General features: G+C 43.4%; 3 protein-coding genes across 4 annotated transcripts; 1 reads left to right on the top strand and 2 right to left on the bottom strand.

Annotated features, from left to right (window-relative positions):
- Window positions 1-18,578: 18,578 nt before the first annotated feature.
- On the bottom strand, window positions 18,579-82,257 carry PRTFDC1 (phosphoribosyl transferase domain containing 1). Of its 2 annotated transcripts, XM_065399421.1 has the most exons (10): window positions 82,198-82,257; window positions 77,277-77,383; window positions 71,893-72,076; window positions 28,895-28,957; window positions 25,889-25,906; window positions 22,227-22,309; window positions 21,739-21,785; window positions 19,368-19,399; window positions 19,141-19,284; window positions 18,579-18,626 (listed from the first exon to the last, which is right to left on the bottom strand). In XM_065399421.1, the coding sequence occupies exons 1-10, from the start codon at window positions 82,255-82,257 to the stop codon at window positions 18,579-18,581; spliced, it is 786 nt and encodes a 261-aa protein (XP_065255493.1). The 2 variants fall into 2 exon arrangements, with proteins under 2 accessions (XP_065255493.1, XP_065255494.1); XM_065399422.1 differs by lacking the exon at window positions 19,141-19,284 and having other exon boundaries at window positions 19,323-19,399.
- Window positions 82,258-110,118: 27,861 nt separating this feature from the next.
- On the bottom strand, window positions 110,119-130,293 carry ENKUR (enkurin, TRPC channel interacting protein). The gene is made up of 5 exons (XM_065400077.1): window positions 130,217-130,293; window positions 126,811-126,956; window positions 122,853-123,082; window positions 112,394-112,540; window positions 110,119-110,292 (listed from the first exon to the last, which is right to left on the bottom strand). Exons 1-5 carry the CDS (start codon window positions 130,291-130,293, stop codon window positions 110,119-110,121), a joined length of 774 nt encoding a protein of 257 aa, XP_065256149.1.
- An 8,420-nt stretch (window positions 130,294-138,713) lies between these two features.
- Window positions 138,714-140,933, top strand: THNSL1 (threonine synthase like 1). The gene has a single exon (XM_065400181.1). It carries the CDS (start codon window positions 138,714-138,716, stop codon window positions 140,931-140,933), a length of 2,220 nt encoding a protein of 739 aa, XP_065256253.1.
- The last annotated feature ends 3,246 nt before the right edge of the window (window positions 140,934-144,179 follow it).

Below are 144,179 nucleotides of genomic sequence, written 5' to 3' on the forward strand. Positions count from 1 at the left end.
CAATGGAGCTTAGCATCAGTCTGCTCCGAAAAAAGCTCCCTCAAAGGGGAGGTCCTGAAGGGTTTGTTGGACCTCATGCGGGCGACTGGAGGACTGAAGCCATGAACTCCTATGCAAGGCTACCATGGAGGCCCTGGAGCTGGCCGCCGAATCCAGGGCAGCTTCCAATGAAGCCCTGGCTATTGACTTATTCTCCTCCACCTGCCTGGACTCTTGGGGAAGCGAGTTCTTGAATTTCAACATGGAGTCCCACATGTTGAAGTTGTATCTCACCAGAAGCACCTGCTGGTTTGCGATCCTAAGCTGCAGCTCCCCCTAGAGTAAAGGAAAAGGTCCCTTAGGAGTTGTACCCTGCAACCTTGCCTCTCCCTTTCATTGGCTGCAGACGCCACCAAGGATCCGGGGGAGGGAGGAGGAAAAATGAGTATAAAGGAACTCAGAACCCTGGGCGGGCACAAAGTATTTCCTCTCCGCTCTTTTTGAGGTGGGGGGAAGGGAAGTGGGGGTTTGCCACAGGGCTTTCACTGGATCCATATTGACGTCACTGAGGGGCAGGGCTACTTTTGATGGCTCTGTTGTGGCCAGAATATCAACCAGGCTATCACTACCTCCGCCTGCAAGCCCAAGTTCAAGGCTACCCTCTTCAGTAGGTCTTGGTGCGCCTGATGGTTGTCTTGGGGAGGCACCACGCCTGCCCCAGACACATCCTCATCCGAGGAGGAGGCAGCCTGCACCAGCTGAGGGTATTCCTCTGCCCCTTCTGCCCCGACAGAATCATGCAGAGCTGGCTCCTGAAGGTCAGCACAGGGCTTGGTACCAGAGTCCGGATTGTGTACTGCCCAAAGGGACGGATGCACCCTTCTCTTGGAGGCCACTGAGTATGAGTGACTCAAATGGGGCTCCAGGACTGGGGGAAACTCCCGGGTTCCAAAAGGACCACTGCATTGGCATAGGCCAGTGACCAATGGGCTAAGCACTCGATTGCACTCCTGTGCCAGAGCCCATGGCAGGATAGGGATCACTGGAGGGGTAACGGGAGTGACTCCTCGGCTGAGAGGAGTACAACCCAACCTCCGAGTCAGACGATGAGCCTTTCTCTGGTGACCACAGAGGTGTGGTTCCTACTGGTGCTGGAGAACGGTACTGAAGTGAGGAAGCCTGCGTCAGGGCCAACATCTTCGGTTTCCCTCTGGATGGTATCGTAGGGCCCAGAATCAAATGGCAACTGGGGACTATGTGCTTCCTCCTGCTTGCCGACACTGACACTGATGACTCCTGTACTGCTAGCGACAGCAGTGCTGAGAGTGCTTGCAGATCTCTGGTGGCAGCAAACACCTGTATCGTAGACAGCAGAGGGGTTTATTAAAGGTTTCAGGCAGTCCTTAATTGGACTCTAGTGTCCCTAGTTGACTTGAGGTAACCAACCCCTTTTCAACTTATAGGGAAAAGGGCCTTTATCATTCTAGGGCTCATATAAACTTGCCTTCCACCACTTTCTTAACAACTGTCCAGCTTGACTTTGTCATACTTCTCTCTGCTGGGGGTCCCTTATGGTTTTGTTCTTGGCCCCATCATCCTCTTCTGCTATTCCCTCTTCTTGGGTGATTTCATCTACTCCCAGAGGTGTGCTGACAACACTTAGTTACACTTTTTTATTCCAAATCTATGTCTCATAATGTCAGACATTTCTTCTTGGATGTCTCATGGTCATCCCAAAATCAACATGGCAAAAAGTGAGCTCACAATCTTTTCTCCCCAACTCTTTCCACTTCCTCTATTCTGTATTGGGGTTAAAAAACATCACTGTCTTCTCTGTTACTCAAGCCCATAACCAGGAGTTCACTTTCATCTACTGCTTCTCATGCTCCATACACATCCAGCCTGCAAGTAAGTAAGAGAGCTGCTCCTTCTACATTTCAGGACTTCAACCCCTTCCTTACTATTCCAACAGATAAATTGCTTGTCTATCTCCTAATCATTTCCCCACTTTTGTTACTTCACTCTCCTCTTGGGTCTTGTGACACTAACCTGACCCTTTCTTATCTGTCCAAAATACTGATGTCTTGCTGTCTCTTCAACCACAGGTCCTCCTCTCCTCCAAACACACACTTCTCCACCCTCTGAGTCATTTCACTAGTTCTCATTTTGCTGTTTTCAAACTTGTCATAATTTTCAAGACTTTGTACCACGGTCTCCTTTTACATCTTCTTCTGCTTACTCTACCAGTGACACCAACCGTTTCCTCTCAAACTTCTCTGTGCAAAGAGCCTAATGCTCTTTCTCTTCCAAAATCTGTTATCACCACACTCATCTTATTCAAACCATTTCTGCAACAACACTTTAGAAAATCCCAAACAAACCAACCAAAAACACAGGTATGCATTTGAGTACCACGACCCATGTATGCCTCAACTGAGTATTGATACAAGCATATCTGTAAATACTGTTTATCCTTGCACCTCCTCTTCCTGCTCTAAATTATATCCCCACTTGTCCTTCCAGTTCATTATGGTAAAGGCCAGTTTTTCAAAGGTATTTTAGCATCTAATGGTGCACATGAGGACCTAGTGGAATTTTCAGAGTGCCTAACTGTCAGGAATCAGGGCCTGCAGCAGAGCCAGTCTCTGGGCAACCTTACAAGGGCAGCTGGCCTGTAACAGGCTGCCTGACTGGCTACACCACCTGATTGGTGGGAACTGGGAAAAGTCAGCAGACCAGCTCTTAAGCCCAGCAGCAGCAAATTGGCAGCTACTCAAAGCATTTACCCCTGCTCACACCTTGTTCCAGTCCTGCCCCTGCCTTTCCTAGCTCCAGGTAACCCAGCTTTAACCATCAGCTCTGATTCCTGACTTCAGCTCTAACCCTTGGTTTTGGCATCTGGCCTCTGAGCCTGGGCTCCTATTCCTAGCTATAGACTCCTGCTCCAACCACTACTCTCTGGAGCAGCCACATTTTCCCAAGACAAACCAAGCCCTTTCTCCAATTTATCAGGGTTTCTCCTACTGTTAACTCTCTACTTTTGGAATCTTTCCCCTCTTCCTAAACACTGATGGTCACACCATAACAGCTTTTTTGTCACAACACAAATTTCTCCCTCTAATTACACACAGTGGTAGCTGTGGGGCAGAATTTTAGGTGGAGTACTTGTAGCTTTTCCTAGCTGTCCATGCACTCATTGCTTCAGGGAATTTTTGAAAGTGTCCCTCAGTGCTTTGTGGTGGCTCCCAAAGTTATTCAAAAAGCCCTGTTCCTTCCTTGAAGACCCCTAATAATATGAACACTATATAGTCTGGTTTCAGAGTAGCAGCCGTGTTAGTCTGTATCCGCAAAAAGAACAGGAGTACTTGTGGCACCTTAGAGACTAACAAATTTATTAGAGCATAAGCTCTTCGTGCTGTAGCCCATGAAAGCTTATGCTCTAATAAATTTGTTAGTCTCTAAGGTGCCACAAGTACTCCTGTTCTTTTTATATAGTCTGGGTTACTGGAGGAACTGCCCCACCTTCTTCACCAACAAGAGCTAGCCAATTAAATGAACAACCGTGAAAGGCACATGGAATTGGGATGAAAATAAATTTATTTTCACTCTTTTAGTTTCTCACATTTGGGGTGATATATGTCAGTGCCCCTCCTTCCTGCTGCTACTGTATATCATCATCATGATGGCAAATCCCAAAGGAACGTGACCTTCTCACAAATTGAGACCACCCAGATCGATCTCTGGCAAGGTACTCAAAGTGGTCTGAGTGTATATTCAGTTTATGTCCATCATTAGAAATCTTTCTAATATTTATACAAAGGTCTAAAACCTTGACTACTAAAATAACTCTACCAGCATTTTACCCTGTCTTTAAAGCTTCTTTTCTGACTCCTTTCTACTATCTTTGTAAGAACCCATACATTTTTCTACCTGCTCTTGTCCAAATCATGTGCTTGCTTCTCACTTCCTCTTCTAAGTCAGACAATTCCTTCATACTGTAAGAAGGAAGAAGAGGAACTTATGGTGAATTGTGATAAATTCTGTAGTCTACTTCCTTTCTTCCACCCAAATAAACCATGCAGAATTTATAAAAGAAGAAATGGTACCGTGGTTCAAGATGTGTCACCCTCCAGGCGCTCCACTCTAGGTGTGCTAGCCTCTGATCTGAGATTTCTCATAACAGTGTCCATTCGGCTCATGCATGCGTGCTAGTCAGTCTCGTGCCCTGTGCCATTATTATATAGCACTGAGTGGGCAAAACACCCTCAGTTCCTTCTCTACTGTGAAGCTCTATAACAGAGAACTCCAAAGCAAGGGAGAAGGAGGGCAAATAGTGGAGCATCCGTAGGGACACACATTTCAAAGAACCACAATTACTACACGGGCTGAATAATCATTTCTTCTTTTTTGAGTAATGTTCCTAAGGGTGCTCCACTCTAGGTGACTATCGAGCCGTTCCCTCTTAGGCATGGGAGGGGGGCAGGCCTTGGGAGTCGAGTCCAGTACTGAAGAAAGTACAGCTGAGCCAAACACAGTATCAGCAGCAGAATCGTGAATTATAGCATAGTGTTTGACGAAAGTATGTATAGATGCCCAAGTAGCAACCCTACATATTTCAATAATGGGCACGTTCTTGAGGAATACTGTAGAGGCGTAAATGGACCTTGTAGAATGAGTACATATATTCAAAGGTGTTTGAATACTTCAAGATTAGTAGCAAGAATTAATGCAGCTGGATATCCACTTAGAAAGCATTTTATTAGAGACCACAGACCATTTTGACCTATCTGCTAGCAAGACAAACAATTTGTGCGTCCTTCTAAAGGGTTTCGTCCTATCCAGATAGAAGGCCAGGCCTCTCCTGACATCAAGGGTGAGGAGCAGTACTTTCTGGTTATCTAGATGTGGTTTGGGTTGGAAGACTGGCAGCTGAATGGGTTGGTTAATATGAAACTCAGAAGAAACTTTAGGTAAAATTTGGGGTGGGTTACAGCAAGACTGTGTCTTTTAAAATACTGCAAAAAAGGGGGCATGACAGCAGGGCCCATATTTCCCTAACTCAGGACCAATGTGATGGCTATCAGGAATGCTGTTTTCATTGATGAATGGAGAAGTGATCAGGTAGCCATCAGCTCAAATGGTCTTGTGAGGCATTTAAAGACCAGATTGAGGTCCCAAACAGGAGTTTGGCCTGGCAGATAGAGGTTTCCAAGTCCCCTGAGGTATCTCACTGTTGTTGGGTGGGCAAAAACGGAATAATCCTCTTTTGGGGCATAGAAAGCCATGATAGCTGCCAGATGGATTCTTATGGAGTTCATAGATAGTCCTGAACTTTTTAGAGTTATAATGCAGTCCAGTATATCTGGCAGCGATTAGGTCCTTGGTGGAATATACCTGAGGTCACATCAACAGACAAATCTCATCCATTTCTGAGAGTATGTGTAACGAGTAAACTGTTTCCTGCTGTGTAATAATACTCTTTTTACTTCCTCTGCTAATCCTGTGAACCATCAACCAACCATGATCTGAGACAAAGCGAGATTAGGGTGAAGGATCTTCCTGCCTTCCTGGGAGAGGAGATGAGGAGCGGTGTGGAAAATGATTGATGAGCAAACAGTCAGCTGTATCAGATAAGGAAACCACATTTGCCTGGACCAGGTTGGAACTATGAGAATGACTCTGGCTTTGTCTTTTTTTATTTTGAGAATAACTTTGACTATTAGAGGAGTCACTAAGAATGCATGTAGGAGAGTTGATGACCAATGAAGGTGAAAAGCATCCCCCAGGGATTGGTGACCCAGTCCATCTCTCAAGCAAAACTGGGTACATTTATTGTTCAACTCTGTGGAGAACAGGTCTATCTGAGGAGTGCCCCATTGATGGAATATGTGGTGAAATATGCTGGAGTCTATTTCCCCAATCATGATCTTGAAAGAAGTACCTGCTAAGTGCATCTGCCTCAAATTCTGAACTCTTGGGAAATAGTCCAGTGTGATGACGATCTGGTTGCATATACACCAATTCTAAAGCTTCACAGCCTCAGTGCAGAGGGAGGGGGATCTTACTCTTCCTTGGCGACTGATGTAAAACATGCATATGTTGTTCATCATGACCTTTACGTGTTTGCCCCGATTAGTGGTAGAAACTGGAGACAGGCATATCTGACTGCTCTGAGTTCCAGGAGCTTGTTGTGTAGTGTGGCCTCTTGCAATGTCTGCTTGCACTGGGCCATGTGAGCATCTAGATGCGCTCCCCACCCTAGCGGAGAGGCATCTGTCATTATGAGGACTGTAGAGGGAGGATGTGCAAATGGGACTCCTGTGCACATGCTGTGATGGTCTTTCCACCAATTGAGGGATTGTTTTATGCAGGTGGGTATGAAAAGAAGCATATTTAAACTGTATCTGGTGAATAAACAGTTTTGAGCTGCCCTTGAAGGCAGCACATTCAGAGTCTTGCTGTTCTATAATGAGGGTGTTGGCTGCCAGTGCTCCAGCAACTGAAGATAGTTCTTGACCAGAGTTTGGGGGATGAGCTGACTTGTGTTGGCTGTGCTGGAAAGGGCCACAAACCCATGCAGAGGTTGTTACCTCTCTTGTTGTTACCGAATCGAGATGTCCCTCTATGAACTCTAAGTTTTGCACAGGGGTCAAAGTGGACTTTTGAATGCTCAATTGCAGGCCCAATACAAGGAAGAGCTTTATGGCCTAGGAAGTTACTCAAGATGTCAGTTCGAGGCAGCAGCATTTCAGCAGCCAATCATCCAGGTAAAGGAATACCTGTGGAGCTGTGCCGCTACTACTGACATGACTTACATAAAGACCTTCGGGGCAGATGACAGACCAAAGGGGAACACTCAGTGTTGAAAGTGGTCCTGGTCAAAAGTGAAACCTAGGAATTGATGGATCACAATATGGAAATATGCGTCTTGAAGGTTGAGGGCTGAGAACCAAATCTCTTTGCTCTAGTGACAGAATTATCGCTGCAAGTGTCACCATTTTGAATTTTGTGCCTTCACATAGGTGTTGAGTAGTCTCAAATCTATGATGGGTCTCCAACCTCCACTCTTTTTTGGTACCAGGAAATACCCTGAATAAAACCCCTTCCCGCTGTGCTGCATAGGACTGGTTCTACAGCTCCCAAGCATAAGAGAGAGTCTATTTCTTGACAAAGCAAGCTCTCGTGAGAAGGGTCCCTGAAGAGGGACAGAGAAGGAGGGTTTGTTGGTGGAAGTGTAGTAAAGTGGATGGTGTATCCTGCGGAGATGATCTCCAAAACCCACTTGTCTGTAGTGACTGACTCCCAAGCTTGTCTGAAGTGCTAAAGGCAGTTGCTGAAGGGAGGAAGGCAGGTGACTCAGACCAGCAGATGAGGATGAGGTGGTAATTCATGCTCTTGACCCATCAAAATTGCTGCTTGGAGGTGGAAGGTTGCGAGATGGGAGGCTGACAAGTGGACTGTTTCTTTCTTGGGAATGTCTGTCTCTTTTGATGTGGTTCATATGGCCTCTGAGAGGTAAGGAATAGAGCATGATGGGATCTCTGAACTGTCTGGGACTTGCTGAGCTTTCTCTTGTAGGTGGGTGTATAAATAACAAGAGAACGTAAGGTAGCGCTGGAGTCCTTTAATGTTCAGAGATTCGTCCGTGCTGTCCTCAAACAACTCAGACCCGTCAAAAGGAACATCCTCCACCATATTCTGGACCTCTTTTGGAAATCTGGAGAGTTGAAGCCAGGAAGCCCTTCTCATAACTACCGCTGTAGCGACTGAATGGGCAGCACTATCAGTGGCATTGGGAGAGTCTTGTAGAGATGTTCTGCTGCTTTCCACATTCACTAACTACCAAGGAGTTAGGTGGGGAATGAGAAAATAAAAATTCAGAGTCCTTTGCTGGGACGTAATATTTCTTATCTGCTCTCTTGCACATAGGTGGAATAGTAACTGGACTGTGCCAGACAATCTTCACTGGGTCCAGGGCCGGCTCCAGGCACCAGCTAAGGAAGCAGGTGCTTGGGGCAGCCAATACAAAGGGGCGGCACTTCGTCCGCTATTGAGGCGGCATGTCCAGGTCTGAGGCGGGAATTCGGCGGCGGGTCCCTCAGTCCCTCTCTTCCTCTTTGAGCTGCCGCCAAAGTGCTGCCTAAGAGGAAAAGAGGGAGTGAAGGACCTGCCGCCGAAGTGCCGCTGAAGAATGGAGCGGTGCGATTGAACTGCCGTCAAAGTGCCGCCGATCGGCTTTTTTTTTTTTTTCCACCGCTTGGAGCTGGCCCTGCTGGGTCCAGAAGGGCTTAAGCTATGCAGGCAGAGGAGGGTGAACAGAGGATAACAAGCAGCTTATGATGAGGTTCTTTATCATCCTTGAGAGGGATCTGTAAGGAGTCAGCAATTCTCTTGACCAGATCCTGGAGCTGCTTAAAATCATCCACGAAGGATGGAGGAGGAGGCATGACAACTTAATTTGGAAATGAAGATGAGATGTTGACCATAGGAGAGACCTTTTCATCGGTTCGAGCTTCCTGCTCCTTGAAGGATTCCTCTTGAGGGACAGATCTCCTGGAGGGAGCAGGTGATGCAGGTTGCCTCTCTCTGCAACGAGAGGTGCTTGATACCCTGGAGAACTGTTGGTGATAAGCTGCCCAAAGGTCTCAATATGGCCAAGGAGAGGGTGCATAAGGCATAGGAGGAGGCACCTATGGGTGCTCATATCAGCGAGATGTTGGTTGGAATCTTGTGCCACCAGTAGTTACAGTCTCATCAAAGACTTTTGGAAAGGGGCCACTATATGAGTGAGGGGGAGAACCCTGAATTGATATTTGAAACACTGATGGTATGTCTATACTACCCGCCAGATCGATCCAGCAGGGGTCGATTTATTGCGTCTAGACTAGACACGATAATCGACCCCCGAGCGCTCTCCTGTCGACTCCGGTACTCCATCGGTGCGAGAGGCGCAGGTGTAGTCGACGGGGGAGCGTCAGCTTTCGACTCGCCACGGTGAGTAGATCTAAGTACATCTACTTCAGCTACGTTATGAAGTTGCGTAACTTAGATCGATTCTCCCCTCCCCCAGTGGAGACCAGGCCTGAGGCAAGGTCTTCATCAGAATCCTCTTCCTCAATCTCACTCTGGAACAGTGGAGCACTTCGAGAGATCTGAAGTGAAACTGTCAGCTTGTTGGAGCCAAGCAGCAGAGAATCAGGTGTCTCAGATACAGCCAGGTCCCAGGGAAAACAGAAATCCTGCAGTACTGAGAGTATTAGCAGTACTGAGTCCTGCTCCGTACTGCACCGAGGTGATGGTACCATGGGTCTCGGGTTCTCCGAGGCAAGTGTGTTCAGAGCCCAAGGAGGCTTCTTTGGAACTGAGAAAGGAGAGGAAGAGTTCTTCTTGCCGCTTTGGTCTGCTAACAGTATTGATGATCTCTCTGGGACCTTGGCTTCGCCATCTTTTGGTCTAGCGGTGGCCTAGGTACCTGAGGAACCAGTAGCCTCTTGGGTACCTCACTGAAGAGCAGATGGTGCTGGAATAGCTGAAGACATGGATGACCATCTTTTGGTCTAGCGGTGGCCTAGGTACCTGAGGAACCAGTAGCCTCTTGGGTACCTCACTGAAGAGCAGATGGTGCTGGAATAGCTGAAGACATGGATGACCTTGGCTTCTTAGAGGTAGATTCCCTACCTGGTGAGTCAGGGACATGGTCCTTTGAGGACTTATGAGAGTAGACTTGTGTCTCTTAGATGCCTTGGAGGGGTGGGGCTCGAATATCATGGAGGCAGCAGATTTGCTTGGAGACCAGCATACGGGGGCGTCCCTTAGCCTGGGTCAGAAGCTGGGCATAGAGAGATCTCCATCATGAGGAGATGAAGCTTTATCTGTCTGGTTTTTCTGGCTCTTAATTTCAGTGCCAGACAGAAGTTACACTTCTGGGCAACATGTGATTCCTTGAGGGAATTGATGCAGCAGAAGTACCCATCGCTTACCGTGATTGCCTCCCAGCACAACAGACAACATTTGAAGCTTGGAGAACTAGGCATAACCTCCCAGTGAAAGATACTACTTAGTAGGTCTTGATCTAAATATTATATGAGAGAATTTTTTTAAAAACTTTTAAAACTAGAAAGCTAAAACTACTACTGCTTACTAACTAATTAGACAAATGCTAAGAGCTACTAAAAGTAACTACTAGAATAAGAAAAGAGGACAAAGTTGAGGAAATCTTAATGGGGACAACTGCCAGAGCCCTGTTGCAGGCCGAGGGGGAACTGAGGACTGTTCGCCCATGCAGAGCTATATAACAACAACAGCATGGTCCACAAGACTGACAAGCACACATGCGCGAGCCAAACAGACACTACTATGAGAAATCTCCGATCAAAGGTGCAAAGGGCACTAGCACAAATAGAGTGACGTACCCATAGGGGACACTACTTAAAGAAGGAGCTTTATTCTCACATGTTCAGGCCCATTAATCAAGAACCAATGGCTTATACTTCAGTCATAGGCCTGAGAGGGATCAGTGACCAGAGCCTCACTCATTCACTGACTGAAGTACCATCTGTCTGAGTAAGAGACATTGTATACATAAAATTATCTAATCCCACCAATAAGTAAAAGAGAGTAGGAGATGCCTTTCCTAGCATGCTTTGATGCAGCTAGTCCCAGACCTTGCACTCATCTGAAGTTTTGTATATAAAGAATTGGAAAGTTCCATTCCTTGGGGAATCTTTTTCTATTTATTAATGGAAAGAATAGAAAAAAGTCTCCCACTATTTCAAAATACTTGGATTTCTGGACCTTAGAAAATGGAAAGGGTACTCCCCCCTTTTACCACTGGAACCTAGACCTTTCAGGCTTAGGTCTTTTTCTAGACTGAGGAAAGAAAGGTTCTTAAGAAGAACTTTATGGGGTGCTATTTAATCTTTCTTCTTATGCCAAGATTAAGAGGTTGGATAATTTTGCTTCTGTAGACAACTCTTGAGAAGCATATTCTCAAAGTAGGGATTTCTTCATAGCTTCATTTTTCATGGATGTGGAATAGCTAGTACAGTAATCTCTTCTATTCTGAATTGTTACAGCTTGTTTCTCTATTTTAGCATCACAAAAATCAGGACATCCTGCACCAAAGCTTTTCAAAATTATGTTTCGTTTAGACTACTTCTTATTAGCACAGTTCTAATATTAATTTGACTTTGCTAAACATCATTGCACATGCACACAAACACTTGAAATCCTTGCTCAAGCCACACTTTTAAAGTCAGTTGCTTGCAAGTATTTCAAGGCATACCAAAGCTATGTAATTCTCAAAAAGGCTGCATGTGGATTTTCTGATGTTAATAATTTACTGCAGTCTGACATTGAACTGTCCAAACCTAGTCAAAAGCATTAGTCTTCCAAGTATAAATGAATAAAACAAATTTGTAGTTTTTAGGCCTAACCACTTTTGAGATATGACAAGCCCCTTTCTCCTAAAAAAAAGTTAAGAAACCTTCTAAACCAGGGGTTCTCAAACTGGGGGTTGGGACCCCTCAGGGGTTGCGGGGTTATTACTTGGGGGGGTCGCGAGCTGTCAGCCTCCACCCTAAACCCGGCTTTGCCTCCAGCATTTATAAAGGTGTTAAATATATTAAAAAGTGCTTTTAATTTATAAGGGGGGGGGGTCACACTCAGAGGCCTGCTATATGCCAGTACAAAAGTTTGAGAACCACTGTTCTAAATGCAAATTGCACCTCATTTTTTAAATTCTCATGTCTCTCATACAACTTGTGTGTATTATTTCAAACTTTCCAGAAAAAAAATATTACCTATAATATAGAAACTAGCATCTCTCCCGAGTCTATTGAAAGACCATAAACTATGTATTTTCTGTGCTGGTGTATTTTTATGTTCTTACCAAGAGCATTGCAAGACCCCTTCTACTCTTGCTTCATCAAAAAGATTTAAAATCCTAGTCACCCACTTTCCTGGGTCCTTTCCATTTCTGTGCTGTACTACACTACTGCTCAGCTCTCTTTGTGTTCTTACAGAAGGCTGAAAATCACTTAACTTCCCAGTCCCTAAAGCTTTCTTTACAGGCACTCCCAAGACTAGGATTTCAGATGCTTTCACTCTGCTGCAAACATGAACAGACTAGAATGCAGTAACTGAGGAGTTAGTACTGATTTCTTACCGGTTTCACGTCCTTCATTCACGCCCATCTTTCTTTCAAAATACTTATATGGGCCCTCAACACTGCAGTACTCGCCTCCGCCTTTCTCAATTACCTGTCTCTGCACTACAATCACCTCTCCCCATGACACAATGGCTTTGGGCATGCAAGAGTTAAAAGAGTGGGTCACTGCCCATTAACGTAGCATTTTCTTGTGACTCATTTCAAAGGGTACTTTTATTTTCTTTATACACCCGTGGCCCCAGTTGACAAGTTTCATCTGGAACTCTCAGGAACCAGTCAGGTTTTCACATCATTTAGCCAAACCAACTGCAGGTTTTCCCACTTTCCCCATTTGAAAACTTTCCCCTGATACTATAACACCCTTCAAATCAAATGCTGCAAAGAGAATAGGACGGTTCCACCGAAAAAGCTACTAGGTCCCAAAAGTTGCTTGCCAATTTCAATATCATGTTACATGAGCTCAAACTAGCTACGGGAATAAAGGGGAACAAGAAGACTTTTTATCAATACATTAGAAGCAAGAGGAAGACCAAAGACAGGGTAGGCCCACTGCTTAGTGAAGAGGGAGAAACAGTAACAGGAAACTTGGAAATGGCAGAGATGCTTAATGACTTCTTTGTTTCGGTCTTCACCGAGAAGTCTGAAGGAATGCCTAACATAGTGAATGCTAATGGGAAGGGGGTAGGTTTAGCAGATAAAATAAAAAAAGAACAAGTTAAAAATCACTTAGAAAAGTTAGATGCCTGCAAGTCACCAGGGCCTGATGAAATGCATCCTAGAATACTCAAGGAGCTAATAGAGGAGGTATCTGAGCCTCTAGCTATTATCTTTGGAAAATCATGGGAGACGGGAGAGATTCCAGAAGACTGGAAAAGGGCAAATATAGTGCCCATCTATAAAAAGGGAAATAAAAACAACCCAGGAAACTACAGACCAGTTAGTTTAATTTCTGTGCCAGGGAAGATAATGGAGCCAGTAATTAAGGAAATCATCTGCAAACACTTGGAAGGTGGTAAGGTGATAGGGAACAGCCAGCATGGATTTGTAAAGAACAAATCATGTCAAACCAATCTGATAGCTTTCTTTGATAGGATAACGAGTCTTGTGGATAAGGGAGAAGCTGTGGATGTGGTATACCTGGACTTTAGTAAGGCATTTGATACGGTCTCGCATGATATTCTTATCGACAAACTAGGCAAATACAATTTAGATGGGGCTACTATAAGGTGGGTGCATAACTGGCTGGATAACCGTACTCAGAGAGTTGTTATTAATGGTTCCCAATCCTGCTGGAAAGGCATAATGAGTGGGGTTCCGCAGGGGTCTGTTTTGGGACCGGCTCTGTTCAATATCTTCATTAACGACTTAGATATTGGCATAGAAAGTACGCTTATTAAGTTTGCGGATGATACCAAACTGGGAGGGATTGCAACTGCTTTGGAGGACAGGGTCATAATTCAAAATGATCTGGACAAATTGGAGAAATGATCTGAGTTAAACAGGATGAAGTTTAACAAAGACAAATGCAAAGTGCTCCACTTAGGAAGAACAAATCAGTTTCACACATACAGAATGGGAAGAGACTGTCTAGGATGGAGTACGGCAGAAAGGGATCTAGGGGTTATAGTGGACCACAAGCTAAATATGAGTCAACAGTGTGATGCTGTTGCAAAAAAAGCAAACATGATTCTGGGATGTATTAACAGGTGTGTTGTGAGCAAGACACGAGAAGTCATTCTTCCGCTCTACTCTGCTCTGGTTAGGCCTCAGCTGGAGTATTGTGTCCAGTTCTGGGCACCGCATTTCAAGAAAGATGTGGAGAAATTGGAAAGGGTCCAGAGAAGAGCAACAAGAATGATTAAAGGTCTTGAGAACATGACCTATGAAGGAAGGCTGAAAGAATTGGGTTTGTTTAGTTTGGAAAAGAGAAGACTGAGAGGGGACATGATAGCAGTTTTCAGGTATCTAAAAGGGTGTCATAAGGAGGAGGGAGAAAACTTGTTCACCTTAGCCTCTGAGGATAGAACAAGAAGCAATGGGCTTAAACTGCAGCAAGGGAGGTCTAGGTTGGACATTAGGAAAAAGTTCCTGTCAGGGTGGTTAAACACTGGAATAAATTGCCTAGGGAGGTTGTGGAATCTCCATCTCTGGAGATATTTAAGAGTAGGTTAGATAAATGTCTATCAGGGATGGTCTAGACAGTATTTGGTCCTGCCATGCGGGCAGGGGACTGGACTCGATGACCTCTCGAGGTCCCTTCCAGTCCTAGAATCTATGAATCTATGAATTATTCAACTGTTTAAAAAAAGGTTCTTGATCCAATAAACCTCACATTTCTATACAGTATTTGCAAGACTTTTATAAACAGAACTGCCAGTAGGGTTTTTAAATTTTGTTTTAAAATAGTAATAATTAAAAAGTTGATTCAGGTTTAAGAATTTGTATGCCAACACCTAGTCCAGACTAAATTATTAGCACCAAGTAACAAACCACTGACAACGAAGGTTGATAACAGAAGCACTGGCAGAATCTTAAACAAAGTGGCTAAGAGGGTGGCACTACAAAAATAAAAAAAACCTAATTAGCTAACTACTTTGTCATAAAAAATGACAAAATAAAGTCTGCTGGACAACAGCCTTTCTATATCTCATTAAACTACTATATTTTTGATTTCAATATTCTCTCCTTATTTTTAACTAAAACTGAATTAAGTCCTCTAGGTATCTGGAGTCAATTACAGTCTTCGTGCCTGCCAAATTTGATTACAATAGTTTTTCACTCCCATAGTATCTTATCTGGAGAAAATGAAAATGCAAACAGATGCAGAGTAAGTGACTTGGCTTCACTTTATCCTTCTTAGTCAAAAGAAATGATAGCAAAAATTACAAGTGCAATATCTTGAGTTCAATTAATGTAATTCCAGTTGTAGAACGATGGCCAGTATCATGAATAAATCCCCAGTTAAGCCTTACATTGTGCATAAACAACACAAACTTGGCTCTGAGAGAGATCAGAAACTACCTGGCAAATGTCTGAATTTTCAAATTACTTTAGAAATTTAATGTTAAAATTCTCCTTGAATGGAAATACAAAAATAGGTTCAATAATCTTGATAAAGCTACTAGCAAGCACTGGAAAAAAATAGACATTTTATACTCACTTTGCACAATTGTGAATCAGAAAGGAATGCAGCAGTAAATTGTGTAGAAACAAAAATTACTTTAGATACAGACACATTTTGCATTATTAAATATCCTCCCTTAAGCAGAAATTGCTAAATATTTGGAATATTTTTGCATTTTATACTGTGAAATCACAAATTAAAAAATATAGTTCTAAAGCTAGTCACAGGATGTGGGTTTTTCCTGCTGTTGCTTTATCATCAGAAAATTACTTTCAGATTTTCTGGGACTGGACCAATTCTTGAGCATGAATGAACTGAATGAAGTCTAAAAACTGACCATTGATAAAGTTTATGTAACATAAAACATACCTGCATATGTTAATCTTTTTTTGGGGAGCAGCAGGGGAAAGGGTGCCAATGTTGGCGTGTACAAGAAGAAAAATTCAGACAAAAATGGATGTCTGCCAAATACTGAAACATATTGTCCAGAAAAATAACCGATTGTAAAGAACATCCTCTCTTCTTATATAACCTACCAGATGTTGTTGAACTGATTAAAAAAAAACAAACAAAAAAAAAACAAGCTTATGAGTCATGGGGTGCAACCTCAGTTGAAAAAATGTTTATTGGCTCTTTAATTAAAGCACATTGTGAGACATGGAATAAACATTATTATTAAACTAAGAGATATCTATAGAAATATAAGAATGATTTTTTAAAAGTTTGTGCACATTTAACGCAATCCTTCTGTGCAGAAACTGAAATCAGCATTCATCAAAGAAATATACTTTACTGAACAGTTCAGTCAGTGGTGTACGTCCACTGGCAGTATTGTGGAATCAGATTATTAAAGAAAGTAATTGGAAATGAATTCTTCATATGAAATTGTTTTATGCAGACAGAAAGAACAATGCATTGGTTAGGTGTGGAGAGGCAAGTGAGATGTCTGGACATGTTCATTGGAATAAAATTAAAGTATGAAACTAGGAGGGACAATATCTTTTAGCCCACAGTGATTACATGTTCTATTGAAATTTACCTAGTGATTTATAACCCTTTTAAATGCAACAATTGTGCAGGATTTCCATAATGGGAAGATATAAAATATAGTTAATATAAACACACAAACTCTGACCAGCAAGTACAGTCTGTGATTTTCCTAGCTCTGAAAAACAATGCTTAGACAGAATATAGTCTTGTTAAAGTAAAAAGCACACTTCTTTTCTGTTAACTTTGTTTGCATTCTTTTCAAATTCATTGTTAGAACAATAACTGAGCAAGAAATAAGAGCAAAAAAAGCGAACTGCACTTGTTCATTACATACTCTGCAAGTTTTCCAGAATATATTCTCCACAAAACCAAAGTACATCTCTCAAATTCTAATGAATCAATCTCTTCTGTTACAGTGACAATTCCTACGTTACTAAATTTGATCTTGCAATTAATGACTTTTTATACAAAAACAATTTCCAACAATCTGGATTATTTCCATCTTAAATACTTGCCTTTAGTATTTATCAAATCGTGTTTTAGTGTGTTTTTAATTAAGATAACACATTTTACATAATATGGTAACTCTAGAACTGAGCCTAACCATGCTTAGCTATCAAATATCCCAATACTAGTAAATGTATAGAATAAAATAAGATGCAACTCCCTTTACCACTTTCCCCCTTGGAAGGGGTGTAGTTTCTTTTCTTTTGCAAACTGAACAAGGATATTAAATGCAGGAAAACCTTTTTCAACAAGAATCCATATGAACATAAACAAATTGTTGAGGCAGGGAGGGGGATGTGCCAAAGCATTTTCTTTCCACCCCCCCAGTAATTCCTATGATTATACTATTTCATATCATTAACATACTGGATTTTATCCAGATAACCTGTGGCATAAACTTTTCTTATGTACATAGGGTATGTTTAGATTACTAGTCCAAATACAAATTTTTAAAGGGCTGTTAACGGGTGTGCAAAAATACTGAAGCAGGAAAAAATCATAAACAACTGTGTAATGTAATAAGTGTTCTTACTGTTTCTTTATTAGTTTAAAGAAAACCAGAGCCTAATAACAATATACCTCATACAGTTCAGAACAAAGCTGTTGTTGTTACAGTTATTTACTTGGCATTTGCTTCCTTCAGGAAGTTTTCGAGAACAGTTGTATGCAGCACATAATTACATTTTTCAAAGTAATACAACAGGTAAATTAACAAACTTATTTCAAAAATGCTGTTTAAGGAAAACAGAAAGTCTCTAGAGTCTTCAATATTTATGATGCTGACTTGTTTTTTATGATATTGAGTTTTTGTTATAAATGTTTACTGTTTTTATAGTAGGACTCTTCTAAACAGTCATTTCTGCATTCCTATATAGGACAATTTACTATAGAAATGTCTTAACTTTGTTAAAAATGTTATGAAAACCAAAGTTATATTGGAATAACTGCCATGCAAACATTAAACTTTTCTACTTTATTATTTTTAATTATGGAAATATGCCCTTGAAAACATTTTGTTCATTCTGTGACTTATGTCCCATACAAATAAAAAGACGCAGTTTAGAAACTGAAGCCTCACCACCATTGTTTTCTTTCAATTAAAATTCAGTATATTAAACACATTTGAATACATCCATACATATATGACACACCATTATCATCTCATCTTGAAAGTTCAAATCAAGAGTGTCCTGTAAAAGTTTATTTCAGAACATCATTAAGATTCATTGTATACTGTAGTTCAAAATATTCTAATGGAGCAGATAATTGTGGTCAGAAATACACAAACACACACATTCATTTGAAACCTAACAGTGTATGTATTAACACTGAACATTAGTGTTGGATTTGATTTGAACTAAAGTGATGCTGAATTTTCTGGTTAATACATTTTTGCAGTATTACAAAATCAAATTTAAAACACAATGTAAAGTTATGGCTGAGCAACTGTATATGACATTCCAGGGTATACAAACTGTAAAAATAACAAGTGACTTAGAGTGACTCACTAAATGTAGAAAAGATGTATTCACAAGTCTGTAGGTAGATAAGTTATTAGTCACAAGACACAGTATGTTGTAATTTTAATATTTAAAACCTGCAATACATTAAAAGCCCAATGCTTCATATTTAGAGAGGAGCACTCAATTTTGAATACCAAAGTCACTATCCTTAGAGGAAACCACTTTTTATACTGAGATGAAAGAAACATAAGTCTACTAAATTAGTTTTCAGGGAGATGTTTCAAGGATTGTAGTCAAATTTCCAGTTCACTGAATGTACAGATCTTCAGGCTTAGACCCTACTACTTCAGACTTTGTATTTTCCTTTGCCGTTGTCATTGATAACACATATGTGCTGAAACAACACAACACAGATTGCAATAGTATAATTAATTACATTATTGAATTGTCTTTAATTAGAAATATATTTGATCTTTGACCAGCTAAATGGTCTAGTGATTAGTACTCTGCACTTTAGAGACCTAGATTTGAGTCATGATCCCAATCTCTCAGGCTGTATTTACACTAAGAATTTTTGGACTGTAATTCCCAACTCGTGAACCTCCATCACTGGTAGTACCAGTAGAAGTGCTAGACAAGTCTCAGGCCTCTTTCATCACTGATTCACTGAGAACAGGGATAGAAGACACAGTAGTAGAACACCTAAGCTATCTGAGCCGTACCTATATTACAGCTTCCACTGGTTGAGCTGCACTTATTGGGAATTACAGATCTGAAAAATCCTAGTATAGACAAGACCTCACTCTTCAAACTCATAGAAGATGGTAGTGTGGCAGAAGTGACTCATTCAGCTCTTGGGAGGTGGGGGGAAGAGATTTCAAGAGAAGGGGTAGGAAGGAATTGCTCACAATGCTTAACAACGACTCCTCTAGGAATGGTGTCTGAGGTTCTGAAGGGAGTTCTATTTGGTCCTCTTCTGCTGGAAGGACCATGGCCATGACATAAAGCCTCAAGGGAGAGGAAAATGACAGACTCTTCAAGGCTCCAACAAACTGAAAAAAAAATCTTGTTTATAGCTGAAAACACTTACGTTTAGATCTCTGAAGTGCTCGTTGTAGTCTAAGGCATAACCTACCACAAACAAATTTGGAATTTCAAATCCATAATCTGTATGGGGAAAAATAAATAGTATCAATGTAAAAATAAGTAAATATCCATTACACAAACAATTAAGCTACTTAATGTGCTAGTTCTCTGAACAAGAAAATATATACATAGAGAGCCAAATTCTGGCTGTGTTATCTTTTGGCCCTTAGACAGGTACAAATCATTATCACTAATGTGAGATTTAATTCTGGTCAGTTGTGGCCCCATGCCACAGATTATTTGGGTCTGGAGCATGAATGATCTGTGCCGACAGGCGGGAGGAAGTGATACACAGGGGCAGTTGTCAAATCAGTGGCATAATACACTGCAATTTCGTACCCCTAGTATCTTGCCCTAAGTCGGATATCCCTCTGTGGTTCCAGTTGTGGAAGGAGCCAGAATCAAGGCAGAAAAGTTCAGTCCAAGTTGGGTTGCAGCTTCTTAAGCATGCATGTATGTGTAAAGCCAATCTATACTTCATTACAGAGGAAACAAAGAAAGATTCTTTTTAGTGACTAATCCATAGGTAATAATTTATAGCCCTATATATGAGTCTATGCATTCTCTTTTGGGAACAGCAAATATTATATTACAATAGCACCAAAAATGTGCCAGGTGCTGTACAAACTAAGACCCCAGTCCTGCAACGAGTAAAGCACATGCCTACATTTAAATATGTGAACAGACACATTAAGTGAACGAGACTATTCACATGCTTAAAGCTAAGCGCAAGTGTAATTCTTTGTAAGTGTGGCATTTAGTACAGGATCAGCCCCACACAGGAAGATATAGACCCTTCTCCAAATTGCTCACAATCTAAAAAATAAATCCAGAATCTTTAAGACACACAAATAGGTGGGCATACAAACGTTACATATACACAAACTAGAGGGCCTGCACCTGTTAATGTCTATGAATAAACTACCTCTGGAAGAGCAAATATAGCTAACTGGAAGAGCTGATACAAGCACTAGGGATGATGTAAGGAGACAGTGACCCCAAATGTTTTGTACTCTTGGGGTTTGTACTAATCATATCTGCTTCTTGTTACTTTTTACTTGAAATCTGTCATATGTACATACCTTTTTAAACAATATGTTAAAATACGTGTTTAAGTTTTTCCTTAGGGAAGTGTCTTATTGAAGATTATATTTTACTTACATATTTAACCATAGTGAGTCCCATGAAACATATACTTAATATCATGGCCCAAATTCCATACATCAAGAGTCAAGAAACCAAAATGATGTATAGAAAGTGCCTCAGGGTGGAATGACTTGGTCACAGGCCAGGATACTATGCTAGAAACACAGGTCACAGCAGACATGCATTCTCCCTAGTGCAGAGTCCATGCCAGACCTCCAAGCACCTTTCACCCCACAATAGCCTCCCTCTCTCCTAAATTTCAAACAAATACCCTCCCCTGGACAGCATCACCCTCCCTCAAGACACTCACCTACCCTCTTTCCAAGATCTCCTCATTTCACCATCTACCCAGTGCAGGCAGACGCCCTGTCTTCTCTTCCTGAATAAACAGACACCCACTCCCCTCCTCAGTAGCAAGTGCTAGTGGGTCTTCTCCATGCAGATCCAGCTCTCTCAAATTTTAGCTCAACATGCCTATCATTGTGTCATTTACTCTAACGAGCCTATCATGGCGGTAGCTTGGTTCCTCCTCTATCATCTTTCCCCTGATTGACCTTATTATTCATAGTGTGATATAAGCATTTCAAAGAAGTGCATGCTGACTGACAGCAGAGCAGCAAAGGGCGGACAAATTATCAGAAAAAGAAGCCCAATCTACCCTGTGCTTTTTTGGTAGGTTACTTATAATTATCACTGTCTATCAAATAAACAAACTAACCTTTAAATAAGGATACTTGTTTTAACAAAACAAAATTGTTTTCTTATTGTCATCAAACTCAATAGCTCGCAAATAACAATGGTACAAAGACATAACTTTCAGCTTAGAAGGAAACTGGTGGCTCTTTTAAGGGCATAATGAGGGGTGGGAAGAAAAGGACTTGCTAATCCATACACTGTTACCAAAGATAGAAGGGAAAGCACTTGCTTGGCATAGGTAAATTAATGATTTTCTTGTAAAATTTTCAGCAGGGAACACCAGACTGAAAAAAACTGTTTAGGGTGTTAGTAGCCAGGGTATACTAATGAGGTCAGACCTTCCAAACTGCAGCACTCTGTATCATGACTATACAGTCCCTAGTCTCACTGGCCATGAGATTACTTACTGCAGAAGCTGAAACCCTGCACAGTGGTGGTATAATAGTATCCAATTCTACTGTTAGAATTATGTTAGCTTATTGGATCATGATGTAAAGAAAATTCTCACAAGCACTTACAGTCAGGTCTGTACCCATCAGGTTGGGATGTTCTTTTCACCAACAAACTATCATAAAAAAAAAAAGATTTTTTTATATAAAAAGTTGGATTTGTCCGGAGAACTTATATTTAAAAATATATTCATTTTCTCCAAATATCTCAGAACTGTAAGGATTCCCACTCCATTTCTGCCTCGCCTCTCTAGAATATCAATGTCCTCCTAGCAGAGAAGAGATGGGCATGCTTCCCTACAAAGTCCATCAGTGCCACTCTTGAAATGGCTAATGGGGTCACTGCAGAACAGTACAAAAGCATTTCTTCTCCTCTTCTCCACCCACACCTTAGTGACTCAGACAGCTGTCTCTGTAGTACTCCCAGAAAGATAGTGTAGTGCAACAAGACTAAATCAGACTTGATCCTCCACAGGAAATCATGTTGTGCCACCATCAGAGTAACCATTTATTTTCTTTTAATAGTTAAACATGACTTTTGTGAATATTTTACTCACCTTGCTACCTTAATCATCTTTGGCTTGTATTTTTCTATCTTAGTAAGCAGAGCCTTCATAGTCCTTCCAGTTCCAATAATATCCTTTGCAAAACATGAAAAATATAATAAGGAAAAAATAATCATGGAACAGGAAACTTGAGTAAAATTAGAACGGTTTCATATTTTTATTTCTGGGGAAATGATGGTTTTGTTTTCTTCCCCTAATGTACCGAGAGTAATATCCGGAAAAGGTTGGGGAAGCGGTTCAATTCTTTGAACCAGGCACTTTCCCCACAGGGATACAATTTAAGAGAAATACAAACAGATTGGAGGATTGCCTGCTTTCTACTGTAAAGGGCTAAATGCTGCCCTTGGATGCACTAGTGGGAATTCTGCTGACTTCAGTGGGCACTGCACATACATAACCATCAGATTTCTTATATCAAGCCCATGATCATAGTATCTCAGCACTTGGGCATCCAAGGACAGAATTTAGCCCTAAGAAGCATTTTGTCATGTAATCATAGAAATGTAGGGTTGGAAGGGACCTCAAGAGGTCATCTAGTCCAGCTCCTTGCTCTAAGGCAGGACCAAAAATACCTAGACCTAGATCTTCTCTGAAGGTGTTGGTATAATCTGTTCTTAAAAACTTCCAAAGATGGAGATTCCACAATCTCCCTTGGAAGCCTATTCCAGAGTTTAACTACCTTTATAGTTAGAAAGTTTTTCCTAATATCTAACCTAAAACTCCCTTGCTAGAGATGAAGACCTTTATGTCTTGCCCTACCTTCAGTGGATATGGATAACAATGAATCACCATCCTCTTTATAACAACCCTTAATATATTTGAAGACTATTATCAGGTTCCCTGTTAGTCTTTTTTTCGTAAGACTAAACATGCCTATTTTTTTTACCCTTCCTCATAGCTCAGCTTTTCTAAACCTTTTATCATTTTTTTTTTGCTCTCCTCTGTATTCTCTCCAATTTGTTCACATCTTTTTAAAACTGTGGTGCCCAGAATTGGACATAGTACTCCAGCTGAGGCATCACCAGTGCCAAGTACAGTGGGACAATTACCTTCCCTGTTTTACATATGACACTCCTGATAAGACATCCTAAAATAAGAACCTTTTTTCACAACTGCATCACATTGTTGCTTCATAGGCAATTTGTGATCAACTATAACACCCAGATCCTTTTCTGCATTGCTACCACATAGCCAGTTATTCCCCATTTCATATCTATTTATTTTAATTTTCATTCCTAAATTAAATACTTTGTACTTTATTGAATTTCATCATGTTGATTTCAGATCAATTCTCCAATTTGTCAAAGTTGTTTTGAATTCTAATCCCATCCCCCAAAGTGCTTGCAACTCCTCCCAGTTTGGTGTCATACACAAATTTTATATGCATACTCTCCACTCCATTATCCAAGTCATTAACATTAATATTCAATACTACCAGACCAAGGGTAGACTCCTGTCGGATCCCACTTAATATGTCCTCCCAGTTTGACAGCGAACCAGTGATCACTGCTCTCTGAGTATGGTTTTTCAACCAGTTATCTACTCTCCTTATAATAAATTCATCTAGACTGTATTTCGCTAGTTTGCTTATGAGACTGTCATGTGGGACTGAGGCAAAAGCTATTCCAAAATCATAATATATCATATCTACAGCTTCCCCCCTAACCAGCATGCCAGTAAACCAGTCATGACATACAGTGCAATGCATATAAATATTCATGGCAGTGTGCTCTGCCATCTGAATGGACACATATACTATTGTATCAGAGTTTCCCTAATCCATGAGTATATGGCTATGTAACTGAATATTGCTTGACGAGCAGATGGTGATAAATTTCAGTTGGCAAAATCTTATCACTACTCAGCTACCACATTTTAATATAATTTGCTGCAGATGTTTTTTTATCCTTTAGGAGATTGTGGGGCTAAACCAACCTGATTACAAAATGGGCCTCACCTGAGAGGAATCAGGTAATTCCTGTGTAAAAAGGAGCCATAGGCTAGGTCTACACTGGGGGGGGGGGGATCGATTTAAGATACGCAAATTCAGCTACGCAAATAGAGTAGCTGAATTCGACATATCCTATTCGACTTACCCCGCTGTGAGGACGGCGGCAAATCGACCGCCACGGCTCCCCTGTCGACGGCGCTTACTCCTCCTGACGAGGTGGGAGTACGCACGTCGATTCGGGGATCGATTTATCCGTCTAGATGAGACGCGATAAATCGATCCCCGAGCAATCGATTTCTACCCGCCGATCCGGGCGGGTAGTGTAGACTAGCCCATAGTTAAGTAGTGATAATGCCCAGATGGGGACAGAGCTGGAGGGAGGTTCCTATAAAGGCAGGAAGCTCAGAGCAGGAAGTGGCAATAAAAAGGGGAAGCTCAGGAAACTGCCACTGTAACTGTAGAGATAGCAGGGAACAAGAAGGGTCTGCAGGGTCCTGAGTCAGCAGAGGAAAGTGCTCCAGGCAGGCAGGCCTGAGAGAGATCCTGTCAAAACAGGGAAGAGAATTAGGAATAGTTAAGCATTTCTCATTTCTGGACTTTTAATTTTGGACAACTGAGACCCTGGATGGGGAGGACCAAAGACTGTGACCTGGCTGAAGGGCAGACTGGATGGGCTACTAAGAGAGAAACCACCACAGCACTGGAGTGACTGTTGGCAGGGGGTGTTAGCACAGTGAGATAGCCGCAATGCCATGCCTGGCCATGTGTGGTTCCCTAGTGTTGGGTGGACTGTTAAATCACTGTTGAAGAAACAAGTGCTACACAATACCAAGGGTCCTGCTTTATTATTCAAACAACCAATGGATCTCTTTACTTTTTGATTTTTCCTTCCACACTGACAAATTCAAAATCCTGCCCACTATTAACTTCCCCATGTCACCTTCCATGCTGCTTACCCTCACAACTCTTCCCCTCATGGGCAGATTTAGCTGGTATGCCAGTCACATACTGATGTGTTCACAGATATGGCCTATGTGGCTTTTCTCCCTTTAACGTGTATGTTACATTTAAAGATAAGTACAGATACAGACAGAGCTTTTGCAGTTCCTTCTAGTGATATCTACTTTCCACCACCTCTCCCTCTCAGTATCACTGCTTCAGGCTAGCCACTTTCCTTTGAAGTGCTGGCATGATGGAACACTCCAGAATGCACAGTGCTGATAATCAGGCATGGGCACTTCAAAGAAAGACAGTCTGAACCAGTCTGTGAATAAGACATACACAGCACTGAAGCTGTGAGGTATATCCAGGACTATATCATTTTACCAGTTCCATCCCAAAGCCATGCAATCAGGGAGCTTAGGACAGCCTCTACTCTCCCCCAAACTACTGAACAACTAGCAGAAGAAAGCAGCAATTTGTGACACCATCAATAAAAAAAGAGCAGGTGATGCAGCCAGGAAGATTGCTGGGCACACGAGACTGGATCCTGCACTAACCAATGAGAGCAGCACAAATATGGTGTCATTGGTAAGCCTATCAAAGGTGGTGGAGGGGTCAGCACCCAAATAAAATGCTTCCTTTCTTTATTGCCCTCCCATCTCATGAAGGGTGAACATTATCACTGACAGTATTTTAGAAGTTGACCACAGAATTATGACTTTATTATCTATGTATAATATTATATGACTAGCCACCTTACCTCCACAATTAACGCACTCTGAAACAAAACAAAAGAAACTCGGTTATACAGGAAGTAATGCAAACTGCATCATAATACATGCTAACTAAAATAAATAAGCATTTTTAAAAAAATAAACGTTAAAGCTAAATTAGGGCCCTTGTGCAGCTGTGCAACAGGTGGGGCACAAACAGCCTCCCTGTTATTTTATGGCCTGAATAAGAGACAGTCCCAATTGCAGGCACAGCATTCACAGGCTATTGCCCTCCCCAGCTGTGTGACAGGCAGCAGCACTTGTCTTCTATGTATGAAGGGGTATAGCAGCAGGTAGTGCAATCAGATGGGAGAGATTCAACTGGGAGTATTGTGCTCAAAAGCTGTAGTAGGCTGTTCAGAATATATCCAAAGATAAATATTCTGAACACTATGTACCACTGAGAAATTGGTCTTTGAAAGCTTCCAGTCTCCTAAACATAACACAAATTTGCTTTAATCTTCTTTAAAAAAAAAAAAAAAGGGCACATAACCTTTGTCCTCAGAAATGTCAAGCTTTATATAATCATGTCACCTGAGGTCATTCAGGTTTATAGTGTCTTGTAACTGAGATAACAGAAGTATGGATTACGAAAGGCTGCTCTAAGAAATATCAAAGATGCTATATTTTTATATCTAAATTGATACATCATCTATAGATAATACACATAAAAAACTATGTTAAAAGAACATTGTTAAGGTTGAAAAGTCAAGCACCCAATAGTTAGGAAATGCACAGCCAACCTTAATGCTAGCAACTTTAATTCTGCCCCCTTTCACATATACATTATTGTATGCTGGGGGTTGGCATGAGGCTGTTGGGCATGAAGGTCATCTTGCACTTACGCTAAATGAGGGAAAAATTAAATGCCCATTTCTTTAGTGATAGCTGAAACAATGGAAAACCATTGCCTAAGGACTAAATTGCATGCAAGCTTGGGTGGCTGGACCATGAAGGCTAAGGGGTTTCCTGGGAGTCTGATAACGTGTATGGGGGGGAATTGGTTTGATTGCATCGGTGTGTCTGCCAGCAGAAGCAGACAGAGAAGGCAGCAGAAAAGCTAAAGAGGCAAGAAAAGTACTTGATAATATTGCCCTGAGAGAGTGAAGAAGGAATTATTTTTTTGGCAGAGTGCTGGCTAGAAAGAGGCTTCTAACTGTAAGCAGAGAAACTCACTCCTATTGTTAGATTTCTTACTGCTTTCAGGGAAACAGGACTTAGTGTATATTCTCTGTAAATAAACAACAGTGTATCAAAAAATACATAATTTTATTATCAATTTCTACTCCTAATGGAAACAACCTGCAAGACCCTGAGTATTGGCTAAGCCAGTGGTTTTCAAACTGTGGGTCGCGACCCACTGCTGGGTCACAGAATGTAAGGCACTGCGTCACAGCGGCTCTGGTCAGCACCGCTGACCAGGCCATTAAAAGACCCATCGGTGGTGCTGTCGGCTAGTCCCTACCACGCTGCGCCCCGGAAGCGGCCAGCAGCAGGTCCGGCTCCTAGGTGGGGGGGCCACGGGGCCCCGCATGCTGCCCCGAGCACAGGTTCCGCACTCCCATTGGCCGGGAACCAATGGGGGGGGGAAGGGGAGAGTGGCTCTGGAAGGGAGTGTGTTCTAGGAGACACAGATTCTTCTGCCTCATCCTTGTCCCAGTCTTGTCTCTTCTCCATTCCTGGCTCCTTGTCCTAGTCCCATTCTCATTGCCTACCCAGTCCCAGTCTCCACTCCTCAGGCTTCTCATCCTGATTCCAATCTCCTGGCACAGCCAATCATTTTCTCCCACTTTGGGCTCACTGAGTTTTAATTTCACTTCCACACTCCACAAGTTTCTCTCAGCATGAACAATTTCAGCCTGAATGGTTAAAATTTGTACAAAGTTATAAGTAATTGAAAATGGGGTCTTAAAATGGGAAGGGTCAGGCAACCTATCAGCCTCACCTATAATGGGGCGGGGGAGAGACACACACACACAAAATCATCACTCAGTTAAACTGCATCTCTAATGCTGGATTAACTAGAAAGTGCTAAATGAAATAATGTTTGGTAAGAACATGACTAACACTTAGGGCTTGATTTGGAGAACAATTCCCACCCAGTTGGAATTGTGAGTGCAAACTGAGGCCATATCTGCTATTAAAATATCTTAGAATATAATACTTTGTCATTCAAGTTCTAGTTGCACCAAAATCTACTTAATATTAGTGTATTATTTTAACTGTGTTTTCTACTCTCTTTTCTCAATATGAGATAGTACAACAAAATAAATGATCGGATTAATGCCACATTTTAATCTGTTTTACAAAGGAAACTGATGTTATGCAATGCCAATTCATACAAGAATAACTGCCTTTTTATTGTAAATAACAAAATGGGTATTACATTGCGTTAATTCACAGTGAAGCTTACTTTTCTGCCTATTTTCCACATAGACCATCTGTGTAATGAAATCATTCTTCCTTCCTCTTTAAGTACTGCTTTGTATAGCTATGCCTGGATCAAAACAGTCTTTTCAATGAATCAAATCTCTATTTCTCTTTCATCATCAGTATGTTCAGCCATAGTGGAAAAGGAAACTCAGTCATACAGAATGCTCTTCAGATTGCCAAATACTGGAAATAAAATATCCTATCTGATTCAGTTAAGCAACTTATAAGTCCCACAATTAATTTTTTTACAATTCAACAAAATATTAGAATCTTCAAATATTCAGAAATATGGGCTAAATTCTGCCCCAGTTATACCCCTGCAATCCCATTACAAGTAATGGAGTTACAGAGATATAACAGGTCAGAACTTCGTTCCTTGTTTACAAAAAGAAATAAAATAAAACCACATTCATTTAAATGAATTGGTTAAACTATAAAAGTGTTACATTTCCAAATGTACAGCTATTACAGATTGTGTTCTTCCATATAGAATCAGACCTCTTTTTCCAACAGCTTCTTAGTTGATGTACTACTTAATTTTCAATTTAAAATTAACAAACCTTTCCAGTCAGCTTTGAAAGATCTTCTCCTATTATCTGCATATCTTGTGTAGACTGATCATTCTGAAAGAAGAAAGATAATACTTTTAAATTGTATTTAATTATATAAGTGTTAGAACAGAAAAAAATAAATAGTTTTGGATTCTTTGGCTCCTCTAATTCCAATTACCAATATTTTTATGTCAAGTCTTAGCACTAGTATATGGCAGAATCATTCTATAAGCTTGTCTCTTTTGGCCTGATATTCTTCTCCTTAATAGAAGATTCCTTTCTCAATTTGTCTCTATCTGCATGTGACATTATTTATACTTCTGCTCTCACCAATATAAACCTGCACTAAGGGTATTTAATTTTTTTTTCAGAGAAGTGATGTTCCTCTGTTCGTTCTTTCTTATTCTGATAGGTGTGGAACAGTATCTTTGCCCTTAATGTGCCACACGCACCTCTTACAATAAGAAAGGGGAAATAAAAACAAGAGAAAATCATCACTTGATAAACACCTGTAGTGCATTTTCTTATTTGCAGAATCACTATGGATATAGATAGGATGCACCTACAGGTATTACTCATAATGAGTGGTAGGCTATTTAAGAACCAATGCACTTAATTTATTTTGAAAAATAAAAGGATGCGTTGATTTTACAGACATCCCTGTCTACATGTTTCTTAATCGCTATACATATAGAGAAATGCAATTTAATCTTTTTTAACGGATTCAAATGAAATGTGTCAGGTCAACTCAATAAAATGAATATTCTGATGCGGGTCAAACTGACCTGAAACAAAACATTTCATTTTGATTATCCCACGGTAAATTTTGATTTTTGCGGAAACTGCATTTTTAATCAGAAAATCATTCAGATGGAAATTGTTCGAGCAGGTCTAATCAAAACCCACTAATATCAGTAGAATAGGACTGGGCCACACGATCAGGACAGAAAATTAATTTTTGATGGAAGTGCACAGATGTCTTAAATGAGTAACACAGATTAAAGTTAAAAAAAAAAAAAAAAACCACCCCAAAACAAAAAATAGGCCTGCTGAGGAAGTACACTCTTCCCAATTAAAGAAAGAGAATAGGTAAGAAATAAAAATAATTGATAGTTTTTGCCAAGTCAGTACAGGCACTAAGCAAATACTTCATAATTTTAGGGAGAGCGTTACTCTAATTTTAAGAAACAGCTGCAGAACCAGTATTTTCTTAACATGACACTAATTTATTAGTAAGATCAGAAAACTGTACAGCTATGAAAAAATTACAAAATGTGCAACTTTTGAACATTTTTCTTATATTTTATCAACTTTTAAAAAAAAGAAATTTTTTTGAAAGGAAATAATAGTTTTCACAATTGTTAAAATGAAATGACCATGATTTATTTTAAAAATCAGTGCTTCCAGTTCGGTTTCTAAGTCCATAATTAAACACCTGTATAGGTGTCCTGTTTTTCAAAAGTACTGGGTTCAAAGATTGCAGGATACTCATCTGATATCCTCAGCTGGAGTTTACTAGAAAGACTTTATGTCATAAATTAGTGGAACACAGCCCTTATCTGCATTTCTTCACCATCAACAATATGGATATATTCCACTTGACCTTATATCCATTATATGCCTTGTGTGAGAGTCTGTGGTGCACCACCTCAAAGAGAGGTATTTCTTGCAGTGCAGGTGAAGAGGAGCTATGTTAGCTTCAACCCACTTTTGCACCCTCTGATCTTAGGCTGGCATAATTCAGACTGTCTAGGTGCCTATCTAAATTACAGCAGCCTTCCTGGACTACCCTAAGGGTCACAATGTTTTCTGAACACTCCACAGTGATACATGCTGCAGTCCCATCCACAACACAGCCTTCTCACCCCGAGCCTCACCCCTACCTCAGGACATGCAAAAGGGGGCCCTCAGAAAACAGTCTTACAGCTGTCTTTGCAGTTCCTTAGCTGGGAAAATTATCCCCAGCTGGATTGGGGGCTTTTAGATCCCCTTTATGCTGCTCCAGCCCCCTTACCCAGAGAAACAGGGTCACAGTGGGGAAAGGATTGCACCCCTTATATTTTTAAATATAAAAATTCAGTGCTTTTTTCTTAAAGAACAATGTAAAAGTAAAAAAAAAAATGCTTCCTAAGGAATTTTTTTTAATACTAAACACAAAATGGAAAAGATATAGAATGTATTTTTCTATAAGTTCTTTATATGAAAAAAACATCAAAAACATATAATAAACTATTTGGCATACAGCAAAATAGATTAGCCCTTAAAAATCCAGTGAACAGGTTGAAACAGCTATATAAGGCAAAGACACTGAAAATATCTGAAGTGAACTAGAATTGTAAGTGGAAATTTAATCACTCTTCTGGTTGAAAAAGCTAAGAAAGCCTTGAGATACACTATACAACTTTTCTTGGAAAATTTAATAACAAACAAACTGCTCATCAGAAAATTAAAGGAAAACAATGAAGCTATTTTGGAGTCCTATCTGCACACTACTAAGGATTTGATTACTGAAAAAAGACGGTTACCTTTCGTAACTGTTGTTCTTTGAGATGTGTGGCTCATGTCCATTCCATTGTAGGTGTGTGCACTTGCCACATGCACTGGTGCTGGAAGTTTTTCCCTCAGTGATATCCGTTGGGGACCGGCTCTGGTGTTCTCCGGAGTGGTGCGCATATGCACCAGGATAAGGCATGCCACCGGCTCCCCCCTCCCTCAGTTCCTTCTTGCCGGTACTCTGACAGAGGGGAAGGAGGACAGGTCACAGAATGGACATGAGCAACACATCTTGAAGAACAACAGTTACAAAAGGTAACCCTCTTTTCTTCTTTGAATGCTTGCTCATGTCCATTCCATTGTAGATAACTCCCAAGCAGTACCACCAGAAGCGGGTAGGAGTTCATGGACGTGTTAATTGCAACACAGCTCTGCAGAAGCCAGCATCATCTCTGGCCTACTGAGTGATGGTGTAATGCATCGTGAACGTGTGTACTGAAGACCACATCGTGGCCCTGCAGATGTCCTGGAAAGGGACATGCGCCAGGAAGGCAACCGAACACGCCTGCGCCCTAGTCGAGTGAGCCTTCACTATCGGTGGAGGCACAGCCTGCGCCAACTCATAACAAGTATGGATGCAGGTGGTGATCCAATTCGAAATCCTCTGAGAGGACACCGGATAACCCTTTGTCCTGTCATCTATCGCGATAAAGAGCTGGGTCAATCTGCGGAAGGGCTTGGTGCGCTCCAAGTAGAAAGCCAGGGCGTGCCTGACATCTAGAGTGTGCAGCCATCTCTCCTCATTGGTGGTGTGAGGCTTTGGACAGAACACTGGGAGGAAGATATCCTGGTTGACATGGAAGTGCAACACCACCTTTGGCAGGAAGGCTGGATGGGGTTGTAGCTGGACCTTGTCCTTGTAGAATACCATGTATGGGGGCTCCGAAGTGAGGGCTTTAATCTCGGAGACACGTCTTGCTGAGGTAATAGCTACGAGGAATGCAACCTTTCACGACAAGTGGGAAAGGGAACAAGAAGCCATAGGCTCAAAGGGTGGACCTGTGAGCCTGGAGAGGACCAGATTGAGGTCCCATTGGGGAACTGGGTCCCAGATCAGAGGGAAGAGTCTTTTAAGGCCTTTCAGGAACCTGATCGACATCTCATGCAAGAATAACGATCTACCTGGATGCGAGGATGGAAGGCCGATATGGCTGCCAGGTGCACCTTGATCAAAGAGAAGGCAAGGCCCTGGTGCTTTAAGTGAAGCAGGTAATGCAAGATGGACTGCAGAGACGATTGGGTCGGGGGGATACTGCACTCCGATGCCCATGAGGAGAAATGCTTCTGCTTTGCCAGGTAAGTTGCTCTGGTGGAGGGCTTTCTGCTCTCCAAGAGAACCTGCTGTACCTGACTAGAGCAGGTTTGTTCCTCTTGATTCAGCCACGCAGGATACAAGCTGTGAGGTGGAGAGAGGTGAGGTTCAGGTGCAGGAGCCGACTGTGATCCTGACACAGTAGGTCTGGGTGGCTGGGAAATGGCCACAGGATTGTTACGGGCAGGTCCATGAGCATGCCGAACCAATGCTGGTGAGGCCATGCTGGGGCAATCATAATGACCCGTGCATTGTCCCTCTTGATTTTTGAGAGGACTTTGCTGATGAGCGGAATTGGCGGGAAGGCGTACATCAGGTCTCCTGACCAAGACAGGAGAAAGGCATCGAAAGTGAGCCTCTACCGAGGCCTTGGAGAGAGCAGAACTGATGACAGTTTTTGTTCTGTCTGGTGGCAAACAGGTCCACTCGGGGAGCTCCCCACTTCCGGAAGAGCATTCTGATGACCTCCGAATGAAGGGACTACTCGTGGTGAGAGAAGAAGGACCTACTGAGGCGATCTGCCAGCGTGTTCTGGACACCGGGGAGGTGCGAGGCTTCCAGGGTGATTGCATGCTGAATGCAGAAGTCCCACAGACAGAGGGCCTCCTGGCACAGAGTCGACGAACAAGCTCCCCCCGTCTGTTGACACAGAACATGGAGGCCGTGTTGTCCGTCAACACCTGCACTATCAGACCGGACAGTTGGGGAAGACAAGACGCCGCAAGCCAGATGGATGGCTCTGAGCTCCCTGATGTTTATATAAAGTGTGAGCTCCTCTCGAGACCATAACCCTTGAGTTCGCAGTGTACCGAGATGCGCTCCCCAACCAAGGTCAGCTGCATCTGAAATCAGGGAGACTGTGGGTTGCGGGCTCGCAAACGGCACACCTTCCAACACCAGAATCAGGTCAGACCACCACTACAGGGAGCTAAGTACTCACAACAGAATCATGATGACCTTGTCTAGGTGATTTCTGGCCAGGGAGTACACCGACTCCAGCCACATCTGGAGGGGGCGTAGTCTGAGTCTCGCATGTTGGATAACGTACTTGCATGCTCCCATGTGCCTCAATAATCTGAGAGACCTGGGCAGTGGTGAGCGGGTGGGCAGTGACGCTGGCAATCAGATCTGACATTTCTCTGAACCTGGCCTCTGGCAGGAATGCTCTGGCTCACGTAGAGTAGAGTACCGCTCCGATAAACTCTATCCGTTGGACCTGGATCAACATTGATTTTTGTTTGTTTATCAACAGGCCAAGAGCTTGACAAGTGACTCACAATGTCTCAACGCTGTGCTGGACCTGGACCCTGGAGCGGCCCTTGATGAGCCAGTCGTTGAGGTACGAGTAGATCTGGATACCCCAACATCTGGGGTAGGCCGCCACCACCGACATGCACCCTTGGCACTGTTGGTAGGCCAAAAGGGAGCACTGTGAATTGGTAGTGCATGGTCCCAACTACGAAACATAAGAACTGTCGGTGTCCATGAAATATTGATATGTGGAAGTAAGCATCTTTCAGGTCGATGGCCGTGTACCAGTCTCCCGGATCCAGGGAAGGACTGATGGAGGCCAGGGAGACTATGCAGAACTTCAACTTCTTGAGATACTTGTTGAGGCTCCGCAGATCGAGGATGGGGCAAAGACCCCCCTTGGCCTTTGGGATCAAAAAATAGCAGGAGTAAAACCCTTTCCCCCTCAAGTGCAGAAGGAATTCCTCCATGGCTCCCACACGCAGAAGGGCCCTGCACCTCCTGAGCGAGCAAATGCGTCCCCTGAAGAGGGACGGGGAGGGAAGGTGGGAGCAGGGGATAGAAATAAACTGGAGAATATATCCCCCTGCTGGAAGGTCGCCCTCGAGCGCGCCCTTAAAATGCCTGCTTATTACCTGATTGGTTGAAGGCAGAGCTCGAGTGAGTTGAGGGGGCCGGCTGATGACCCTGCCGGCACTTATAGTCCTGGCCCTTCTTGCAGAAGGGCTCTGATTGAGGCTGGATCCTGAACCTGTGGGACTGTTGTGGCTTAAACCGCTTCCTTGCAGGCCCTGGCATGTAAAGGCCCAGCAAGCGCAAGGTAGCCCTAGAGTTTTTCAGGCCATGTAATTTACTGTCTGTCTGTTCTGAAAACAGTGCCAGGCCATCGAATGGGAGGTCCTGGATGGATTGCTGAACCTCCACCGACAAGCCCGACGACTGCAACCAGGACAAACACCTCATAGAAATGGCTGAAACCATCGTCCAGGTCGCAGAACCTGCCACATCCGAGGCCGCTTGGAGGGCTGCCCTGGCCACAGCTCTGCCCTCATTGAGGATAGCCAGGAATTCCTTCCTGGGCCTCTGGCAGCGAGTCCACAAAGTTGGCCATGGACTGCCAGATATTAAAGTCATAAAGGCCAAGTAAGGCCTGATGATTGGCCACTCTCAGCTGGAGGCTGGACGTAGAATAAATCTTTCTACCAAAGAGCTCGAGCCTCTTTGTGTCCTTGTTCTTAGGCGTCGATACCGGTTGGCCCTGTCTATTGTGTTCACTGGCTGCGGACACAACCAGTAAGCTTGTGGCAGGGTGGGTATAAAGATACTCGAACCCCTTAGTGGGGATGTAGTATTTTCTTTCCGCCCGCTTAGAGATGGGAGGCAGAGAGGAGGGTGTCTGCCACAGGGCCTTAGTAATTTTCATCACTCCCTCGTGTAACGGCAATGCCATCTTGGAGGGGGCTGTTGCACTTAACACATCGAATGGGGAGTCCCTGGGGCCAAGGTCCCCTCTGGGTCACCAGAGGGGAATGCGGATGGCTCCAGTGGGCAGCCTTCACCTGCGGGCACGTTCTCCTTCTTGCTGTCCTAGCCGAAGGTGGGAGAGACTTGTCTGGGGCACCAGGACGGTACTGAGGCTGCCTGTCTACGCCAATCCTGTTGGCTCTCTCCGCAGACCTCCTTTGAGGACCTTTATCAGGGCGATGGCTCTAGGTGCCATGACTCTAGTGACTGGCGGCAGCGTTTGGCGGATTGGCGACAGTACCCCGGCAATCAATGCCTCATGCTTAGAGAGCAGTGTCGCTTCGTAGACCGGGAATGGGAATGGGAGCGAGAAGATCACTGTCTCGGAGACCAACAATGTGCCCGCGGTGATCTGTACCAGCGATCCGGAAACCGGTGATGGGGCTCCAGGTACTGGCATCTCGACCCTCCGGAACAGTGTTGTGGACTGGGAGAATGCCTCGGATGCTCCCGGCACTGGGACTCTGGGAACTGGTGCTGCGCCTCTGGAGGTCTGCGCCAGACCACCAGTGATTGACGCCTGGACTCCGAGGAACGCTGTCTAGAGTCCGGGGACAGATGCTGGGAACTCTGGCAAGTAAGCAGACCCACATCCGGGGGCTGGTAGCACTGTTCAGGTGAGCACTGGCGGAGCACCCCCTGTGGCTGGGAGCGGTGCCACACTGATGGAGACCGCCAGAAGGGTGCAAGGGCAGGTTTACCCCTCGAATAGGGCACCTCAGTGGCCAGCTTGGCGGCAGTGGAAGGGACAGTATGTCCTTAGTGGTCTGAAAGGCCTCTGGTGTGTATGGCACCACCAGGTGACAAGTGCCTCTGCCACTTCCCGGGGTGGCGACAGGGTCTTGAAGTGGGCTCGACAGCTCAGCGGGAGTTGGAGCCTGGCCACCGTTTGGAGGGGAAGAGCTGCCCTACGCGTGTCTTTGCTCTCCTCCGGTTCTCTCCTTCCCTTTATGGGACGTAGGAGAACGTCCCCTCCGGGCCTTTCTTTGCTTTTTAGCCAGTACCGGGGATGTGGATCGGTGCCGGTTGGAGATAGGTGCCGGTGGCACGCTCCACACTGAGGCCGCGGTGCTTGGAGCAGAGTCCAATCTTGTCAGCTCCGCAGGCGGTGCGAGGACCAATTCCACAAGGAGCCCTCAAGAGTCAAATGTCCCGCTCCATCTTGGTCCTCGGCCTGAAGCTCTTGCAAATGCGACACTTGTCGCTCACGTGGGTTTTCCCCTAAACACTTCACTGGGGATCACTGTCTGGCATAAGTTTTTTGCAACAGTCACAACGTTTGAAGCCTGGGGACTGGGGCATGCCCCGTCCCAAGACTAAATCCCGTATGGGACTAACTATTTCTAACTTAACACTTAAGGAACTACTAACTAACTATATACAACAAATTCACTACTAGGCACAGCAGAGATAGGAAAGCTTGCGAATGCAAGGAAATGTTCCAGCACCATCACTGGCAGTAAGAAGGAACTGAGGGCCGCGGGGGAGCCGGCGGCACCCCTTATATGAGTGCAGGCACCAGAGCTGGTCCCCTATGGATACCACTAAGGGAAAAACCTTCTAGCACCAGTGCATGTGGCGAGCACACACATGTACAATGGAATGGACATGAGCAAGCACTCAAAGAAGAACAAAAGCTATCTATGAAATTTGTGCAGGTTTTAATTTCACACCACAATCAATCCATATGAACAGAAAGAAGCAATCTGGATTAAATCTTTCAATACCCCTTTTATGATCCTTCCGGTATGGCATGCAAACCCCCAACAACCTCTTCAACGCTACATAACATAAAAAATTATTTCAAATAGCTTCCTGGGAAATTTTGAACCCTTGGAGATGGATGGAATATAAAACAAGCAATCTGGATAAGAAAGCTATATTGCTATGATTTGAAGCAGCAAAATGCTGCTTTCTGTTTCAGTACTTACAGGTCAGGTGTTTTGGCACCAAGTGCAAGAGAAGCACCTTTTGGAAAAACCTACATTACTGGAGGTCAAGTCAAGTATGGGAACCTAAGAAGTAAGAGAACCACTTCTAGCACATATTAGGCCTATCTCACCAGAATAACTATAATAAAATTTTACATTGTGTTTCCAAACTAGAGCGGGTGGGATTCTTCCAAATAAAACACAAATATACAACAGCTATTATGGGGAACAGAGCCTTTCTGGCTTCAGGGTTAAAGAAAAGGAAAAGGAGAAAAACATACCCAGGAGGAGGGAGATTAATGAAAGACTGGACTTTTAAACTTAAAAAAAAAACATCCCTTTCAGCAATTTCACAGCACTATTTCCTTTGCATATTGGTATTTTTGGCTTCAGCCGAAAGGAAGAAGCTAGAGCAGCATATTCATTGCTGGCAAACAGTTCGGTAAGTCTGAACACAAGAGCCATTCAGAGCACAGGGATTACAGTAGCCAATCAGAAAGAGAACTGCATCTTCAAAGACAAGCTATTGTGACACAACTGTACACAGTTATGTAAATCTGTGTTCTGATTAGCTGATAATTGATGTCAGAATACAAGAGTAAGTATTCAGTATGGCTATTGGGAACTACCATGCAGTAAGTAGGCAATTCAGACATCCAGAATCAATCTGGGTGCATGGAATTGCATAACCATGAAAAAACAACAGTCATGCATCAGTATCTATATATCATCCACTGGTTAGGAAAATTCCATTTCAGTACATAAATCTGATAATTTATTATACAAACCTTGAAGATAAAGATATTTCTCATACATGGCTAACTCATACTTTAATACAAATACTTGACAAATAGTGACGTTGCACAGCAGAATATAAACTTGTAATAATAATAATAATGCATACAGAAAGGCATGGAGTTATGGTTACCATAGGAATTTCACTTCTGAATTTTCTGACTTCTCTGGATTTAGAATCTCAAATTAACATTGCACTAAGTCTTAAACATCAAAAATTCAGAGAATCATAGATGTCAGAGATGAAAAAAACAATTAGATCATTCAACTGAAATTTAGTGCACAGGCTATATTTAGTTGCAAATCATCATGTTTGAATGGTTACCAACCAATGAGTCAAATTTTCTTTAGGAAAATAACTAAAAAGCACAAATGCAAAACACAATTAAAATTGATTATTTAAATCCTGGTTGCCTGTTTGTTGATTTAAGTCACAGTTAAAACTGGTGATTCAAATAGTTTTGATTTAAATCAATCCACCCTGCCCTCAAGCCCACACAATATCTGGACTTCTTTGAACTTCCTCCAGTCTATTAAACTTTTTCTGGCAAAGTAGTGCTTAAATCTGAATGCAGTATGCCAGGTGGAGTCAGACTAAAGCCACAAAGAATCTCTGCTATATGACATGATGCCTTTGTCTATGTATCATCAAAACTGCATTGATCTTTCTCTGCAGACCTATCACATTGCAAAGTCATGTCTAATTTGTGTCCACTCTTACACTTAGGCCTCTTTCAGCATGTTGCTTCCTAGATTGCTTTGCTTCATCCCATTGAATATCTATGTTTCAGATTTAATACATTTGGAGTAAAATACTTATTTTGTTCCAAGTGGAGTCTCATTTTGTTATTTCCAGCCCATGTTTCTAATCTCACTAGCTACCTTTCGATTAATTTCTATGTTCTAATTGAGATTTACAACTCCTCCCCAAAATAGGATCATCTGGGAATATCATGCATATGCTTTTTACTGTCTTGTCCAGAGCACTAATAAGAGGTTAAATAAGACATTTCCGATCCCTATGGTACTTCAGAGTACCTCCTCTAAACACAAAAACACTGCCATTTCTCATTACCCATTATTTATTGTCTTCTGGCCATCTTTCAAGCCACGCACACACACAAAAGTTCCTATCTAAATTTCATCACACCAAATAGCCTGTGTGACGTTATTGATATAATCTGGGACCATATGGATCATTGTTGCAACCATGGTCCTGTTGCAACCAAATCTTTTATAAAGGGGGTCAAATGAGGTGTCTAAGACAAGGTTATGGTTTGCTGATTATGATTATGCTGTCTATATTTGTGTATCAATTTTGTAGTTGAAGTTATGAATATTGGATCTATACTGTCTGTATTTCAAACTTATGCTATGCTTCTGGGAGACATCCCAGACAAGTTGGTGTTAGCTCTGCGTAGCCTGCTTGATGGCCCATTAAGGACCATCAGCTATACAATTGACCCATTGAGAGAAGGCAAATATGCCTTGTAACTCAGCAAAGTATGCAGGAACTTGCCCATGTGACTCCAGACTCCATTTTGCTGTAATTTTCCACAGTAAGAACAAAGAGGTGTTCTAACACCTGGAAAAGACTATAAAAGGCCGATGCCTCATCTCCATCTTGTCTTCAATCCTGCTTCTTACCTCTGGAGGGACTTTGCTACAAACTGAAGCTCTGAACAAAGGACTGAATGACCCATCCCAGCTGTGGATGTATTCCAGAGACTTGATTTGAACCTGCAATTTATTCTATCGCTGCTGCAAGCCTGAACCAAGAACTTTGCCATTACTGTATGTAATTGATTCCATTTAACCAATTCTAACTCTCATCTATATCTTTTTCCTTTTATGGATAAACCTTTAGATTTTAGATTCTAAAGGATTGGCAATAGCGTGATTTGTGGGTAAGATCTGATTTGTATATTGACCTGGGTCTGGGGCTTGATACTTTGGGATCGAGAGAACCTTTTTATTCTTTTACTGGGGTATTGGTTTTCATAACCATTTGTCCCCATAACGAGTGGCACTGGTGGTGATACTGGGAAACTGGAGTGTCTAAGGGAATTGCTTGTGTGACTTGTGGTTAGCCAGTGGGGTGAGACCAAAGTCCTCTTTGTCTGGCTGGTTTGGTTTGCCTTAGAGGTGGAAAAACCCCAGCCTTGGGCTGTAACTGCCCTGTTTTAAGCAATTTGTCCTGAATTGACTCTCTCAGTTGGGTCCTGCCAGAACCACATTGTTACAGCCTGTCACTTACAAAATACAAAAACTAAAATGAGAAAAATTCAGAGAAAAGAGGACTTCTCGCTTTGCTGTTTATAGGGGCTAATCCTTCAGAGCCTGTGCTTGGGTGTGCAGAGATTGAAGGAGAAAGGGTGCAAGAACCCTCTTCATTTTTCTGAACCCCACAAATGGTCCTGAAGAGCAGCCTAAAGGGAAGGGTCTGGAATGAGGTGAGGCCATGGCCCTGTACCATTTCCACACTGGTTCTCAGAGCTGGATGGGTTTGTCAGGGCAGAGCTGGAGGGGAAACAATTTTCCCATCCTATGAATAGCGGAGTTTAAAAATTTTTCCCATCTCAAATCAGGATGAAAAGTTGAAAATATCCACAAACAGAAAAAAATGTTTTTCCCCATTTTGAGTTGATCAAAATGTTTCATGTCAATAATTTTGAAACACTTTGTTTCTATTTTGACCTTTTTTCATTTTTTAACGTTTTCAGTCTAATTAGCTTAATTTTCTAAATGAAAAGTTGTCTCAAACCAGAAATTTTCATTTAATGTTGACAATTTAAAAACTTTTTTTTACACATTTTTTCAAATGGCAAAATTCATTGATCATGACCCTGTCTCATGCAGTTTCAGTTTTGACAAATTAGCATTTTTCAACAAAAGAAATGATTTGTCTAAAAATTCCCAACCAGCTCTAATGATGGGAACAGCACTCAGTCATCTAGTCCCAAATTCCTTCAGAGTGGTATAGCTCCTCACTGCACCCAATGATATCTAGTTCCTTAATACTGTAGCTGATCCTCTGTTTTTACTCAAGCAACATTTCAACTGGCTTTAATGAAGAGCAAATTTGTTATAGCACTAATGTGATTGTAGGCTAAAGTAAAACAAAAACAAAACAAAGACTGAAATAGTGATTCAGTGTTATTTACTAATCAAGTAAATGAATACTACTGAAATATAATGAGGTGGAAAAAAGGCTACACATGACAAGAGAGGAACATTAGCAGTAGAACATGGTTATACTCTAAACTTTTTTCATCTATTCAATATTGATTTATCATTTTTATTTTACACAAAACCCTTCAGTATGTGTCCTGAGATGCTGAGGGGACCTTGGGAAAGAAACCAAAATATATTTATTGCCACCTTCACTTCTCAGAGTTTGCAAGTTAACAGTTTGTTTGACTGCATTGCTGACTGGCAGTACAGCCTTTTAAATTTCTTCTGTATTAAGTCATGTCTTTTGAACTGGGTGGAGCAGTGAATTATCACATTTCTTTTATTTCTCTAGAGACCAGTGCTTGGATCTAGTGCAGGCTACAAGTGAAATGAGTTGGGTGGTCTCAGGAAAATGTCTTGTAAACAGCATTGCTCACCAGAAAGTTGCACAAAGCAGTGCACATCTTTGGTCTGTATTAAATGAATGGAATCTGGATTACATTAATACTGTACTTGCAGAACAAAATATACTTTAACCATGACAAAAAGACAGCTCTAGCAAATCAGTTCAAGTGAAAATTTGCATTATAAAACAGAGACATAACTTTATTGCATCCCATTTTACTGTAACCTGGACAGTTCATATTTTCTGTTCAAAGGTCAATTAATTTGTGCTCATAAAAAGCACCAAATTCATTGCCTTGAAGATTGAAGGGCCAGATCTTCACCTCTATTCCACTTGCTTTGTGCATCTCCAGCAGTGCAAAGCAGCTGCAAATCTGGCAGATCTGCCACACTGAGGATTCCCCCAATGAGGTTTCTGCCTTTTTACTCCCCGTCTCCTGTTTGCGGAGAAAAGCAGGGGGGTTAATGGAACACTGTGATCTGTTGCTTACCTCTTGGGACCTCAGACAGCTGGATGTAATTTAGAACACCTGAAAGGCTGCTCTAAATTATGCTGGGTTAAGGATGGCCCCAGGATCAGGGAAGTGAAAAGTAACAAAGTCACTTATCTTGGTCACAGCAGGGTACCTAGCCCTGAGGTCTTCCATTTATCCCCACAATAGGTACAGCACAAGCAGCACACCACCAATAAGCCTTAATTCTGGCCTAATGAGTCCACCCCTATGGGAGAGAGGAGAGTTTAGTCTCCATGCTCACTCAGTGCTCACCCTCTCCCTTTCCATTAAGATTCACAGCTATTGTCTGTGGTCAATGCTATTGCTATTGTAATGGGGTGTTCTATAAACCTAACATTTCTTCACAAAGACCACTGATCTCCCTCTGATATAAATGACTCTGTTACTCTTGATATGGGCCAAATGAGAAGACAGAGATGAACGACTGTTTTTCATTACCAAACTCCTAAGCTATCCAGTCTCCCCTACCTGGGCACTGATTTGAAGAAACCTTCCCATCACTTCCCTTCCACCACAAGATATTTCGCTTGCATGTTTACCACAAGATTTCTATTTCCTCTAGATGAATTGCATCTGGAGGAGTTTAATGAAGATAAAGTAAATTTCATTCTTATTCCCAATTATTTTAAGACTAGATGTTCACAAGAAACTTTTTTCTCTGTAGAGACAGATGATGAAGCAGTGGTTTTGCAGTCACAGACCTGCTAGTAGTATTTGATATTTGAAGATTTATAGGTTGTTTGTGATCTTAATTTACTGGTACACAAATATCCAATTATGTATAGCTTTTCACTGATTTTTTTCAAAGCAATTTATAATTATAATTAAAAATACTGAGAGAGGTGTGGCTAAATCCCCTGTAGGGCTTTGAAAACAAAACATTTTGTGACTAAAATTATTAATGCAGTACCCAAAAGTGTACTAGACTTTAGAACCTTTTCTAGGCTCTGCTAAAATCTTAGCAGATACCAACTTAGCATGCTCACAAGTGCTTCCCCTTACCCATATTGCTTATAATATTTTACTTTTTAACTTTTGCCCCAACCTCAACTAATGATTGATTCCTCAATAAGACTGACTTACATTCAAGGTTTGTAGGTTGTTCACTGAACCAAAAAAAAAAAAAGCAGCAGCAAAAGTGTCTCAAAATGCTTTAAATAAGTCCCCCCTTCTCACTCTTCAAAAAGGGTTGAAGGAGTTTTCCTCAAACTTAAAAATATATATATTTTTAAAACAATTGCCACTAGGCAGAGACCAAATCTGGAAAATTTCAGCCCCAAAGGAAAAATCTTCCCGAAAAGTATCAAATTGTGAAATCCACAACTGCATCATCTGTCTCTGTACAATGAGAGAAACTGGCTGTTTACAAACATTTCTTCTGAAGATAAATGGGTTAAAGATTAAGATTTGTTGTGTCTTTAGAAAATTCATCTGGTGGAATTGCAGAGAAACCAAAGGGTAAACCAGAAGAGCAGGTTCCTGGTAAGCGTTTTTTTTTTCGGGAAGGAATTTTTTCGGTGTGGGCTCTTTGGGAGAGGAGGGTTAGGCATGCATTCCTAGATGCGGAATAGTGCATTGATGTGGTTTATCACATCGCGGTAACTGGCCTCGGTAATCTCCTTGAATGTCTCATCCAGAACGTGTGCAATGCGCTTGCGCAGGTTTATCGGGAGAGCCACCGTGGTCCTTGTCCCAGCCAGGCTAATGTGTCCGCGCCACTGTGCCGCGAGGGGCAGGGGGACCATTGCTGCACACAGGCAAGCTGCATATGGGCCAGGGCGGAAGCCGCATTGCAGTAGAAGACCCTCCCTTGCTTCCCAGGTCACCCTCAGCAGCGAGATATCGTCCAGGACGAACTCCTGTGGAAAATGTTGGGACAGTGTTCACTGTTGGCTCTCCCCAAGGCACAGAAACCCAGAGGACAGTGCAGCCCTGAAACAATCAGTCCCCCTTACTCACCATTTTGAGGCTCCCGTGGGATATGTGCGCTCTGTTTCGGATGGGAAAATTATGCTATTGTGTAGACCCTGTGTGTTTTCTACTCCTTACGTGTGGGGGGAATCATTACTCTGTCTGGTATAAACAATGCTGCCTCTGTTAAATGTTGCATTTTGCCTATACAGCTGCATCAACCATGAGACCTCAGCCGTCCCTCTTATCGCCTGCTCAGAGACTGCAAAGACTCAGGAAGAGACCACGAAAAAGCAAGAAGACATGCCGCAAGAAGTGATGCGGCAATCTATTAAAAGAGAATGAGAAAGCACAGAACTGGAGGGAGAGAGAAAGCAGGATCCGCCAGGAAAATGCAGCGCACCGGCGGCAAAGCACCGAGCACCGGCAGCAAAGCACAGATCGGCTCATAAGCACCCTGGAGCGCCAAACAGACGCTATCCAGGAGCTCGTAGCCATGCAGAAAGAGGAGCAGTACCACAAACGCCACCCCCCCCCCCACAGCCCTTATCCCAAAACTCTTTCCGTTGTGCCCCACTGTCACCTCCAACCCACTTTCCCCAACTTCCGTGTTCTTAACACCACCCGCTGCCTCCAACACCAGTATCTTCACCGCCCAGCCCTGAAAACCATGACCCTTACCCTCTGCACTCAACCCCTATCACCATGCAGTATAGCTATCCTGAAGTGCAGCACTCACTGCACAGCACACCAGACAGGACATATGCGAATCTGTGATTGTACCGTTCCCCACTCCACCCCCTCGTTTCTTTTCAATAAATAATTTTTTTTCTTTTCAATAAATGGATTTTTTGGCTTTGAAAACATTCTTTATTATTGCATAAAGTAAAAGACTCCTTAGCCCAGGAAATAAACAGGCACTGCAAGTCTGTTTGTCTGCTTAGCAAACACTGATTCCTAAAGATTGGAACTACTGCACTTCACTCCCGTGCAGGGCACCAGATATCACTGCTGGTTTTCAGCCTCAAATTGCTCCCTCAAGGCATCCCTAATCCTTGCAGCCCCGCGCTGGGCCTCTGTAATAGCCCTGCTCTCTGGCTGTGCAAATTCAGCCTCCAGGTGTTGAACCTCAGAGCTCCATGCCTGAGTGAAACTTTCACCCTTCCCTTCACAAATATTATGGAGGGCACAGCACACGGATATAACTGCGGGGATGCTGTTTTTGGCCAAGTCCAGCTTCCCATACAGAGATCGCCAGCGGGCCTTTAAACGGCCAAAGGCACACTCCACAGTCATTCGGCACCGGCTCAGCCTGTAGTTGAACCGTTCCTTGCTGCTGTCAAGGCTCCCTGTGTAGGGTTTCATGAGCCACGGCATTAACGGGTAAGCGGGATCTCCAAGGATCACAATGGGCATTTCAACTTCCCCTACCGTGATCTTCCGCTCTGGGAAAAAAGTCCCGGCCTGCATCTTCCTGAACAGCCAAGTGTTCCGAAAGATGTGTGCGTCATGCACCTTTCCGGGCCAGCCTGTGTTAATGTCAATGAAATGCCCACGGTGATCCACAAGCACCTGGAGAACCATAGAGAAATACCCCTTCTGATTAACGTACTCGGATCCTAGGTGGGGTGGTGCCAGAATAGGAATGTGCATCCCATCTATCGCCCCTCCACAGTTAGGGAACCCCATTTGTGCAAAGCCATCCACTATTTCCTGCACGTTACCCAGAGTCACGGTTCTTCTGAGTAGGATGCGATTAATGGCCTTGCAAACTTGCATCAACACGATTCCAACGGTCGACTTTCCCACTCCAAACTGGTTTGCGACCGACCGGTAGCTGTCTGGAGTTGCCAGCTTCCAGATTGCAATAGCCACCCACTTCTCCACTGGCAGGGCAGCTCTCAATCTCGTGTCCTTGCGCCGCAGGGTGGGGGCAAGCTCCTCACACAGTCCCATGAAAGTGGCTTTTCTCATCCGAAAGTTCTGCAGCCACTGCTCATCATCCCAGACTTCCATGACGATGTGATCCCACCACTCGGTGCTTGTTTCCCGAGCCCAGAAGCGGCGTTCCACGGTGCTGAGCATGTCCGTGAATGTACGCGTTACGCGGCTCGATAGCATCGTCGGACTCCTCACTCTCACTGTCACTTTGGATCTTAAGGAATAGTTCGACAGCCAAACGTGACGTGCTGGCGAGATAAGTCAGCATACACCTCAGCAGTTCGGGCTCCATTTCCTGCAGACAGATCACGCTGCACAGAAACTGTTGAAAGATGGCGCCAAAGGTGGACGGAAACAAAGGGATTTCTGGGATGCGAAGTGAGGAGCAGAAAGGGCGGTAGAGAAGATTAGGGAGAAATGAGGGAGGGAGAGAGGAGTGTACTTGTGAGATTGCACCAATTCATTAGGACTCACAGGTGAATGAGGACAGACACGGGGCTGGATATAAGCAGCAGTCCACAACTTTATTAACTTAATCCTGGAGAGGGGAGCTATCTGCCCTGTCTCCCTGTACCAGCCATTTAAGTGGGTCCAGTGCAGAGATTTCAGGATTCCCATCATGTAGCCCATAACCCAGTGTAGACTCTCAACATACCTTTAGGATTCAGCTGATTCTACTGAATCCTCTCACCTTCCCCACTGTGAAGGGAACAGAAAATACCAAAGAGGGACCTCAGACTGCAAAGTCTTCAGGGCTCCCATTTTCCCATAGGCTCATGTGCACCAGCAAAATCACAGGTCTCTTATTTGTGGCTTTATTTTTTTTTTTTTGCCTTTTATCTGTACTGGACACCAGCCACAAGTCATGACAAACTAAACATTCATACATATTAATTTCTAAGTCCTATTCTTATTTAACCAAACATTGCCTTCATGATGCTGTGACAAAAGTGAAAACCCCTACCAGACCTCTACCAATTTGGCCCCAATGGGAAAATATCCTTTCTAACCCCCAAAACAGGCAACCAGTCAAACCCTCAGCATCCTAAAAACCACAGTTCTTATACAAAACTATGGGGAGGGAGGGTGAGTTAAGTTGAATTGGAAAGGGTTTAAATTAATTGCGGGAGAAGGGAGAGCAAAGAGCCAATGGACTTCCATCTCCCTCTGGCTGGCCAATGGTTGTCAGAGAGCCCCTGGGGATGAGGACCCTCCACTCCACTTCCTTCTGAGGCTGTCAAGCACCCTGAAGATCCATTATGTTTCCCACCTGTTGAGTTAGGTGGGTGACATTTTATCTTCAGAGAAATTTGTGAGAGGGAAGAATAGAGAAAGTTAACAGTTGGGTGGCCCCATGAATCCATACCAAGACTGGGGTTGTTTGCTATATTTATATATATTCATAATCCCCAAAAAGGTGTGGATGTGAGGTGACAACCTTTGCAGACAATGCAAAATTATTTAGGTTAGTGAATGCTAGAGAAAACTATGAGGAGCTCTGGAGGAACTTAACAAATCTAAGTGAATCAGCTGCAAGAAGGCAGATGAAATTCACTGTTGACAAATACAAAGTAATGCACATTGGAAGGAATAATTTGAACTACTAACATACATTGCTGGGTTATCACGGCAACCCTTTATGCCATTGTGTGGGAGAGACACAGGATATCTAGGGTACAGGCATGGCTCCAGTGGATACTGCCGTCCAAAAGAATCTGATCTCGTATGCATGGTATGCATGTAAACCAAGAATGAAATCTATATGGACAATCATTCAAACAAACCATTGTGTTTGATACGGTGTAAGGAGAGGAGCAAAAAGGGGGATAATGTAGTCATAGTGATAAGCCAGAAAGATGATCTTAGAAGCTGCTTTTTGAATGGACGTCTGGGGGGCAATATGGCTGGGGTCCAGGCCAGAAAGGAGGGGATTATGTTAGTCAAGGCACTAAATGATTAGGGCTGAACAAGAGCCTTGGCAATCTGGAAAGAAAGAAAATGTTGAATCTTTTGAATTATGTAGGTAGAAGTGGAAAGACTTGGACATGGCCTGGATATATGGGTCTACTCTAGAGAGAGGGATGAGTCAAATACAATGGCTAGAATACACCCTCCTGAATGACAAGAAGGATGAACTGAACTATATACTGGACAGTCAACTGGAAAGATCCTACAGTATCCTTCAGTTATGCTTTTCTGTTAAAAAGAAACATTACTGTATTGTTCTGATCAAAAGCTTGATCAAAAACAGAAATGTAGATTAGTAACTTAAGTCAACGTCTTTCAAACATGAAACCACAAAAGCAAACTGCTTGTGCAAGGCAGATCCCATTCCACATTATTTTTTTAAATCACTCAAATATTACCTATATGTGATTCTCAGCTTTAATTGAAAATTTGTAGGGGCTCTCTACATAAAAAAATAAATCTGTGATTTACTTGAGAGCTTTCTGTGAATTTAGATTGCTACTTTCTGGGCCGAGGGTGTGTACAAATATAAATATTTCTGTTTTGGGTGCTATATGGTAACAAACAGCTACAATATCTTCTACCTCATGGCCATGATCTACCTTCTTAGACATGGATACAATTGAATAAAAAACATAAAATGCAGGTTGATGATCTACTGGCTGCTGCTTTTCAGGACAATTAATGACAAATAAATTACCAGAGTGCTGGAAACAATTATAAAATTGACAATAATCTTACAAGAACCATACACATTAATAGATATCATTTAGCACTTCTGTAAACTGAGTCCATTAAATGAACAATGCCTTAAAATTACAGGCTTTATTGTGGCCTGGCTTGTGTGGCTTTGCAAGTCAATAAGGATACCAGAATGCAGGTAGCAGCATGAGGAGGAGAGAAGCCTCCACAGTGCTACTATGTTCGTGTCTTCAGAAAGTGGGTGGGTGGGCAAGATGAGGTAGGGAGTGGGTAAAGCCTTGGCTCCACACTGCCTAGTGTGTCTATGCCAGTGCACCACAGGAGTTATGCTGCACCATGTATAAATCTGGCTCAGGCTTCTTCTCCCACTAAGTGACGGGGAACCCAAGTTGCAGATTGTGACTCCCAAGGCTTGTTTACATTCGCATTTTTATTTCAAGTTAATTCAGGTTTAGGTTGGACATAAGGAAAAACTTCCTAACTGTCAGGGTGGTTAAGTATTGGAATAAATTGCCTAGAGAGGTTATGGAATCTCCACCATTGGAGATTTTTAAGAGCAGATTAGACAAACACCTGTCAGGAATGGTCTAGATCGGGGTGGGCAAACTTTTTGGCCTCAGGGCCACATCGGGGTTTCAAAACTGTATGGAGGACCGGGTAGGGAAGGCTGTGCCTCCCCAAACAGCCTGGGGACTGGACTTGATGACCTCTTCAGGTCCCTTCCAGTCCTATGATTCTATGATTTTCCAACTAATTAGTGGTAACAATCAATCAATCAATCAATTAACCAAGGTAAAAACTCTAGTGTACAATTCCCTCCATGTGCCTTCCAGTCTGCTCCAAGGGCAGTGCAAAACCACATGCTGCCCCTTGCTCAGGGGTTATAGCAAAACCACAATTCCACTCTAGGTTTGCAAATCAATTAAATTTAGACTTAAATGTTGATTTTTTAAAAATGTATTTAAATTTAGTATTTTAAAAAGAAGAGGTACAATACCTATTCTCTGCAGTTTCAGGATGAATATTTTGTGGAAATGCCGTTTATTTACCCATCATATTTAAAACAGGAAATATTTTTTCTTGCAATGGCTTCTACAAAAAGATAGCATTGTAATGGATAACGTGTTGTCATTAAGAAAAATGCACCTCTTTTACTTTGAAAATTTTGTTTGAAGATTGAACACTGGGCTAAATTATGCTCTCATTTATACCAATGTAAGTCTAAAGTAATTCCATTAGCCTCAATAGAGTTACTTCAGATTTATGGCAGTGTAACTGAGATCAGATTATCGTACAATTATTTCAAGGGGAGGTTTGCCTGCATAAAGACTATAGGATTGGCCAATGTATGCTGTTATGTCATTAGAAATGCTTCTTATTTTAATGTGTCTACAGAAAATATAATATACAAAAGCAATGCAAGTGTACAGCTGTCATGTTGGGCGTTATAAGTCTGAAGTCTGATTTATAGCACTATAAACTGGTCTAATCGTGTGAGATCCTGAAATGTTGTTGGTCTTCTCACTTTACAGATATTTCAAGAAATCACAGCATTAAGCTATAGGGTGCATTTTGATCTCAGTTATACATTTGTATTTTATGACAGGCCAAGACACAAACTGTCTACAGATAAATGGCTTATACAGATTATTTTGTTTCTGATTAGTGGATAAGGTGGCCCAGGAAAGAGTCAGAAAGATTAGGACATTAGGGACCAATTTTCAGAAGTGTTCAGCATACACAGTTCATGTTGAAATCAATGGGAACTGCAAGTGCAGCACTTCTGAAAATCAAGTCACTGTCTCCATAGAATACTACTGACATGATATTTCTTTGCTGGTTGTAAACAAGTAAACAACACGAGCGTAATATCTCTGAATGACTGTAAGAGCGAGGAGGAAGCACCTTGTAATAAAAATATAAAAATGGAAAAATATGTTCAACTAGTGTTACTAAGGCTTACAGCATTTCACATATTTTCTGTTCTAATACCACCAGGTAGCATAATTCAGGAATTGCTTTGTTTACTGGCACTACATTATTTTAGCTATTTATCTTCTTCACTAGTGCCTTGTGTAAGCTCTTCTCTCGTTTTGGCTATGCTAATCCTCTGCATTGCACACATACACACAGCAACTGGGTGAACAAAATGTTTATGTGGATCCTCTGGCCTTGTCTACACCTAAAAGTTAGGTTGAACTGGCTACATTGCTCAGAGCTGTGAAAAATGTCATGCTCTGTGCGACATAGTTAGGTTGGCCTAACCCCTACTGCAGACACAGCTAGCTCAATGGAAGAATTCTTCTGTCAACCGAGCTACCGCCTCTTAAGCAGGTAATTTACAGAGAAGCCCCTTTCATTGCTGTAGCAAGTATCTACACTAGAGGCATACCGCTTGTTTTGTAGACACACCCTTTGTCAGCACACTTCCAGCACTACTGGAGTTTAAGTGATGCAGAGTCTTGCACTGGACCTCTGCACCATGGGTAAATTTCACCCCAAATGTGTTTGTGATCACTATTTCAATTGTTATTTTACTGCATTTAGTATATTTCATTATAATTACATTGTTAGCATCACCCCAAGAGTTTTTCTCTCTTACTACAAAGGTGCTAAAAATTCACTTTTAAGTGGGGTTTTTTTGTTGAAATTGCTCTTGGCCAGGAAATAGGGTCACCAGCTCTACAAATCTGTTTTCTCACATCTTGTACAGACATCTATATTTTGTTGTGGCCTTAAACACAGTTTCTATTCTGCCATTTAATTGTTTTAAGTAATTTTATTGAAAAGCTCTACAGAGTATCACTAATACTGGCCTTTAGAGGAAAATTTAACATTTGATGCAATGCTAAAATCTTAGGTAGACTATTTTTTCCTTTCTAACAGTACTATACTTATTATAATAGGAAGAAATCTGACATTTCAGAGGTTTGGCCTGGATGATCTAATAAATCTGAACTCTGTGCTGAAAAGTGGAATCTCTACCACTAAGAAACATCTGTTTAGGGCAAATAATTAAACCTATATAATCTAAAGCCTTTACATATTATTTATTTTATTGGATACATTTTTACAGTACTTTTGTACATTATTTTTTCTGTAGACATTAAAATCAGAGAAGCATTTTTAATGATATGACAGCATACATCGGCCAATCCTATAGCCTTTATACAGGTAAAACTCCCCGTGAAATAACGGAACCATAAAATCGGATCTCACTGGCATAAATCTGAAGTAATTCCATTGAAGCTAACGGAGTAGCTTCAGATTTACACTAGTGTAAATGAGAGCAGAATTTAGCCCAGTGAGTTTGGCTATTTTGGATTCTAGACCATATAGGATAAATGATTTCCAGAACTACTTGTTATATATTCATTTTGTATTAGTTCAGTATATTATACATTAATTTATACATTATTTAAAACTGAAGTAATTAGACTGACTCCCCCCGACACACCCCTATTGAAAGAAGGAGGTAAGCAATCATTTAAAACAAGGATAAATAATATAGCTCCATGGAGAGGTTCTAGTGACATCATAAACCATAACAGCAAAGTTCAGGTTGATTGTCACAAGAACTCTAGTGTGGGATTTTCTTGTATTATATGGTGTTTTATTATTCTGTAAAATAAAATTATCTGTTTTAATTTAAAATGTTTTTATATTCCAGGATCCAAAAAGGTAACATTATCCCTTCTTAGGGCTGTGCATGTAGTCCCATAGAAATCTGCATATTTCTGTATTGTATGTACATTTGTGATCTTCATTTTTCTCTCTTGTTTTTTGCCTCGGTGGGCTGAAATAATGCGAGGCCCAGTTTTCATGCTGCATTTCTACCATGCAGGAGTGGAAACCCTGAGAAGACCAGGTCTTGTCTTATTTTGGCCCCACAAATAACGCCCCAATACTATGGTACACCTCTACCCCGATATAACACAAATTCGGATATAACGCAGTAAAGCAGTGCTCTGAGGGGAGGCGGGGCTGCGCACTCTTGTGGATCAAAGCAAGTTCTATATAACGCGGTTTCACCTATAACGCAGTAAGATTTTTTGGCTCCCGAGGACAGCGTTATATTGAGGTAGAGGTGTAGCTGAAAACCAGAAGGAAAAAAAAAAAAAACACAAATACATTTTGTTGCACACATATCTCACTACCAGTGATATCACTTTAGGCCTGACCTTACATTCAGTACACAGGCAAAACTCCTAGGTTGAAATCCTGGCTCTGCTGAAGTCAATGGCAAAAATCTCATTGACTTCAGTAAGGCCAGGATTCACTTATATTGACTTCATGACATTTGTACTATGTGTAGGACATTATAGTAAGAGTAATATTACTCGTTTGGAACTTGAAATGTAAACTAACGTTTTAGAAAGAAACAGTAACTTTACATTTTAATAAATATATAGGACAATGTGAAACAAGAAAACCATATCTTAGGCTTATTACAGGACAGCTGCTTCTTTCCTATAATTAAATGTGTGTATGTTTAGTGCTCTCTAATAATTCATTTTAAAATAATTTAAGCACTCCACTGAGCTATTAATGTGATATGTAAAGAGAAGGACCTACACAAGGGATCAGCGGGAAGTGGCGTGGGCCGAGGGATGTGTTGGCCGCTGCTTCCCGCAGCCCCCATTGGCCTGGAACGGTGAACCGCAGCCAGCGAGAGCTGCGATCAGCCAAACCTGCGGATGCTGCAGGTAAACAAACCGTCCCGGCCCGCCAGCGGATTTCTTGATGGCAGGGCCGGCTCTAGGTTTTTTGCCGCCCCAAGCAAAAAAAATTTTGGCTGCCCCCCCCCACAGCCCACCAGTGCTCCCCCCCCCACCCGCACCCCCTGCTGCCCCAGCACTGGGCTCTCTCTTCCCCCCCTGCACCCCCTGCCACCCCAGCACTGGGCTGCCCCCCAAACGTGGAATCCGCTACCAGCACACGGTGGCCAAGCCCTGGCCCAGCCGTGACTCTGTCCCCATGCGGGTAGAGCTGCTGGGCGGCGCAGAGTGGGAGTACTTCCAGGTGGCGGTGCGGCTGCGGGGCGGAGAACACGGCCCCCTCCCTGGGCTTCGCAGCGCTGCTGGTGGCCAAAGTAGATCAGTTTGTGCTCACCGCCCTCACCCCCGACATGCTGGCAGCCGAGGACCTGGAGAGCCCCCCGGACCTGCTGCTCTTCAGCCTCACCGCGCCCTGGCCCAGCCCCGGCGGGCAGGAAGGCGAGGATCTCCGGCTGCGGGGCTACCTGCTCAGCACCGACGAGCCCAACCGGCCGCTCACCTCTTCACACACTCCGGGAGCCCCTCTCACCGCCGCTGCAGCCCGGGCTTGGCTCCAGGGGACCCCACTTCCCTCCCTCCCCAGCTCCTCACACACTCTGGGCAGGGCTGCCCAGAGAATTCAGGGGGCCTGGGGCAAAGCAATTTCGGGGGCCCCTTCCGTAAAAAAAAGTTGCAATACTATAGTAACATGTATTTGGAAATGTAAAAAATAACTAGTGAAATAGATTCAAAAATAAATTTTTAATAATTTGAAAATACACTAAATACATTAAATGCTTTAATGGTATGTATACATTTGCAATTACATAATGGGCTGTTGCTGGGTGATGGTGATGGTTGGTGCCAATGGGCTGTCGCTGCATGGGGGTGGTGCTGCTGTTGCCCAGGGCTGGGTGGGGAGCTGGGCTCTGGGTTGGGGGGTACCCGGCTCAGAGGGGCTGGGCTCAGGGCTGTGGGGAGATGGGGTCGGGGGTGCCCGGCTCAGAGGGGCTGGGCTCGGCACTGGGGGTCAGGGCTGTGGGGGGGATGGGGTCGGGGGGTGTCCGGCTCAGAGGGGCTGGGCTCGGCGCTGAGGGTCAGGGCTGTGGGGGGGATGGGGTTGGGAGGTGTCCGGCTCAGAGGGGCTGGGCTCGGCGCTGGGGGTCAGGGCTGTGGGGGGGATGGGGTCACGGGGTGTTCGGCTCAGAGGGACTGGGCTCGGAGCTGGGAGTTAGGGCTGTGGGGGGGATGGGGTCGAGGGGTGTCCGGCTCAGAGGGGCTGGGCTTGGAGCTGGGGGTCAGGGTTGTGGGGGATGGGGTCGGGGGGTGCCCCGGCCCCTTACCCCTCTCCCAAACATCGCTGCAGTCGCCTGGTGTCTCCAGCGGGGCCTGAGTTCCCGCCGCTCGGCCGCAGCTTGCAGCCCCGCCCCCTTACCGGCTGAGATGCCGGGGGATGGGGGAAGACGGAGGCGGGGGGAGCCTTGGACATACTCATGGGGGCCCCTGCGGGGCCCGGGGCAAATTGCCCACTTGCCTCCCCCCCGGGCGGCCCTGACTCTGGGAGCCCCTCTCGCCACCACCGCAGCCCGGGCTCGGCTCCAGGGGGCGCCGCTTCTCTCCCTCCGCGCTCCTCACACACTCCGGGAGCCCCTCTCGCGGCTGCTGCAGCCCGGGCTGCGGCAGTGGCTAGAGGGGCTCCCGGAGTGTGTGAGGAGCGGCGGGGGGGGGGGAAGGGAAGGGAAGACTCGGCGCGGCAGCAGGACCCCATCTCCCTCCCTGTATCCCGGGCACCGCTTCCCTCCCCTCCCCCCCCCGCTCCTCACACACTCCGGGAGCCCCTCTAGCCACCGCCGCAGCCTGGACTGCAGCGGCCACGAGAGGGGCTCCCGGAGTGTGGGGGGGGAATGGAAGTGGCGCCCGGGATGCAGGGAGGGAGATGGGGTCCTGCTGCCACTGCCGCGCCGAGTCTTCCCAGGGCAGCGCTGTACAGGGCGCCGCCGGGCTGGGCAGGGGGCGCGGATCCCAGCTTGCGCTGGCAGGGCGAGTGGCTGGGGCAGGGCCGGCTTCCGGCAATGCCGCCCCAAGCAAAAAAATAAAAATAAAAAAGGGGGGCCGGAGTGCCGCCTCTTAGAAAGTGCCGCCCCAAGCACGTGCCTGGAGGGCTGGTGCCTAGAGCCGGCCCTGCTTGATGGGCGATGTGCCAAAAGTTGCCAATCCCTGGCTTACACTTTGAAGAGTGATTAGTAATTTGGGGGGTGGAGTATGCATGTCTCTCAATTTCTGAGTGTCCAACCTGAGGAGCTTTAAAGAGGCCTGTTTTTCAGAAAGTGCTGAGCATCTGCTCTCTAAAAATTAGGCCCCTTTAAACAAGTCTGAAATTGGGCAACCAAAAACTCAGGTATCCAAAATCACTACTAATTTTTGAAATTTAGGCCCAAGAGATAAACATAGGTCAGGGATCCATTTATCCAATACTACTTAAAAATCTTTAATAGCTTAATCACCAAAATCTATGCTGTCAGACAATCCTTAACAGTAGGAGGAGAATTCAAAAACAAACTTATTCTAAAAATGAATAGGGTATTTAGATTACAGGTCTGAAATCTATTCATTTATATAATTATTGACGTTCTCCAATCTCTGAAGTCTGGATTATGTTGCACAGCTGAAGTGTGATCCATTATTTTGCACATCACACAGATGATTCATGTACTTTTTATTTTATTCTATCTAAACAGAACACTGGAGCAAATATATAATTTCCAGTGTATTGTGAATTCTTGTATTAATTTTCTTTCAAATAGTCTTCTGATCATAGCTATATTTATTCTATATATAAATATGTATTTCTATGCACATCTTGACATATTTACAATTATATTCTATTATACCAGTTTATGGTTAAAGTTCATTGTGATTACCATTATTATCTCACCCTACAACCGCAGTCAAACTCACATAATGTCATGTCCTTGATTCACACCAGTGCTGCTGTGGAGATCTTCTGGGAAAGAGCTTGTTACTTAAATTTCATTTTAATTTTCTTACTCTGGAAAATTTAATTCGGGTACAGCATCTACTTTTCACACATTTTTCCAGCTGGATTTCCAGACACATACAAAAGTTAACTGATCATCCTGAAGATCATACAGTGAATTTGTGGCTCAGTACCCAGGATTGGTACCCAAGATCCTCCTGTCTCTCAGAGTTTCCTCTAGCCACTGGACAACACAATCTGCTATAGTGTAGGGGAAAGCTAGAATAGTAAATGGGGAGGATCTGGGTTCTGGTGAAAAGAGAGACAAAAGTCTCATTTTCAAATGTATCAATCAAATGGCCAGAGGCTGATACAAAGGATAGATACTCCAAAGCATGTTCCAGTGGGACCAGCCTGTAGCGGGGCAGTAACCCCGCTCCTGTGAAAGGGTTAAAAGCCGGTCCTTGGAGAGGGCTGGGGCTGAGAGCTGGGAAGAAAAGGCTGATTGGGGAAGTAGCCACAGCTGGGGCCACGCCCCAATCAGGCTACAGCTGGCCCTATAAAAGGGCTGTGAGCCAGGAGCTTGCACAGAGAGTCTCTCTCTAGCTGTAGAGAGAGATGGGCCTGGCTATCTGAGAACTGAGCAGAGTACATAGAGTGGAGCAGGGCTGGGGGAAGGCCAGAGGAGCTGGGGAGCTCCAGCCTGGAAAACCCCCAGACTGCAGGCCTTGCTAAAGGCTGGGAAAGGTACTGGGATTGCAGAAGCGCAGCCCAGGGGTTAGGCAAAGGCAGCAGGTCCAAACCCCCCTTGCCAATGATGAATGGCCTGTACACTGCAGTCTGTCCCAGTGAGTGGGGGCTAGATGGTGACTGGCAGTAGCCATAGACTGAGGCGAGGTGGGGATAGAGGGTTGGGGGTTCCCCTGGGAGGGGAGACCCAGATCTGTGGGGGTACTGCCAAGGGGCAGCACCCCAAGATAAAGGGCAACCGGGGTCTGGGAGAGACACGGGGCCAGTGGCAGGCGAGACACCGTCTGCAGAGGGAACTCTGGAGCTGGAGAGCTAATTCCCTGGATGACCAGCAGGAGGTGCCATGCTGGTGAGTCATTGCTTTGCTACACAGCCTCATAGAAATACCCTTGATGGTGTGGCTGATGTGCTCCAGCTTCCATCCAGGATACATCACACGATCCATTGTCTACAGCCAAGATCTAAGATACAACTGAATTTGCTCCAATCCCTCAGACAGAGACAAACACCTACAAGATCTTTATCAAGCATTCTTAAAACGACAATACCCACCTGAGGTAGTGAGGAAACAGACTGAGAGAGCGAGACGGGTACCCAGAAATCACCTACTACAGGGCAGGCCCAACAAGGAAAACAACAGAACACCACTGGCGATCACATACAGCCCCCTGCTAAAACCTCTCCAGCACATTATCAAGGATCTACAACCTATCCTGGAAAACAATCCCTCACTCTCACAGACCTTGGGAGGCAGGCCAGTCCTTGCTTAGAGACAACCCCCCAACCTGAAGCAAATACTCACCAGCAACTACACACCACACCACAGAAATACCAACCCAGGAACCAATTCCTGTAGTAAACCTCGTTGCCTACTCTGTCCCCATATCTACTCTAGCGACACCATCAGAGGACCCAACCACATCAGCCATACCATCAAGGGCTCATTCACCTGCACGTCTACTAATGTTATATATGCCATGTGCCAGCAATGCCCCTCTGCCATGTACATTGGCCAAACCGGACAGTCCCTACGTAAAAGAATAAATGGACACAATCGGACATCAGGAATGGTAACATACAAAAGCCAGTAGGTGAACACTTCAATCTCCCTGGACATTCTATAACAGATTTAAAAGTAACTATCATTGAACAAAAAAAACTTCAGAAACAGACTTCAAAGAGAAACAGCAGAACTAAAATTCATTTGCAAATTTAACACCATTAATTTGGGCTTGAATAAGGACTGGGAGTGGCTGGCTCATTACAGAAGCAGCTTTGCCTCTCCTGGAATTGACACCTCCCCATCTATTATTGGGAGTGGACTACATCCACCCTGATCGAATTGGCCCTGTCAACACTGGTTCTCCACTTGTGAGGTACTCCCTTCTCTTCATGTGTCATTATATAATGCCTGCATCTGTAACTTTCACTTCATGCATCTGAAGAAGTGAGGTTTTTTTACCCACAAAAGCTTATGCCCAAATAAATCTTAGTCTTTAAGGTGCCACCGGACTCTTTGTTGTTTTTATAAAAATACCAATATTCTACCCCTCCCCAACAGCTGGGGGTGCAAGGGCTGGGCTTTTCATGTCCTCTGCAGCGGTGCCCCCCACAGAGTTGTATATTTCATATCTGCCCCCTATTATAAAATTTAATCCTCTGGCTAGTAGGCATCTGGTGTTTGTCAAGCTCTGACAGTGTATGTATTCTTAGTGAGCACTTATTCGCAGAATTTACCATCAAGGTCCTTTGAAAATATTTCAGTAAAGCAAGACACTTACAAATATTTCTGGAAGAAATAGTCATATCCCATATAAGTGTAAAAATAGTATGCTCTAGTAGTCTATGCTCACTAGGTAAATTCCTGATTTCCTCCTTTGTGGTTTAATGAGAATCCCAGCTGTGCTATGGTTTGTCTACTCAAATGAGAACCAGCGGGGATAAAAGTTGTATTTGTACTGCCATAAAGTATGCTAACTGCTATTTACTGGGTATAATGGTGTAATATTAAAGACATTCTGTGCTTGCAGTCACACAACTGGGAAGTGTCATGCTACAACAACACTTCTTGGCATTTCCACATTCTTAAGCAGCAAAGTATTCTGTTTTGTCTTATGCCTCACAGCACTGCTAGGGTGTGGCACTGTCTGAGCATTACACATGCTATGATCTGTTTTAAGCAACAGGGATTAAGAAACGCCAACAGAGCACGTCATGGAATTCCTTGGGAAAATTAGAGCCCCTGGGCTTCTTTTGATTAACTATCCTCCTTTTCAAGTCTTAATTAAAAGAAATGCCCTTTAAACTGTGTTATTAGCATAAGAACAAGGAACCAGGTGATATTTTGTCAATGTATAAACATGTGATAGTGCTTTCAAACTTCCTCAAGTCTTAGGGTAGTTCCACACTACCCGCCCGATTCGGCGGGTAGAGATCGATCTTCTGGGATCGATTTATCGCATCTCATCTGGACGCGATAAATCGTTCCCAGAAGCGCTCCCCCGTTGACTGCGGAACTCCTGCTCGCCGAGAGGAGGAAGCGCTGTCGACGGGGGAGCTTGCCTGCGCCGCGTGGACCCGCAGTAAGTAAACTTAGTTCGATCTAGGAAACGTCGACTTCAGCTACGCTATTCTCGTAGCTGAAGTTGCGTTTCCTAGATCGATTCCCCCGCCCCAGTGTGGACCAGCCCTTAGTTAAACAACAGAATGGAGACCACTCATGTTCTGGCCATTGACTAGATAGGTTCTTAGTTCCACAGCATTGTAAAATTTGAGGAACAGATCTACATTTACATACACAGATCTCAAAATATGGGTAAGAACAGAAGTCCCATCTGTATAGTGTTGAATATTTGCAGATGCTATAATTTATCCATCTACAGTAGCTATATTACACTGTGTAGAATATGAAGTCAAATATTTTAATAAGATTTAATTTTAATATTTTAGATATTGTATGATAAATTGTTGTTCTATTACAAAGTCTTGAGGTAACTGACCCTGTGGTCTGACTGTTGGTTGGTGTTTTTGTTACGGTTTGCAAACATCTAAATAAATAATAAAATAAATGCTATCTATGGTATAGAATTTCCTGTTAAAAAAAATGAAAAAAATCTCAATGGAATTTGTAAGTTTATTGATAGGGAATTTTTTGGCTGGACACTTCCTGAATGCTTCTTTCCCTAGCCCTGAACCTAGCTGTCCTTAAACTTGGTCCATCTATGAATGTACATAGTCCCAAATGCTGAGTTGCTTAAAAATTACAAGGAGTAAAAATTCTATAGCACATACATAAAGCTTCATACTGTAGATATTTATAATTTAAAAAATACAAACAATTAATTTACTTCAAACTTGGCTTCCTCTTTAGACTTCACTGAGAACTCACAGTACAAGCCAAGTTTGACCTTTCTAGCTTCAGTTGGTTTTCAGTTATTTTTGTAGTTTTGATTTTAAAAGTAATTTTTCACCTACACAAAACTCAAAATGGCTTAACTGAGTTTCCTCAAAATTCCAAGTAAAATGCCCCTTTGGGCTAAGATGGAACATTTCAAACTTAAAGAAACGTGTTTGAGAAAATTATGAAAAATTGGCTTTAGACTAGAGGTTGGAATTTAATCTTACCTACAGTGAGCATACCTGCTGTAATATAGTTAATCAAGTTTTTTGAAAAATATTAGAATGTATAAAAATATTCTAAACCATGAGAGACAGAGTTCTGCATCAAGATTAGAGAGCCTGTAATGGAGTTTGCATTAGACCTGATATTTGGAGGCATAAAATATCAATAAGTATTACAAAGAAGATATTTTAATAAAGACTATATTAGAGTCTGAAATCAAGAAAAATAAACAATTCAGAAAAAAAAACCCTCTGAAGCTGGAAAATATGCTCAATTATACAGGTAGGCAATGCACTAATAGAAAACAATACATAAAAATAAAGGTTTCTTAATCATGCCACTATTATTAATGGGCCCAGTAGTAGCTCTAGGCAATACTTTGGTATTACTAGAGGGGTATTATATACTGATTTTTTCCAATAATTTCAAATCTGTCATGCAGCCTTTCCTGCTGCCCCTCTATTCATTCTGCCCCCACAGTAATCAAAGCTGCTGTTTCCTACGCAGTTCTGCCTTGCCTTATCTCTGTTCAACTTCGCCAAAAATCTCACATATGAATCACTGAAACACTGACTCATTCCTTCTGTGAAAAAAAATATTCATAAAGAATTCAGATGGGTGCCAAATATATATACTGTGTGTGGGTTCATTATTTCATCTATCTATAACATATATATATCTCCATATGTGAAGATAAAATCACAGAGCCACGTGATTGTAAACTGCAGTTATTATACACTTGTGATCACCTTATCTGCAGTATGCCCACTAATTCATCTCCACTTGGAGTATTTCTAGTATTCCAAAGCTCTGAGCAGCTTCCAACAGTTGTCATTAAAATAACTTCTTCAGAACTATATCCTTCCTTCTTTACCCTCAACACTGAACTTAGTCTGAAGTGCAGCATGGGCAACATTTAGTCTTGGACCAGTGCTGAATTTAAGTTCCCATATCTCACAATTCTGCAAGGGCTATAAATGAGAGCTTTGACCATTGAAAAGAAGAAATTCCAAGATTTTTAGTGGCACTTGTTTCTATTCTTGTTAAATCCCAAGACACTGCACCTTAAAATCACATTTTATTATGTATACTAAAGCTAATTCAGGGTTTTTTTTTAAAGAAATTTCTCAAATATATTGTAATTTCTCTCCTCCTTTGAGGCCCATACTGTTGGGCTCATGGTAACTAATATACTTTTATAGGCAGAGGGTAAGAAAAATAGCATCAATATTATTTTTTAAAACATTTCTGAAATTGTTTTCCTATGTAATCTACCATGAAATTATTAAGAAATTACACAACTAATAAAAGCTATGGAGAGAGTCAGCTGGGGATAGCTGATGTCCTTTTAAAATACTGTTTGTATATTTTTATCTTTCTCACCTACCCTTCTTTATTTATTGCTTGTCTTCTTAGGTTGTAAGTTCTTTGGGGAAGAAACTGTGTTTTACTATGTATTGGGGTCCTGTCGCTTTCAGAGCACTATCATAATGTAAGTAAGCAATAATATACAATGGTCAAAATTTTCAAATGAGGATGCCTAAATTTATATGTTAGGTACCTAAATGTAAGTGGCCTGACTCTCAGCAATGCTGAGCACCCACAAATCCTACTGAAATCAATGAATGCTGCTAGTGGTGAGCACATTTTCAAAATTAGGCTGCTTGAACTTAGCTAATTTCAAGAACCCAGGTTTGAAAATTTTGGCTGTGTAGCCTATGCAGACTACGATAGCACAGTGTGGTATAAAGCTTTTACTCTCAGTGGTTTGGGATGACCTACATAACTCACTTGAGGTTTTGCCACTTCTTTGTATGTGGCCATCCAACACTCATTCTCATAAAATCTTTATACCAAACCACCAGGTATGCATATCTGTAGTATTATAGATGTAGCTGGCATGCTATAGTTAAAGTTGCCTAACACTTTACATTATACCCTTCTTCTTCCTCCTTGTCCTGCCCCGCCCCGCATTATAACATTGCCACACTTGAATAGTTTGGGTTGAACTTTTCCATGCCTGGTTTTTGCCTTATGCTGATTTTTTCTTAAGTATTAGCAAAAACATTTGGCCACTTCTGAGAACAAGGTTAGAGAAAACAGGTAAAATTGCCACGTTAAAAGACTATCCAGTCATTTCTTTGAAGAGCCTGAGCACCTCTAAGCTTTGGAGAAGGAACTCGAAATTTTTCAGGCAGCTAGTACTGAGGTCAGGGAGGTGTCTTTTGCTCTTCCTGTGAAAATCTGCTCGGATTTGCCACATTATAACCCTCTGGAAAATCAACATTTGCACATGCTCAGTAAAGCTTTTTAGAGACAGCTAAGATCTGAACTCAGCCCTGAGTATGTGTCCAGTTCCCTCATCCAGGCTGAGCATGCTCCAGGTCCCAAACTGCTCCCACATGGTATGCAAACAACTAGAGCTTCATATAAGACACATGCACCACTCCTGTCCCTGCCTTTGGCCTAGGAGCCATAAGGAGACCTTCCGCTGAGTAATGTTAATAATTGTGGGCACTTCAGAACTCTGACTATTGAGCAAAGCCACACAACTCTACCTTAGGAGGCAGGCAAGTACCATTCCCTCCATTTTATAGATGAGGTACCTGAAAGGTTGCACAAGTTCATTTTTGGTAGATCTGGTAATAGAACTCTCTCTCTAATATGGCAAACCCGAGTCTCACCTATGTAGCCTTTCATGCTGAATGTGCAAAATCTATATGCTTACCTGTGCTGGCTGTACCCCAAAGCCACATTTCTTTCGAGAACCATGATTTCAACCCCGGAATAATGATTCCCAACATTCTTTGCTGTCCAGCAAATAGCTGAATGAACAGTCAGGGGTGTGTGGCATCCCCCTCTAGTGACTGATCCACAGAGCATAACAGACTACTACTACTACTACCAGTTACCTCTTTAGCTCAAAAGCTACAGGTCTTTGCTGGGGTCCAAACCTGCAGATCACTATGGTTCCACATAACAGAATATCTGATTTTTTCAGTTTGCTTTTTAAAAAGCAAAGGAAGTTACATACAAAATACTTGGGTAAAAGAACATGATGGCTGCAAAATTAAGCTCTCAGGAGTTAGGAAATGCCACAAAGAAGGTTGCCCATACAACAGCTCTTGTTTGTACATGCAACATCATACAGACTTTACTTACATGATCCCATGCTTGTTCTACAAGACCTTTGCTTCATTCAGTGCACAGGATGGACAGTGAATGCGGGAGAAAGCTGCAAGAAGGAAAAGACATCTTCTTGTGTTTAAGAACTGGACTGGAGCCAAGGAGTGCTAATTTTTATTCCTGGTTCTACCATAACATTTCTATGGGATGTAAAACAAAACTGCATTATAATGTATATGCACAAGTGGGCTATATTGTTGTTGCACAGGCAAGCTAAATTCTGGCATTTCTTAACCTTTGAGTGCTTGACTTTAAAATTGCAAAATTATTTTAATATAATCTTTTGTATGTAAAATCAATATATTCATATGAATATATACATGTAGATATTAATATGTGGAGGTTATCATGCACTTTGATGGCTCACCTATTCTTTTCACCATTAATCCCATCTCCATTGCAATGTATTTTAATATATCAGAAACCTTAGCTGCTTCCAACATCTGCCATTTAAAAAATATGCTAGTGAAATGTTTCCTTCTTCCTACAAAATGGCACTGGACTGAGACACATTGATCAGTATTTCATCTTGGCTTTGAGACATGTTTAAAGTCCAGTATTTCATGACACAGTGGCTTCTGTGGACTAATGCAATCACATAAAAGCATAAAAAAAGCATTGTGCACTAACTTCTGAGAAAATGAGAAACTAAGAAAGCATATAACCCTGCAACACTGAGTTGCAGGAGATGCTTATCACCTGACAGTATTGGGCCCAACCTGTGCACCTGAAAAGGGTTTCTAAAAATTATTTATACATCAAATTGGGGCAAATGCCCTTTGAAAGGTGTGAAATTTAGTAAAAATACACCATACAACAGTGGCAGACCCAAAGTAAAAATTAAGAAGTTACATTCAATTTAGTTGGGTATTGAATGGCCTCTTCTACTTGCTATGTTTTTCTATCCAGCTAAAAACAGCACATTTTGCTAAGAGCACAAATATTTATTTGCAAATTACTTTTAAGGTAGAACTTGCTGTAGAGCTGATTTGGAACATGTACAGCCAAATTCTGCACTGACTTACCCCTCATGCAACCCTATGACGTTCATTTTAAATTAGTGTAAAATTTGGCCTCATGGTTTACAGGAATTCATTCCACCAGGCAGGCGCCAATCTGTAATTAATCCATGGTCACATATTGTGAACGAAGACAACACAGTTACATCAACTGAGACACAGTGAACAGAACTCCGAACTTTCTGCTCCTGCTCAAAAAAACAACAACAACAAAACCCTCTAATCACTTGAACTAATGGAGATTCTCCTTTACCTCAAGAAGTATGTGTTCTTGAAGCAGAAGGTCATGAGTTCTATTTCCCATGCCACATGTGTGTGGATGCCTGACAACTATAGCTCTAGTGTACAGTCTGGATGCAGCCATGGATCATTAAACCTAAAAAGTGTTCTTTAGAGCTTCTTTAGTTAAATGAATGAAAGCACTGACAAATACAACCCATTTTTCTTAGATTCTCTAGATTTGACTACTGTTTTCATATGTAAGTATTGTCTTGATTTTTTCCTTAAAGAAAGAGCTCCATTCCAATGATATATAGAATAGAAACAGTCATTGCTTATTACACAATGCATGTATGTTTATTTTATATATATTTCTACTATGATTATACTTTGATAATTTAGGTTGTTGAGCTTTCTAAGGGCATGGCTACACTTGCAGATGTAGAGCGCTGTGAGTTAAACCCGCCTTTGTAGAGCTCAGTAGGGAAAGTGCTGCAGTCTGTCCACACTGACAGCTTCAAGCGCACTGGCGTGGCCACATTTGTGGCACTTGCAGCGGCATTGGGAGCGGTGCATTATGGGCAGCTATCCCAGCATGCAAGTGACTGCAACGTGCTTTTCAAATGGGGGGGTGGGGTTGGGTGGAGTGTGACAGGGAGTGTGTTGTGTGTATGTGGGGGGAGAGAGAGTGGGTTTTTGGGGTGCTGAGTGTCAGCATGCTGTCTTGTAAGTTCAGACCCCCCTCCCCCACTCCCCACCTCTCTCTCACTCACTCAAAGCAAACAGTAAATGTTTGCTTTTCTCAGAGCTGATAAGCAGCTGGCTTCTCTGAAACGGAGTTTTGAAAGGGCATTTCCGCATTCCTGCAGCCGACTTCACAATGACAAGAGTGGCCACTTGACTTAAGGGGATTATGGGACATTTCCGGAGGCTGATCACAGCGCAGTTACGCAACACCTCGTTCACACTGGCGCCGCAGCGCTCCAGCAGGTGCGCAGCAAAGGTTATTCCACTCGCCGAGGTGGAGTACCAGCAGCGCTGTAGCTGCGGAGTCGGAGCACTCTACGTGCCTTGCCAGTGTGGACGGGGAGTGAGCTAGGGCACCCGTGGCTGCTTTATTGCTCTGTAACTCGCAAGTGTAGCCAAGGCCTTAGTTGTAAGGACTGAGTGATGATAAAAGATGTAAAATTATAGGGTAGAAAAATATAATTTTACTATTTGTATTAATTGGCATATAAATTTAATCGTTACTGCATTAAAACATATATAAAAAGTCTGTGCTTCTATACTCTTACAGCAGACAGATTTACCAAAACCATTTACTGAAATGGCCTCATATAGACTACAATGTTCAGATCTGTGTAAAGCACAATGCCTGTTTTGTTGTTTTCAGGGTTTTGTAGCACAAATGCTTCTGTTTATGCCAAAATTAATAATCAACAGTTGTAAATATATTTCAAACAACTGGATGCTGAAGAGGGTACAGATAACGTCAATGTATTTGCAGGTGTACACACAACAATGTGACTATTATGTCTGGATTGCTATTCAGAGGTCACATTTTTTAAATCAGTTATGTTCTGGAAGCCATAAATACTTTTGATTAATTTCAAAGGCTTAAGTGAAGTGGCTCAATCCACATAATCCACCACGATTTCCTCCACATGATTTATACTTTAGCAAAACAACACTCCTTTTGAAGTTTATTTATATTTTGGGAGACAATTTAAAAAGCTTACTTTCTTGCCACCAGCAATTGAAAAATATGTTTTCAGAATCTGCAGTTCAGGTATCAAATTGACAATACAAAGTCATCCCGGTAACCTGCATTTGAATATAATATGTACTGAAAATTGCAATTCAGCTGCTGACCAATACACAGTTTTCGAAACTATCAGCAGGTCACTTTCTTTCATTTTGATCTGAACAAGATTAAACTAAAATCATTAGAAAAGAATGTAGGGAAAGGAGAGCTTTCTCAGCCTCATTACTAGCCAGTGCTGTATATTTCTTCACTGCATAAAATCATGTCATTGTGATACTTACAAAAATCTCATCAACAAAATTTGAGATTTTTTTATACCTAGCACAGTTTCCCTTGTATCATGTAATTACAGAGAAGACTGAACAGCTCCAGATATTGATAAAGAAATACTGAATTCTTCATCAGAAACAGAGTAACAGAGGATGCAGAAAGTCCATAAAATCTGTTAATTCCATATTCTCCACTTTCAAACTCCACCCTCACCACCACTCCTGAATCTTTCAGTTCACCCTCCTATCACTCTGTCCATCCTACCCAACTCCAAACCTGATACATCAATTTCCCTTCCAGTTCATGGATTGCTTAGCACCTTTGGAGAAAATCTAGGGACTTTGCATACTTTTCTCTAAAGCATTTTTTTCAACTCAACTTTCTTCCTTGCTAGATTGCTCTACTTGTTTTCCTGGACTGACTCTTGTGCCTTCAACCACTGGAGGCTCTTGTATTTATTTAAGTCCACTCAAACCCTCTCCACTCAAGAAATCGCTAAATTTTAAAGAAGGAATTTGAAACAATTTCATCCTCCTTTATCCCTGCCTCATCATCATGACTCCTTCTTTCCCCCAATCCTTTATTCCTGACACCCAAATATTAGACTTTGAGGTGGTCTCACACTATTGTCTTCTACTCAGTAACCGGTTCTCTTCAGCCCATTCCTTTTTGATACCTGTCTTCTCTCACTTCAAATTTAATTCCCTCTTTCTCCTTCACCCTCAATCACTCTCTTACCTAGCTCTTTTTTTTTAAGTCTTCAGTATGCCCTGTGTAACCAGGTGCAACTCACCACTTTGGCACCTCCTGCTGGCCATCCTGGGAATTAGCTCTAGTTCACCATTGCACCTTCATCTAGTGGCGTCTCGCCATCATCACTTCTGGTGTCCTCAGGGAGTCAAAGTCTGCTTTTCTGAAGTCCAAGGTCTGTATTCTGCTGCTCTCCTTTTGTTAGGATCCTGAACTCGACCATCTCATGGTCACTGCCACCCACTTTACTTCCCCTACCAATTCTTCCCTGTTTGTGAGCAGCAGGTCAAGAAGAGCACGGTCCCTAGTTGATTCCTCCAGCTCTTGCACCAGGAAGTTGTCCCCAACACTCTCCAAAAACTTCCTAGATTGTCTGTGCACTGCTGTATTGCTCTCCCAGCAGATGTCAGGGTGCTTGAAGTCTCCCATGAGAACCAGGGTCTGTTAGCTGGAAACTTCTGTTAGTTGTCCGAAGAAAGCCTTGTCTACCTCATCCTTCTTGTCTGGTGGTCTATAGCAGATGTCAACCACGACATCACCCTTGTTGCTCTCACCTCTAACCTTAACCCAAATTGCAATGCAATTAAAAGTTACCCCTTTCCACCTATAATGTCTATAATTGACTAACCTTTTAGTACTAAATGCTGAAGTTGGAACAAGACAACTCATCAAAATGTGACCAGTTTTTACAGGAGTTGAAAATGGCTACTGAATTTGGACAGAGAGAAGGATACAGCTGACGGAAGTGTAGTGACAGCTGCAGGGTACCCTTGAGGAGAAGAGAAACAGGGAACAGTGAAGAAATGTTAAAAGGAAGCAGGGTCAATTATGTGAGAAGAACAGTGTGTGGAAACTGAGTGAGTTAGAGAAAGTAAAACAACTAGAGAACAATAAAAATCCAACAGCAAATAAAATGGAGAAAGTGAGTAAGGAAAAAGTGGCAGAGAAAGAAATGCAGACTAAGAAATAGTTGTTCAACAAAAAAAAACGTCAAAAACAGACTCCAACGAGAAACTGCAGAACTGGAATTAATTTGCAAACTGGACACCATCAAATTAGGTCTGAATAAAGACTAGGGAGTGGATGGGTCACTACAAAAACTAATTTCCCCCTGCTGATACTCACGCCTTCTTGTCAACTGTTTGAAATGGGTCACCTTGATTACATTGAACTCATTAGCACTACAAAAGTGATTTTTCCTCCCTTCTTGTCTGTTGAGAAAAGCCCACTCTGCCTTAATTGAATTGGCTCATTAGCACTGACCCCCCACTTGATAAGATAACTCCCATCTTTTCATATGCTGTGTATTGATATCCTACTGTATTTTCCACTCCATGCATCTGATGAAGTGGGTTTTAGCCCATGAAAGCTTATGCCCAAATAAATTTGTTTGTCTCTAAGGTGCCACAAGGACTCCTCATTGTTTTTGTCAGAAGACAGGATACTGGGCTAGATCGACCATTGGTCTAACCCAATATGGCCATTCTTATGTTCTTATGATGAAGGGTAGCCCAACAGAACAACTGCCAGGTGCCCCTCTAAAGTAAAATCAATGTAAACAATCAGCACTTCAATATTAATCTAGTATTTGTGTAAACTATGTAAATAACCCTCTTGAAAATTCACTTAATTTCTATGTGCCCTCAAATAAGACAAAGTTTTTCCCCCCACTGCTTTTAGCTAATTCGCAGACTTTACTTGCATACTGTTAAATAGTTTAAAAATGGTGACATCTTTTTATTATACATGTGCTTCATGTGTCAAATTGGTTCTCATGTGGAAACTTCCTTTCACAGTCTGAGGGCCAAATTTTGACCTCACTAGGACTGTGGTCACCTAGTGGAATCAGTGCTGTTCTACTGCAGCAAGTGTTCAGGATGGGGTTGGAAGGTCAGAAAAGGGGTGACGTCACTGCATCTATGACTATGCGGATGCACCAACCATTCCCAATGGAATAAAGACACGGGTATTTTGAGGGGTTACTAACCCTGAGGCTGCACAGAGGTTTTACTGCCACTCCTTAATGGAAGGGGAAAGTATTTCTTACTTCACCCTAACCCCCTGCTGAGATCGCTAGCGTGCAGCCCCTGCCACTTGAGCTGTAAACTATTTCTAGGATTTGGCTCATACTATAGATGAGTGGTTGTCAAACTGCAGGTTGCAACCCAGTACTGGGTCACGGAATGTAAGGCACTGGGTCACGACGGCTCTGGTCAGCACCGCCGACTGGGCCGTTAAAAGTCCTGTTGGCAGTGCTGCCCAGCTAAGGCAGGCGAGTCCCTACCTGTTCTGACACCGCGCTGCGCCCCGGAAGCAGCCAGCATCAGGTCTGGTTCCTAGGCAGGAGGGCCACGGGGCTCCGCATGCTGCCCCCACCCCGAGAACTGGCTCCGCTGTGGCAGTGGTGCCTGTGGGTGAGAGCCATGTGGAGCCACTTGCATGCCTGAGGGATAGCTCAGTGGTTTGTGCATTGGCCTGCTAAACCCAGGGTTGTGAGTTCAATTCTTGAGGGGGCCATTTAGGGATCTGGGGCAAAAATCTGTCTGGGGATTGGGCCTGTTTTGAGCAGGGGGTTGGACTAGATGACCTCCTGAGGTCCCTTCCAACCCTGATATTCTATGATTCTATGCCTCCACCTAGGAGCTGAATCTGCTGCTGGCTGCTTCTAGGGCACAGCGCAGTCCGCGGTGCCAGGACAGGCAAGAAGCCTGCCTTAGCACCCCTGCTGTGCCACTGACTGGGAGCTGCCTGAGGTAAACCCGTGCCCCTGCCCCCAACCTCCCAAACCCAGAACCCCTTCCTGCACCTCAAACCTCTCAGCCCCACCTCAGAGCCCTGATCCCCTCCTGCACCCCAAACCCTTCCTCCCTGGCTGCACCCCGGCCCCTCCCAAACCCCTCATCCCCCCAGCTCCTTTGGGTTGCGGGCATCAACAATTTTCTTCAGCTGGGTCACCAGAAAAAAAGTTTGAAAACCACTGCTATAGATAATGAAATGCAGGATGGAATTCAAATTTGCAGCTTATAAAAATGGAAATCATAACATGTTCCCAAAAAAGATGTAGCTCCAAATAGGCCATCTTATTAGTATTACCATACTAAAATCAGTGGATCACTATTACATAACTCTCTCACAAGTTAATGAGGGCTCTAGCCTCTGACATTAAGATTGGACTTGACCAAATGTCTTATTTAATTTTACAACAAAGCACCACCATCATCTAGTGGTATAGATTGCTATTATATATACTTTCCATTTTTATGACACACTGAGTAAAATATTTCAATAATTTTTCTATTCTTTAACAGCTAAAATTGAGGAAGATTTAGAATTACTGGAGGGGGTGGGAAATGAAAGAATGTGAAATTGGCTTTATAGAAAATAAACGCAGCTGACTGACATTATATGACTCGATGCTTGAGTCAATTTCTGAATGCAGAAATGAAAACTGCGCAAGTGAAAATAATTACCTTTAAGATGTCTCATACATCACTCATATTTATCCATTAAGTTAGTACAATCATATGTTTAATGCATTATAGGGAAAAAGGATAAAAAAAATAAACAAAGGAATTTTTCAAACTGATACTTTTTGCAAATGTATTATGTAATTTTTTTTACATTCTGCATCTACAAACCTCTATTTTATTACTGGAATCAAATCACTATTTAATTTATAAATAATCTATATAATTGAACTGTTGACTTACATGGTAACTTTTCAGTCTGACAAAGTCAACTTTCATGGAGATGGACCTTTCTGAATTTCTACTGAGAGTCTTAATATGCTCCACAAGGTCAGCACAGAACTTGTAGCCACCTTTAAGTACACAGAGAACCACAATGTTATTGTCTCCAATGTCTTGCATGATGTCTTTGGCCAAGCATTCTGTCCTGAAATAAAGGATAAATATAATGTAAGGTGCAGACCATAGGTTTTTCATGGAGTTATACAAAAATATCTAGAAATCATGCATGGCCTGATCTAAAGCCCATTCAACTCCCTCACTGACTTTAGTGGGCTTTTGATCAACTGCACAACAGGCAGATACAAGAAGGAATCTAATCAATACAGGATTCAGAATGTGTATAACACAGGCTGGGAATTATCATTAGACACATTCCCCTGATTACACAACTGGAATAATATGTTGCAATAAATATTATTATAAAGGAGACTTTTTGGGTGATTGAGCAAACTAGGCCATCAGCTTTACACAGCATCCCACATTCATGTAAAGTCTCTCTCTATGCTCACACACTTTGTTATGCAAACTGCTAAGAGTAACCGCTTAAAGGTGCAAGATAAAGAAGAAAAACACCAGAAATTACATAAACTCACAGACTAAAGAAAAAGTTACACTTACATTTTAGTAAAATAAATAAATAAATAAAAATACTTACAAGCAACACATATAATGTTATTCAGAGATCTCAACACACTTTACAAAGGGTAAAATCATTATCCCCATTTTGCAGACAAGACAAACTTAGATGCAGAGAAGCTAAGTGACTTGCCCAAGGTCACACAGCAAGATAGGAAGAGTCAGAGTTATTTACTGATTACTTTGGGGATTTAAAGATCTAATAATTTACTGATCTGTATTCTTATTGACAATGTGTCTCCTTTGTCAACAGAATGTGGCATATTAGAATGAGCAGGATCCCAGCTTTTATGTGGGATAAACTTCTTGGCTTAAATCTTCAAAACTAACTAGTGAGTTTGGGTGCTTCATATTTTGGTAAGCCCATCTGAAAATATCTTAAATGGGTCCAATTTTCAGAGGGCGGGTGACTCAGCATTTCTGAAATTATCAGGCCTCTTTAGTGTGTCTCTAATGGTCAAACACTCAAAAATCATTAGTTATTTTTTAAAACTAGCCCTCCATTTCTAGCCTCTAGCAAAGATGGTTTGTGAAATATCAGACCTGAAACCTGTACTGATCCAAGATTCAAGAGTGCCATTCTGTACCTCAGACCAGTGCAATTTTGAGGAAAAATGCTACACTTGGTCGAGAAGAAGAAAAACAATTTTTTCAGGTTGCTTATAAAAACAGGAGCTACTTGGCATTATAGTGTAGTCCCAATAAAGATGGACTAGTGGCCAGAGTGCAGATGAGGAAATCAGAGGTGTAGGCCAAATGCAATTTATTATATGATTCTGTAATTTATCATATGGATTTCACTACCACATTTGTGCTATAAACTGCTCTTTGCTGGTCCACAGTGACATAGGAGTCCATTTTTCTCCGCATATACACAAAAAATAAATCATTGGAAATTACTGTATGTGCACAGCATGTGTAAGGGAAGAATATACTCCGAAGAGGACAATATTTCTTTCATTTTTCTTATTTCTGTTGCCAACAATAAATTACCGTAGCTACAATTTAAAAAGGTCAAAGTTTCTTTCAGTTTCATATCTATGCAACGCAAAGAAGAAATTCTATATACCAAAAATAGATCAAAAGAGTGAATATTCATAGATTTTAAGGTATGAATTTATATCATCTAGTCTGACCTCAAATACATTTAAGTTCCCCTTTTGTTTATGTAAAAATAGCACAAATAGTGAGGTAACTGCATTTTTCTCCGTCTTCTTCAGCATTACCTGCTCTAAAGGAAAGTCTGAAATTGTGGGAAAGTCTTTCACAGAGACAGTGAGGGAAGACACTTAGGGTACGTCTTCACTCAAGGGGGGGGTCGATTTAAGATACGCAAATTCAGCTACGCGAATAGCGTAGCTGAATTCGACGTATCGCAGCCGACTTACCCTGCTGTAGGGACGGTGGCAAAATCGACCTCTGCGGCTTCCCGTCGACGGCGCTTACTCCCACCTTCGCTGGTGGAGTAAGAGCGTCGATTCGGGGATCGATTGTCGCGTCCCGTTGGGACGCGATAAATCGATCCCCGAGAGGTCGATTTCTACCCGCCGATTCAGGCGGGTAGTGTAGACCTAGCCTCAGTGATCTGTGTCTATCCATATTTTTTTTCTAGCCTTCTGTTTATAAATTACACTCCCTCCTTTCCCGTCTTTATTTTTTTTAACTTCTTAGAGGGTTTTTGTTGTTTTGTGTAATTGGGTGGACATAAACAAAGCTACTTTTCACAACTTTTTAGGCTAGATACTCAAAACATTTTGATAATCTGGTAAAGAAATGGGTGGCTTTAGGCCACTTTTACATTTCAAGCATGTTGACAGAAACAGAAATAAATGCTGAATGATTCTTTAAATATCTCCTTGTCCCCCAGCTTTAGTGTCCAAGACTATATACTTTGCATCATGGATTATTCCAACTTGAAAAGACCCTGACATTTTGACCCTGAGGCTTCCCCTATACTAGAATTCAAACTATTTCAGGAAAAAATGTTTAACCTTCATTTTTACTGGCAGGGTGCTAACATAATTTAACTGATCAGAGTGGAAAGGAATGAATTATGTTAAAGTATTTCACAAATCATAACTATATAGATTACTTTACTAAAATATTTTGTAAGAGTTTAAACTCTAGTGCAGACAGGAACTTATTAAGCTCCAGTTTATATATAAAATATGGACAAAATGTAGTTGTATTCTCATTACAAGTATTTTCTGCAGTTTTGATCTCTCTCTACACAATGAGTTTCAGCCATATATTTGACAATGAACATCAAAGTAAATTCAATCCTGTTCCTTGCTCTAACCCCAGGTTTGTCTTGCTGGTGTGGAGAGAGACAACAGAGTTCAACAATTTTAACCAAATTTACAGTTATACCCTAGTAGGAAGGAAGGTTGAGCATATGATGTTAGCGGACTGGTTTCAGAGTAGCAGCCGTGTTAGTCTGTATCCGCAAAAAGAACAGGAGTACTTGTGGCACCTTAGAGACTAACACATTTATTTGAGCATCAGCTTTCGTTGGCTACAGCCCACTTCATCAGATGCATAGAATGGAACATATATATACATACAGAGAACATGAAAAGGTGGAAGTTGCCATACCAACTCTAAGAGACCACACACCACACAACAAAAACACTAACCCAGGAACCTATCCTTGCAACAAAGCCCGATGCCAACTCTGTCCACATATCTATTCAAGTGACACCATCATAGGACCTAATCACATCAGCCACACCATCAGGGGCTCGTTCACCTGCATATCTACCAATGTGATATATGCCATCATGTGCCAGCAATGCCCCTCTGCCATGTACATTGGCCAAACCAGACAGTCTCTACGCAAAAGAATAAATGGACACAAATCTGACATCAGGAATCATAACATTCAAAAACCAGTAGGAGAACACTTCAACCTCTCTGGTCACTCAGTAACAGACTTAAAGGTGGCAATTTTGCAACAGAAAAGCTTCAAAAACAGACTCCAACGAGAAACTGCTGAACTTGAATTAATATGCAAACTAGATACCATTAATTTGGGCTTGAATAGAGACTGGGAGTGGCTGGGTCATTACACAAATTGAATCTATTTCCCCATGTTAAGTATCCTCACACCTTTTTGTCAACTGTCTGAAATGGGCCATCTTGATTAACACTACAAAAGTTTTTTTTTCTCCTGCTGATCATAGCTCATCTTAATTAATTAGCCTCTTAGAGTTGGTATGGCAACTTCCAGCTTTTCATGTTCTCTGTATGTATATATATCTTCTTACTATATGTTCCGTTCTATGTATCTGATGAAGTGGGCTGTAGCCCATGAACACTTATGCTCAAATAAATTTGTTAGTCTCTAAGATGCCACAAGTACTCCTGTTCTAGTCAGCGGACTCTAATCACAATAAAGGAACAACTGACTTCTACACTGACTGGATGAACAGAGAATGAAGGAGAGCTATAATTGACACCTGTTTTCATAAACAGCTGACAACTCCAATGTAGACGTAGCTTTGAGTAGGTGGGTTTTCTTATGGGGGAGCTTGTAGTGGCCATTATATTTATGTTTCCTAACACTTTCCATTATGATAGATTCTTTCAACCTTCTTAGGGGGGAGAGATAGCTCAGTGGTTTGAGCATTGGCCTATTAAACCCAGGGTTGTGAGCTCAATCCTTGAGGGGGCCATTTAGGGATCTGGGGCAAAAATCTGTCTGGGGATTGGTCCTGCTTTGAGCAAAAGGTTGGACTAGATGACCTTCTGAGGTCCCTGATATGCTATGATTCTTTTAAGAAGCTCCAACTCCTCCATTGTTTGCAGCAGTCCTTTCAAATGCGTTAGGGAGAAAGTTCTCAAGCAAAGAGGTCTTTTCTTTTTCCATGCAATTCCATTCAGGTTTGTTGAGATATAAGTCAGCATTTCCCTTCTGTAAAGTAAGCACTGCAGAAAAATTTTGGCAGCATACCAAAATAATAACTGAACATGAACACTCTACAGAGCTGAGTTGCCACCAGTGCAAAAGCAAGAGCAGCAACAGTAGACACAGCACTGTGAACAGCTGGGAGCTGCTGTAGTGGAGGGAAGAGAGTGAGACAGATTCCCTCCAACAACCCTTCAGACCCAGCACTTGGCCCATCCCCAACTCTGGGATAACACCCTTCTCTTGCTATCAGCTAACAGTCCTGTAGGTCAAGTGACAGAAGTCTGTGCTACAACAATGAAAGTTTAGGGTTCAACCCCCATTGATGATGCATAATGGGGGCTGTTACAGTTACATGTATAGAAACTGGTTTTACCTTTTTCCTTTTAAAAAACCCTGGTAAATTAAAAAACTTATTTAGATTGCAAATTAAGCACTCAAAGGTTAGGAAATGCCAGCTTTAAGGTTGCCCTTACAGCCTTAATTCTGCCCTCTTGTGCATATGTATTATGACAGACTTTAATTACTTGATCAGATACAGTCTTCCCCACAAGAATCCTGCCTCATTCAGTAAGCAGGATGGACACATAAGGTGGCAGTATTAAGACTGCACAGGCTACTGTAAATCTGGCATTTCCCAAATTTCAAGTGCTTTCCTTTGAAACCTACATAATATTCTTTAAGAGTAGTTCTTTTGTATGTACTTTTATGTATAAATTGTTTGACTGTCCAATTATGTCTATATAACAAGTATACAAAACATTGTTAAATACTTATATAGTAATATTCAAAGCACTCTTACCTGTCAACAATAATACCATGAGGTATGAGCACATATTCCAGATCTCCATAGTAGTGCTGTGGATATGTGAATAAATCCAAACTGTAGCCTGGCCAATCGTCTGAAATCTGCAAATTAGGTTAATATAATTAGAACACTTCATTGTATTTGGTATATAAAAAGTTGTTATCATATTCTCAATGTTAGACTATGTCCTTTTACATTGGATTTGACAGTATTATTAGCAACTACTATTAGTTGTACTGGCCCTATGCACACACCCTTCCCATATATGGTGATATCCATGTGATTAACTCCAGGGTCAGGTAATCAAAAATACATGATGATAATTTACCACTTCACCTGTGCCTATTAATCACGGGTGCATTATGTCTACTTCTATCAATCTAACTCTATAAACACCCTTAAAAGTAACCATTCTTTAAAAAAAAAAAGAAAAAGCAACCTGTCACAGAAATGCTGTGGTCTTTCCCTAATTTTATCTGCATAAATCTCAGAGATTGCACTACGCATGACTGTGAACCCATGAATGATTTATGCAGGTCATCTGAAATGAGCGCCTAGAAAACATTCAAACTCACCATCATGTATTCTGTATATGTCACATATTTACAGAAAAAAGATTAATGTTTTAAAGAATTTTTAAAATGTGTATTAGTACTGCTTTTCACATCCATCCACCTGTAAAACCAGGAACTGGATTAATACCAGAATCTCAGAAATCAAAAAGTTTATAAATGTCAGGCAGAAATCAAGCAGGACAAATGTCAGTTCAAAAGGTCATGTTTCAGAAAGCTCTAAAGATGTAAAAAGGAGGGATTGTAATGGAAACGGTTCAGCAAGCTTTACAACAGTCCCATAGTAAAGACAGCAACTCCAACTTCTTGCAACCATACTGGAGCTTTGTTTCAATATTGACTTTGAGGAAAGAGTGCCACCTCACGGGTTTCTTAACTGTCTGTGCAGTCATATGTACCCATAAACATCTTGTCTTTATTCCTTGTATTTACTCCTGAGGGCATTCTGCACCAAAAAATGTATATTCTGCACCAAAACATTTAAAATTCTACACACAATATTTTAAAATTCTGCAAAATTCTGCAAATTTTATTGTCAAATAAATGTGGAGGCTCCAGCATGGCATTGGGGAGCACAGGCCACTGGGCTGCACAGAGGTGGGAGATCACTGTGCAGCTCCCTCCCCGGGGCATGGACTCAGTGATGAGGCTGCACCCAACCCTGACAAAGCGCAAGGATACAGCCTGCCCCAGAAACACCCTCGGGCCCTGCCCCTCTGTGTGGGCAGGCAGGCTCAGCAAGGCAGGAGCCAAGTCTGGAGGGGCTTAATGTGGGGGGATCCAGGTGTGGGTTGAGAGAGTTCTATGTGGGGCAATCTGAGTGCAGGTGGCTCAGTGGGGGATCTGGGTGCGGGGGGGATCTGGATGCACATGGGCTTTTTGGGGGGTTCCAGGTGCAAAGGAAATTGAACTCTGCAGGAGGGTCCAGGTGAAGGTGGTTGGGGCTCGGTGAGGTGGGGATCCAGGTGCGCATGGCTCAACGGGGTGGTCCAAGTGCAGTGGGAGTGGGGCTCATCGGGAACAGGTCTGATTGCAGGGGGGGTGAGGCTCAGCGGGAGGGTCTGGGTATGAGGGGGTCTAGATGCATGGGGGTTGGGCAAATGCCGGAGCAGCTCCCTGAATAGGAATCCCTCCCCCTGCAGCTGAGGAGCAATGGGTGCAGGAAATGTGTTGGGGGGGGGGGAGAGTTTGCAGAGCTTCCTGCAGCCGGCAGAGAAATCTGGGGGTGGGTCAGACTCGGCCCCGGATGCTGTGCAGGGCAAAAGGAAGTCTCGTCCTCCCCAGTTCAGCCGGGACTAGCAGCTGAGCCCAGCGCAGGGTTGGAGCCACCAGCCAGGTTTTACCCAGTCTCGCCTCCTGCCCCACAGTGATTTATCTCTCTGCTGGCTGCCCTGGGCACCCGAAACATACCCGAAACATCGCTCTTGTGGCTTCCCTTTACTTCCCCATCAGGAAGTCATTTTTCTGCAGGGAAGCAAAGAAATCTGCAGGGGGACATCAAGTCTGCACATGTGCAGTGGCGCAGAATTCCCACGGGAGTATTGTATTGTTCAAACACATGAATATCAACAAATGGTTAGAGAACTGCTTTTGTCGGGTACAGTGTACATTTCTGCTATATAGAATCCTCAACTAAAGATTAGAAACTACTAACTACTGCAAGCAGATTCACCTACTAGAATAAAGAATCATAAATCCTTCACAAATAATTTGCCTATCAAAATGTGTTGATTGCTGACCTATTCTATTACATTAGCATCTTTATGAGGATTCTACCTCCATACATTGCTATATTTATCTCTGGCACCAGTCTGGTGATGCTAAACTACACCTTGAAGAAATATTATTTGTCTAAGAATGGTTACTTTACGTCTACTTAGCTGCAGCACAAACATCAACTTCCTAGAGAAATGTGCCTGGCTCAAAATCATCATTTGCTTGCAATTAATAATTAAAAACTGAAAATAAAGGGCATGACCCAAAGACCACTGGAGTCAATAGGAGTTTTTGCACTGACTGCAATGGGCTTGGATTTGGTCATTAAAAAAAGTTACTCAATACCATTCCACATTTTCACGGGAAGAAGGGATTACATACATCCTCAAAACTTCAAGGTTTTTCAGTAGGGGGCAAGTCCTGTTCACAATAACACAGTTGCAGAAGGCCTAACAAACCTATCAATATGTTTAGAGAATTCATATTAGGAACAAATGCAATGCCAAATCTGAAAAAAATTGGTGGAGAAATAAATGATTGAAAATAGAAACACATACAGCAGTATTTGAAAGCTATCAGTCAAAACATCTGGGGTGAAAATAGGGAAATACCTTATAATACCAATCTACTGAAATACACTGGACTGAAAGAACTTTCACAAGGGAATGGAAAAATGGTAATTTTGTTTAAAAAACTGGGGCTCTCTTTTAAATTTGGACTATATGAGAACATTGTTTACACACAGTAGGTAATTTTCATTTATTTATGTAATAAGGAACCAATTGTTTCCACGTAAATTCGTGTGATCGGGCAAGATGAATGTGAGAACCATAACATTTTCTATCTTTCATAAATTTAAATTCACAATCATAATGTTGCATTATGATTCTTTTTTTGTTTTCATGTGTATGGAACAGAAGAAAGGAAGTCATTACAAAGCACATCTCCTTTGAAATGTCTCCACTTTGCTCCAGTGCTAACGAAGTCATCAGCTTTGTAATAGCATTTATTACAGAAATTACCATCTAAATGGCCAACATTAGTTTAATTTAAGTACACCAAGGGCCTACCTCTAAACTGTAAAAACACCTGTCAGGGGACACACTTATAACACAGTAGCCCCACCACCATTTTATGGTGTACACAGGACTTTTCAAAAGTTTTAGTTAAATCATGGCTAATAGTCTCTAATCTTGTTCTGGCACTTGGTTAAAACATTGATTGGTTACAAGTACACTGTAAAATAAAAGTATTTCAATGTGTTTTTTACAATGTGGATAGGCCCAAAGAAATATCAATTTTTCCCTTTTGAAAACTTAGCTTATTCATTTATTATTATCATAACTTATAAAGCCCCATAGATGTTCATGGTGCTTTCTAAAACATATAGTTTGCGCAGTTTACTACCACCTTCTGTGCACAGAAGATGAAAAATAAGAACAACCCAACAGTGCATTTTTATCACCAGGTTGTTTCTACAGCAAATGCAATTGACAATTAAATCCAGAAGCCAAGACAATTCCATGGTGGACTTGTTTCCATCTAAAAATCAGTAGTCCCGTCGTGTTTGGCAATTTTGCTAGTCACTGCTCAGCTTGCTTCCACCACACTAAGGGCACACATACATCATAACTGCTGCAGCCAGAGGGCACAGACAGGAAATCAAACTTCCCCAGCTCCTGGTGAGCTGCTAGGACTTCTCTCGGGCAGCCACCCACAAATACTCCATACAGGGAGGGGTGAGAAGAGTGGAATATGGTGTGCGGCAAAGAAGGTTCAGAGATACAAAGACAGAACACAGGACTGGGTCAATGGAGCAGGGGTGAGGGGGCAAGAGGAGATGGTGGAGGATGAATCACAGAACTGTTGGTGTAAGGCACAGCAGAGCAGATGGGAGTAAGTAGTACAAGTTGGGGGAGGCAGCCGGGAAGGAGACATCAGGGCAAAGCTGGAGTATTGAGATGTAGAAGGGTTGAGTGAACAAAATTGGGACCAGAAACAGGGCAGAAGGGAGGAGATGAGGGATCAAGGTGCAGGGAAGCAAGGCTGTTTAGAAAAGATGGGTGTTAAGGGTAAAAGGACCAGGGAAGAGGAGGGGAATCAAGGCCCAGGACAGGATGGAATCAGGGTATAGTGCAGAAGGGCCAAAGCACAAAGGCCATGGGGAGAAGATGTGGGAGATGGGGCGAGGCCAGGGTGCAGCAGCAGAAGGGCCCGGGGGGAAGATGGTAGCGGAAGATCGGGGAGGAATGAGGGGACGAAGTGGGGGTCAGGGCACAAAGGCTGTGAGGAGGAGACGATGATGGGCGAGGAGCATGGCATGGCCAGTAGATGGGGGAGGGGAGGGCACGGCGATCAAGGCACAGGGCAGGGGAACAGGGTGGGTACCCAGGGCCATGAGAGGCGGGGGGGCGGAGGGGAGCGTGTCCAGAGGACGAAGGGCCTGGGGAAGCTGGGGTGCGATAAGGAGGCGGGATAGGAGACATGACGGAGGCGCCAGGGGCGGAACCGGGGGTGCCCTACCCAGGCCAGGAGGCGGCAATGGCGAGGGACCCCCCCAGCGGTCTGGGAACTGCGGGCAGCGCTCCCCTGGCGCCGCCTTGGGCTGGGGGGAGTTTTTCCTTTACCACAATCCCGCGGCCGCTGCCTCTCTGCGGCGCCGCGCTGCTGCCGCCCTGCCCGGCCATCTTCCCTCGCCAGCCCCAGGGGAGCGGCGCGGAACCGCTGCAGCCGCTGGGCTAGGAGGGGGGAGGCGATGCTGCTGCTCTCCGGGTGGGGGGCGGGAGGAAGGCGTCGGCCTGCAGGGCGCGAAGGCCGCCGCATGCAGCGATGGGGGCCCCCTTGCGCGGAGGAGAGGGGTTACCCGCCGGGCCTCTACCCCTCAGCTGGCCTGGGCCGCCACTGCCCTTCCCATGGGGGTTGAGGAGACCCCTCCCCCGTCCCAGCTCCTCACTCAAGGGGCAGCGCCCCGCTGAGCATGCAGAGTTCAGCCCTCCCCCAAACAGAGGGAGGATGGGGCATTGGTCCCACGGAGGACTCCCCCCCCCCAACATACCGTGTACAGGCCCCTCAATAGAGGATGGGGGCATCATCCCCACCCTGGTGCGCATATATAGCCTGTGGCCCCTGCTAGAGAGCCCCCAACATAGTGGGGTGTGGGGCAAACCCCGCTAGGGCCTCATCCTCCCGAGCATGGAAATAGGCTCCCTGGAATAAAGTAGTGTGTTAATGCGACTCCGACCCATCCAGAGGGATGTACCTACAACTCCTTCTGATGGCAGTGAATGAATTCAGGCTCAGAGGCTGTGGCAGTGAGCAGGCACTGTGTATGTGCCAAGATAGAAACAATTGACAGACCTTATAGGGACAGTCCCGATTTTGGGAGCTTTTTCTTATATAGGCGCCTATTACCGCCCACCCCTCCGTCCCGATTTTTCACACTTGCTACCTGGTCACCCTAAGTGCCTAGGAGCCCTACTCATGGACCAGGAGCCCACTGTGCTAGGCGTGTACAAGCACCAGTCAGCAAGCTTTATTATTAAGATACAATATATGCCACAAATGCACTTAAACTGTTCTGTACCCTGATATTTCAGTTCCTTACAATAGGGCTTAAAATGAAAAATTAGACCCATGCTGCTATACCCTCCAAATATCATGTATATTTAATTTCCATTGGTACATTTTTATTGCCCACCCATAAGTCAATTGTGCATCTCCAAATAAATCATGCCTCAAATTAATGCTTCAATTCCCCCAATCAAATTATTGTTACTAAATATTATTTGTTTCTGCTAATGCTCATGGTACATCAAACACTTTTCAAACATAGAAGTTCTCTGCCCTGAAGAGCTTACTGCCTGAGAAAGAAAAGATAAAATAGAGTCACAGAATATGGGAGAGGGCGAATGTGACACATAGGCCCTGTTCTTTGCAAACAACTCTAGTTTCAGGCCTGACAAACTCACTACATCAAATACGTTGCTTACAGGGTATTTGTCCATAAAGGATAACATGTAATGTCTCAGTTGAAAACTTGAAACTTATCAATACTCATAATCATTGTGAGATGTGTGTACAGGCAATATTTAAGGAATAATGTAACTATATTGAAAATTATGCCCACGGAGGAAAGAGTAGTCACCAGGGAATCATATGTCTTGGTGATTGTAGTAAGATGAGGCCCTGAAACATAACCTCTTGTGTCAGAGGCCCGGTCTGAGGCCTGAAGCCTGAACCAAAGTACTTCCAGGCATTGCTAAGCAAAAGCTGGGCTGTAAGCCAGAGGCAGGCCCCACTTACAGAAGTTGGCAAGAAGAGGGCTGCTAGAAGCAGGTGCATCTTAAAGGCAGGGTCAAAAGGACAGCATGATGGATAGAAACAACATGATCAAAGGAGGAGACAGCCCCCAATGAGTCAAGGGGCTGTACTTCAATACGTTAGTAGGGATGAGTAATCTGTCCTGTAACTGTATAAAAGTAGGTCCCAGAGTGCGCATCTTTGTCTGGCCTAGGGGGCAGTGGAAAGTCCCGCCACTGACTGAGCCGGTCCATTGCCAGGGGGCACAAATTCGTAGTATGTCTTGTAAAGACTACAGGAAACTATTACTGTGCTTCGTTTGACAATAAACCTGGCTCGGGTTCCTTCGTACCTTACTAGAGTCTGTGGTCATTGGGTTCTCTTGGGGTTTGCTGTGTCAGCTATCTGCGCAGAGCCGGGGCAGCATACAGAGGGAACACGCACGCAGCCGACTGTTATCAGCATCGAACAAGAGCAGAGCACCACACCGGTAGCTACTGACAACAGTGATAACCTATTCAAACGGGAAGGAATTGTGTCCAGTCTCCCTGGCTAGCCAATTATGTAATGTATGGTTCAATTGCCTACTCTTACCCTATCCCAGAACTGTCAATGAAAAACCATCAAAGACAACTGCAAACAGTTAAAACCATGTGGAGGTAAAAAGGAACATTATAACAGACAGGGGATCCCCCTGTCTATTCATAAAGACAGAAGACTGTTTCAGTATAACACAGATGTAGGAGATGCCCTCTGGAGCCATTCACTGAGGAGACATCTTGAGCAGGGGTGTTTTTCATGAAAGATTGGATCCTGGTTCCTGTGAAGCCAGACAGCTCTGCAACAGACTGAAATTTGGGGGGAAACCTACTTTATTAGATACAAATGGTAACTATTAGTAAGTGTAGGCCCTAGTTCACATTTTACTATTTTTTTTTCAATTGTAAGCTTTTGTTTCCATCACTCTCTCGTTTCTAGTGGAATCTCTATTATTTTTTAAGTAAAGCTTCTTTTGTTTCACTAAAAGAGCTGTGTGCTAAACAGGAGCGGTGGTTTAAGGTAAAACTGCTAAACTGGGGTACACTTCTCCTTTGGAGCAGAGGATCTGAGTTTCTGTGAGTAGCCAGTATCAAGGGCTGGATATCACAGGGGAATACTTCAAAGTGACTTGGGGACTGGGGTGCACCTCTTGTTAACCTGCAAAGCAAAGGCAGGGCTGGCATAGCCCAAAAGAAAATGCTTGAGTGCAGGGGTGAAAGTAGGCCAGTACGGGCCGGTATGGCGTACCAGTAAGAAGTGGCTGCCGGTACTGGCCCATACGCAGCCAACATTAAAGCGCTGCCCCTTTCTCCCCCCCTCCCCCTCCATTGGCAGCCCTGCCGGTAGGGACTCTACCAGCAGGGCCACTGACGGGGAGGGGGGAGGGGGGTAAAAGGGGCCGCTGCCCCGGGGCCCAGCAATTTAAAAGGGCCCAGGGCTCCCGGCTGCTGCCACCACTACTACGGCAGTGGTCAGAGCCCTGGGCCCTTTTAAATCACCACCGGGGCCCAGGGCGGTGTGGGCCAGGCAGTGTGGATGGGCTGGCTGGGAGAGGCTGACCCCCAGCCCCGCCCCTTCTGCCCAAGGACCCGCCGCTTCCAGGGGCCCAGAGCTGGGCCCCCATACCGGTAAGTCTTCTGTGTTACTTTCACCCCTGCTTGAGTGGCTGAAAGACTGGTGGTGCTAGAGAACTAACACCTAATTATCACAGTCAAGAGTCCCTCACACTGGAGTTAGGGGGTAACAAGGTGCCTCTTAGTCCTGGGTACTCTGAGAACCATCAAAGGGACACCAAACAGGTCAGGTGAAAAGGTGGTGATTTGCTATGTGCTGACAAGAGAGTTTGAATAACACAATCTTTTTATTTTAATATAGGGAATATAGACAATCCCAAATATTGTAACTCTTACAGTTATTTGTAGATGTCATGGTGGAAGTGGTCATTTCAAGAGACTTGAATAAGGAAAAGGTGGTGTTGGCTCCATGCATAGAGTGTGATAGAAGAAGTTGCAGATGGATTAATAAGAGAAGCAAGTAAATGATGTGTCAAAGCTGGCATCATTGGCAGAGTGAACAGGATGGGGCAACATTAAAAGAGACAGATGAGGACAGAGTTGTGGAGAAAGCTTGGATTTGATGTAGTGGAGGAAGGGAAGTCAGTGAATGGATGAAATGGAGTGACATGGTCAGAATGACAGATGAGCAGCATAATATTAGCTGTAGCTTTTTGTTTAGACACAGGGGCAACCTGGGTGTCAGGGAGGCCAGATAGCAAGTGATTGCAGTCATTAATCAATTAATGCTGTCTTCCATCTTTGAAGAGCTCCTTTGCTGCTTCTGCCTCTACTCCATCCAGGTGTGTTGAAAATGACATTGGCCTCCCAACTCCTTCTCTCCACCTAGGGTCTTCCTTCCTCACTCTTCCTCTCCTCCTCTTAAAGGGGCAGCAGTTCAGGAGACATTCTGTTCCCTGCCTTCCCTCTTCTGATCCTGTGAAAACTGTAACAGCTACAGCTGCTCTGCTTTCAGCCCTTCCCTTCTCCTGAAAAGGAGCATCCTCCTCTTGGGCCACTTTGATCACTGACTACCTCTAATTTTCCTGTTAAAAGAGAATGAACTTTGAGCTGCTCTGCCCTTTTCCCACCCTACCATCCGGAGGAAGAGACAGCCCCACTCAGCTCAATCTTCTGGGTAAAATTTCTAATGGCCCAGAGTGATGAGTCAAGTGGGTTTTTTAAGCTATGACTTGCTCTATTACTTATTTTATAAAAGTGTGGCTGGTAGAATTTTACAAGTCCTAGTAGGTTAATTGAAAAAGAATTGGTATGTAAGGATGTGAGAACAGATTGGTCCATAGCAAGGTATGGGCCTGACAGCTGATCCTCAATGGCAGACTAGAAAGGCATTTTTAATTTGGTTCACTACTTTTAAAAAGTAGCAAGTAATGAAAATAAACATAAGACATTCAACAGAGAACACTATCAAAACATGAGGGAGTGGATGGCCTATGGGGCTGGTATCGATGAAAATTTTTCACGATGAAGGTCTCTGCTTAAAATCTGGTCCAATTGTATAGTGATTAAAAGTTACGATTTGATAGTTTTTTGGTGGTTTGTGTGAAATAAATTTGTAGTCTTCATCCATTTAATGGATAAATATCTATATAAAAAACATCACCAAGTGGCACTGTAGTAGGCTGAAAGAGCAGTGATATCAACAATTGAAAGAGCGTGGAAACTGAACTGGAATTTTTTCATCGTTGGATGTGATCCCTCCAGTTTAGGGAAGTTTGCACTGCTGCTATGTATGCTGTGTTTGTTCTGAATTTACAAGGCTGGCTGTCAATTTACCACCTTTCACAAACATTAAAGTCACTTAAAAAACACAGACACACTATCATTATTGCCCATCTCTTAAACATATGCACTTTAATATATTTCTTAATAATTAGAGATGTATAAAACGCCATCAGATCTCTGGATTCTCATTTTCCTGTCAGTGTCTCCTGCAAATAATCAGGAAGAAAGTTAATAAATCTTAATCTAAGAAAAAATCTGTTTAATTTAATTTTTTTAATCAAATCACTGATCCAGATCCATAGGCACTTATAAGGTTTTCAGTTCTTATAGATCAGAAGCGTGTGAGAAGTCAGTCTAGAGCCTCAGTAATCCTCCTTAAATCTAATATACTCATGTTTAATTGTGTCCATGTCCTAGCTCCCATGCTTTTTCTGTCACAGAACTGGGCTTTTCAAATTCAAAGCTAGCTGAATTACACCTGTGATTGCAATTAAATATTGTCATTGATTTATATCTGCTGGTCTCTGGAACCATATGAATCTCTTCTTCAGCCTGTTTGGACCATGTGGCAATTCAAAGGGAAATTTTTTTATCCTTTTAATCTAGTCCTTCCTGCTTTACTCTATCACTACAAGATTCACTTCTGGCATAGAGCAGCACAAGAGATCATCCTTTCTCTAGCTACAGTAAATCAAAGATAGAAGGTTAATACAGCTGGAGGAGATTACTAGAGCCCTGCGCAGATACAAAATTTGTATCCACATCTGATCCGTGATCAGCAAAAAATGGTCTGCGGATATCCACATCCATGGATGCAGATATCTGCGGATTTGCAGGGCTCTAGAGATTACCATGAAAAAGAGAATAAAAAATAAATGCCTAGAACCACTACGCAGACAAACATAAGCAAGAAGTGTTTGTTCTTTCCTATAAGGTCTGGTAACTGGCAATGTTCTGTCAGGCTTCCCCTCAGTGTTCTTTCCCAGGACAATTTTACAAACAGGGTTCATTTCAGAAATGTATTGAATTGTGTCAAGTACTGCCAATGCCAGAAAATAAGAGTAATGGAAATAGAAAACTAGTGAGTCATGGCTAAGAATAATTGGAGTAGAGCTTAAAGAGTAGTGCTATCTCCAGGGATAACCAGTCTAGGCTATCAGATTTTTTTCCATTTCAGTTTATTTATTGCAATATATTTGCCTTAAGTTTTATATTATGTAATAAATACATTTTGTTTAGTCTGCGTACAAACTCAATGGTACAAATTCACCCATGTATGAGCCCACAGAAGCCAACAGAATAATAAGAAGAGTGAATTTGGTCCTGTGTTTATGATGCACTTTTTCTGTAAGGAACTGAAAGCTGCCAAAGATTTTCTATATTATGGTTAGGCATATGTTGAAAGGAAAATTTATAATGGCCTTTAATTAATTTGTCAGCTAAAGTACAATGATCTTATTGTAAGTCATCAATACCTTTTATAATAAAGGCCAAAGCATGATTGTTGATGGTTAGCTTTAACTCTGGAAAATCTTCAGGAGTTCCAGAGATGCTTTCCTAGTCTTCTTTCTCTGTTTACCTTCTGTTTACAAGCTAGAAAGAGGAGGAAAAGAATAAACACTGCCTTTAGATTCATAATCATGGGAAATGATCAAAGGAAACAAAGAACAAAAAAAAGAGAGTACAACAGTGAACTCATACAAAAAGTAGATCTCGATACATAGCCAAAACCACAAGAAGTAGTTGGAAAAAGATACATACTAGGAAATAAAATACAAAGCAGAGTCATGACCAAAGTGCACAGCTAGTATTGTAAGAGAGGACCTTATGAAAAGAAGTCTTTCATGATTCCTCACAGAACAAACTGTTTAATTTGAGTTAAATGTCATTTCCCCCTCCTGCCCTATTAATGAAGGTCATAAAGCAATGCATACAGCATCTATCTATTCATAGCCATAACTCAAGGCAAAAAAGAAAGATAGAGGGTTGAGGAGGAGTTTCAGTAATAAAAGTATGAGACAAAAATAATTACATAATATATTAACTTTCTGCATTTTCATTAAAAACTCTTATTTTAAACAGGTTGTAACCTTTGAATCTATGTATTAAAGACAATAGTATGTATCAGAAACATTTAAAAATCCATTTCAATATGTAACATGAATAAAGGTTATGTTTTATCTTTGTGGATTTTAAATAAGTATTAAAAATAAAGAAAGCAGGAAAATCCAGAGTATGTCAAGTATGTGGCTTAAATTGGCAAAAGCCTTGAAATTCAGGGCCGAAGCTGAAACTCTGTTCTTAACTTATTGGGGGCATCAAAACAGAAAGTAATCTTCCTGTTTATAAAACATCATGAAGTTCCTGGCCATGGCAAAGCAGGTAAATCCCATTATTGTTGCTGAACAAGACATTTAGCTTGGCAGTTTCATACAAAGTAATCACTGAATACAATAAAAAATAAGATGTAATTAATGTATAAAAATAAAATAAGATGTGGTTTCAGATTTTCTAGCTGCCATATACCATAGAATTCTGAACTATTATAGAGATAACATTTTATATTAATTATGCAGCAAATCCTGCACCCACAGAAGTGGTTGCTGAAGACCCTGAATGCATCAAAACCAATATCCCACTGTGGTAGAGGATTAGACACATGCTGCAGACCATTGAGCAGTGCTCCAAGAAGTTTTACTGCATCTAGCAGCACAGAGGGGTGTTGGGCAGAGCTGACCAACTAAGCAGATGAACTGGACAGCCTCCTACCACGTACAGAAGGGAGGATGCAGCAGTTAGTGTGGCTACTGCAGCATATCAGCTATAGAGTGGCTCTGCAGCCTAGGATGAGGACTCCTGACACCTTATTCAACCCCAGACTTCAGGAAAACTACTACATCTGAAATCTACAAGTGAGACTTGTAACACTCAGCAGCTATGTATCATCTTTACTCTCACTGATGAGCACTAACTCCAACAAAAAGAACAGGAGTACTTGTGGCACCTTAGAGACTAACAAATTCAACTGAAGTCAATGGAGCTACTTGTGTGTGTATCAGTGCTCACCAAAGCCTGCACAGTCCAGCCCTATATCGTAAAATGGCACAGCTACTGCAATAGAAGGTTGAAATCTGACATTCAAGATGTCAACAAATTTTTGTATGACCTTTAAATCTCAATATTATAGACTGCTTGGCAAAACTTTCATCTTGGACTTATTTGGTCCAAGATAAGCATCTTTAATACAAAGCTAGCTTATTTTTTTTATTAATTTCACTGTGCTAGGTTAGAATGACTGACAGCCTTACTTGGCAAGTCCCTGGCTCCTGAAGATATTGCTTTGCTATCCATGTTTGTATGTTATTAATATAATGTTCTTTTAGCTGAAATGAAAAGTTTGTGTTATAATAAAGGAAATATATTTTGTTTGCATTTATTTCAGATAATATTATGTGAATAATTTTTTTCTCAGCTTTTGAGAAAAATATTTAAATCTGAATGATGAAGCATTATTTCCATAAAAAGCTGTTCCTACCAAATCCCGTGACAAATTAATCATGTATCGCCATGAACAACAGAGTCAGGAAATTGTAAATAGGTTATGGGTCAGACCTTATGTATTGAATGTAATTGCTAGAGATTTTTTACAGATTATTTTATTAATTTGATTTTTGTTTTTGTTTTTTCTGTAGCTGCAAAATCTCCAAAGTATAAGAATCTGAAGCATTTAAAGAAGCATGTGACTAGCAGCATAAGGGTTCATTTTATGCCAGACTGTAGTTCAGCTCTCCATGCTACAGCCTTGGTATGCTTGCCTTTCCGCCCAGTGAGGTTATACAAGTGTATTGGAGGGCAGAATCGGGCCCAATGTGTCCTCCTTTAAAAGGTCCAGTCTAATTATATTAAATTTTTGTGGCGGCCACCTCCTGAAATTCAACTGCTACAGAGAACTATAGCATTGGAATGCAGGATTAGACTAGCCACAGACATCTTCTTCACAGATGCCAAGATTTTCAAGTGTCACTAGTGATTTTGAGTACCCAGTCTGTAACAGTTTAAAAGTGGTTGATCTTCAGTGGGCAGGTGATTAGCACTTTCCAAAAATTCAATCCCTTTAATGCAGTGGTTCTCAAACTTTCGTACTGGTGACCCCTTTCACATAGCAAGCCTCTAGGTGCGACCACCCCTAATAAATTAAAAACACTTTTTTATATATTTAACACCATTATAAGTGCTAGAGGCAAAGCGGGGTTTGGGGTGGAGGCTGACAGTTCATGACCCTCCAGGTAATAACATCGTGATCCCCTGAGGGGACCTGACCCTCAGTTTGAGAACCCCTTCTTTAACATGTCTCCAGTTAAGAACCCCAAATCACTAGACACTTCTAAAAATCTTGGCCGTTTTCTCCTGACAGTATCAGTCAGTGGAGTAAGAATTTCTAAAGGGGACATGGCCCAAAGTTAAAAGGCTCTCCTGGTCTAACAATTTCACAGAGGTCACTGGGAAAGAGAAGAAAGGGATCATTTGTCTCAAAGACAATACTCTCCAAAAAAGTGATTAGCAGTAGGAGGGAGCACCCCAACACAACACCACAGTGATCATAGCAATGGAGGCCACATACTGCAGTCTGCTGATAAGAAGGCAGTGCGAGCAGAAGCCCCCCCCCCTCTTCCAGCAAATTTTTTTTTAAATCTGACCTACAAGTTTTCATCGCCTTCACCCAAAGCCCTGTAATGAAGTGATTCAAATGACAGGCTACAGCAGTGTTTTTTAAACTTTTTTTTCATTTGCGGACCCCAAAAAATTTGAATGCAGGTGCGGACCCCTTTACAAATCTTAGACATAGTCTGTGGACCCCCGGGGGTCCATGGACCACAGGTTGAAAAGCATTGTTCTATGGTAATGACAACCTTTTGTGGACCCCTTAGACATAGTCTGCGGACCCCCCAGGGGTCCATGACCACATGTTGGAAACCACTGGGCTAGAGTGACTCAACAACATTAGTGAGCTGCACACCATCAGGTGGTGGGATGGACAGTCTTGGATGTTGGCAGTTATTGGAGTTGGGCAGCTCCACAACTTGCAGTCATGAACGTGGTTTTTTGTTGTAGACTTTTTTAGTGGGCTGTTTTTTCCACCAGGTATGGTGATCTGCCACAGAGCCAGTAAACTAAAGCTTACCACAAGGCTTGCGTAGCTTGGCTTGGCATCTGATTGTGTTGAATGTGGTCCCCAAGAGACTAGCCTTGCTGCAAAATAGGAAAATCTTGAACAGGGACTCAGTGAGTGACCTTATCCTGTCACACAAGTATAGTGACCACTGGGAAAAGGTTTCACTATGAACTCAAATGGCAAGAAACCCAGATAATGGAAGATGGGGACCCACTCCTACAACCTCTTACTCAAGTGAGTAATTCTTGTTCATGTGAGTAAGCCCACTGAAGTCAAAGGAACTACTCGCATGAGTAGGGGTTACTCAAATGAGGGAGGGTTGTATTAGTCAGTGACATAAAACAGATAAAATAGAAAATATAGTAAAAATGATTATGACTTTCAAGAGTGTACTGTTATTAGTATCATGACTTACAGACCATAATTCCTTGCAAAGATGCACATATCAAACTACTGAGAAAATAATGCTGAATACATTTTAAGAGAAATAACTCATATGTGGCTGAATATGAATAAAGTACAAGAGCTGTGGCATTTTCAAGTGCCAATTAATTTTGCATATTTTATTTCCATTGTACAATTACATTTATGACAAAAAGGAAACATGCACCAATGTTTCAGTAACAAAAGTAACTTACTAAAGAAAGTCTCAGAGGGGTAGCCGTGTTAGTCTGGATCTGTAAAAAGTGACAAAGAGTCCTGTGGCTCCTTATAGACTAACAGCCGTATTGGAGCATAAGTTATCGCTTTGTCGCTTTTTACTAAAGAAAATACCTTATATATGTGTGGTGTGTACAGCATTTCCCATTAGCTATGGCCATTCAAAAGATTTTAGTATGTCTGAAACCAAATTTAGTAATATAATTGAGACAAGGAGTAATATTTAATAAATTGTATACCCAAATGCTTGGAAACTGTATTTTTCAAGTCTATCCTATTTCTAGTCAGATGCTAGAAAATAGTTATTCATTGGTAACATTACAAAATATAAAAGTTAGTCCTGTGGAATTTTATGACAGAACTATTTACACTTTTCATACACTATTCTCCCTAATTTATAAATAAGTCTGTTTTTGTCATGGATATTTTTAGTAAAAGTCATGGATAGGTCACAGGCAATAATGAAAAATTCACGGAAGCCCGTGACCTGTCCTTGACTTTTACTAAACATACCCATGACAAAATGGATAGCCTGGGCAGCTGTGGAGGTGGGAGGGGGTGAGGCTGGGAGCTCGAAGATCCCGCTCTGCTGGTGGCTCGAAGCTGCAGGGGTCACCCCTGCCTCCCGCAGCAGCCAGGAGCTCTGGGGATCCTCCCTGCAGCCCGCTGCAGCTGGGAGCTGCCAGGGTCCCTCTTGCCACCCGCGGCAGCTAGGAGCAGTGGGGATCCCCCCCCCGCCACCATGTCCCCCCTGCTGCCCACTGCGGCCCGGGAGCAGTAGGGATCCCCCCCTGCTGCTGGGTCCCCCTGCCACCTGTCGCAGATCCCCCTTGCTGCCCCTGGTGGCTAGGAGTGGTGGCAGGGAATTGCGGGTCTCCCCTCTGCCACCTGCGGTGGCTGGGAGCTGCGGGGCTCCCCCGCAGCTCCCTGCCTCCGCAAGTGGCAGGGGACCCTGCAGCTCCCAGCCGGTGCTGGCTAAAGTCACAGAGGTCTTTGCAAGTCATGGATTCTGTGACTTCTGTGACCTCTGTGACTAAATCGCAGCCTTATTTATAAATAATAATACTCTACACTGCCTCTCCCTTTCATCTGAGAACCCCAAAGTGGTTTACAAAGGTTGTGCAGTATTATTGTTATTATACCCATTTTTCAAAGGAATTGATAGCGACCCAGAGGCTATTTGACTTTCCAAGGTCTCACTAGTGGTATAATCAGTAGTAGAACCCAAGTTTCCTGATTCCCAGTTTCCTGCTCTAACCAGTAAATACCTCTGCCTTTCCTATGTTTTCATTTACATTTTTATTTATTACACACAAAACTATGGTAAAAGAACATTGAGATTGCAAAGTCAAGTATTCAAAAGTTGGAAATGTCAGAATTAAAGTTGTCTGTGCATATTGAAACCCGCATGGTTCATCATCAGAGTTGGAACTTTTAGATCTACTGCACAGACTTCTGCTACTGAGCTGAGTAACTGATAGCAATAGTAGGTTGTCATCCTGTATATGGACCGTCACTAGAGGGGGATGAGACCCACACTTTGCCATGGGGTGTCATAGCTATTTGCTGGCAGCAGGGGGATGGCAAGACTCAGGAATCTTCCAGGCTCCAGAAGGGAGTGTGCTCTATTGGGCAGAAACTCTCCTGCCTGCTTCCCCTGAAGCTTGACACCTTCAACCTTGTCCCCTCCAACATGTCTCTTTCACAGCCCTGTCCTAGTGCTTTTCTCCTTGACTACCTGGTTCTAATCTCCACTCCTCAGGCTTCTCATCCCAGTCCCACTCTCCCCCTCTGGGCTCACTGTCCAAGTCCCCATCTCCCCCTGACTCACAGTCTGTCCCTTTGCCCACACCCAGTCTCCTTACCCAGTTCCTCCCTCATACCCCACATTCCCAGTCTCCTTGCCAGCTTCAGTTCTCCCATTCATGCTCTTCATCTGATCTGTAGCTCCCTTCCTCCAAGTTTCCCATGCCTAGTGTCCCTTTCTACATAAGGACCCAGGGACTAGACTCTGGGTTGCAGCCTGGGACAGCTGATTTTCCCACAGTGCCACCAGGAAGCCATGCAGAGGCATATCCAGGGAGCACTGAGTAGGCGCCGCAGGAAGTACTGCCCAGGAGACGCAGAGTGACAGTACCTGGTCATGCCTCTACTTAACCCTAGAGGTTGCCTGGGCAATCACACAGACCTCAGTCTGCTGCAATGCCAGATTTTGCCTCATCTCCTGATCTCTGACTCCAGCCTGACTCTGACCTAGATTCCTGCCTCTTGATTCTAACCCAGTATTACTTCTGATCTCCAATCTCCGACTGTGGCCTGACTCTGACCCTGATTCCTGCCTCTCGAACCCAACCTGGTACTGCTTCTGATCTCCAGTCTCTGACCCTGGCCTGACTCTGACCCCGACTCTTGTTTATGGGACCTGGCCTTGCAATTCCTCCAACTCCAGCCTGGTGACTCCCATCCCTGGTGAGCAGCTGTGACAGCTAGGCAAGATCACCTATGACCCACTCTCTTTCACTCCAGGATCCACCTCTAATATCAGTCTCCCCTCAACCCTCCCTGGCTCCCTTATTGCTTTCTGCTCAGCTAGTCCCTGTTCTCCTCATCCCCCGCAGCTCCTCATCCAATCTCAGTGTTCCCTGCCCAGCCAACTGTCTCCAGTCTTTCCACCATTTCCCTCCCTGGCTCCCAGTCTCAACCTCCACTCCCCACAATCCCCATCTCCTATCTCAACCAGTCCTAGTCTTCCCTTCCCCAGCTCCCAGTCCTAGTCTCCTTGCCCAGCCTCCCCTCTCACCTCCTAGATCCCAGTCCCAGCCTCTCCCCACAACTCTTAATCACAGTTTCTCCCCATCCCCTTCAGTCCCAGACTCACCACACTCCTTCTCTTAATCTTCTCCTTTCCCTCCCTGTGTTCTGGATTTTGTCCCCTCTGCATTTGAATCAGCTGGCTTCCTTTCTACAGGAGAAAGACTCTTAGGCCTTGTCTACACCCAGCCGCTAGTTAGGCGGCTGGGAATCGAAGTTCCGGGTTCGATTTATCGCGTCTGGTCTGGACGCGATAAATCGATCCCGAAAGCGCTCGCCGTCGACTGCGGTACTCCAGCTCGGCGAGAGGAGTACCGCGGAGTCGACGGGGAGCCTGCCTGCCGCGTGTGGACCGCGTCTGAACCGCGGTAAGTTCGAACTAAGGTATGTCGACTTCAGCTACGTTATTCACGTAGCTGAAGTTGCGTACCTTAGTTCGAAGTTGGGGGTTAGTGTAGACCAGGCCTCAGTCTCCATACCCAGCCCCACCCCAGCCCAGAGCAACTGGGAACAGCAGTTATGAGGAAAATCCTTCTGATCCTTGGGCTGGAGCATGCTCCATCTGGTCAGCACTAGGAGCTGTGAGAGGCTCGAGTATATTCAGAGAGGACAGAGTTTTCAGAGTTTTTAGCTAGTACATTCTAGTAAGTCTCTGAGTATGCGTGAACTGCAATTTTTTCAAAGGTTTATAACTTAGTCATATTTGGACAGATTTTTCACAGAAACAGCAGAAGGCATATCATTGACACAAAGGCCACCTCCTTGCCAAATTTCATGTTCCTGCTCCAAAGCATGGGGATACTAAACCTGGTCAAAGAAAAGGTATCAAGGATTTTTTAATATGGGAAAACCAAAATATTTTTTCCTAGCCTCATTCGCAGAAATGGCTGAAACATTCTGTCTCAAATTTTCCAAAAGACTTCAGCATGCTACTGGAACCCTAGGGATTTGGGGTACAGAGTGACCCCAATAATTACTACAGATCTTGGGAACTTAAAACAAAAGTTAAATAGTTATCATGAAATGTTTACCCGATATGCTCAGATTATTACCAAGATAAATTGGGGCAACAAATTTAAGAGCTTTACATCGCCTTCACTGCTAGCATGCCACACTGTAGGGACTGGCCATGGTGTATTGTCTGGGTACTCTGAACTGTACTGGGATGGGGGTGTAGGTAATCCATGGGTTCCATAGTATGAATCCAAACTGTTCCGAGTGGGTTGTGTGTAGTCCGTGGATGTGAGTGAAGGCTTAAATACATCTCCAACCTAAAGCAGCAGCTTATTGATTTTCTCCACAGATTTTAACCCACTCCTGACTGGTTATGGAGTAGAAATTCCAGGAAGATGGTTAGATTTTGGGGAAGAACATACTTATTAGGTCTACCTCTGCAGCTCATGAGCTCCCTCTGTTCAAAGATGTGCTGGTCAGTCACCAAATGCCTAAAAAGTTCTTTAGCATAGATGGATGACCTCCAGTGGCTTGGAAGAGAAGGTCATGTTGCCAGTCTGGAATCTCTGGGACTGTAATATTGTAGTGGTTGCTCAGCCTAAAAGGATAGTAAAACCATAGGTAGTAAAGAAGAATGAGTGGAACCCACCCCAGACAACCCCAGGGGAAAATGGTGGGTATTTATAAATAATTTAACTTTACCTTGTAAAGTGCATCTTACCATGATGTCTGAAGTCTTGCAGCTGAGGAGGGCTCACAGAACTGGCTGAGGCAAGAATTTTTGTGTGTGAAATAAACAAGACAATGATAAAGAGTAGCATCTTTTGACCTTAAAGAGGTGGCAGCCCCTACCTGTGCAGTAGATGCAATGTAATTCTTGTCTCTCGCTCAGACAACAATGCATTTTCATTTGCCTTGGCAGGCCCTTCCACCTCTGGAGGGCACACACAGGCAACCAGTAGCCTTGGGTTGTGAACTGTGATGCAGCAGGCAAGGAGGAAGTAGGCAGCGGCGGCTCCAGGCACCAGCGCACCAAGCGCATGCCTGGGGCGGCAAGCCGTGGAGGGCGCCCTGCCGGTCCCTGCGAGGGCGGCAGTCAGGCAGCCTTCAGCAGCATGCCTGCGGAAGGTCCGCCGGTCCTGCGGATTCGGTGGCAATTCGGCGGTGGGTACACCGAAGCCGCGGGACCGGCGGACCTCCCGCAGGCATGCCGCCGAATCCGCGGGACCGGGGACCTCCCGCAGGCATGCCACCGAAGGCAACCTGCCTGCCGTGCTTGGGGCGGCAAAAAAGCTAGAGCTGCCCCTGGAAGTGGGTCCATGACAAAGTAAGTGAGATCCTGCAGAATGCCAACCAGCAGCTGGAATACCAAAGAGAAAGATGCAAGACAAGAAGAAAGAGAGAGAGGCTGGATAGCGTGAAGAGAGATTGACGTAGGGTGACCAGATGTCCCGGTTTTATAGGGACAATCCTGATTTTTGGGTCTTTTTCTTATATAGGCTCCTATTACCCCCCACCCCCTATTACCTCCCACCCCGATTTTTCACATTTGCTGTCTGGTCACCCTAGTTTGACAGCACAGTTTTGGAGCAGGAACTCAGGTTGAGGGAGGAAGATAGCGCACAGCACGAAGAACTGTTTGAGAGGATGCTTGTGCTCATGGCAACAAGACTGCAGGATCCAGCTCCAGCTGCTCCTCCTGTTCCAGCCCCACACACTGAGTTCCCTCCACGTTACCATGTCCTCCAGCCCATGCACTCTTTGGACAGTACTGAGGTGGTCTATGTCAGAAGGAAGGAACAGTCGTTGGAATGGCCAAACGTTCCCCCTGCAGTCCTCCACTCCAGGTCAGTCCAGCAGCAGCCCATGTGTGCAAAACGCACTAGAAGAGCCAAGGAGAACAGAGACAGTCAACACCCAGAAATAGTTATTGGGTGGCACTGAACAGAGCTTGAGTGTTTTGCACCACTGTGCACTGCATTTCCTCATATGCACTGTTCATTGGGCTTTATGTTGTTTTTGTTTGTTGTATTGTAAGTTTTGCTGGCAGCAGGTCTGCCTATCAGATTTTTAACATGGTGAATTTCTATTACATGATGATTTACAAATAAAGCATTCCTTATGCACACAAGGTGGCATTATCATGATTTATTACATTTATTTCAGAGGAACTTGATCACAGTAATCCATAAGCTGTGCTTGGAGTACATGACCAGTTTAAATAACATGCATAAAACCCCATTAGTTTCAAAACATCAATCACAATTAAGTTGTGTGTTTAAGTACATGGCCAGTTTTTATAAACTGCATACAAGTTTTTATCCATGTCATCACATTAAATCAAACTGCGTGATGAGGTACATGACCTAAGTATACAAAATGCATAATACAAATTCATAAAAGCCACCTTTTGGATCTGGCCTACACCCACATGATGACTGCAGCACAATTACAAATATATTTCATTCCCTATTCATTCATACTACTGTACACAAACATTTCATTCCCCCTCACCCACTAGAACATGCACACTCATAATGTGGCTGCATAAAGCATTGTTGATTTCTGTTGTGCATGTGGATCCTGCCCCAGTAATGACAGGTGCATTTTCTGGCTGTATGTACCAGTCTAGAAGTCAAGCAGCGTCTTGAGTCCATTTCTGGCGAAATGGCTCACCTTTGTCCTCATAGCCATATTGCCTGCTGTGCTCTGCACAAATAATGCAGATAGCACTGATCACACTGACTTCCAAACATTCTGTAACCATCACCACTGGGATTTCAATTTGTCAAACTCACATTCCACCCCTCTCCTACAACTATGGAGTGTCACTGAACCTTCTTTTGCCAGGTCCTCTGAAATCAGGGTGTGGTTTCCTAAGCCATGGTAAAAGGAGGTAAGCAGGGTCTCCTAGAATTATAGTGAGGATAATGACTCTATTCCCACAAAATGACATTATTATAAATTATGTCCCAGCTTGTACATGAAGATAATTTTCTGATTTTAGAAAACCTGGCAACATACACTTGCTAGTACAGCCCATATTAGTGTCCATGAACTTGCTCTGTGGTCAACCAGGGCCTGCACAATGGAGGAATAGTACCCTTTTCATTTTATGTACTCATGTGTTCCATGCAGCGGGCAAACTATGGTCACATGAGTCCCTTCAATGGCCCTGGTACAGTTTGAAAATCCCTTCCTTTCAAAACCAGCAATTACAGTATTTCAGGGGCGTTGCTTATGCTCACCACCTTTAGGTATATCACAGTCCTGATCACCTCTCAAACCTCCACCATCACAACCCCAACAGCGGTCTTGCCAACATCAAACTGGTTAGCTACAGATCTGTAACAGTCTGAGGTAGTCAGCTTCCAGATGGTTATAGATACCTGCTTCTAGACTGGCATGTCTTCCCTCATGTGTGTGACCTGATACCAGAGGGTCATGGCAAGTTGCTCACAAAGCTCCAGGAATATCTGCTTCTTCATGCAAAAGTTCTGGAGCCACTGCTGCTCACCCCAGATCTGCATGAAAATGTGATCCCACCAATCTGTGCTCATGGCCCTGCTCCAAAAGTGCTGGTCTACATATGGGGAATCTGTGGTTATGGCAACCGGCAACCGAATATAAATAGTTTCATTCTAGAAGGACAGCCACTTAGATATTTGTCATTGTTTCATGTTGTATTTAAAAACAGGCATACAGTTTTGCTATGCATAACTTTCAGGAGCAAATGGTCTCAGTTTGTAGAAGCATCTTTCTTATTTATCAAAGAAACATTATAGATAAGTGCAGTGTGAATTTTTTCCTAGTTGTTTCATTTTAATATTGATAATCACTACCTGAGAAGTCCACAGGACTTCAGTTTGACAAAATTATACTTTATGTATTTTGACCATATTTTTAATTTTGTACAGGTTTCTGTTTTGTCAGTGGTTTATCAATATCTGAGCATGATGTAATGTTTTCTAAAAGGTAAATAAAATGTTTGAAAAGAGTAATACCGCTCTCATTCTGTGGACAGAAATCCCATTGAGCTTAATGATTTTGCAGAAAGACTGATGATAGAATATGGTTCAAACTCTTTACTGTGGTACCATACCAGGCTTTAGCAAGTTGTAAAGCTGACCAACAGATGCAGCACTTGTACAAATGAGCTCTGCTCCACCTGCAGCCCACATTCAATTCCTGTGAAGGTTTAGCTCCACATCTAGAAGTGCATAATTAGTTTCTCAAGCCTGAATTTTATTCTAGCACAAGATTCAATTATCCTGTGCAATTGTATAAGTGGGGCATAGTTGGCAAAGCTAATCTGAAGAGCCAAATGTAGCTTCAAACAAAAAAATTACATCTTTTCCTTCTAACCAGAGTTGCCACCTGTAGGAAGGCTTCATGCTCTTAATTATCATTTTTGGGGTGTGTTTTTATTAACTGTCCTGTCAGTTGCTCTTTTAAGGCTTCATTCAAAGACTATTGAAGCCAATAGAAAGATTCCTGCTGACTTCAGTGGGTTTAGAATTTCACATTTAAAGCTTTTCCTCGGCTGAATAACCTTACATCATTCAGGAAAGCCCACCACCAACACAGCATTCAGGATCTTCTTCACAACTCTCAGTGGACTTCCTCTCTTAACATCCTTGGCAATAGTCGGAATATCATACTGATACCCAAGATGGGTCAGTTTGCAGGCTCCTGCTGAAGAATATTAATTTCTCTGCAAATGAGAACCATAGGAGGTACTCTGATGTTGAAATGAGCTGTTAGAAATGTTTGAGGTCCTACATTTTTATTACTACATTAGTATTTGTACATAGTTATTTATAAATAAAATAAAGGAAAGAGCAAAATTCTGCTCATTGATCTTCACAATAGCTCCCAATTTGGACTGTCTGCTCTCTAAGTATATTTTGTCAAATTTCCTGGAGAGAGTTAAAGGATAAGAATGTTTTCCTTGTATCTGTACTTTAAACAGTTTTCATTATAACATTTTATCTACACTCAGGAGTTCTCATAATACTCATAAAATATATACTTAAATTAATAGAAAGATTATATCCTCTCTGTATGGTTACAGAAGCTATGCACGTTCCTCAAGAGGAGAATATTCCAAGTCTCAACAATCTGTATGCAAAAGTGCTATTATGGATTATACAAATAAAATCAGAATGGCTTCCCAAACAGACTAGTGGCTGCCCAATGTACTGCGAAATGGGGGACCCAAATCCAAATCCTTGGCCCAGCTCAGTCCAATGCTCCAGGCAGTTGGGATGGAATGCAGTTCCTCCACAGCCCTCCCGAGACTGGAAACTACTTTTGTTTCACTCAGGAAACTAGAAGCCTCCACAATAACCATAATGTTTGTGTTTTTTGAGAAAGGCCTGTGTACTTAATTCAGAAATAATGTGTCATTTCATTGAGTCACTGCCACAGCATATGCTGTTTGTTAAAATATACAGTATTAGTAATTATGTAAACAGTAGATGTAAATTATACATTGAACAGCTGCCGGCACCTTCCACAGTATACGATATCCTCCATTAATAAACATATTTGCTTGAAAACAAGGTCACTGGATCCAATCCTACATTCCTTGCACACCCAGAACTCCCATAGCAGACTTCAAGGGCAGTTTTGTGTGTCCAATGAACACAGGAACAGAGTTTAAAATGAGTAGAATTATAATTTTCATCCACATTAAGGCCCCTTTTCACTGCCAGGCTAGTGTAGTGACCTTAGCGTAAAATGAGAATCAGGACCTAAAGAGTACATTAGCAGCTTTCTACCTGTCACGACTGGGAGGGCAGGTGGTCTGACCTAGTGGGCAGACAAGGAATTGTGAGTCAGGCAGGGTCAGGTTACCAGGAGGTCAGAGTGCAAGGCAAGCCACGAGTCAGGCAGGATCAGGTTACCAGGAGAGAGCGGGAGCAGGTATTGCAGGGAAAGCAGTCCTACACAGGGAAAACCCAGTTGCATGGAGAACTTTCTGTTCCTGTCCTTTGGTTAAATAGAGGCTGGGGACCAATCAGAACATCCCAGTTCTCCACCAATCTGATCCCAGGACTGGAGTCCTCGGTCTGAGTTCAGCTGCTATTCTGGCACCTGTTAGCAAGTCACTGGGTGGTAGGTCAGGACTGCCTAGTCCCTAAGAGCCCTGTAGACCAGCATTCAAGACCCACAGTCCCTGACATCATCCCCTCCCCAAGGGGCCCCTCAGGGTGATGTAGGACTAGGCATTTTGTAGTGATTCCTATGGCATGCTTGCACAAATGCAGGAGCGTGTACATTTTCCGCTCCTCAGGATCACACCCCTCTCAGTCAATTAGATACCAGAGCCTGCCACATTTATATTTAGAGTCCAGGATCTCATGAACCAAATAATCCTCAGGGCCTTGTACCAGTACTGCTGGAGGAGCTGGCTACATCCTGTGAGGGAAAGGGTTTTCTGTGTAGAGTTTCAAAAGCAATACGTGAAATACCAGGTGAATCCTCAGAGAGTGGGGTAGCTGAAGTTCAAATGTGACTGGATTAACTTACTGCAGGATCTTAAAAGGATCAAGGAACCAAAAGCCTAGCTTGCGAGCAGGTCTGTTGGTATGTAGGTGCTCTGTGGAGAGCCATACCTTCTGTCCCATTGAATAGGTGGGGCTTGCTGTTGATGCTGGTCCACATACTGCTTGTGGTCTGCTCTGGCTTCTTCCAGGTGCTTCTTCACTTTTTCCTGGGCCCAACAAATCTGCTGCAGTAGGTCTGAGGTGGCCAAGTTGGGGGAGGATGTGGGAATTGTGGGTGGAATCGGCATGTGGCGAGGTAGACCTGTAGACGCGTGGTCTGCATTGTCGTAAGCAAATTCCATGTAAGGGAGAAATGAAAACCAATCATCCTGGTGATGATTGATGTAGAATTGCAGATACTGCTCACGAATTTGGTTGGCTCTTTCCATCTGGCTCTTGGACTGGGGATGATAAGTGGAGGAAAGACATATGTAGACCCCCATCAGGTGCAGGGCTTTGTGCCAGAACCGGGCTGTGAACTGAGACCCTTGATTGGAGGTGATGTGTTCTGGAAGGCCATGGAGGCAGACTACATAGCTCATCCATAGCTGGGCTGTCTCTTCAGTGGAGGGGAGGCCTGTGCACGGGATGAAGTGGCCATTTTGGTAAAGTGGTCCACTACTGTCAAAACTGTTGTAAAGTTGTTGGACTCTGGTAATTTTACAATAAGGACTATGGTGATGGCTGCCCAAGGTCCAGATGGGGTGTTGAAGGGCTGGAGGAGACCATAGGACTTGTGTCTTGGTGTCTTGGCATGGGCACAGACATCGCAGGAGGCAATGAATGACTGTATCATTGGTTGCATCTGGGGCCACCAACGGGAGCAGGATATTAGTCTTTGGGTCTTGAAGCAGTTGAAATGTCCTGCAAGGGGGAAATCATGGCATAGTTGCAGGACTCCAACTCTTGCAGGGCCAGGGGGAACATAGACGTGTTCCCTCACATATGTGATCCCTTTCTGGGAATCATGGATTGCTTGTGGATAATAGCTTGTTTATCAGGTGGAATTCCTGAGGCAGAGGCTTAGCATATCAATCTATGAATATCCTCACAACAAGCTGCACTGAGAAAGTTATAGGGTTTGAGAATGAGGGTGGTTCCTGGCTGGGACCTCATAAGTTGGTAACATACCTTTGGGACAGACCATCAACCTTGCCATTTTTGGATCCAGGGCGGTATGTGATAATGAAATTGAATCATGAGAAACGTAGGGCCTATCAAAGCTGCTGTTGGTTTAGGGCTTTCATCCTTTGTAGATACTCCAGATTTTTATGATCGGTGAATAGCTTGGGTGGGTGGCAAGCTCTCCAGGTAGTGCCACCTTTCTGCAAAGGCGGTTTTTATCATCAGGAGTTCTTTATCAAGTATTTCGGAGTTTAGCTCTGTGGGAGTGAGCTTCCTTGAGTAGTAAGTGCACGAGTGTCACACTTGCTCAGGACCAAGTTGCTGGGAGATGATAGCCCCAATCACCATACTAGAGGGGTCAGTTTATACAATGAAGGCTTATCTGACATCTGGATGAGCCAATATGGGTGCTGTAGTAGAGATGAGTTTCAATTGGTTGAATGCATGCTGGGCCTCAGGAGACCAATGGAAATGGGTATTTTTCTGGAGGAGAGCGGTGAGGGGCTCGATTTATTTTGAAAAATGCAGGATAAATCATCAATAAAAATTGAGGAACCCCAGAAAGCATTGCATGTTGCATACTGTGTGGAGAAACTGGCCAATCTTGGACAGCTTTGACCTTGCTTGAGTCCATCTGGATCCCTTCTGGGGATAAGATAAAGCACAAGAACTCCATGGAGGCCTGATCAAAGGCACACTTCTCGAGCTTGGTGTAAAGGCCACACTGCAATAAGCATTCCAGGACTGTTTGGACATGAGTGGTATGCTGTTTAGGGTAGCTGGAGAATGTTGCCCGATCTTTAGGTTATGTATTAATTATATACATTACTTAAGAATCCCGTTATCATTTTGAGGGTTGACAGGTTCTTGCCCCAAGAGCAGGCCCAGTAGTATTCAAATTATTATATAGTTGGGAACCCTGATGTGCACAGTTGCAACACTCACATTATAGGAACTCTTTTATATTTACAAATATAGTTTATTTAGCACAGTCACAAACACCCCAACTTTGTAAGACAGATAGAGATACGACAGAATGTACATCTGCACATCCATATACTCACACCATCTCCTGTAGAACAACCTGAAATGTTAGCCAGCATCTTTCTCATCACCTTCCCCATCATCACCGGTGGCCATCATTCTGGCACTTCCCAAGGACTACATCTCCTTCTCCTACCGCCTTTAGGCTGGGATGCCACTTTTATAATGTTACGCTGACACCGCTATGTTGAGGGGAGGATTTTCCCCCTTTTCCTTATTTCTATTTCCTCACCTTACTAATATTGGAGTGTCTTTTTCCTATAGGTTAGTATTATCAATTATCTCAACTTATCATATACATCAATTTGTTACCATGGCCTCTTGTGATTAGGTATCACATTTGTTATTTCTGTCCTAACTGGTTATTTCAGTTCCTTCCAAGTTCCAAGTTGTGGTGTACCTGTTAAGTTTAAAAGAGTATGAACTTAGGAAAGCCCCTATGCCAACCTGCTTTAATGCATCCTCTATGTTAAAGGTCGCAGCCATACATGGACCTTATGTTTTAGCTCATCACCATCTAGCTAGGTGAAAGGTCCCAAACATATGTATGCTAACTTTGCCTTAGCTCAACATACAGGATGTGGCCTGCAGGCCCCTTGTGTTACAGCCAAAATATACTGTAATATCAACCTATAAACCTATTATAATAAAATAAATAATCAAACCTATAAGAAAATAAGAAACGTATAAGAAAAGATATAATATAGGCAAGCAAGCAGGCTAGCCTTAGATGTACCTCATGTACCTGTTATGTACATCAGTTTGTTGCCAGGACACTTCTGTGGTTGAATTATGTACCTGTGGTCAGAACTTCCCCTTAAACTCTATCTTCAGCTCCCCAAATACTTGGGGTTTTCCATTGGGCCGTTTATCTGTGCAAAGTTTATCTGTTCAAAGTTCATAGGCCTCAAGCCTTATGCTAACTTGCTGAAGCTCATGTCTTACAGGATATAGGCCTGTAGGTTTCTTGCATTACTGCTGAATATAATGCAAAGCAGAATATAATGCAAAGCAGTAAATATAATAAAGGCAAGCTAGCCCACTGGGCTACAGTAGCAGTGAAAGGCAAACTAGTCCACTGAGCTACAAGAAGATCAACATGTTGTCTAGGTAGACTACTACCTATTGGGCCAAGATGTCTCAGAACACATCATTTATAAAATGTTGGAAGGTGGCCGGGGAGTTGGTCAACCCGAAGGGCATTACGAGATATCTGTAGTTGCCATACCAGGTTCGGAAGGCAGTCTTCCGCTTGTCCCTTTCCCTGATTTGCATGAGGTTGTTTGCTCCCCGGAAGTCCAACGTCGTGAATATGGGCAACTCCCATGCAATCCAGCAACTCAGGAATCAGGAGTGGGTAATGATTCCTGATAGTTATCTGATTCAATGCATGGTAATCAACAGAGTCAGAGACTGCCATCATTCTTTTTGATAAAGAGGACTTGTGCACCAGCCTCCAACGTCGACTTGCGGATGAACCTCTGGGCCAGGTTCTCTTGGAGATATTTTCAGAGCATGGTCAGCTTCGTTTCTGACATGGGATACATTTGTCCAAATGGTATTTTTGCACCTGGATGCAGCTCTATTAGGCAGTGATAGTCCCAGCATGGAGATAGGGTTTCCACATTCTTCTTTTCAAAAACATTGGCATAGACCTGGTATCTTGAGGGGAGTTCAGATGTGGCTTCAATGCAAGGTTCTGTCTGGATAGCCACTCCCATCTGGGTCTCGAGGTTTGGATGAGCTACTGTTCCCCAACAGTGCTGCTGACAAAACTCTGATGGGAAACAAACTTCCTGTGCCTGCCACCAAATGAGCGGGTTGTGGAGGGCCAGCCAGGAAATACTGAGGATCAGGGGAAAGTATAGAGAATGGATCATACCAAATTGTAACATTTCTCAGTGTCCCTGAATCACAGGCGCCAAGGGAACTGTTTCCTCTATTACTGGGCCAGAAGACAAAGGGGAACGGTCAATAGTCTCTATAAGGTCAGGAGTGGCCTTGCATTACAGGGGAATCTGCAGGATCTGGGCTGCCACTGCATCTATGAAGCAGTCAGCTGTACCTGAGTCAATGAGGACTGGTAGGATGGGATTTTGCAGGGACACCCCAGCTATGTACAAATGGACTGGCACCTGCAAGTGGGGAGCCATCGGGCAGGACACTGGATGTGTTCCAGTCAGACTGAAGTGTGGTGGAGCTTTTTCCCTGATTCTTTGGAGTTCATATGGGGTAGCCAGAGATCGAGTGATCTGACTCACCACAGTAGAAGAGGAGGTGATGCTGGTGTTGTCATTCCTTTTCTATGGGGGTGAGCTATTGACAGCCCACATCCACCTACACTGGCTCGGCAGGCGGCAGTGGTGAAGAGGCCAGAACCTAGACTGGAGGGTTTCAAGACCCCCCATTTTTTGCCTCCCTTTGTCCCCATAACCAATTGTCTATATGGATGGTGATATTCACAAGGGCATCCAGATTTGTGGGCATCTGTACCCAGGCTAATTCATCTTTAATTTCTTCTTGCAGCCCCAATCAGAACTGGTATGCCTGTGCCGCCGCATTCCAGTCTGTATCGGCTGTGAACCGCTGGAACAGCGCGGCATAGGAGGCAATGGTGCCCTGCCCCTGTCAGAGCTTCCTTAGGGCAGCCTCCACCATTTGCATTTGCTGTGGATCACCAAATAATACTGACATGGCTTGGGGGAAGACCTCCCAGTTCAACAATACTGGGCTGTCATACTCCAAGAAAGGGGAGGCCCAGTCTGATGCTTCCACCGACAGCAGGCTGATGACCAGGCTCACCTTTGCACGATCAGTATTATAGCACTGAGGATGCATCATGAACAGAAAGTGGCACTGGTTTATAAAACCTGGAATTGCTGGAGATTACCATCACACCATTCTGACCATTGTATCAGGGAACAGGGCTGCATGAGTCTGTCTGGAGTGCGGCATTTTCTGCACACAACTGTGTGACTTACTCTGGCAAGAGAGCTCATTCGCCAAGGTCAGCTGGACAACTTGGGCCTGCAGTACTTGGCAGTCCACCTGAATGCAGGAAGCCCCCTCAGGCAAGTCCAGTGCTCCCAAAGGTTTAGCCAGGTCCATTCTATTGGCATCAGGTCCACGCCTGTGGCCTAAGTGGTCCTTGCAAACTGTTATTACCGGGGCTTGAGAAATCTGAGCTAGTGATTGGAGCAAGAGTCAGTCTGGGTCAGATACCAGGAGGTCATAGTTCAAAGCAAGCCAGAGGGTAAAACCGAGACTCATGTGTCAGGCAGGGTCAAGTTACCAGGAGATCAGGAGCAGGTATTGCAGGGAAAGCAGTCATAGGCAGGGAGAACTCAGTTGCATGGACAACTTCCTGTGTTTGGGTTAAAATATAAGCTGGGGACCAATCAGGACCCCTAGTGTTCCACCAATCAGATTTCAGGACAGGAGTCCTCTGTCTGAGTTCAGCTGCTATTCTGGCAGTTGTTAGCAGGTCACTGGGTGGCAAGATAGGGCTGCCTAGTTTTTCTACACAGCAAAGAAAAACCCATGGTTGAAATGAATGAAACAGCCCCACAAGCCCAAGTTGGCTGGCACAGATCAGTCACAGGTTTTTCTTTGCTGTATAGACATATTCTAAAAGTCCTGTGGACCAGGGTTCAAGACCTCTGGTTCTACCTGATGCTACCTGAAGTCAGTTTTTATCTCTGACAGCATAATTGCTAGCTACTATGGAAATGACTGAGATGTCACAAACAAAGCATTATGTTTTAAAGTGGGAAACAAGCAGCAGGAAGGAGAAGCAAAAGTTTTAGTTTTCATGCAAAATGCAATTGTAGTTTATAATATGCCAACACTGCATTATGCCCAAGTCATGCCCATGTGTTAACATCACTTTCAATTTAACATTATATGTATAATGGAAGGAACCAAAAAGTACTCCTCCTGCTATACATTTATCACAGGATTATGAAATCATTCATTCCCCAACACAGTGTACTCTGCTGTCCATGGTAACACTACTATTGGAAGGTTACACTTTTTAGTGGCCTCCACTGTAAATATACTGAAAATTGTTCTTAGTAATAAAAATGAAGAAATAAAGCAAAGTATGATATAGTAACCAAATTGTTTATAAACAGAATGATCCAAAGCTTTCCATTATTAGCAGTTCTTTAATAACTAGTATGCAAGTCATTTCTACCCTCAGTGTGTTTACCAGGTTCACTTCTAAGATGAATTAGTTCAATTACTTAGCATTTCCATGCCAAAAAATAAGTGCTTTGAACATATCAAAACTGTCTTTTATCAGTCTTTTATATAACATTCCTAGGAAAACTAGATAAAGGAGATTTACTTTAATAACAAATAAAACTTGTACTTCTTTATTGAAAATGAAAATAATATAGAATTTTATTTGAAAAAATATGTGAATTATACAGTTGAAAAATTCCTTAAATGTAACAACTTGCTAAAATTCTATTATATTTGTATAAAATAGCTATTTCTCTTTCTCTGAATAAGGTGGACTTGTTTCATTTCCTTCTTCTAGGCATCTACATTTTCTTCTCAGGGTAAAAAAAATTCTTTGCAAGGCAGTTCTTACTTATTTGCAATATAGATAATTTTGTGCTTCTCAATTATATTAATGTCATGCTCCAGTTGTTTCATCTGTGCTTCCAGCCTTTCTTTATGGATCTTCTTTGGTAAGGTGTCTATTTCTACAGAAAGGCCCTGGAACTCATGATGTACCTCTTCCCAATTCTTTTTCAGACCCTAAATCCATTATATGAAAAGAAAACTTATGAGAATAATTTATTTTGTTTAAATGCTATATTTATACAAAGTATGTATTTAGCAATATTAACAGACATTTTGCCCTGTGATATGTGCTCACCTCCCTTAACAATGAACAGATGTTAAAATAATTGATTAACATCTGGATAACATTTAATGGGGCCAAATAAGTGGGCACAATTCATTAATCTCTTAAAAGTCAATGTAGTAATAGCAAGGATGAATTTGGCCTGGTGTCCTAAAATAGGTAGGGTGATCTAAGCAATGCTTACATTTTAATGGAAAGTTAATATATTACAGATTTAAAATGGCATTCTAAAGTGACTACATTTGGCATTACAAGACTTGCTTTATCTGTGTACTTGTAGCATGTATCTGTGCATGGTTATGTTTTATTTGTAATGGCTATTTTCGAAATCTTTAATGATAATCTGGTAATGTAATCTGTAAATGATTTTTTTTTTTTTAAAGACTATGGCAGCATGTGCATCTAAAGGCAGAATTTGGGCCTGTTTACTTGCTGGTTTATAATGTTATTTTTCTTTACAATCAAAGGCAGTAAAATATATGTATGAAGCTAGTAGCAATTCAGCAGACATGAGGCATTCTTTACTGTTTTGTATTTAATCATGAAAATTAATATAGGATTTATGAAACCTTCCTAGAAGAGTCATTACTTTTTGTCATTTAGCGGTACCTTTTAATGTGTGCAATTCAGATTTGATCCTGCACCACTGAAGACAATGGGAGTTTTCACACGGACTCCAGTGTATAGACCTATCGGAGTTTACTTCCTCCCGGGAGAAGTGGGGAGTCCAAAACATAAAAGTCAAAATTTCCCTCCACGGCTGCTCCAGGGGCAGCATAACAATGTGTTGATCCTTCTTATAGGCTAGATTGTAAATTGACAATCTAGCCCTATATAAAAAATTATGAATTCTGAATCTGTGAGAAATATATACTGAATCTATTCTCAAAGCTCTTTTTTCTCATAAAAAGTATACCCAAAGAAAGTGAAATTGAGAGAAATTTCAGATTTTTGTCCCTAATTGTTTCCATTTATTTATTGTGACATCATAAAGAATTTAAAAGAAGATATTGGGTTATCCAAATAAAGTAAGTATCTGAAAATTTCTTAACTAGCAAAAAGTACTTCTTTCATCACACTCTGATATCTGAAAAATGTCAGAACAGAATGTTATCAAACAAAAAGAATAAGCACGAGAAATTCCAGCCCAGATGGTAGGGTCCCCCCCCCCCAATAAATGTTACAAAGGGCCAATAAATAGGCAGTTACAATGAACATGCTTCCTCTATAATAACTATTATTGTGAGGTTATAAATAAAAGACTCACCACTTTCACAATCCATGGTGCAAACTGAGAAATAGTAGTGGCCTTCTCTCTTTTGCTTTACACAATTTTGCCATTATTGGTGCGAGAGCCTTCTTGTTGACAGCTCCTGACATCTCTGACAGTCTTCCTGTCTGTATCTCTCCACCTCATACCTTTTTTCAAGTCTCAGCTGAAAACGTCTCTTTTTCCCCTTGCCTATACCTCTTTATTTCTCTCTCCCTCTGATATTATTTGTTATCTAATCCTTTTCACTGTATTAGCTAACGCTGGAAAACATTTTGGAATACATGTTGTATGAAATACACTATACATTAAACATGGGGTGTCATGAATTTGGAAAAAAAGAGGAAGCTGTATTTATCTAAGACTCAAAAAGCCCTAATCCTGCAGCTGGAACCCTGTAGCTGCCTGGAGCTTCACTGACTTCACTGAAGCTATGGGGGAAGGTGATCCAGAACTGAAGCCCGAGATGGGAGATACCTGTAAAATTGAACTTTAGAGCATCCTAAACCTGTGAAATTAGAGTCAGATCAGATTGTTTGCCCAGCCCTACCTATAATTATTCTAGAGCTCCATCTAGTGAAAAGCTAGCCAACCCAAACGCATTATTTCTTGTACACCATAGTACTTTGATACATTGTATACTTTCCTGTTACTTATATGGAAATACAAATCTAATTCGTCTTTTGTACTTACCACTATGAAACTTAAATCAAAATGCATACCTGTAGGAGACTTTCCCTTTCTTCATCAGAGAGCCGTTTCATGGCTTTTTGCCTCAGAGTCTCCTTGACATAGGCATCATACTCTTCTTGGGCTCTCTTTACTTCCTCATTTCTCTTAATTACGTATTTAGGAGTAAGACCATAATCCTGAAAGGTCAAGGAAAAGTTCCCTATAGAAACTTATAAGAAGAAATCAATGAACAATCTGATATAAATATTATCAGTAATGGTATTTTAAATTTACGAAGGTAGCTTTGAATATTGTTTATTACTATTGAACAATAAAATTCATATCAGGGCCATCTTCTGAAAAGCATCAAGCCTGATTCTTCTGTAGTCCGTCCAAAGTCTGTGAAAATGACTCTCATCAATTTTATGTATAAGGCCTCAGAACCAGATGGAAGTAAAAACTGAAACCTCCATATCTAAAGATTGATAGAAGACTCGCCTGTTGAACAGTTTTAGACCAGTTAACCACAGTGCAACTAATTTGATATCAATACTTTCATTACATCAAATGCCATACTTTGAAATGTACATTCCTTTGCTTTTCATGTGTACAGATTTTTGTTATAACATTATATACTATAGAAAAAAGTCAAAATGTTTAATATAATGTGTTGCAGAATGTCTGAGAGACATCGTTTTGCATTAGGAGTGATATACAGCAGTTTCTCTGGGCAGGATTGTGTTTCAAGGAGGTACACTTCCTTCAGAAGGTCCCAGATATACACGGGGAACACACCCTCTACATCATCCTTTAGAAGAGCACTGTACTGTTCTCATTGCACCCAGCTAAATCTGCTGGAGGAGGCAGTCAAGGGCTCACCTCCTTCCCACCATCTTTGGGGTGGCTTGTGACCCAATGGTTGCTGGGTGGGACTGTGACCGTGCCTGGCCATTGCATAGGTGGTGCAAGGGATGGGAACATTTTTTGCTCCTTCCTCGGTATTTGCTCACTTGCTCAGCTATTGGGCATGAGGTTCCAATGAATTCCAGAGGTAATGTACAAAACAGACAAAAATCCCCTTGACTAGAATGTGGCTTTACATACTAAAATTTACTTTCTAATGGATCTTTCAAAACTGCTATAAGTACTAGTGTAGTTTCAAATGTAAAATTCTGCATAAATTGGTGGGTAAGCAAACATAATGAACACAATTTCCTTTGTGATATTTTGTAAGGTTTTTCAAATCAATATCTTGTTCTGTACAGCAATTCTGCATTTATTGCAAGTTTTATGATCTGAATATGGATTGCTGCTCCTCTTTTGGACATAAAACAGGTGCTCATTTGTATGCAAAAGTGTGTGATTAGGTAAAACAGACAGTGTACAGCAGTTTTACTCTTACCCAACTTTTGCAGATGAGAGTATAAGGATATTATTAATCCTAATCAACGTTCACATCACCTTTCATAAAGATCCAATGATTTAGATGTGAGCTGATATTTATGGATACTAGGCAAATGTATCAGGAGGAGACATATACCAGTACCATTCTGGAATGTAAACTGCAGTTTGTAGAGATTTTGCAATTAGTGAACCAATGACTATTTCAATTTTAGCTACACTGGAGGCTCAGGGTCCTCTAAAGGCTGAGAATCCCAGACATTTTTCTGCTTTATTTCCTCCGCACCGCCTTTGGCCCAAAGCTGCATATCACAACGACCATCCAGTGCATGGGAAGTTTGGGCTCTACTAGAAGCCTACCAACACCACTCCTGAAATGGCATAGGGTCGCTGCAGAGCAACATGAAGCACTGTTTCCCCAGTGACTGAGCATACTGCCTTTGCAATACTCCCTGGCTGGCCTAGGAGAGATGTGAGAGTGAGTCAACTCTGAGGCTTGGTCTACACTACAGAGTTAGGTCAATGTAAGGCAGCTTACGCTGATCTAATCTGGTCGGTGAACACACTACAGCTTTGCTCCTGCTGATGTAACTGCCCTACTACACCAACATAATAACTCCACCTCCATGAAGGCGTAGGGCCTATGTCAGTGTACTTAGGGCACGCAGTGTCCATGTTGACACCGTGTTACTTACATCAGCTGTTGGCTGTCATTCTTGTGAATTTCACAGCTCCATGCTGAAGCTGTGAAATTGACAAGAAAGTCAGGCTGTCATTGGAGGCAAGTGAGGGGCTCTAGCTAGAGCAGGGGTCGGCAACCTACGGCACGCGTGCCAAACACGGCACGTGAGCCGATTCTGAGTGGCACGCAGCTCCCCTGACGCGGTCCCGGCCCCCAGCCCCACTCAGCCGCACCCCCGCCCACCTGCTCTCCCCTGCGGGGGCAGGAGGCAGAAGCTTGGTTCTGCAGCAGCCAAGCTTCCCCACTCCCCCGCTTCTTCCCCCAGTGTGGTGCTTTCCGGCCCCTCCTCCTCTCCGTCCCTGGCCAATCAGCTGATGGCCCTAGCGAGGGGGAGGGGGAAGAGCGGCAGCGTGCACACAGCTCCGTAGAGGACGCAGAGAGAGGTAGGGACGGAGCCTGGGGGAAGGAGGTGGAACAGGGCATCCCTTCCAGCCCCCTGCCGTGAGCTGCTCAGGGCAGGGGGCTGGGAGCACCCCCATGAGCCCAGCACCCCAGCCTTCTGCCCTGCACCCCCCCACCCCTCTGCCCTGAACCCCCCCACCCCAACACACACCCAGCCTTCTGCCCTGCACCCCCCCACCCCTCTGCCCTGAACCCCCCCACCCCAACACACACCCAGCCTTCTGCCCTGCACCCCCACAGCCCCATCCCTCTGCCATGAACCCCCCCACACACTCAGCCTTCTGCCCTGTACCCAGGGCTGGCTCTAACTTTTTTGCCGCACCAAGCAGCAAGCCCCCGCTGAGCGCCGCCGAACCCCCCCGCCCCCCGCGGAGCGCCGCCGAACCCCCCCCCGAGCGCTGCGCTGCCGAACATCCCCACCCCTGCGGAGCGCCGCGCCGCCGAACCCCGCCCCCCCGAGCGCTGCGCTGCCGAACATCCCCACCCCTGCGGAGCGCCGCGCCGCCGAACCCCGCCCCCCCGAGCGCTGCCGAACACCCCCGCCCCCCGCGGAGCACCGCACTGCTGAAGCCCCCCCCCCCCGTGCTGCTGAAACCCCCGCGGAGCGCCGCGCTGCCAAACCCCCGCCCCCCGTGGAGTGCCACACTGCTGAAACCCCCGTCAAGTGCTGCGCCGCTGAACATCCCCGAGCGCCACGCTGCCGAACACCCCTGTGCCCCCCGCGGAGCGCCGCGCTGCCGAAACCCCCCCCACCGAGTGCTGCGCCGCCGAACAGCCTCCACCCCCCACCGCGCTGCCGAACACCCCCTTCCGAGTGCCGCGCTGCTGAACCCCCCCAGCGCGGAGCACCGCCGAACACCCCCCGCCGAATGCTGCCGAACACCCCTGCTCCCCGTGGAGCGCCGCGCCGCTGAACCCCCCCTGAGCGCCGCGCTGCCGAACATCCCCACCCCCCGCGGAGCGCCGCGCCGTGGAAACCCCCCCCGCGCTGCTGAAACCCCCGCGGAGCGCCGCGCTGCCAAACCCCCCGCCCCCCGTGGAGCGCCACACTGCTGAAACCCCCGCCAGGTGCTGCGCCGCCGAACATCCCCGAGCGCCGCGCTGCCGAAACCACCCCCGCGCGGAGCACTGCCAAACACCCCCCGCCGAGCGCTGCGCTGCCGAAATCCCCGCCAAGCGCCACCGAACATCCCCGAGCGCCGCGCTGCCAAAACCACCCCCGCGCGGGGCACCGCCAAACACCCCCCGCCAAGCGCCGCGTTGCCGAACCCCTCCCCGCGGAGCGCCGCGCTGCCGAACACCCCCCGCCGAGCGCTGCGCCGCCGGAACCCCCCCCGCCGAGTGCCGCACTGCCGCCCGCTACCCCAAGATTGGCCGCCCCTTACCAGGAGCCGCCCCAAGCACGTGCTTGATGGCTGGTGCCTGGAGCCAGCCCTGCCTGTACCCCCCATACCCCCAGCCCTCTGCCCTGAACCCCCCCCACCCCAACACACACTCAGCCTTCTGCCCTGCACCCCCCACACACCCCAGCCCTCTGCTCTGAACCTCCCCACCCCAACACACACCCAGCCTTCTGCCCTGCACCCCCACAGCCCCATCCCTCTGCCCTGAACCCCCCCACACACACTCAGCCTTCTGCCCTGCACCCCCACACACCCCAGCCCTCTGCCCTGAACCCCCCCACCCCAACACACACCCAGCCTTCTGCCCTGCACCCCCACAGCCCCATCCCTCTGCCCTGAACTCCCCACACACACTCAGCCCTCTGCCCTGCACCCCCCAGCCCTCTGCCCTGAACCCCCCCACCCCAACACACACTCAGCCTTCTGTCCTGCACCCCCACAGCCCCATTTCTCTGCCCTGAACCCCCCCACACACACTCAGCCTTCTGCCCTGCACCCCCATCCCTCTGCTCTGAACCCCCCCACCCCAACACACACCCAGCCTTCTGCCCTGCACCCCCACAGCCCCATCCCTCTGCCCTGAACCCCCACACACACTCAGCCTTCTGCCCTGCACCCCCATACACCCAGCCCTCTGCCCTGAACCCCCCACACCCCAACACACACCCAGCCTTCTGGCCTGCACCCACACACACACCCAGCCCTCTGCCCTGAACCCCCCACACCCCAACACACACCCAGCCTTCTGCCCTACACTCCCCACACAGCCCAGCCCTCTGCCCTGATCCCTGAACCCCCCCCCACACACCCCAGCCTTCTGCCCTGCACCCCCTCCCCCAGCCCTCTGCCCTGACCTCTGAAACACCCACCCCCAGGTCTGGGGTCCCGGCCGCAGGCCCTACTCAGCCCGCTGCCGGCCTAGGTGAACAGAACCCCAGGCTGGCAGCGAGCTGAGCAGGCTGGTGGCGTAAGATCAGCATTTTAATTTAATTTTAAATGATGCTTCTTAAACATTTTGAAAACCTTATTTACTTTACATACAATAGTTTAGTTATATAATATAGACTTATAGAAAGAGACCTTCTAAAAACGTTAAAATGTATTACCGGCACGCGAAACCTTAAATTAGAGTGAATAAATGAAGACTCGGCACACCACTTCTGAAAGGTTGCCTACCCCGAGCCAGAGCCTGGCTTCTCCCTAGGCTTCCTGCTGGGCTGTGCCCACCCAACTCCCTGCTGGCAACTGGACTGCTGCCCAGAGGCTCCCTGCTCCCCACAGGTAGCCCTGGTGTTGCCTGGAGGCTCCCGGCTCCTCTCCGCTGGGAGCTCGGCTGTCCCCTCAGGCTCTCAGCTCCCCACTGCAGCTGGGCTCCTGGAGGGGAGCTCTGGGCCTGGAGTCCGGGCAGCTCCTGTTGGGGAGCCAGGAGCCTCAGTGCAGCCATCGGGCTCCCTGTGGGGATCAGGAGTCTCGGGGCAGCTGCCACGTTCCCTACGGGGAGACTCCAGGCAGCAACTGGGCTCCCCATTACTGCTGTGGTTGTAAGTTGATCTACCATAGGTCAACTTACCTTTTTAGTGTAGACATGCCCTGATACTCCACCGGATAGCATGTTGTGCAAATTTCAAGCTTGTTTTTGGTGAAAATGTAATGAAAATTAATTTACACAGAAAACTGTAATTACAGAGCCAAACCCTGGGAAATGGAGCAAAGCTGAGTAAAAGGTCTTTGCTACACCCTAAAATGTTACGCAGCTGAAAAACGGACTTGTAAGCATGTCTGAGTGGCTAAGACATGGATGTTACTACAGGATATGGGGAAGTAGCAGGCCACTCTTCTCCCACCATGATTGGGGTTTGATGCAGTGATATACCACAAAGATCTCTATGACAGTGGTTCTCAACCGGGAGTACACGTACTCACAGAGAGTACACAGAAGTCTTCCAGGGGGTACATCAGCTCATCTATATATTTGCCTAGTTTTACAACAGGCTACATAAAAAGCAATAGCAAAGTCAGTACATACTAAAATTTAATACAATGACTTGTTCATACTGCTCTATATACTATACACTGAAATGTAAGTACAATATTTATATTCCAATTGATTTATTTTATAATTAGATGGTAAAGGTGAGAAAGTAAGCAATTTTTCAGTAATAGTGTGCTGCTACTTGTATTTTTATATCTGATTTTGTAAGCAAGTAGTTTTTAAGTGATATGAAACTTGGGATACGCAAGACAAATCAGACTCCTGAAAGGGGTACAGTAGTCTGGAAATGCCAATGCTCTATGACATTGTGCAGAGTCCTTGTAAAAAGTATCTCTTTGGGGCAGCTCCCTAGCGAGGCTAGGGCCGCTCAACATGTCCAGTTACCACCACGGGATTGGCCCAGTACAGGCCACAGACTCTTAGTCCCTTGCAGCAGGCCCCACCCTTGTGGACTTGCTTACTTTGTTTACAGGTGGGGAAAAAGCAAAAGTTCACATTCAACACAAAACAGGCTCCTCCTGGTGTCAATAAAAAGCAAAAATATCTGTGGCACCACCTTACTTCAGGGGTGCCTGGGCAGCAGCTTTGTCAGAGTCCTTATGGCTGAGTAGCCAAGTCAGTTTCTCTCTATTGGGCTTGCCCCTGGGGTTCACTGGGAGTGTTTCTGCATGAGGGTTCCCCCTGCTATTTCAGGAACCACTCGTCACTCCCTTCTCAGGGCTTCCCCCCCTTGCATACTGCAGCTTCCTCGTTTTACAGCCTTCTTCCCTAACATGCATGACTGGCGGGGCCAGAGGGGCGGGGCTATCTTAGCACACAGAGCAGCCCAAACCCCTTTCCTGTTAGTGTAGGGTTTATACATGCCTTCACATACCCTCCCACTCAAAAATGACACCAGCGATTCATGTTGTGCAGTGAATGTGCTGTCCTTGTCAGTTGTAGTGTCTGTGCCTTGAGAAAAGAAATTAGCGTTTGTATGAGCCTTGCCTGCTCTGTGGGACATCTGGAATCTGTACAGTTGTAGAACTAAGTACCAATGCATGATCCTCGTGTTTGTGTCTTTCCTTATGAGCAGCCATCAGAGGGTACATGGTCCATAATCAGTGAAAAGGAGGTCCCCAATAAGTAATAATGTAAAGTATCCATGGCCCACTTGATACTCAAGGTTTCCTTTTCGATTACTGAGTATGTCTTTTCACATAGAAATAATTTTTGACTCAGGTACAGTATGAGGTGTTCCTCTTCGTCGATGACCTGTGAATATTGCCCCAAGCCCCACATTCGATGTGTCCATCTAAGTCCTTCGAAAAGTCTGGGTTGAAGAGCATCTGTTTGCATCATAAGCTCTCTTGTAATTTCTAAAGGCCTTACTGCAAGCATCAAACCACTGCATCTTCTGTGGTTTCGCATCCCTCATCAGGTCTGTGAGGGGGGCTGGATGGTTGCAAAGTCTGGCATGAAGTGCCTGTAATATCCAGCCAAACCCAGAAACTGTCTAACTTGCTTCTTGGTCATGGGCCTCAGATAGCTGGCTAAAGCCTGTACCTTGTCCACAAGTGAGTCCACCTCCACCATATTCCCAAGTAGGGGGCATCAGAGTTCCCAATCTTGCACTTAGCCAGGTTGGCAGTTAGGCTGTTGCTGGCGATTGACTGCAATATTTCGGTAACATGGCCAAGATGGCTGTCCCAATCTTGGCTATATATAGTTATTTCATCGGAATAAGCAGTGGCCAGGAGGAGGACCTGGCCCACTAGTCTTTGAAAGGTCACCATGGCTCCATGTAGTCCATATGGCATTGTTCAAGAGTTGTACAGCCTGAATGGTGGGCAAATGCAGTTTTCTCTCTGGACTCTAGAGTCCATGGAATCTACCCCATACCCTTTTGTAAGATTAAGTGTATATATTGTGACAGACCCAGACCAGTGGGGTACAGGAGTCTGGTAGAGGGCAAATATACTGGTCACTGGATGAGTAGTTTTCTGTTCCCTGAGTGACCAGAGAAAGGGGCTGCACTAGAGTAATCAGGAACCTGCTAGAACCAGTTAAGGCAGGCAGGCTAATTAGAACACCTGGAGCCAATTAAGAAGAAGCTGCTAGAATCAATTAAGGCAGGCTAATCAGGGAACCTGGGTTTTAAAAAGGAGCTCACTTCAGTTTGTGGTGCGAGTGTGAGGAGCTGGGAGCAAGAGGCGCAAGGAGCTGAGAGTGAGAGGGTGTGCTGCTGGAGGACTGAGGAGCACAAGCGTTATCAGACACCAGGAGGAAGGTCCTGTGGTGAGAATAAGGAAGGTGTTTGGAGGAGGCCATGGGGAAGTAGCCCAGGGAGTTGTAGCTGTCATGCAGCTGTTACAGGAGGCACTATAGACAGCTGCAGTCCACAGGGCCCTGCGCTGGAACCCGGAGTAGAGGGCAGGCCCGGGTTCCCCCCAAACCTCCCAATTGACCTGGACTGTGGGTTCTTCCAGAGGGGAAGGTCTCTGGGCTGTTCCCCAACCCACATGGTGAATCTCTGAGGCAAGAAACTCCCACCCTTCTGCCCTGCTGTGATGCAACACGCACTGCTGCTGCCGTGGCGTGTGCTGTTACTTGCGAGCCCCCAGGAGCAACATGCAGTGTGACGCTTCTTCCCCCAACCTCTGCCCCCACACCGCCCCTTCTCGTTGAGACCCCACCCTTGCACTGCACCTTACCCCTAATCCCTGCCCTTGCACCCCCTCTTTCCTGCAAGACCCCATCCCCCCACTCACTCATCTCTGCACCCTCCCCCCACCCTACTACCCTTGTGACACGGCTTGCTGTTGCAGGTGCGGATACACATAAAAGACAGCTAGCGGATCGCGGGTTGATTCTGGTGGATGTGGATCCACATTTTTGTATCCACGCAGGGCTCTAAGCATAAGGGCTCCTCTTCCTCTTTCAGGAGATATTCTACTTATTCCCTTCTTGGGGCTTTCTCCCTTGCGGACCGCAGCTTCCTCCTTTTAAAGCCCTTCTCCCTACCATTCATGATTGGCAGGGCTGGAGGGTCAGAGCTACCTTAGTACACAGATTCTCCCAGACCCCTTTCCTGTCAGTGAGGGGTTTATACACCCCATCACAATCCCTCTGTGTAGTGTCTGATGCTTGTCTTTTCCTCCTGCACAGTCATCATGTAGGGCCTGATTTTTCACTGACTTGCACTTTGAGTAGCCAGCCATTTACTCCTCTGCAGTCTTGGCTTTCTGATTTGATAGCACTTTATACCCTCACTACACAGTTGTAAATGACTAGTCAAGGTGCAAAATTCTGGAGAATCAGGACTAGTATTTTTTTAGCTGCTTTGGAGCCCAATGGAGGCTGCACAAGGATTTGGCCTTGCAAATGGAGTTTCACAATAAAGGAGTTTCAATGTGCACTGCAATACACTGAAAAAGTTTAGGATTTTCATTTCTCCTTCACTAGAAATGGAATTTTCATTGTATTATTTTTGAATTTAGCCCATATTGGAAGATATGTTGTCAGCTGTTAGGTGATAGTCCTTGTAAAAATATGGCTCTTGGTAGTATGTACAGCAATGCCCATTTTACTTCAAATAATTTAAAATCTCAACCCTGTCATTAATAATATTACATACAACCCCCTCCAAAAAAAACTATGTTAAAAGAGTGTTATGCACGTTTCAGGGTCATGCACTCAACAGTTAGAAAATGCCAGATTTGATGCATCACAGTTACAGAACTGACTGAAACTCTGTGCCCTCTTTTTGTCCTGGGGTGGAGCACCACGATTCTCCCACTCTTAGACCAGGATCCTGGGGTTACAGCCCCTTGTTCTCCCACAATTACTCAGCAGGCCCGACTGAGTTCAGCCTCTGCAATTCTTCCCTTAGGGAGCTTGTGACTAGAATTTGTTGGAAAATTTCTAACAAAACAGTTTACTTGGAAAATGCCAATCTATGGATCCCAAAATGTTTCACAAAAACACATGGAAACCTGCTTGTTTCCCTGCCAACTTGCCAAGTGGGCTCCTGGGGAGTCTGGGCTTCAAGGATTTGTAGCTCTGGGGCAGCACCACCATGAGGTCTGTCCCAGGGCTGGGGGATCTCAGGGATTCCAATTGAATGGAGAGATTAAGGATATGTCTACACAGCAATTAAACACCCACAGCTGGGCTGGGTCAGCTGACTCGGGCTGCAGGGCTGTAAAATTGCTGTGCAGACTTTTGGGCTCAGGACAAGCCAGAAGCCCGAACATCTACACAGCAATTTTTAGTTCTACTGCCCAAGCCTCATGAGCCCAAGTCAGCGTCAAGTCTTTTATTCCAGTGGTGCCAAAAGTTTGTTGACAATACAAGAGAAGGGGAATGAGAATATTCAAAGCTTATATCTGATCCAAACCTGAATAAAATTTCATGGTGAAAAGAAAAGGCACTTCTCTGGTCCTAGGGCTTTCTCCCTGATGAATTTCAAATGTCTGCTGCAAACAATGGAGTATTAGAAATTCTCAGAAAAAGTCAGATGCATCTTTTAAAATGAAAAGTGTTAGGCAACCCAAATATAACTCACCCTATAATTTAACAAAACATACCTTTTTATTAATGTATTTTGGGACAAGTCCTGAAGCTTCAAGGAGATATTTGTTTCCTTGTCTTGTGTCAACACAAATAGGTTGAGGCTTCTTAGCCACTCCCATGATAACATCTGCTGCATTTGTATTTATGAAATTCTTTTTACTTTGAATTCCCATAAGTGGGTGATCTGTCACGTGTGGCACTGATGGTATTGTTAGTAACCTCTTTCTTCCTTCATCTCTTTTTCCTGTGGAATTAAGCATATGAACATCCTTGTAGCTAGTATAAAGCAGTAAGTAATTTTTCAATGTTAGCATTCTCAGGCATCTCAAGTGGGAGAAACAACTAAAACTGAAAGAAAAAAATGTACAGAATTATTCTGAAATGAAAATCAACTAGGTTAACAACATAAGAATGGCTTGGGAAACTACTGTAATGAAAAACTACTTAAAGTTCGTTGGACCAAAAACCTACAGAAAATCTACATGGCTTCTGATCAGGTTTTACACTGTAAAATCCATTTAAAAGTACTATCGTATAAGACTTGATCCATATGTTTTCTGCTAGCTGTAGGAGAATTATACTACTTAACTTATGTTTTACCATCATCAAAGAAATATTTTTAAATTGTGTATAATATTTTATAAAATTAAACATGTGCATTACTTTATTACTTTACATGGAAGAGAAAAATTAAATGTTTATACTTATGTATTTTAGCTCTCTTTAATACATTTTGTCTTTTTTTAAATAAGTTACTCAAATGGTCTCATTTTGCTCTTCATTTCATCTACCTTCCTATCTGCTCTGTTCCTCTATCTGCTCCTAAACCCATGCAAATGCTTGCCCGATCCTCCTCTCTCCCTACGCATTCTGCTCACGCTTTTGGCTTCCTTCTCCCCTGAACATGCTGTCAAGTTGTCTCATTCCCTCTCTCACGGAAAGACCGCTGGCAGTTCTAGTCCTACTGGGAGCTTCAGTCACTGAAGGTAGCTTCTGTTTCCTTTCTTCCTCTTGTGTGACAGCAGTCCACTAGTGAAAGCTGTAGCGATGGCTCATCCTCTTTGTTTTCAGCTGCTTTTACAACTGCAGAGGCAGCTGGAAACAAGGAGAAGATGCAGTACCAAATAATCAACCAGCTCTCTGTGAGCCACCAGTAAGTGTTCAGTGGGCCATTAGTGGGCCACAGACCAGAGTTTGAGAACGAATAAAAGTATGTTTCTGTACAATGGATTATGTGGTAAAAGGCTAACAGTAAAAGCAGCTTTTGTAAAACTGTTGGGAGGTACTGTCATTCAAGAGAGCAGCTGTTTTATTTGTAATACTGTACCTTCAATTCTTGACATATTACATTTAGGCACTACAGCGCATACGGTACATACTTTCTTTGTAATTCTGTTTCTTTGAATTGATCATTACACAGGATTCTCACTCTTGGGTCTCAAACATTTAGATGGAGACTGACTGGGAACTCTCAAAACTAAGGAGTTTTTGAGGGTTGCACCCTTATCACACCCATCCACCAATGCCAAGAGGTGGAACACTCTTCTCCAGCAGCACGAGTGGTACAACAGAGTGAAGCACTCAACTGTCATTCCTTTTTTGAGCAAAAAGATGAAACATTCAACTAAGTACATCCATACAGGTAAAAATCCTGGGAGATTATATCAGTAAAGAAGCAGAATTACAATGTAAGTGATTTCTCCTTCTTTAAAGACACCATCATCTAGGATTCTCACTTTCACAGTGTACATAGCTTGAGGGATGTCCTTTCTACTAAAAAATTCAGTAATACACACTGCATCCGACAGTGATGAAAATATCAATCCATATTAAATAAACAACTACACCTCTACCTCGATATAACGCTGTCCTCGGGAGCCAAAAAATCTTACCGCGTTATAGGTGAAACCGCGTTATATCGAACTTGCTTTGATCCACTAGAGTGCGCAGCCCCGCCCCCCCAGAGCACTGCTTTACCGCGTTATATCCGAATTCGTGTTATATCGGGTCGCGTTATATCGGGGTAGAGGTGTAGTAAGGTTTCTTTCCTTTCTTTCCTTTTTTAAATAAGGGAAAGGAAGGATCAGGGACCTCCAAAGAACATCAGCCAAAAAAACAAAGACCTTCCAGACTGAATCCAATAAAATGAAAATTTGCCAACCTAAACAAGGGGTAGCACAAAAGAAACAAAAATTCTAAACGGTGGGAGAGTTCACACCCCTTTACTTCAGAGGTATAGGCCTGGGAAACCAATGAAGGATTTACTGGGAGCGGAAGTTTACAAGAAACGTAAGTTACATAAATGTAAGCCAGGAGGGTCATGTAGCTACCTGCATTTGTCTACGTTTAAAACATCCCTGAGGTTCATAGCGAAAGCTGCTTGCTCTACTTCTGATAGTGTAAGAGAGGATGTGACCTTCTAAGTATCAGCTATCCAGGTCATACTAATAATAGATGGTAATAATTAGGGCCCTACCAAATTCACGGTCCATTTTGGTCAATTTCGCGGTCATAGGATTAAAAAAATTATAAATTTCATAATTTCACATATTTAAATCTGAAAGTTCATGGTGTTGTAACTATAGGGGTTTTGACCAAAAAGGGTGTTGGGCAGGGGGTTACAAGGTTAGGTTTTGGTATTGCCACCCTTACTCCTGCTCTGCTGCTGCTGGAGGTGCTGCCTTCAGAGCTGGGCAGCCGGAGAGCAGCAGCTGCTGGCAGGAGCCCAGCTCTGAACACTACTGCCAAGAGCAGCGCAGAAGTAAGGATGGCATGGTATGGTATTGCAATCCTGACTTCTGCGCTGCTGCCTTCAGAGCTGGGCCCTCGGCCAGCAGCCGCCACTCCTCAGCTGCCCAGCTCTGAAGGCAGCAGTGCAGAAGTAAGGATGGCAAGGTCTGGTATTGCCACCTTTACTTCTGTGCTGCTGCTAGCGCGGTGCTTCCTTCAGAGCTGGGTGTCTGGCCAGCAGCTGCCACTCTCCAGCCACCTTGCTCTGAAGGCAATGCAGAAGTAAAGGTGGCAGTACCATGACCCCCCTACAATAACCTTGCAAACCCCCATAACTCCCTCTTGGATCAGGACCTCCTGTTTGAGAAATGCTGTTTTCACCCATGAAACCTGTATAGCAGTGGTTCTCAAACTTTTTTTTCCGCGGACCAGTTGAAAATTGCTGAGGGTCTCGGCGGACCACTTAATGATCTTTCCAAATGTTGTTTGTACTGTTAGCTAACTATTGTAAAGCACTTTGGATAAAAGCGTTATATAAAAAAAACCTTAGTAATAATTAATGTTTTTTTGTTCTACAAATAAAAGCACACAACTCATATTTTAATATCAGTAGTCTAACCTTTCTAATGTGTTGGATGTGTCCTCTCTCCCCCACTGTGGCAGCCCCCGAGCTGGGGCTGGGAAGGAGGGAGGTCTCTCCCTCTCTCCCCCGCCCTTCATTCTCTTGCGTGCAGCCACCCAGGCACGCACCTTAGAGGGAACTATCCGCGGACCACCTGAATGGAGCTCTTGGACCACAGTTTGAGAACCTCTGCTTTATAGCATAAAGGTAAAAGTACACAAAAGATCAGATTTCATTGCCCCCGAAGCTGCGGGACCGGCGGACCTCCCGCAGGCATGCCGCCAAAGGCTGCCTGACTGCCGCCCTCATGGTGACCGGCATGCCGCCCCCCGCAGCTTGCCGCCCCAGGCACGCGCTTGCTGCGCTGGTGCCTGGAGCCGCCCCTACTTTTACATAGCAAAAGGAGGGAGAAAAAAACATTAAAAAAAAACCCCAGAACAATGATTATTAAACCACAAATACTGGCGAGAACACAAGGGCAGTCATAGCATATAGAACTAGTTTAAACTTTAAAAATATGACTAGATTTCAGGTTAATGGGTTCATTTTCAATACTGATACAAATCCTAAAAATACAAGAAACATATGTTACTTTTCACATATTTATGCCAAAAACATACTGTCTGGTAGCTTTGGTTCCTTTGAATGTTTCTGAAGAAAGTTTTTTGGAGATGGTACTTCAATTTTTGCTGGTCCCATAGTTTTCCATGGAGCTCTATTTTCTTCTATTTCATGTTTCACAGATGGTCTAAATGTTGATATATATCTTTAGTGTTGAAAAAATAACCAGAAAGTAGTTAAAAGTCAGAAAGTATTTTTTATTTATATATATATATATACCTCTACTCCGATATAACGCTGTCCTCGGGAGCCAAAAAATCTTATGGCGTTATAGGTGAAACCGCGTTATATCGAACTTGCTTTGATCCGCTGGAGTGCGCAGCCCCCCCGCCCCCGGAGCACTGCTTTATTGCGTTATATCCGAATTTGTGTTATATCGGGTCGCGTTATATCGGGGTATAAATATATATATTGCAGTCTTTTTGTCTATAGATAATATTCAAATAAATGTCGTGGCTCCACAAAAATGCTTTGAGTACTGCATACAAAAAGTAAGACATTATAGCAACATTTTTATGAGATTAAAGCATAATTTTGCATTACACACATTGCTTGGTCTTCTTTTTAAATCATCTGCATCTTAAAATGACATTTTCTTGTGGGTCTTCAATCCAGCAGGATTAGCACATCAACTTCATTATACTTTGTATAAGTATCATTCAAAATATGCATACAGGGTTTCTGAATGAAGACTTCAACTACATTCATGGGACTTTCCAGAGTTAAGCATATACAGTATAAGGAGAGAGCAAGCCACAATATACAATACATACTTTACGTAGCATTCCTCCAAAAGAGGCAGCTTCTGCCAATGGACAGAGCAAAGAGCCACATTATTAGTTGTTATTATTACTAATTATTATTACTGGTACTGCTGTAGCACCTAGGGGCCATAGTCATAGACCAGAACCCCACTGTACTAGGCACTGTACAAATGTTTTTAGATTATATTGCAATCACTTATATTGAGGCCAAAAACGTACTATTTTTCAAAAATGGATTAGAAATTTATATTGACTATGACAGCATCTATAGTTACATTAGATAAGATAGAATTATATTATAAAGGTATACACAGCCTCATGCTTCAGAACATATGTTAACCACTTACTGATGGGGGTTGTGTAAAAACTTCTCCTATGGGTGTGTTATTTCATAATTGTCCCCTGGCTGCAGGGTTTCTTTCACCTTCATCTGAAGCATCTGGCACTGGCTAATGTCAGAGTCTAGACTTAGGGTATGTCTACACTACCTGCCGGATCGGCGGGTAGTGATCGATCTATCGGGAATTGATTTATCGCATCTAGTGTAGACACGATAAATCGATCCCTGATCGCTCTGCCGTTGACTCCTGTACTCCACCGCGGCGAGAGGCGGAGTCGACGGGGGAGCAGTGGCAGTCGACCTCGCGCCGTGAGGACGCGAGGTAAGTTGACCTAAGATACGTCGACTTCAGCTACACTATTCTCGTAGCTGAAGTTGCGTATCTTAGGTCGATTTCCCCCCCCCCCCCCCCGTTCCTCCCAATGTAGACCAGGCCTAAAAGGACCATTGGTTGGAGCCAGTACAGCAAGTTCTATGTTCCAATATCATATACTTCTTATATAGGGCTGATCCTGAACGACTGAAATCAATGGCAATTTTGTCACTGGCTTCAGTGAGTGCAGATTTAGGTCTAAGAACTCAGGCATGGAAGCATTTATACACTCTATGTCCATAATTCTGGACATGATATCTGTAATGCAATAAGGTTGTTCTCCTTGAGAATGGCACCCTAACTTACTTTGTTCAAAGGGGTGATTACTTGTGTGACAAAAACCTGAAAGGAACAATAATAACAACAACAAAAGACACGTGGATTTATGGGCACATCTATCTGTTGTCAAGATATGGATCCCTTGTGGTATCAAATTGTAGTACCCAAAAATTGTTTTTTGTTAATAATAATACATAATAATAACATTGAGATTAAAACTGGAATGTATCAAAGTCATAGAACAAACTGTGCAGTCCTCCCAAATGGCTAAACCCTAAGCTGTTACCCAACAATATGTGACGCATTTTCAAGTATGGTAAAGGCAAAAAAAGACAATATATATAGTACAACCTAGTTAATCAAAAAAAGAACAGAAGGAATTAAACAGGTTCAGCTGAATGGGAGTCATGGTAGCAGCATTAACGAAAATGTGCACAGATGTAAAGGTGTTGCAAGTGCCAGACAGATCATTTCTTTTTATTACAGTCTTTAGATGCAGGTGATCTAAAAGACAGGGAATCACCTTCAGGTTAACAGGGAGATTGGGATTCAAGAGATTTCACATAAATAGTACTGTACTGTACTATTTTGTTTTGCATGAAAAATACTTTGATTGTGTGACTTATTGTGGAATACTGTACAGCTGTCTTCTAGGTACAACCAGATCATGAATAAAAGTGAATGGACAGAACAGGTTGCAACTACCATGGCTCAGAGCTTGTAAAACCAGAGAGAGAGAGAGAGAGAATGCTATTAGAATTAAGGTGAATTTCCATTTCCTTCCGGTAGTGGTTACCTATGGTTCTGATCACATAAATAAGAAATGCCTAGCATTTCCCTAAGTTGATTAAAGGATTTTTCAGAATTGTTGGGTTTTTCATGTAAGAATCTGCTTTCCTTCTTCAATCATGCAAGCTAAGCTACTGAGGTCTAGAAATTGAGGTTATTGTCTCTGACCTCTGGGTAGGAGATAGAGCTTCCTTCTCATACAATTTAAAAACTGGAGAACAAAAAAAAAAAATGTAGAGCTTTTGACATGTATGAGGACAAGGGTCTTAGGATAGCTTCTCTCCTTGACTATTCTTATATTGTCACTGGATTTCCCTCTCTTCCTTCCCAAATGTGAATCAGACAAGTCCCTTTTAATTACACAAAACATTTAGCACATTTACAAGACAAAGTGAAGGAAATAATTTTTCAGTTATGGAGGACTCAGACAATAGGCTATTGAGGGTAGCAATGCAACAGAATTTAAATTAAAAGCTCCTCAGGGCAGGAAACACCTTCCTCTCTATTTTGTATAATGCCAAGAGCATTGCTGGTGTACATTAAATAATAAATAATGAAAAGATGAACGGGCCTGCAACATGCTCCATTTTTCATATATAAATGGTGCAGAACCCAGGAATCTGACAAATTAGCAATGTGGACCCCTTAGTTGGGTAAAGTCTGGACATCTTTGTCCTGTTAACTCATTAACACTTCAGTTTATTTTATAAAAGGAGTGCGCAAAAGGTTGTATTAAATTTGGTTTCTTTTTATATAATAATATAATGGTTAGTAACAAGCCATAGCAAGTGTGTTGTTTGGGTATATATTTACAGCTTTGCCATATCACAGAACAAACTGATTCTTTCTTACCCTCGTACCTTGGTAGTTTGATAGGCTTCTCCTCCACCCGTGGTAGGAGATTATATATGCTCTCTTGGGCGCACAGCGCTGTCATCCTTGGCCTGATGGGGCCCTAGGGATAATGCATTTACATTGTATGCACTGTTGAGGAATCTCCCATGTTTGCTCCCTCTCTTTTTTCTTTGTCATTTTCTCAATCCCTCTTTATCTGCCTCCCTTTCTCCATCTCGTTTTTCCATCCCCCCCGCTACTCCCCCCTTTTCTCTTCCACCACTCTCATTCTTTTCAGCCCTTCTCTTCCCCTGCCCCCTCCTTTCTCTCCTACGACCCTCTCCCACACCATCTCCCTCTCTTCATTCCTCCTCCTCTCCAGCACACTATTCCCCCTCATTCCCCTCCTATCCCCATCACCCCTCGCTTCCCCCCACCCGTCCCCGTGGCTCCCTCCTTCCCTCACCTTGCTCCGCTTGGTCCCGGTTCAGAGAAGATGATGCTACTAGGGATTTGCCTACTGTTGTCTCTTCAGTTGCTATGGGAAACTATTGCTTAGTAACGCCTGTGTGGAGGGGAGGGGCTATTTGTGACCTCATTTCCTTCTCTCTGAGCCTGCTAGCAACTTAGGGGGCGGTACACAACACCAAGAATGGGAAGATGGATGCTGCGCACGCGCACTATGCTGAGCAGGGTGGGAGTGCCCCGGTGGCTGCGCAGGGGCAAGAGCGCTGACGTAGGACGGAATGCTGTGAGAAATGATTGCGCACGCGCTGTTGTTGCCCTGCGTTGGCAGGCTACGGGGGCGATTGCTGCGCATGCGCAGTCCGGAGGTGGTTGGTGCGGTGCCGAGGGGGAGCAAGTTTAAACTTGGCACGGCAGGATAGGCTGTTGAATTTCACGTTGCTCTGCTGGCGGTGCGGTTAATGTCTGGGTTCTGAACCTCGCGCCCGGCCCCTCCCGGGTACGTTTGACCCTCAGTGACTCATTTTAGGGCTCATACTGAGTTACTGGGGCCTCTGCCCGTCCTCGAGGGGTGTTGCAGTGACGAGGTAGCCGCATCCTTCCGCCCCCTGAGGGGTCCCTATGGCCGTGCGGAGTCAGCCGCATCCTTCCGCCGCCTGAGGGACCCCTATGGCCGTGCGGAGTCAGCCGTATCCCTCCGCCTTCTGAGGGGCCCCTATGGCTTGTGGGGTCAGCTGTATCCCTCCGCCCCTTGAGGGGCCCCTATGGCTTGTGGGATCAGCTGTATCCCTCTGCCCCTTGAGGGGTCCCCATTGCATTGAAGGGATACCGTATTCCCCATTCCCTTGAGGGGGTCCCCATTGCAGTAAGGGGGCTGCCATATCCCCACCATGCCCCGGAGGGGGTCCCCATTGCAGTGAGGGGGCTGCCATATCCCCACCATGCCCCGGAGGGGGTCCCCATTGCAGTAAGGGGGCTGCCATATCCCCACCATGCCCCGGAGGGGGTCCCCATTGCAGTGAGGTGGCTGCCATATCCCCACCATGCCCCGGAGGGGGTCCCCATTGCAGTGAGGTGGCTGCCATATCCCCACCATGCCCCTGAGGGGTCCCCATTGCAGTGAGGGGGCTGCCATATCTCCACCATCTCCCTGAGGGTGGGGTCCCCATTGCAGCAAGGCAGCTGCCTTTTCTCCCCATCCCCATTAGGCCTGAAATGAAGTGCTCAATATTGCATTGTTTATTATAAATTCAATTTCATAGTAATAGTACAGAAAATGTTGGTAGGCCTGATTGAAGAAGTTAGGTCTATATACTCTAATTTTCCTCTGAAACATAGTTTGCTCCTTCGTGTAGTATATTGAAAAACAAGAAAACCACTAAGTGTAGCCTGGAATCTATGTTGTATCCATTTTCTGCCTTTTTCTCAGTGGAAATGATAACACCGTTTTGAGTTACATGCCCTCTTTTTTTCTTTACAGCTCCCTTCCACATCTACTGACATTTTGTAACAAATCTTTCTTTAGAATATGAAAAGCTCCTCAGCACAGGGACCTCATCCTTTTATGTGTCACTTTAAAACATCACATAAACCTGTAGTGATAATATATAATTACATACAACAAAATTACGGTAAGAGAAAATTAAGGTTGCAACGTCAAGTATTCAGAAGTTAGCAAGTGCCAGAATTATATTGTCTGTGCATCCTTAATTTGGCCCTCTTGTGTGTATGCATTGTGATATCGTCTTTAATTTCATGATCACTTATTATTTTTTCCACAGGACCCCAGCCTCATTCAATATACAGGATGAATGGTGCTCATTGAATAGGTAGCTATTCAATATTTGGTTGTATTCTGATCATTCAGTGTATGATCCCATGGCTTATATACTGCACAGCCTTCATAGCCTGCTCTGAACATATTTATTAATTTCCTCATGGGCTTTGTTATGGTGCTCTTCAGTTTAGTATCTGAGGTCTGGAACTGAGCATGGGTGGCAGGTTTGTAGAAATTTTGGTGGTGCCCAGAACCTGCCCCCCCCCAACTGCCCCCCACCTGCCTAAGGCTCTGGGAGGGAGTTTGGGTGGGGGGAGGAGGTCTGGGGTGCAGGTCCTGGGGTGGGGATTAGGGTGCAGGAGAGGTGCAGAGTGCAGGCTCTGGGATGGAGTTTGGGTGCAAGCTCTGGGGTGGGGGTGTAGGAGGGGGTGAGGGGTGCATGCTCGGGGAGGGAGTTTGGGGGTGGGAGGGGGTGCAGAGGGAGGGGATGCAGGCTCTGGGAGGGAGTTTGGGGGCAGGAGGGGATGTGTGGGAACGGGGAGGGGGTGCAGGCTCTGGGAGGGAGTTTGGGGGCAGGAGGGGGTGTGTGGGAAGGGGGAGGGGGTGCACGCTCTGGGAGGGAGTTTGGGGATAGGAGGAGGTGCAGGGGTGAGGGCTGTGGGGCTGAGGATGAGGGGTTTGGGGTGTGGGGGCTCAAGGCTAGGGCAGAGGGTTGGGGAGTGGGGTGAGGACTGTGGGGCTGAGGATGAGGGGTTCGTGATGCAGGAAGGGGCTCAGGGCTGGGGCAGAAGATTAGGGTGTGGGGGGATGAGGGCTCTGGCTGGGGTTGAGGATGAGGGGTTCATGATGCAGGCAGGGGCTCAGGGCTGGGGCAGAGGATTAGGGTGCGGGGGGGATGAGGGGTTTGGAGCGTTGGAGAGGCTCAGGGCTAGGGCGGAGGGGCGGGGTAAGGACAGCCTGCCCTGCCATTATGGGAGGGGGGGCACTAGGACCCTGGGGCAGCAGACAGCAGTTGATGCCAGGAGCCGGTGTAGTGTAGGATACTGCTCCGCGTAGGAATGTGCTACACCGGCAGCACAAGCAGGCACTGGAGAGGCGCGCACCACTTTCTTTCAGGCAGGGACGCGGCAGGGCAGGGGGGGAGACGCGCGGAGAGAGGGGTGGCAGGCGGGGGCTGGGGCCCACTCCAGGCAGCGCCGGGGGAGAGAGACCCAGCTGCAAATATTGGTGGAGCAGGGCCCCTAGCCCTGAATATTCCTGGAGCCCGGGCACCACAAAAGAATATAACTCCCCGCCTATGGAACTGAGGTATTTAGGTACCTAACTCTCATTGAAATCATTGGGAGTTAGGCACTTAAGTACTTTTAAGGATCTGGGCCTGAGTCCTTCTCAAACATTGATAAATTTATCTTCACAACTCCATGGTTAAGATGGTAGTATTATGCCCATTTTACAGATGAAGAACTGAAGCATACAGAGATTAAGGTCAGAAGTGTCTTCCAACTTTGAGTGCCCAGTTTGAGACATCTAAGGCTTGATTTTTTTCAGAGAATTTAGCATTCTATAGCACTTCATTTGCTCAGAGCAGAATTCCCATTGAATTCAGTTGCAGTTATGTGTTCAGCACTTCTGCAAATCAGGTACCAGGTATCTCAAGTTATGCACTAAAAAAATGAGGAAAAACAATCAATAGATTCCAAGGCCAGAAGGGACCATTATGATTATCTAGGTGGGCCGGGATGGTTTGTTTACCTGCCGCATCCACAGGTTCGCCCAATTGCAGCTCCCACTGGCTGCGGTTCGCCGCTCCAGGCCAATGGGGGCTGCGGGAAGTGGCGCAGGCCGAGGGATGTGCTGGCTGCCGCTTCCTGCAGCCCCCATTGGCCTGGAGCGGTGAACCGCAGCCAGTGGGAGCTGCGATCGGCTGAACCTGCGGATACGGCAGGTAAACAAACTGGCCCGGCCCGCCAGGGTGCTTACACTGGCAAGCCGCGTTGTCATGAACATACAGCTAAGGGTAGCATAAAATCCCTCCTTTACCTGTAAAGGGTTAAGAAGCTCAAATAACCTGGTTGGCACCTGACCAAAAGGACCAATAAGGGAAGAAGATACTTTCAAATCTGTGGGGGAAGGTTTTTGTTTTGTCTCTCTCTGGGTGTTCTCTCCGGGTCAGCAAGGAATCAGGGCAGGGAAAATACATCTCCCAAAGCCATACCTGAACTAAGCATCTAAGAGTACAAATTGTAAGTAATAGGAAGGAAATGCGTTCGATTATCTTTTGTTTTAGCTTGTGAATTGTCCCTATGCTAAGAGGGAGGTTTATTCCTGTTTTTTTATAACTTTAAAATTTTGCCTAGAGGGGAATCCTCTGTGTTTTGAATCTTATTACCCTGTAAAATTACTTTCCATCCTGATTTTACAGAGGTGCTTCTTTTACTCTTTTCTTTATAATAAAGTTCTGTTTTTTAAAGAATCGGATTGGTTTTTAGTGTCCTAAAAACCCAAGGGTCTGGTCTGTGCTCACCTTGTTAACCTATTTGGTTGGTATATTATTCTCAAGCCTCCCCAGAAAGGGGGGTGAAGGGGCTTGGGGGAATATTTTAGGGAAACAGGAACTCCAAGTGGTCCTTTTCCTGAATCTTTGTCTAACTCAGTGGTGGTGGCAGCAGTACTCAACCAAGGACAAGGAAGGATTTGTGCCTTGGGGAAGTTTTTAACCTAAGCTGGTAGAAATAAGCTTAGGGGGTCTTTCATGCGGGTCCCCACATCTGTACCCCAGAGTTCAAAGTGGGGAGGGAACCCTGATATGCGTGCCAAAGGTTGCCGATCCCTGATCTAGTCTGACCTGTATAACACAGGCCATAGAATTTCCTCAAAATAATTCCTAGACTGTATCTTTTGGAAAAACATCTAATCTTGATTTAAAAATTTCCCATGATGGAGAATTCACATGACCCTTGGTAAATTGTTCCACTAGCTAATTACCATCACTGTTAAAACGTTACACCTTGTTTCCAGTCTAAATTTGTCTAGCTTCCACTTCTAGCCATTGGATGGTGTTATACCTTTCTAGATTGAGGAGACCATTCTCAAATATCTGTTCTCCATGTATGTTCTTGTACACTGTAATCAAGTCATCCCTTAACCTTTTTTAAAATAATTAATTTCAAATCAAACATCCAGACTTGGTATTTAGGAACTCTACATTGGGTTGTTTATTCATTGTTGTCATGGAGGACTAATGGCTTGCGTGTTTTTGAAAAATGAGGATGATTAATTTTTGAATGACACACTAAAGTTTATTTAACCCCCAAGGTCTTCCTCAGGGAGCCAGTTGAACTTTGCTGTATACTTTGGGTGAGTACATAAAATCAGCTGACTCCATCAGGGCCAGTGAATGCCACCCAGGATGTGAACTCATGTGGAGCTTATAAACTCTGCAAGATAGAGACAGCCACTAGGACAAAGAACCTCTTTGATTCTATAGAGCTAATAAATTTTGCAACCTTCTCATTCCTGTGGCTCTCTGTGTTATCTGTCTTCCATCTTCCATGCTCATTGTAACTGATACACATTTTTGTATCTAATCCACAACAGTGAATCTCAAAACATTTACTACTGTCTACTATTCACTATATGCCACAAAGTCAAAGCAGCTGTCTGCAACATATTTAAAACTCTTCCATCTGCTCATCTCTGTATAGAGTAGTGGGTTTTAAAATAAATAAACCCCCTACACTTAATTTTATTTCTCTGTGTAGGTCTGTAGTGTTGTCATCTGCCTACAACAGATACCTACTCAGACTTCATCCTGTCTACAAATACTAGACATAGATCAGAATATCTCGTTCTGTAAAACAGGCAATGTATGCTATGCAACTTTGTGTGAAGGACAGTGGGGAGTTGTGTGCATGCAATGTATTGCTTTTTAATTGTTAATTATTTTAGAATGTGAAAAGTAGTTTTAATATTTATTATAGCCACAAAATGGCTCATTCACAGTTTATGATAAGTTTATTTCTGGTCTTGTAACCTGTTTGTGTAAACTTTATTTTTGAATTTCTAGAGTTTCAAATGTTAGGGTTTTTTAATTTTTTCAGGTACAACATTTTATTATGTTTACTTCCTGATTTTATAATTTGTTATCACAATCTTAACTGCCTTCATGAAGTCTTTGTTCAGGACTAGAATTTATTACTATATCTATTTCCCCATATTATTAGTTAGTAATAGTAAAGCATTGTTTTCATCTGAAATTTTCTGGCATTCTAGATTATGCAAAGGCACAAAAATTAGTAGTCTGAAAATTAATGAAGTGTTTAAATATAATGCCATTAAGCAAGTAGGCAGAATACTGGCACCCAGACTGAATCCTTAAAATCTAATTATTAGGAACAGCTGGGTCCAATTTTGCTTTTGAGTCAAGAAATCTGTGCAAAATCCTTCCAAAAAACCACAGCTGAACCCACGTATCCTGTGCCAGCACAGTGGCTTTTTTAGCAATTAAAAGTGAATATTTTAAACTGTTGCTATTTTTGTTTTATGTAGGTTTAAGGACATTTTGTTTTCATGGCTTTTACTGTAACTGTACAGGTTATGGATAATTTTTTAAAATGTGATCCTGAGTTAAGTTAGTTAAATTTTTGGCCTGGAAAATAAACACTGGTCATTTTGTAGTTGTTTTTTAAAATGTTCTTGGCAGTTTTAATATTGCTATCCCAAACATAGTCAATGATATCATAGCAATTGTGAATACCCAGTATGGCCACTGTCTTGCATGGCAGGAATGACCTTAAAAAGTCATTAGTAACCAGCAGTATGTAAATGATTATTTTTTAGATTATTATAGATTAATTTCCCAAAGAAACTGTGACAACCCTGTTTATTTTAAATAATATTTTTTTTTAGCTAATAGTCATTAGTAAATAACAGTAACAGAGCAGCAGATTTTTTTCAAGTATAAAATGGAAAGAGGCTCAGTAAGGCTTTTGTGCAGTTTTGTGCTGATCGTTTCCTCTTGTGTGCAGATTTTGACTACCCCTAAACATCACACAGAATTTCTGCTCTGCAATTCATGTTGACACTGGCGCTGATTTCCCAAAACAAGCAAAATGGGACACTGCTATTGAGAACAGCTTGATTTATCAGTTTTTGAGTGCTTTCTCACACCAAGGTTATTCTGAGAGTAAAATCACTTCTGTGAGATCCACTTCACTCTATTTTCTTTCTTTAATTCTGTTCAATCTACATCAAATGTAAAAACAAATATGATTCCACCTTAGGAATACTTGAGATACTGTTTGTTCGGTATCATGTCTATCTAGAAGGGAATTGGATGAGCTAGAGCCAGAATTGCTACAGTAGGTTCATGAGTTTCCTATGAGTTTAAGTGGGTTGTGTAGCATTCCTACTTTGTTGTCTTAAAGAACAATACAAAACCCAAAACATCTACATGTAGGGAAGATATTTTATAACAAGTTTTTAGGTTGTGAAAAGATAAACATTTAGTCAGTCATTAAGGGGCTGTCTGTGTTTAAAAAATAAATCTGTGCTATTAAGGAAACAGTCTATCATTGAATATTTATATACTAACAAGTAGCAAATAAATATGTTAGTATATATTTCAGTATTATAGCATTAGGTTTTGAGGGCTTCTTTAACAGCCAACAATTCTTATTTATCCCGAGGATATTGGCCTCAAAAGTTAATATTGAGTGTCCATCCAGCACCTACTGTTTTGCAGTTAATTGCGAGTAGTTCAGCTTACAACCCTTAGCTGAGCCTACTGACAGAGTTAGGACACACAGAAAGAGACTCATTCCTCTAAGTTGTGTAATACAGATCCCCTTCCTTTTGGGACAGCGCCAGAAAGACATCAGATCTGAGAAATTGAGTTTTGGTGGTGTCTGGTAACATCTTTAGAAATCCTGCAAACTTTCAACATTTTTTAAAAAATTAAACTAAATGTTGTATGCAGATGTAGTATGGGGGAAGTTATTTACTAAAATCTTGCATTGCTGAAAGATTTGTCACTAAAAGTGAGATGGTACTCTGTAAAAGGTCAGGATGTATTATTTCATTGATAAATATTTACCCCTGTGGCGTTATGAGAGACACTGTCATAATTAGCTTTGTATTCTAAGAGACTGATTTTTTTTTTTTTTAATTTCACATCTACAAGGTTTTTTAGGTATGTTCCTATGAATTACTAATTACTTTTTTTCCTCTTTATAGTATTTAAGTTACTTGTCAAGTTGGCTTGAAAAAGCAGTGGAAAGAAGATGTTTCATGTTGTTCGGTATCAGCATCTAAAATTAACCCAGAACATTGGTTCTAGTGTACATCTAAAGTTGATTTTTCCAAGAACTCTTGCATTTGCACAGCTGTGGAAGTCATGGCTCTCAACTCTCTCTCTTGTTGGAGACCAGAATATTGTCCTGATGGGACCTCCTGGATCTGGGAAAACAACAGTTGGGAGAATAGTAGGTCACAAACTCGGCTGTCGTGTCATAGATGTGGATGATGATGTCCTTGAAACAACCTGGAATATGAGCGTGTCAGAAAAATTGCAGGATGTTGGTAGTCAGCAATTTATAGAAGAGAAAGGAAAAGCCCTGTTAAAGTTTTCAGCATCTGGAAGTGTAATTTCCCTTTCTGGGTCCAATCCAATGCATGCTGCCAGCATGCAGCATGTGAAGAAAAATGGGATTGTTGTGTATCTGGATGTACCCACAAGAGACATAATAGATAGGCTGGAATTAATGAAAGTGGATCGTATTGTGGGGCAGGATTCTGGGGTTTCTGTGAGAGACATACTTCAGTTTAGGAAGCAATTTTATAAAAAATGGTATGATATCCGTGTTCTTTGTGAAGGTGGACTTACAGCAGAGGCTGTAGCAGATAAAGTACTTGATGCAGTTAAGAGATATCAAGACTCAGAATCAGAAACTTTTATTTCAACCAGACATATAAGGTCTGAAATGTGTGAGCAAAAAGGCTCTGTTAAATATTTTACTGAAGCTGTTGTTGAGGGCCTAGCATCTGATGGTGGACTCTTTGTTCCTGAGAAGGGGCTTCCAACATTCTCTGCTGGAGAATGGCAAAGCTTAGTAGAAGCAACTTACATTGAAAGAGCTCAGATTATACTGGAAAGATTTATACATCCTGCTGATGTACCTGCTTTCAAGCTGGGAGAAATTGTTGAGATTGCTTATGGAGAAAACTTTACTTGTTCTAAAATTGCCCCTCTTAGGTATCTGACAGGCAACCAGTTTCTCCTTGAGTTGTTTCATGGACCAACAGCCTCATTTAAGGATTTGGCATTACAGTTGATGCCTCATCTATTTGCATACTGTATTCCCAAAAGATGCAATTATTTGGTCCTAGTAGCTACTTCTGGAGACACAGGGAGTGCTGTTCTAGATGGTTTTAGTCGTCTTAGTGATACTGACAAGCAAAGAATTGCTGTGGTCACTTTCTTTCCTGAGGATGGAGTAAGCCAGATTCAAAAATCACAAATGATTGGCTGCCAAAGAGAAAATGGGTGGTCAGTGGGTGTCAAATCTGATTTTGATTTTTGCCAGACAGCTATAAAAAAAATATTTACCAATTCTGATTATTCTGGCTTTCTTACTGTAGAATATGGAACAGCTTTAAGTGCAGCAAATTCTATAAACTGGGCTCGACTACTTCCCCAAGTTATTTATCATGCCTCTGCCTACCTTGACCTTGTTCATCAAGATATTATTACTTTTGGAAGCCCAATAGATGTGTGTATTCCTACAGGAAACTTTGGCAACATATTAGCTGCATTATATGCAAAAAGGATGGGAATCCCTATCAGAAAATGTATTTGTGCATCCAATGAAAATAATGTTTTGACCGATTTCATAAGAACAGGTCTTTATGATTTAAGGGGAAGAAGATTATTGCAGACTTCATCACCAGCAATAGATATTTTGAAGTCTTCCAACCTTGAACGACATTTGCATCTGATTGCTAGTGGTGATGGACAGCTGGTGACACAATTATTTAGTGAGCTGGAAAAGCAGTGTCACTTTCAGTTGCAGAAAGATCTACTTGAGAAGCTTCAGCAAGACTTGGTGGCTGGGTGGTGCTCTGAGGAGGACTGCCTAGCTGCTATCCACTCTGTATACAGTACTACAGGGTATATTTTGGACACACATACCGCTGTTGCTAAAGTAGTTGCAGATCGATTACAGGATAGAACATGCCCAGTTATCATTTCATCTACAGCTCATTATTCCAAGTTTGCACCTGCTATCTTGCGGGCTTTGAGGATTGCAGAAATAAAACAGAATCCATTAAGTCAGCTTCACTTACTGAGTTCTTACAGTCCTTTGCCTCCAGTCCATAGGGGCCTATTAGAGACATTGAAAGAGAATGAGAAGCAGAAACATCAGATCTGTGCTGCTGATGTGAATGTCATGATGGCACATATAGAAACTGTAATACAAAATCAGTTTATGAAAGTTTTCTAAGTAAACTCTAAGTAAATGGTGTTTATTATACCAATTTAAATATTTTCTTCACTAAAAAGTCATGTTTTAATAAATGCATAGTACACAAGGTCTTTGGTAAGTTTATATTCTGAGTATACTTTCTCATTTTCATGTTCAGTTAAAACATTTTAACATTGATTTTAAAAATGTTTGCATGCATGTGAGAATTCTAATGCTGGTGAACGGTTCTTGCTTGAAAGCCCAAGAGACTGAGGGGCTGTTTTACAGAAATAGTATAGTATGGACAGCAGTAGTGCACGCTTCCCCACACAACCCTGGCTGTGTGCCTCAATCCTGACCTAAGAGCGAGCACTTCTAAGGTGAAAGGGTAATCCTGTCTGAAACGGCTAACAAGTGCTACAGGTGTGTTGTTGTGTATGTGGTATGTGCTGTGAATACTTGTCCACAGAGGATTTAGCTAAACATTAAACTAATCTCACACAGGGCATTGAAAAGCCTTCAGGTGTAGTAACAGCTTTCATCTTCTCATCAGCTGGGATACAATTAAACTGGAATCCTTGAAGTTAAATTACCTATATCATCGTATCCATACAATCCTACATATTCTAATATGCTCTCTCTGTATATATTGTTTTTGTATTGACTATATAATCACGTATTCTTGTTCACTGTTAAACATTTTTTTTCTTACCGTAGGAGACAGTATTTTGCCTTATAAAATAAAAGCCTCCAGTCTGTATGTTTTATTATCACCTTTTAAAGCATATTTCTTCCCTGAATGTGCTTGCAACTTCCATTAGCCTCTGCTGAGGCTTTTCTATTTGAGCTCACAAGTTTATTGCACCATCTTACCAAATAGTAGAAGATATTACTATCAGAAGCCTTCTTGGATGAAAATGGAAATATTCAACTGTTGAATTCCCATCCTTTGTATCAAATTTTATGTTTGTGTTCGGGACCCCCCGGGCTGGGGGGGGATATTCAAAATTACTTTTATTTTCATGTCATCTTTAATTTTCTCCCCTTGATTTTTGAGTGATTTTTATGTAACTGAGAAGCCACAGAAAATGATTAGCCGAAGATTGAGGCAATTTTTTTTTTAAAGCTTCTAAAATCGGATTCTACTGCACCTTATCCCTCCTTGCTAAGGCAAATCTATTTTAGGTCACATGGTCAAAATACCCTTTCTGTATCAGCTATTGACTAGTGATTTAATAGGTTTTTTGCATCAAAAATAATAGATCTGGATGTCAAAGTGCAAAACTGCCTTAGATCAGATTACCTTATATCTACTAATTGTAGATTGTATTTGGCAATCAAAGGTGTAAAGTTTAAGTACCCGCTACATGGTATAATGTGCTTGGTGACAGTATAAGCCAGGGATCGACAACCTTTGGCACATGGCCCGCCAGGGTAAGCATCCTGGCAGGCCAGGCCGGTTTGTTTACCTGCTGCGTCCGCAGGTTTGGCCGATCGCAGCTCCCACTGGCCGTGGTTCGCCACTCCAGGCCAATGGGGGCTGCGGGAAGTGGCGCGGGCCGAGGGATGTGCTGGCCACCGTTTCCCGCAGCCCCCATTGGCCTGGAGCAGCGAACCGCGGCCAGTGGGAGCTGAGATTGGCCGAACCTGCGGACGCGGCAGGTAAACAAACCGGCCTGGCCTGCCAGGGTGCTTACCCTGGCGGGCCATGTGCCAAAGGTTGTTGATCCCTGGTATAAGCTGATTGAAATAAGAATGGTTTGTATATGTTGTGTGATAATGATTACAAATAATATCTTCTTCTGTGTATTAAAGATGTATCCCACTACAAAGTTATGTGTAATATGTAGCAGTTTTCTTTTCCTTGCCTTTGCTATTCTCTAATAGCTTTTCAGGACATCTCTGGTTATTTTTTCTGCTGTTTTTATCTCTATCACACATATATATTTTTGCCACAGTAATGCTAGAATCACATTTTGTATTATCTTCAGAAATGAGGCCTAAAAATAAGTAATGAAATGCTAAATGCTGGAATTTAATGCAGTACATCATTGGGGCGTAGAAAAAGGTATTACGAGTTTATTACTGAAAAGGGTTGATGGTGCATCATGTTAGTACACGACTACCCTTTCACTTCTGGAGTTCTGAGTTTGAATTCTTCCTTTTGGTCCCAAGTAACAATAAATGTGATGGTCTTACCATGTGTGCTCATTACAAAACCTGTCCTGCAATACGCTAATAGGGATGTTTCAAGATAGGGTGGGCTGGGTTGCAGCACTGAAACTCAGACCATTGCTATTTGCCATCTCTCTCATGAGTATTAAAACTTACACACGGTTACATTACGGTTTAAGGTATCTAAGAAGAGAAACTTGATTTAATGAACAATATAGAGCAAAGGAAAACAGAATCTAAACAAGATTAGGCTAAAAGTCAATGGCCTGTGTAGGAGTGGTGTATTTGATTTATAAGGGAATAAGACAACAGCTGAACTATACTCATAAGAGCAATATTTTATGTAGAAGGATTTAATGTAGTGTGGCTAACACCAATATTTCAAAGCTCACTGAAGTACCTCAAATTTGATTGGTTATTGAGGAAAAAATTCAGTCGGGTTCCTAGGTGACCGTTCCTGTGATATGAAGGCAATCATAGTTGGCACTGTTGGAGAGGCTAAGAACTGAATGGATTTGGAAACTGAACATTTAATTCTCTCATGCTTACGCTATGTCTACACTAAAAAGGCTGATCCAGCTATGTCACTCAGGGGGGTGAAGAATTCTTCTGTTGACTTAGCTACTGCCCTTCAAGATGGTGGATTAATTACAGCGATGGGAGACCTCCTCCCATTGCTGGAGTGAGTGTCTACACTGAAGTGCTACAGTGGTGGAGCTGCAGCATTTCTAGTGAATACATAGCCTCAGACTTGGAATTCTAAGGCTAAGGAAGAGAGACACATAAAGGCAATGCCTGGGAAGCTTTCCACTGCTACTGTCCGTGTTATACCTGTCCTGGCACTAGATAACTATTAGACTTTGTCTACACTGGCACTTTGTCGGCAAAACTTTTGTCGTTCAGGGTTTTTTTTAAAAAACACCTCTCTTCCCCCCCCCTCCAGAACGACAAAGTTTTACCGATGAAAATCGCTGGTGTGAACAGCGCTTTGTCGGTAGGAGCGCTTTCCTGCTGACAAAACCACTGCCACTTGGGGGGGGGGGGATTTTTGTTGGCACAACAAAATAACAGTCTCCTGCCAACAAAGAGCAGCTACACTGCATGCCTTTT

The sequence above is a fragment of the Emys orbicularis genome, chromosome 2 (assembly GCF_028017835.1).
Source record: "Emys orbicularis isolate rEmyOrb1 chromosome 2, rEmyOrb1.hap1, whole genome shotgun sequence".
NCBI lineage: Eukaryota > Metazoa > Chordata > Testudines > Emydidae > Emys > Emys orbicularis.

Excerpts from the sequence above, each read along its gene's own strand:
- THNSL1 (XM_065400181.1), top strand. The coding sequence starts at position 138,714 with ATGTTTCATGTTGTTCGGTATCAGCATCTAAAATTAACCCAGAACATT.
- PRTFDC1 (XM_065399421.1), bottom strand. The coding sequence starts at position 82,257 with ATGGCCGGGCAGGGCGGCAGCAGCGCGGCGCCGCAGAGAGGCAGCGGC. Across the intron at positions 72,077-77,276 it reads CATGGTATTATTGTTGACAG|GACAGAATGCTTGGCCAAAG; the intron begins GTAAGAGTGCTT and ends CCTTTATTTCAG. Across the intron at positions 19,285-19,367 it reads AAATTCCAAATTTGTTTGTG|TTTGTTGGAGCCTTGAAGAG; the intron begins GTAGGTTATGCC and ends TTTTTTTTTCAG.
- ENKUR (XM_065400077.1), bottom strand. The coding sequence starts at position 130,293 with ATGACAGCGCTGTGCGCCCAAGAGAGCATATATAATCTCCTACCACGG. Across the intron at positions 112,541-122,852 it reads CAAAATACATTAATAAAAAG|GATTATGGTCTTACTCCTAA; the intron begins GTATGTTTTGTT and ends TTGACCTTTCAG. Across the intron at positions 110,293-112,393 it reads AAAGGGAAAGTCTCCTACAG|GGTCTGAAAAAGAATTGGGA; the intron begins GTATGCATTTTG and ends TAATGGATTTAG.